General features: G+C 46.1%; 3 protein-coding genes across 3 annotated transcripts in view; 2 read left to right on the top strand and 1 right to left on the bottom strand.

The window, feature by feature from the left end:
* Positions 1-326: 326 nt before the first annotated feature.
* On the top strand, positions 327-64410 carry TRANK1 (tetratricopeptide repeat and ankyrin repeat containing 1). Its single transcript, XM_065886197.1, has 23 exons — positions 327-457; positions 4704-4830; positions 6638-6788; positions 9390-9508; positions 12040-12123; positions 12722-12860; positions 14610-14741; positions 16898-17068; positions 22978-23139; positions 23679-23933; positions 25478-25654; positions 26302-29193; positions 35794-35993; positions 36277-36414; positions 42196-42342; positions 43671-43827; positions 46764-46852; positions 49155-49258; positions 49364-49496; positions 55847-55992; positions 59075-62124; positions 63198-63296; positions 64313-64410. Exons 1-23 carry the CDS (start codon positions 327-329, stop codon positions 64408-64410), a joined length of 8901 nt encoding a protein of 2966 aa, XP_065742269.1.
* A 15856-nt stretch (positions 64411-80266) lies between these two features.
* On the bottom strand, positions 80267-82922 carry LOC136129297 (transportin-1-like). The gene is given in 2 exon segments (XM_065885504.1): positions 80267-82817; positions 82819-82922. Coding segments are annotated over 2 exon segments (2649 nt in total). The 5' UTR covers positions 82917-82922.
* Positions 82923-115423: 32501 nt separating this feature from the next.
* DCLK3 (doublecortin like kinase 3) overlaps positions 115424-121896 on the top strand; it is a 17652-nt gene continuing 11179 nt past the window's right edge. The window contains exons 1-2 of the mRNA XM_065885934.1: positions 115424-115452; positions 116600-118493. Coding sequence (XP_065742006.1) covers positions 115424-115452; positions 116600-118493 — 1923 coding nt within the window. The remainder of the gene's footprint in view (positions 115453-116599; positions 118494-121896) is intronic.

The raw sequence follows: 121896 nt of genomic DNA, 5'->3' as shown, positions 1-121896 counted from the left end.
GCTGCCACTACCTACCAGCTTTATGTCAGCTTGTGCATGGAAGCAGCCTCTTTGCTCAGAGCCTAGCTGGTCATTAACACAGAATAAATGGAATCATTCTGGCTGCTTGCTCCTGAGGTCAGAAGAGAACTGAGGAAGAAACCGTCTCATCAGAGCAGACACCCAGTCTGGTTCCCGGGTGGTGAGGGGTGTGGTCAGGGTGTAACCTAGGCCGGTGGGAGGGGCCAGGATGAACCACCTGCCTCTCCAGACTCAGCGATGCAGATGTGGAGGGGAAGGAGACCTGTTCAGGCGGGCAGCCAGCCTTTCCTCCGTCTCCTCACAGGATGGACCCCACAGCTTACGCTGAGCAGTTGAAAGAATCTGGCAACCAGGTTTTTAAGAATGGAAACTTCTCTTTGGCCATCAGAAAGTACGATGAAGCCATCCAGATTCTCCTGCACTTATACCAGTGGGGGTAAGTGTTTGGATTTTCTCCCTGCCTTTTGTTTGTAATTTTTTTAAGTAAAGGGGGACTCACTCTCTTGCTTTTGTTTTTTTCTCATTTGTTACCACACCACCTAGTTTCTGTTTCCTTTCTCCTCCCACTTTCTGTTTCTCTTCTCTGCAGTGTTAGCTCGGAGACTAGAGGAATTCAGGAAACGGAAAGTGAAACATAGGGGACTGTTGATAAACATTACAAACTTCCCCTTCTTTCTGGTTCCTGGGATGACTGAAGCCCCCAAGCCCCTCACTTGTCGTTCATTTCATCTTGTTTATCCATTCCATCAACCCCCTGGCCACAGGGCACACCACCAGGAACTAAGCCTCACCTCTTCCCCTGCCCCTTCAACTTCTAGCAGACCTGTTCCCAAACATTTCAGGATCACGACTGCTTACAGGCAGGACCCCAAAGAGCTTTTGTTGATGTAGTTTGTAACTATCAATAAAGCCTGTATTAGAACTCAAAACTGAGAAACATTTAAAATATGTATTTATTCATTTTTTAAAATAGCAGTAATAAACCCATGATGTTAACATAAGCAGCATTTTTATGAGAAATAACTATTTTTCAAAATGAAAAATTTGGTGAGAAGAGTTTTACATTTTCGCAAGTCTCTTTAATGTCTGTCTCAATGGAAGATGTCTGTCTTCTCACATCTGCTTCTGCATTTAGTCTGTTGTGATACCACACGCCAGGTAGCCTCTGGAAAATTCCCCGTCCACGTGAGAGAATGAATGTGAAAAAGGCACACACTGTCTTGGTATTATTGTATTCATTTCCTGTTGCTGCTTTAACAAATGACCACCAATTTAGTTGCTTAAAACAATACCCGTTTATTATCTTACACTTCTGGAGGTCAGAGGTCTGAAAGGAGTCTTACAACGCTAAAATTAAGGTGTCACCAGGGCTGGTTCCTTGTGGAGGAGACTCCATTTCCTTGCCTCTTTTACCCTCGAATGGCTGCCTGTATCCTTGGCTTGTGGTCCCTTCCTGCATCCTCAAAGCGCATCATTCCAGTCTCTGCTTCTGTTGTCACATCACCTTCTCCTCTGCTGTGGCCGGCTCTCTCAGTCTCCCTCTTATAAGGACCTTTGTGACTGTATCATAATCCAGGATAATCTCCTCTCAAGATCCTTAAATTAATCCCATCTCCAGAGTTCCTTTTGCCATAAAAGAAAATATTATTTGACATATATACACTAATATGTATTAAATGGATAATTAATAAGAACCTGCTGCATAAAAAAATAAATAAAATTCAAAACAAAAAAACCCGTCATTTGGAAACCATTATTCAGCCAACTACAATTGTGAAGATATTTTGACCTTGGAAACTATTTGAAATAGTAGTTCCCAAGGGAACTACTGTTGTTCCCTCTGGGGGAACTACCCCCCAGAGGTTCCCAGATCATACTCTGGGGACAGCTGTAGTAGAGGAAGCAGAAGTTGGCATTTGTAGGGTGCATGCAGCCTAAACGTGTACCGAGAAGGGGCACTGACTTGAATTCCCGACACATGGCTCCCACCTCCTCCCTCCTTGGTGTCTACACTCCAGCTGGACTTGAATTGACTGCAATTGGCCTGAGCCTGTGTAGTTCTGTCATTCTGCCCCCTCAGGTCAGACTGGGCCTAGAGCTCCTCATTCGGGGGAAAACATTGACCTTTCTTGAAAAGCTAATGTTGTGTCATGGTTGTGGCCATAGACTGACCACACTGTGAGTACTCAAATCTCAGCACCACCACTTACTAGCTGTGTGACCACTAATGGGACACCTGCCTGCACCCTCACATGTCGCCTGTCATGGGACCTTCCTGACACAGTTCCCCGTGCCCATCACTGCCTTCCTGCTGCTGCCAGCTGACATAGGGGTTCAGGGAATTGTGGTTAACTGAGCAGGTGCTCTCAGGAGAAGGGGACTGAGGGAGAAGCAGGGTGGGGCAGGGATGGTGTCTCCGCTGGAGTCAGCTGCAGCCTGATCCCCTGGGGAGCTCTGGGGCCCCTGAGATGTACTGCAGAGCTGTCCCACTTTAGGAAAGGAGGCTGACCTTTTAATTCCCATGTCAGTCAGTCACCGGTCATAGGCTGTCTGGCCCCAGGAGTTGTCCTAGGGAGTGGGGCTGGATTAGTCAGCTCAGGCTGCAGTAACGAACTACCACTGACAGGGTGGAATAACAACAGAAATTTATTCCTCACAGTTCTGGAGGCTGGGAAGTCCAAGGTCCAGGTGCCAGCCAATTCAGTTCCTGGTAAGTGCCCCCTTCCTGGTTTGCAGCCAGCCACATTTTCACTACATCCTCACATGGTGGAGAGAGAGAACGGAAACCCTCTGCCATCTCTTATAAGGGCACTAATCCTATCGTGAGGGACCCACTCTCCTGACTTCATCTAAACCTAATCACCTCCCCAAAGGCACCCTCTCCAAATACCATCACTGTGGGGGCTGGGGCCTCAACGTATGAATTTGTGGGGGGAGGGACACAGTCCATAACGGGGGTGTAACTTTCTGGGGAGAGGGCAGCTCCCATTAGGCTGAGGATAAATCTCTGGAGAACGGGGCATCAGGAGACCCTAGCTGCAGCCAGCACTCATTCCTGCTGGGGTCGGCTGCACTGGCCAGGTGTCTGGGCAGGACACGTGGCGACTACTACAGTATGGCCATGGCTCCATTGTCAGTTACCCTCTGACAGCCCCGCTGCTTCTTCTGTGCTTCTGGGTCCTCATCCTTCACTGAGAGGGAATGATGGGCAGTGAGAGGAGCCGGATACACCAAGCACTGCGGGTAGGGACATAGTAGAGGAGATTTTTGCTTTGCTTTATTTTTGTGGGTATCTATATTAACTAACTTTTCTGTTTGTATTATTTTTACAGTTAAAGTATTCAATAAAAAAAAAAGAAGCATAAGCCTTGCTTTTCCACCTTGTGTGTCTTGAATTCAACAGCACTTGGGCTTCTGTTGACCTGTTATGGTATATTTTGTGTTTTGCTTCTTGCAGCCTGGTTTCAGCACTAACCTTGCAGCTGTGTGACCCCCTAGACCCAGGCAGGAGGGGCCCTGCCCTGCCAGGCTTTATAGGCCTGCTTTGGCCGTCCTCCAGCTGTACCCTCCCCACAGGTGGGAGTCTGGGGCCAGGGGCTTTACCCAGCCAGAGCCCTCTGTGGGTACCAGGCCCCTGGAAGTCCTGTCCGACCCTGCTCCTAGGGCCTACACAGGCCTCTTACCCACAGTCCATTCTTTGGAGCGCTGTCCAAGGTCAGGAGTGTGGACAGAGCTTGGGATTGTGTCTTCTGCAGTGCAGGATGAAGGCTGAGATGGAAAGAGACGAGGGAGTGGGCAGGGGTGCCAGCTTGGCTCACCCTCCCCTGACAGTGCCTGTGTTCTAAATTTGAAGCTTGCCTTTCAGTTATTATAAAGTAGAAGGCTAAGAGATATTTTATTGAACATTTGTAAGCTTGAGTTATGGCCTTCAAATACTTAGACTAGCACTGTCCAATAGGACTTTCTGTGATGATGAAAATGTTCTATAGCAGAGAATTTGGCTATTGAGTACTTAACAGGTGGCTAATACAACTAAGGTACTGAATTTTAAATTTTAATTAATTTTAATTAATTTAAATTAATTTTAATTTAAATGGCTACACGTGGCCTGTGGCTACTGTATCAGACAGAGATTAGCCACATGGTGTGAGGGCCTCCTTTTGCACTCTGGCCCTGGGTTCTGCACGCATTTGGGTGGCCCTGCCTATGTAGTAGAACAGTGTTCATCCTGCATCTTTTGCAGGGCCCGTGGGGACAGTGTGGTCATGTGTTCTGATGAGCTCTGCCTCCGTGCGTGTGGGGTGGCTCCCACGGTGTCTGTTCTCTGCGAGGGCTCGGTGGGAACTCCCATCCTCTCCATCTTTTCGCAGCATCTTCTCCAATGGTCTCTAAAGGATAAAAAGACCTGTGGAGATCGGTAGGAGGTAGACCCAAGGTGTTGAGAACATTTGTCGCGAAAAGTTGGGAACAGGATTTGGGAGTGAGGAAGGGAGATTGGGACGTCGCAAACATCCCAGGCTTTCCAGGCTATGAGGGTCAGATGTCATAGGCATCGTGGGGACACTTCCTGCTGAAACTCTATCACCATGGCAGCAACCAGCACCAGAATGGTGGCCTTCGAGGTTCTGTATTTGCAGGACGAAAGAACTATTTACTGACCACCAGTTTGTCCTTTCTCACAGGGCTCCCCGCAGGGACTTGGCTGTGCTGCTATGCAACAAATCCAATGCGTTTTTCAGCCTCGGGAAATGGAACGAGGCCTCCGTGGCCGCCAAGGAGTGTCTCCAGTGGGATCCAACCTACGCGAAGGTATGGTGATCACCAGATGCTGCGACTGCTGCCTCTTCCTCTTCCTCTGCCTCCTTCGCTTCCTTCTTTTTAAAATGGAAATGCTAGGAGTGCTTCTCATTCAACTTTCTTTGCACTTAAGACAGATGTGCACAGAGCACGCATGCTGTATCTGGAGAAGAGCAAGAAGGATGGTGGCCAAGTGTTGAAAGGCATTTTCAGGGGAGAGTGGAGCCGGGCCTTTTGGCAGATGGAGTCCAGTGGAGATCGTGGTGGAGCTCATTTTGTTCTGATGTAGTTGCACCAAAATTCATAGTCTGTTCATGTTCTTTGCAGTTTGCAAGTTTCTTTGTGGCCATAAGAATTCTCCGGGAGAGGGGATTTATGGCAATCTATATTTCTTGGAGTTTCTGCTTCTAATCAGAAAAGGGAGGCTCCAGGAAGGCTCCTTCCTCTTTCTTTCTTTCTTTCTTCCTTCCTTCCTTCCTTTCTTTTCTTTCTCTCTTTCTCTCTCTCTCTCTCCCTCCCTCCTTTCCTTTCCTTCCTCCCTTCCTCCCTTCCTCCCTTCCTTCCTTCCTTCCTTCCTTTCTTCCTTATTTGGTTGTGCTGGGTCTTTAGTTGCAGCAGGCAGGCTCCTTAGTTGCAGCACATGGGCTCCTTAGTTGTGGCAGGTGGGCTTCTTAGTTGTGGCATGCAAACTCTTAGTTTTGGCATGCATGTGGGGTCTAGTTACCTAACCAGGGAATGAGCCCCGGCCCCCTGCATTGGGAGTGTGGAGTCTTAACCACTGTGCCACCAGGGAGGTCCCAGGAAGGCTTCTTTCTGCATCTGTTGAATCTCAGAGGCCTTCAGCCTAAAAGAATCCTTATGCCAAAGTGTCACGTTTTGGGGTGATGTATTCTGATCCCCTTCACCTCCCTCCAAAATAAAAGGTGAAACTTAGAACTGGAAGGTAAAGACATGGGAAATTCTGTACCAGCTTGCTTGGTTTGGGCAGGGGGAACACCTTTTTTTCTTTCCTTTTTCTGATTGTTATCTACTGTTTTAGACTTTTAAATGATGGTGAAAACAAATCAGTAAATAATCAGGGATTTGGTATTAAGTGGAATTTCAGGTGCTTGCTTTTTTATGAACCCAGTTGGTGAACACCTTGTGTTATCTTAGACAGAAAATTGTTTTGGTACCTCTTGATACTGATTCTTTTTGATGGTTAAAGTGGGGAAAGCAGTACGAATCATTTTGTTCCTTCTCAAGAGTTTGACAGTTTGTATACAGGCAAAACTGACCATTTTCTTGTATTAATCATTGTAATTTTCCTCTCTCTCCAGAAACCAAAAAAATTTTTTGGCCTCTGGTGTATGTTGCCTATAATGTGGGGCTGGGTAAACCTCAGTGCTTGTCATTACCATTGGAAATTGTGTTTACTTTGATTGAAAGGAGCAGGGAACAACTCCTGTGCTGACATGACAATCTCATTCTTCTCCAGAACACTGTATTCGTAAGATTGGTTTCATTCCTCCCTTCTTGGCCAGGCTGCGATTTGAAGCATGAATACATAAACCACACATGTCATTGGAACCGGGCCTGCTCCCTTCTCTCTGGGTCCTATGTTAGATGCTGTACATGTCATGGACTTGAAAGGGATTATTTTCTTGCCAGTTAAAAAATGGCAGGAACAATGGAAATCCTGTATCCAGAGCTTGTTAGAAATCTGTATGTATCTAGAAGTCAGACTCCTGCAGTCTGTTTCCTCACAGCCTCAATCTTGCCTTCAGCAGCAGGTCAGAAAAGATGGGTGTGTTAACGGTTTTGCTTTTCTTTGTTGCAGGGATACTACCGAGCTGGTTATTCCTTGCTGCGGTTGCTCCAGCCTTATGAAGCTGCTCACATGTTTTTCAAGGGTCTGAGACTCGTGCAAAGCGTCCAGGACCAGACCCAGGTTGCTGATTTCTTGGTGGGAGTCTTCACCACGATGGGCAGTAAGTCAGGACTGGGGGAGGCCCACCCTCTTTCTTTTAAAGTGCTTGTGATTTCTTTGAAAGCCTCCTGGGGACTCAGGTTTCTGGGGAGATAATTACAGGGTGTTTTTCTTTGTGGCTCATTTATGTAGCTTGAATGAAACTGGTTTTTACACTAGAAAGCACATGGGAAGCTTTGTTGGCTGGGGCCTTTGTGAAAACAACTGGGTCCTTTTGCACAAATCACTTAAAGTTGTCCCAATTTTCCAGTTTTGTTTCAGACTTCTTAAGTTTTCTGTGTTGCTAGCCATAGGGATTTCCCTGCTTATACTACGTGTTTTATGCGATTTTTGCATGTATCTCTCCAGTGTGTCGAGAAAATGTTCCTGTTTGCTATAAAACCAATCTGAAAAGGCTGAGGGAGGGGCCTGTGGAAGCTGACAGTCTACGAGGGACACACCAGGTTGGGCGGGGGGTGGCGGTTTGCATCACTTATTGGGTTATTAGTCTGAAGACCTGGCCTGTGAGGTGGCTTTGTCCGTGGCCTGGAATTGGCAAAAATAGACAATTCTGAAACACAATGTAATATGCTCCCTGCCAGGGACAAAGGAGCTCTTTCCCTGGTTATCACAGCGCAGTCTAAAGTTCTGCCAATGGTCAGGCTGTTGTTTTCAAATACTGTGTTTGGTCAAATTTAAGATTGCACTAATTTAAGATGCGCCACTAATTTATGTTCTGCCGTTGAGACAGCATCAATAGCAGCACATGCCCCGATTCTACAGATGGTAGAATGTGAACAATGACACATGTTAGAATTGCTGGAAAATGCTCTCAGCTTCAGAAATGGGGAAATTACTGCTGACGATAGATTCAACTGATACAGATCCAGCTCTTCCCATTGCAATTGTGGGAAAGCAACTTTTGTGCTCTGTGGATGGGATCCTACAGATTTTGGGAAGTTCGGCACAGAGAAGGGGAGAGAGCAGTGTCAGGCAGTGGGTGGGAAGGGGTTAGAGGTGGGCTCAGCTGTGTCTCCTGGCAGAGAAATAGGTGTCCAGACAGGTGCTAATGGGTCGCAGCTTTCACGTCAGCCTTTTGCCGACAGTGACTAAAGCCTGCTTCCCTTTCCTCTGAACCTGATGGCTTGACCCATTCCCTACACTTCCTCATTGTTCTCTGTGTCTTTTAAAAGCCACTGTTCTGTCAGAAGCCAGGCCAGAGTTATGGGAATTCCAGACAACTGTCTCTTGGTGACTGCCCCTCTAAGAAATCTGGATCCTGAGGGGGGCAGTTAACAGGATTTCTTAGGGTAACGCATCCCAGACTTTTCTACCAAAGTATACCTGTTTGGAGGATGAATGTTATGCCCGTGGCCCAATTTCTAAATTTTGAAAAATGTATTTATGAAAATTGTATATCTTTTTTATACAATATATGTTTTGCTATTTACTCATTTTTGGAAATTGATAATCCTAGAAGAGGTGCCATGTTATTCTGGCCCCTGACCTGTCGCCTTGGATGTTCGCATCCACGAGTTTGCAGGGTCATGAGATGCAAAAGGCCACTAGCTTGAAAGAGTGCAAATTGACTCAAAGAGCTGCTCGACCTGGGTTCCCGTCTTGGTTTTGTCATGAACTAGCTGCACGATAAGCCACGAAGCTTGATCTCATTTCTCATAATTTCTCACTGTTGGATGAAAATGACATTTGTCACCTTTCTTTCTTTCTTCCTTTCTTTATTTTTTTTTGCGGTACGCGGGCCCCTCACTGTTGTGGCCTCTCCCGTTGCGGAGCACAGGCTCCGGACGCGCAGGCTCAGCGGCCATGGCTCACGGGCCCAGCCGCTCCGCGGCATGTGGGATCTTCCCGGACCGGGACACGAACCCACGTCCCCTGCATCGGCAGGCGGACTGTCAACCACTGCGCCACCTGGGAAGCCCCTGTCACCTTTCTTAAAGGAAGTGAGTTTTATAACTTCCCTTAAGCGCCCATTTCCTCCTCCATATATGGAGGTAATAGGCACTGCCTTATTGGTTTGTTTGAGGGATTAGTATAACACCCATCACTGGGCTTGGCAAATAGAGAAGCTAAGTGAGTGTTAGGTCACATTGTGCTGCCTTAGGGGACAGTTTCACCCAAACTTAAAATGATTTTACCACTTCAGTTATATAGGATTTTATATACTTTGAAAAGGCCCTTTTTTTTAAATTTAAAGTTTAAAAAATTTTTATACAGTTTTTAAAGATTGCTTTCCATTTACAGTTATTACAAAATATTGGCTATATTCCCTATGTTGTACAATACTTCCTTGAGTCTATCTTATACCCAGTAGTTTGTACCTCCCACTCCCCCACCCCTATATGGCCCCTCCTTTTTTTTTGGCTGTACTACGCGGCTTGCAGGATCTTAGTTCCCCGACCAGGGATCGAACCCTTGCCCCGTGCAGTGAAAGCATGGAGTCCTAACTCCTGGACCACCAGGGAATTCCCAGTTCTCTTTTTTTTTTTTTTTGCTATCTTAAATTTATCATTTGTCTATGTGTGGTCTTAATTGGAGGACCTTTTCCTAGATGTTCTAGACTTTCTCTAAGTTAAAATTTCTAAATTCTGGAACTTTCTTTCAGGTGACCCTATTGTTTTGCAAAGTTTCTTGCCCTGCTTTGATTATATTTTCACTACTGGATTCTCAACTGAAGTGTGGCAATCTGTAATAGAAAAGTTGGCAAAGAAAGGATTATGGCATGTAAGTGAAAAGAGATCTTGTGGGGAAAGTACATTCTTGCTTAAACGATTTCTTTCTGCTGGCACTGGGGGATTATAATTTAGTACTTGCTTATCTTGATGCCAAAGTAACTTTTAAACTTTAACCTCATTAAATATGAAAAGTCACTGAGACATATTGGTTCGCCAGTTTCCATTTTTTAAGCTAGGAAAACAGTTTGTGGCAACCTCACTCTTGGCTGTGTCTCCACTGTCATCAAAGAAGTGTAAAGTCCAGATGCTAATGGTGATGTGGAATGAGGGAGGTAAACAATTGCCTATTCATCTTCATAATCCTCTTTATACGGCATTTGCTAGCCAAGTGCCTGTGCTCCTCAGAGGGTTGCTGTATGATTTCAAGGGACTGTTACCCTCAGGAAGCAGCAAGGCTGTAGGACCTGAATCCAGAGCCAGGGATCCATAGGATGGAGGAGCCCAGTGGACTGTGGAAGCTGGGCTTCACTGCCACACAGGTGCCTCCCTGAATCCAAATCCTCCCCAGTCTAGTCTGGGCTAATTCCTTCCTCTCTGAGCCTCATTTCCTCATTTGGAAGTTGCAGGATATAAACCTTTTCCCTCCCGGTTGAGGTGAGGATTAGAAATAAGGGACCAAAAGCACCTGATAATAATGTTCATTGAGGGTTTACAGTGTGCCAGACACTGAGCCAAAGGGGTTTTATAACACCTGGCACCTGTATGCTCAGTGCCCAATGAGTAGTAGCTGTCATTGACGGCAGCCTATAAGCGCTCTTGAGAATGGGCTGGCCCAGGCTGGGAATTTGGTTAGAAGGGACCTGCAGGCTTTTTAAAGCCAGGCAGTCCAGAAAAGTCTGGACTGCAAGGGCAGCCTGTAAGGACTCTGGACCCAGGAAGGCTGGATGACTGTAGGATACAGGATTCTTCGGTTTTTGAGAAGGTCACGGGTGCTATTGGGAATCTAATGAAATCGATGGGACTCTCTTTGCACACACACGTACACACAATTTACGAGTGTAGCTTCAGGGAGTTCATGGGAACCCCCTAAAGTCTGGCCACGGGCTCCCAGAAGCACATCCCCATATTACAGTCTCGAGAACGTGGCAGTGAGGGGGCGGAAAGCAGGCTGCACTCTTGGGGAACCAGGAATCAGAAATCCGGGGCCCTGTTAACAAGAAATCTGGGATCTTCTCTTTTCCGATAAGATGGGTAAACTAAGAGATCTTTCTAGTTTTATTTTTAAAAGTGCTAAAATTCTGTGATTCCAAGTGTTAGAGTAGATCTGTGAGTGGGAGGCCCTAGGCCTCATTAACAGGAAAGTAGTTCCATTTACAGCCCCCAGGAAAGAACGTTTTACGTTCCCTCTTCCCTGCGTGGGATGAATGTGAATAGAGCTCCGTAGTCTATGTGGGGAGGGAGGGAGTGGGAACCCAGTAGCTCCTGACGGGTTATCACCCAGCCAGCCATGGAGGCCCAGGAATCCAGCCCAAGTGGTGGTCCCATATCCTACCAGCAGTGGAGCCTAGGCCATTTTCAAACACTGCAGACAGAGGCACCTTATAAAAGCCAGGCCAGCCATCAGGATTGTCAGAGCCCTGAACCTGTCATCTGGGAGTGTCTGGGCAGTGGGATCTGTTTAGGGTGAGCAGTTAAGAGTGGGCATCAAACTGAAAGAAGCTGGAAGCAAGATGTAGCCATAGACTGAGTCCCTGTGGTGCCACGCCCACCGGCAAGAGCATATGTCAGGGATGTGGATTCTGAGACTGGGTCTCCAGTCATGGCCATGCCAAGCCTAGAACTCCTGGACCAGCTGGCGTACCTGGATGATCCCAGTAGGGGCCTCTCAGGATTTGCTCTCTGTGTGACCTAGGGAAAGTTGCTTAACTTCTCTGGGGTTCAGTTTAGGGTCGGTGGTTTAACAACAGACTTTCTGAGGAAAAAAAAAAAAAACTCCTGATCTGCGGCATTTGCCACTTCCTGTAGTGTAAATTCTCTCGATTTCAACGGCCAATTTCAAGCTGCTAAGTCGACTGGAGGACTCACATTTGGGAAGAGATGTGCACAGTGAGCTCTCACTGATAGGAGCTGGCCCAGCACACCACTCGATAGGGTCTTGTGGACCTCAAGTAGCAGTAATGTGCTAAAGAATTAATTGGGGTGGGCTATTTCAAAAGGATTTGATTCTTCTACTTGCTAAGCTTTAAGAACTTTGCAGGAAATTACTTCTTTACCTCCCTGCCCCTGTACTGTCCCAATGCTGCCCGCCATCGGCTGCTCCTGTCCTCAGCAGGCTTTGAGGAAAGGTGGCGAGAGCTTAGCTCTCAGCACCAACAGGAAGTTTGCCAGACAGAGACACTTTGGTTATCATGGCTCAGGCTGAAGAGCTTGGCAGGTGACTTAAACAAAGAGACAGGGCTAGAGGGTGTCTTGTTCTGTTTTTTTGTTTCTGTGTTTTAAAGCTTAAGATTAATTTTGTTCTAATAACCCATGTGGAGACCATTATTGTTCCAGCTTTTTCTGTTTCTCCCCTTTCATCAGTCATTTCTACTTCTGTCAGAGAGAAAAGATCGGCTACCGAGAAATCTCCACGTCCCAAATTTATCACTGAAAAGTCTCTTTGAGGTAAGGTGGCTTCTTGACACATACGGTTTCAAGTCAGGCCACTTCTGGACTGTGGTGTCTGGGACCTTCCCCTTCAGCCACCTCACTGCAAATTTGTTATTTATAGTAATCTTAGGCTGGGGCCACAGCTAATCAGGGTTTTACTGATTCTAAACTTTATGGGTGGGGGGTGGGAGAAGGGGGAATTGGATGAAGGCGGTCAAAAGGTAACCACTTCCAATTATATGATAAATAAGTCCTAGGGATGCCATGTACAACATGATGAATAGAATGAACACGGCTGTATGTTCTATATGAAAGTTGTTGAGAGAGCAAATCCCGAGCGCTCTCATCACAAAAAGAATTTTTCTTTTTTTAATTTAATGTTGTATCTATATGAGATGATGGATGTTCACTAAACTTGTGGTCATCGTTTCACGATGTAGGTAAGCCAGATCATTCTGCTCTACACCTTAAATATATACAGTGCTGTATGTCAAACTATATCTCAATAAAACTGGAAGAAAAAGAACCCCAAACTCTATGGGGAAGGAGTTTGAAGTTTCATATTGATATGGCCACTGCCATAATTCTTCCTGTGTAGTTTTTTTTCCTCCAGAAATGTGTCTCCTTCGGACTTTATGAGAAAACGGCACAGGTGCCCAGGCTAGTCCAGTGGCTCATCTCCATTGGTGCGAGCATCGAGACCATAGGACCGTACCCTCTGCACGCCCTCATGCGCCTCTGCATCCAGGCCAGTGAGTTCTCTCCTGACGGTGCGCCCTCCACGCTGTCCTCCAGCTTGGACCTCAGGGACTGTGCTTAGCTCAAGTGAAACCAGAATGTGGAATATTCAGATGATTTGAATAGTTCATGATTTGATCATTCAGATGAATGAAGGCAGCAGGGAAACAGCATCATTTTTCCTTCTCCCAGGACCTCATAGCTAGAGGCCCACACTGAAAGGATGCTGTGTTCTCAGACAGATCCTGGCAGCAGAGTGGAGCCCTGGGATTCAAGGACAGGCCTTGGGACAGACAGCCTTTGCTGGACAGAGCTCTCAGGGAAGCTGTGGAGGGAGTTTCCTCCCGGTGGCAAAGGCAGCCATGGTCTTCTTCCGAGTTCATTTTCTCTCGACTAGAGGACCAACTACTGTGGGGAGTGGGAGGGGGGAAACCCCAAGGGAAACACTGGCTATTGCTGATACAGTTTGCTTGTGGTTCTTTTAAAGGAATCCTATTTTCATATGTGTACATATAATTTGTCTTTTTTGAGTCTTCACCACCTGGCTATAGGATTTGAATTTTAAAATATTTTTATCATTAAAACACACACATACAATATCCACATTTACACTTTAGATAGAAGTCTGTTTTTCTTTTCTAAGCATATGTAGCTTCACTGTTGGACATTGACCCACACTATCTTAGAGCCAGAAGGAGCCAAGAGAACTTGTCTACACTGTCTTCCTCTTTTAGGCTGTAGCATCTCCTCAGGATGGGAGTGGGGGTGGCCAGTGGCTTGAAGACCTGAGCCCCCATCTTTGCTTCAGCCAGATTTGCCCTATCGTGATACATTTCATCTGTTGGAGAATCCATAAAAGGTTTCACTCTCATACAGTGGATAAGACATTTAAAAGTATGAAGTCTGATTACAAGCAATCTGATCCAATCCTCCCAGTTTCAAATTAGGTGTGCCTCTGGGTATGAAAGTCACAATTCCTCTCTGTGTCTACTTTTTAAGTTTGCTCCCGCGGTTAGAGGCAGGTGTGGATGAGATCAAGTCTTCAAGTTTATCCCCGATTTGTCTCTCAGAGGAAAACTGACATGGTGACAAATGGTGTCCACAGAGTTGGCAGAATTATGTGGCTTTCCAGGACTTACAAGGAAGGAGTCTTCGGAAAGAGTTTGAAATGTCTGTCCTGTTGATAGTAATGTAGTGGGGTAATGATTGTTGCCCTGCCCAGGTTCTCTTTACGACCAGTGTCCCCAGCCCCACCTGCTGCACCACAGCTGCCTCCTTTGCCAGGGAGCTGCTCTTTGCCAATAGGCACCATGTCCCTCTCTGGAGGCGGTTCTGTAGCTCTGGATTGATTGACACCGGGGTACAAAAGGTGAGCTCCTGCCTCAAGGTGGGTCAGCACTGTAGTGCAGTGCCTGCTCCACAGCTCCCCGTGGGATCAGGCTGAAGCCGACTCAGCTGAGGCCACATCTCTGCTTCCCTTCATCCCCTGCCCTGCTTCCCTCCCCGTCTTTCTCCCTCTGTCAATAAATCACACATACAAGAATCTCTGTCTCAGGCTCTGCTTCTAGGGAATCTGACTTCAGTTTTCTATGAACTTTATATGACTCATCCTTTCAATGCACAAACTCTGTGTCTCCACACCTGTTTGTGGCAAGTGACAATGTGTGTTGGATGCCCCTTGGGTTCCCTCGGTGTGGTGCACAGTGATTTGCTTTGCAGCTTTTCTGTGTGTTGAAAATAACATCAGTAACTCATTCCTTCAGGGGAAAACCGTCTTTTCAAGTGGTTAATGGACTACAAGCCTGAGTGGAAAGGTCACATCAACCAGAAGGACGAGGATGGCCATACCGTCCTGCACGTGGTTGCCGCCCACTCCCCAGGGTACCTCACCAAGCGTAAGTGGCAGCACCCCTCAGAGCTGTGCTGTGGGTGGAGTGACTTCAGGCGCTAGGGAACCCACGCAACTGACCGCTTTACCCTTGCCATCCCGTGACAGGCTTTAATAGTCAAAAATATCAAATTATGCACTCTTTTTTTTTTTTGGATCATATTTTCAGTTTGCTTTTCAGAAAGAAGTATACTCTAATATATTTTATCCTTGAAAGTCTCATCCAGTGATACTCTTCTTGAGCAAAAGTACTTACATAGCTTTAAATTTTAAAAAAACTTGCTGTGATTTAAGACTCTAATTTTTTTCTGGATTTAATTATTACAAAATTATTATTACTATAGAGATCACCAAAGCAACATAAATATATTAAATTTTCTGTAAGTAATTGTTAAAAAAAATAATTTTGGAGGGAGGTGAGAGAAGGATGTGTCATGGTACCTTTTAAAAGGGGCTTGGCAGCTACTTGATTTTCCCTTAGGTTGATACTCTGGAGGTCAAGAGCTTTCACCTCCTTTGGGGAAATACTTTGGTAATTGCATGAGTTCTCTACACTATGTAACCAATCACCGTAAACTTAGTGGCTTAAAATGACACTCTAACTCTGTAGGTTAGTAGTCTGACATGATATGACTTGAGTTTTCTGCTCAGTGTCTCTTGAGACTGTAATCAAGGTACTGGCTGAGGCTGCATTCTCATCTGGAGTTCCAGCCCTTCCTTCAAGCTCACGTGATTGTGGCAGAATCCGGTTCCTTGTAGTTGTAGGACAGAGGTCCCGTTTTCTTGCTGGCTGACAGCTTCTACAGATCGCACACATTCTTTGTCCTGTGGCCTCCTCAGTCTTCAAAGCCAGCAGGGGAAAACTTCTTGCACATCAGATTCTTCATACTTTGAATCTCTGCCCTCTTCTGTCTCTGACCTCTAAACCTTTGACCTTTAGGGCTCATGTGATCAGGCCAGGATAATCTCCCTACCTTAAGGTCAACTGCTTTGGGACCTTAAATACATTTGCAAAGTCTCATCATAGCAGAATTTAGATTAGTATTAAAATGGGTAACTGGGAGAAGGTGTGTGTACGCCAGGGGTTGGGAATCTCAGGGTCTGTCTGAGAATTCTGCCTATCACAGTGTGGTACTTGATGGGTAAGAAGTATGAATTTTTAATTTTGTCTTATTTTTGTAAAGTGGGAGAAAAGCAGCTGTGACTGGGGAGATGGGGAAGGAGAGCATCACCAGCAGGACGATACCTGGAGTAGAGGTGCTTTGTTAAGGTGGTGAATTTTAGGAAAGCACGGGTATGGAAGCTGGGAATTGGGCATTGATTCCTTTAACCTCTGTGCTCACATAAGTCTTGGTACCTCCAGGGATACACCTGTTACATTCTGAAATCTGTTGCACCTGTGATCACAGAGCCACCTTGATGCTTGGCAAATAGATATGTCAAAGCAGCAAATGGAGGGCTTCCCTGGTGGCACAGTGGTTGAGAGTCCACCTGCCGATGCAGGGGACATGGGTTCGTGTCCCGGTCCGGGAGGATCCCACATGCCGCGGAGCGGCTAGGCCCGTGAGCCATGGCCTCTGAGCCTGCGCGTCTGGAGCCTGTGCTCCACAGCAGGAGAGGTCACAGCAGTGAGAGGCCCGCGTACTACAAAAAAAAAAAGCAGTAAATAGAGATGGTAGCCAGAGGTGGGGCTGCAAGGGTTGAAACAGTGACAAGAAGACCCTGATGCAAAAGCAATTGCCACTTTCTTCTCTTGTCTCCAGACAGGCTTTTTTTTCTGGGAGTATATTCTGTTTCCTCTCTAGGGAATAAAGAAATCTGAAATCACAGCTTGCTGTCATCCTTACAGCTGTAACTGTTGCCTAGTAACCAGATTCCCCCTCTCCTTGCTTGTTGCCAAGGAGAGGGGAGAAAGGTAGAGAGGAGCACACTTCTGAACCTCTTAAAAGCTATTGCCCTTCCCATTCCACACAGGACTCCTTGCTCTGGGGACTTGGCTGAATTGCCCAAGGCCATCAGTTTCTATAAGCAGAGAGGGACACTGGTCCCCTTGCCCCAGGCTGCTCGGGCCGGGAACTGGGAGGAAGTGCACTCATGGGGACGTCTCCTTATGGAAGAAACCATGACAAACCCCACCCCGCTTCTCACTTTGGCCTGCTCTAGGACAAACAGACGATGTGCAGATGCTCCTGAGCTTTGGGGCAGACCCCACTCTGCTGGATCGACAGTCCCGGTCTGCCGTGGATGTCCTAAAGAGGAGCAAGAACTTCAAAGCCATTGAGAAAATCAACAGCCACTTGGAAAAGCTGGCAGCATGTTCTAAGGACCTCTCAGGTACAGTTTCCAGGGAATTAACTTTTTAGAGGGGGCAAAACTGGTTCTGCACCATTAGGTACAAATCAGTTTATCTTTTCTTGGTACATGAAGATGGAAGTGAGCACCCCACCCCCCCCACCCCCTCCAGTGTTTGGAAAACTTGTTTGCTTTTTCTGAAAGATAGAATGAAGCAACTCTTACTGTGAGAGTGTCTACCACTTTCTGGAAACTTGGCAAGTCTACCTTTGGGCAGTAAGGGTGATTTTTTTTTTTCCATGCATGCACACAGTAAGAAAGAAAAAATTCAGACAGAACATGAGATAACAAAAATCAAGCCCACTTTTCAGAAACCATAGCTAACAATTAAAACTACACTTATAAAAGCAATTATACACCAATAAAGATGTAAAAAAAAATTTTTTTTAAATAAAAAAAACTACACTTATAGCTCTGTTTTTTGATCTGTAAGTTTGGGACGGCATATATGGACTAATTGCTGTAAAAGGTAAAGTGCAACAAGTCAGCCCTCGTTGTTGAATTTTGTCTAGTAAAGCTGTGTCATTTACATCCTATTCCTTAACTCTGGGTTTTCTGTGCTTCATCTATAGATTGATTCTGAACATTGAAAACTATTAAATCACATTTACATGGTAGTATGATTTCTACAAATAGCTGCATAGTTGGACCCATAAAAAAGAATCACCAAATGCCCTGAAAACTTTGCTCTTTAAATGTGATACTCTTTGAGCATCCTGGCTTGATGAAACATATACATACACATTATTGTGTATGTGTGTATTAATGTATGTACACACATATATTTTTAGACTTTAACTTAGACGGTAGCCCCAGCACATATATATTATGCTTCTTTTAGTTCTTGTGCTCATATATGGCTCTTGTGGCTCACACTGTCTGTCTAGGTTTTTCTCTTACTCTGCTAGGTACCAACTCCAGTAAGTTTTTCATGGAGGAGATATGCATAGTAGACTTATGGTGTTTTTGAAAATGTCTTTATCCTTAGATTGAAAATTGGTCTGCATATAAGCACTGTATTTTATCGATCCTCAGTTGCACTTTCCCCCCACATTTTGCCACCTTTGAAACGTATGTGTTTCACAATCAGTGGCGTGTCACAGTTTAATGGCAGCGTTTTCTGGTGTGTCTGACAATCTGGGGTCTCTTAGATTTATGAAATACTCTGTAAAACCTCGTTCCTTACAACTTTGTATTCTAGCCTCTGTTACTGATTAGATGTCAGTTTCATTTATTTTCCCTTTTAGAATTTTCTGTCCTTAGAGTTGTGGAATTTCCCTGGGATGTGTCTAGATGTGGGTCCGTATTCATTCTTCTTGTCTGGCACCTGCTGGCCTCTTTCAATCTAACTTTTTTTAGCTCAGAGAACTTATTTTCTATCATTTTGTTCCCTTCCAGCATCTCTTTGCCACCACTTTCACATGGATGAGCTTCCTGAATTTGTAACATGTCTCTCTACTTTCCCTAACGTCTTCTATCTCCTTTTTTTCTTTCGAGATCTTTAACTAGGACTTTAGCTTTTCCTTTTATAATTCAGCTTGCCTATTGCATTTTTTAATTTGGAAACTCAGTTTTCATTTCTAAGAACTCTTTCTGGTTCTCTGTTTCTTATCTGTGACAACTTGTGCTTGATTGACATTTGCCACTTCTCGAATGGCCTTTAAGAATGGTGAGAATTTTTTTAAAGACTGTTGTCCTCTCTTCTGTGAGTTATTTATGTTTTTTGGGGGCTTAGTTGATCCCTCTTCTTGCTTCTCTTTTGTGCTATTGCTTTTCCTATTTTATCTTCTGATCTTTGGATGGTTTGTATTTATGAATGAACAACTAGACTTATTAATACTTAATATATGGTTAGTGTGCATTTATTGAAGTTATTTGGATGTGTTTCTCCAGAAACACTCCCCCACTGGAATGGGTGAGTAGACGGCAGGTTGTAGGCAGCACATGGGGTGTGTGTGGTGGGGAGAGTGGGAGGCACCCTGCCAGGCTGGGGATCGTGGCAATTTCCAGGGTCAGGAAAGTTTTATGTGAGGGAGATTGAAGCTGCTTTTCCTTTAACACTGCCCCCTGTTTCCCCATCTATGTTTTAATTTTTATTCATTTATTTAAAATATCTCCTGTTGTTTCTGTGAGAACATGGGAATAAATGTATTTGCAGAGTCCTGTTTTTCTGGGATGTTCTTTTAAAGCTGTGAAATGTCATGTTTAGTTTTTAAATGACTTCTCTTTTAAGGAATTGTAATTGTAATTCTGTGAGGTGGTGTAATTAATAAATTATTGTGAGAGGCCTCCTGAGAGCTTATACCTGTAACCTCAGTTTCGGGATGGTTTCTACTGTTTGAGAAATTGAAACTAACCAAACAGATTTCTCTGCCAATGAATTTCAAGGTTTTAAAATAAACTTTTAGAGGACCACCAATGAATGGTAGAAAATGGCTGATGAGCTTGCAAATTTATTGTTCATTAATTCTAATCTAAATTCTTAGAATGCTGTAGACTTTAGCATGTCATGCACTTTTGCTTTTGTTTTTAAAGTTTTGATTTTTTTCAGTTTCGTGGTATAATAGAATCTTAAATATCTGCTGATTCTGCCTTTCTCACTAGCTGCTGGGGGAAGCCAGAGCCCACCGGGAGTGGGCAGGGTGGGGGTGTGAACCTGAGTGGTCAGGGTTACCTGTCTTTCCCGGCCTCTCACAGCCACCACTAGATGGCAGCATGTCCACCTTCTCCAGCAGCTGATGCTCGACTGTCCTCAGGACCAACGAGATTGGAGTCTCTGTTTTTCTCGCAGTTGTTTGTGATTTTCTCTGATTCACTAGTGCGTGGCCTTTCAGAGTGAGAACGAATCCAGGCCTCTGAAGCCTTTCTCTCTGGTCCTCCCCTGGGCGCCAGCTGCTTTCTGCTCTGTGAAGGCGCCTCTAGCTCTGCACTAAGAGGATGCGGACCTTCTCTGTGTGTCTGTTTCCCCGCATAAACGGAGCCTGTGACTCAGAGGCCATGGTGTGTCATCCTCAAATCCCTCAGCACCACACAATGCCCTGTTTTCAGTAAATGCAGATGTGCGGTATTGATGATACTTCTTCCTCATTATAAAGCAATAGATTCTTTTTTAAAAAAGAAAATTTACAAAATGTAAGAAAGGAAAACAAGAAAATATTAATTCTGCATAAGCCCACCTGCCTGAAAAAATTAGTATAGTTGTGATTTAGTCATTTACTCTTATTCCATGCATTTATAGTTACACATTTTTTATTTTCTTTTATAAAAATGAGATGGTAAATTAAAATAAATAAAAATGAGATGGTAAATTAAAATAAAAATGAGATGGTGAAATTGATAAATTTCAATTGATAAAATATATGTAATAAAACTTACCAGTTTCACCTTTTTTAGCTCAAAAGGAAGATTTCATGCAAAAACAAAATCTCTTTGAAATGATTTATTTCTATTTTCTAACACTTCTGAGTGCTTGCAGCTTCAGAAGATCTCTTGTAGTTTTAATTTTTAATTTCAAATCTGCTTGTATATATCTACTAAATATGATCATTGTAGAAAATTTGTAAAAATTTCATTTTATATAAAAACAAAATTTTATTGTAATTACACCTTGGCATATTTTTATCCAGTCTTTTGGTTGTTGTTCAGTACTTATGTAGTCATCTTTTTTAAAAACCTGTGATTATCATGTATAAGCAATTCTATATCCTGACGCTTCTTTTCTCTCTTATTAAGCTTATAGAAAATTTAGAAAAAAACCAGACAAGTTCAGAGTAATAAACAAATCACCCGTACCTACCCAGAGATGCAGACCCAGGGCTACCATTGTCAGTGTTTCAGCACCTTTCCTTTTATGCTGTTTTATGTTGTTGATATATCACTCTCTGGTTTCTTTTCTGATTTCAGGACCCTTCTCTGATCTGACCGCCTTCTTAATTATTCTGAAGCACACAACCCTGCGTTTATTATACAACTGCATCTAATTGTCTCTTTTGTCAAGCTTGGTATATTTCTGTTCAGTTTCAAGTGACTTTTGTACTAAACTAACTGCCCTGGTGGAGGAATGATGCCCTGAGGCATGAGGTAGGGGGACAAGTGGCAGGTTTCCATCTGCCTGGTGGTGAAGGAAGTTCCTCCTTTACCAAGCGTCCTATTCTCCTGGTTCGTGAGTTTTCATTGTTTTCTGTGTCTTCATAGGCATTCTAGGATGAAGGTGGGATGCCAAACCCAGGGGTGCTAGTCGATCATTGTTACACCACACAGTTCATGTTCTTTGCCTCAGAATAGGCAGCTCACTGAGGTGATATTAAGTCTTCCTTTGCCAAGGTTTTCCATTTCCTTTTCTCTGGAGGTTAGTGCTAGGGTTAATGTTAGTTCTTGCTTCCATCTGGCACCAGAAGGTCTCTTGATTAGAGGGCAGTGGGCGTTTGCCCCAGAAGTTGGGGTGTGTGTGTTTCTGGTGCTCTGATCTGTTGAAAGGTGATCCAGGTGCGTATCAGAAGGCAGGCAGCTGACATCAGAACTCTGCTTGGGTCCCCTGGGTCCTTTCCCATTGTTGTGTGCTCCCTGGTGTGCCTTCACTTTGCAAAGCCAGCACCTAAGGCTCCTTCTCAAGGAGAACAGCCTATGGGCTTATGGAGCCTGTTTTGCTCAGGCTCCTTCAAACCAGAAGTGCCTGGGAATTTACATCCTCCCAAGGCAGGCTGTGGCCGGTGGCAGAAAGAGGTGAGAATCTGAAAGCCCGGTTCCCTTGCCTTGGATGGCACAGCTCTGAGGTGTGACTCACTCCAGATCCCCCCAGGGGTCAGGCAAGGCACACCCCCACCCTGTGGGACTCAGCCTGAGCTCACACCCTGCCTGGTTCCTCCCCGACCCTGACCTGATGCCCCCACCCTCACTGGTCTCTCCCTTCATAAACTACTTGCACACAAATCCTTGCCTCAGGGTCTGCTGTGGGAGACATGGCTGATAATAGGATGCTTTTATTTTTCCATCTCTAAAGTTCCTATTCTGTTAGAACATGACATTGAACATGCATTCACCTGTTCATCACATGATAGCACTTATGCTGTGGGCCAGGCCCATCTCGTTGGGTGTGAAAACAGATGTCCAGTTATCTGTTCAGTAGGATTCCATTTTCACCAAGAGAGCTTTCTGAGTGTATGATCTGATACCAAATAAAACATTTGCCCTTTTTCAACCTTTCTTCAGTGGTTGATTTCTAATTATGACTACTTTCTCAGTAAATTAAACCAAGGGGATAATGTTTTCCCTCTTATGGCCAGAGAGGTGGCTTCTTACTCTTGGCTTTTTCCACTTGCCAGTTAGATGCATGGGTGGCTGGCATGTAGTTGATGTTGCTGCTGCAGTAAGCCACCCTCCTGCCATCACTTCCCTGAACTGTTGTATCAGTTATCCATTGCTGCATAACAAACAGCCCTCAAACTTAGTGGCTTAGAGCAACAAGCACTTATTTAGCTCATGATCCTGCAGCTCAGCCATTGAGGCTGGGCAGTTCTAATAGCCTTAACAGAACTCCTTCAAGTGTCTGCTTCTTGCTGATCTTAGCTGGGCTCTTTCACATCTCTGGGGCTCAGTTTGGACAACTGAACTGATTCCTCTTTGTTTTATGATGTTTCTTATCTAGCCTGGATCTGAATAGAACTAAACAAGGCCTCTTGAGGCCCAGGCTCAGAAATGGCACAAAAATCACATCTGCTGCACTCTCCTGGTCACAGCAGGTCATGAAGCCAGGCCAGAGTCAGGGTCGGGGAGGGGAACAGGCACTTCAAAGTCTCCTGGCTCCACAGAGGAGTGGAGAGGTGTGGTCATCCTTGCAATCTACGGGTCTGTGATCTCTGCAGTCACAAGCAGCACTCGGGGGTATTTTGCAGGACTGAGCAATGGCGGGGGACCAGCTAGCGAGGGCGACACTTTCCGGAAGGCCTCTGAGCAGCTAGTGACATACATGAATTCAGGAAGCCGCTTGTTGCAGAAAAACTTTTGGAAGCAAGAAGTGGTTCAGAGGTTCTTGCGCCTCCTTTCTTCTCGGCAAGGTAAGGTTTCTCACAACCTTCAGTAGCGTTCAAAGATGCTCTACGCACCTTAAAACTCTTTTCTACTATCTGTAAACATTGATTAAAAAATAAATGCCATGATCTACATGTAAAACATTCAGACAACGCAGAACATTCTTCAGTGAAAAGTCGATCATCCACCCCTGAACTTCAGTCTCTAAATCTCATCCGCAGAGGCAACCTCTGTTATTAGTTTTTCACGCAGCCTCCTGGAATTTGCAGATACTATCCTTATTTAAAATACCACAGATGTTTCTCTTTTCTATTGGCTAGGACTCTACACTCCTTGGGTGTTCCCAACCTTCCCAAGAAGCTCACACACCAGTGCTGACACTGAGGTTCACACGTGGTTGAGTAGCATGACCCAACTAACTAAGTACTTGTTTATGGTTTCCCCACGTCTTCAAGATACTGATCCGTAACTTGGGGTGATGATGTCCCTCTGTGTTGGGTTTTGGCTGGGGACAGAAATCACATGAACCTTTTTCTGGAGTGTGGTGTGTTCTTGTTTTTGAAAGAAATCCCTCCCGACCTGGTCTATGACATTGACCGCGACTGTGCCAACGCCTTCATCAAGTTTTTACTGGAAAAACGGAAATGGCCTGAAGTGCTTCTGCTGCTGACCCGCAAAGTGAGTGGGGAGCCACCGTCCGGGGACTGTCTCATCAAAGACTGTGACCTCTCGAACCTCAGCCTCTGTGCCATCCTCCCCGGCCTCAGCACCTGGGACCAGCGGAAGACCCTGCTCCTGGGCCACCTGATAGACCACGGAGGTGAGTCCCAGATGCTGAGTCAGCACCGGGAGGACATCCCAGGGGAGTCCAGGTGCCACAGTTCATGGGGCTTTTTGCTTGATTTCAGAGACTCCTTTAAATTCTGCCTCATTCTCTTCCTCCTCCCTATCTTCTCATTGGAAACAGTGATAGGGTCGATGCATTTTTGTGAATTCTTCCCTTTCTCTCGTGTAAGAAACCTCAGGCCTATGGAGGGGGCCTGGGCCCTGGTGTAGCCACAGCGGTCATTTCCTTCCAACCTCCGACTGGACTTTTCCCTGCACTCAGTATGCCGCAGGGGTCCTTGTCAAACGCTGTGACATTCTTTTCCATGGATTGGGATTTGTGGTGCTTGTTTTTTAAAGAAACAGCCAAATAATGGGTGGGTGGAAACATCTGCTGTTTTAATCGGCACAATCAGGCTTGGCTGGATGTATGTCTGGAGTGTGCAGACGTCTTGCTGGATCAGGTTTTATTTTAAAACGAATTTGGAAGCACTAACCTCCTCCTTACGCTCCCCCCACTTAGGCCACTACTAACTGGCCACTGTAACTACTGACGTCTCCTCATTTATAAAATGGGAATGAAACTAATCCCCCTTTCTTAGAGCTGTTTGGAATATTCAATGAGTTCATGGATGCAGACTCTTGGCGGAGCGCCTTGGCTGTGTGGTTTTCCACCTGCCTTGCCGTTTAAGGGGAAATGACCTTCAGAAGGAGTGATGCCACATTGGTCCCAACTCTCAAAGTGACTTACAACGCCTTCAGGTGTTGGCTCTACCCACGGGTTTCAGGAGATAGATGGAAGGCCGCCTGTGGTTTATGTCTTCAAACCCATTCCTTGCATGGAGTGTTACTACCTTTGCCCAGAAACGATGGCGGTTATGGAATTCCTGTTTTGTTCCTGATGAAGCAAGCACTTATTGAGGGCCTCCCCGGGGTCAGGTGCCAGGGCACAAGGATGGACAGTGAACATATGGCTGGCGGTGGGTGGCAATGCAGGAGGGCTGCAGTCCTCAGCGGGTGGAGGTCAGGGAGCTTGCAGTGCAGAGGGGAGGTGTGGACTGAGCTAAAAAGAAGGTGATGTGGCAGTGGGGATGTGTCAGGGAACATGGCAAATGAGGGCCGATGGGCATTCTCGGGAAGAAGCTTCCTAGAAGCAAAGGATGTGGGAAGCGCGCTCACGTCCAGGTCACCGAGTGTATGTCCAGGACTGTGTTGGGCAAACACTGGGAGTTCCGTTGTTCACGCCATCCCTACTCCAATGCTGATGGTGGTCCCGTGGCGGGGTGGGAGGGGGAGATGGAGAGACAGAGGTGAGGCCCAGGGACAGGACACCTGAAGGGGGCAGGCTTTCCCTCCAAGGGCACTGGGAAACCCTTGCCTCCCAGAAAGGGGGCGTGGCAGGAGGCCCTCAGAAGTCAGGTCAGCACCCCCTCTTGATTTGGAATAAAGGGCAGAATCGGTCCCGCCTTCCTCAGGTGGGCCCTGCTGACCTTGGCTCAGGGATGCTGCTCACCGGTCCCTTCTCTCTGCCTCCCCCAGCTTCGCCCGAGGGTCTCCAGGGCAGCCAGGAGCAGCCGCTTGCCATGTGCCTGAAGCACGGGGACTTTGAGCTGGCCTTCCTCCTCTTGACCAAGGGTGCGGACCCCCGTAGCATTTCTCTCACGGAAGGCGACACTCCTTTGCATGCCGCACTCCACATCTTTCTAGATATCAAAGGTAGGCCTTTATTTTGTAAGCAGTCTTTTTCTTGAGGAGGAAGCTGGGTGTTAGAATGGATGCTATGCTCCTTGGTCTTTCCTACTGGGAAAACTAACCATCTGGAAAAGGCCCATTTCTTGGCCAGGCCTGTATCTCCTGGCCCCTCACCCATAGCTTGATGGGAAGGAGTGACCATCATGGTGAACGGTCAGGGTGGGTTGATGGAGGAGGATTCTTAAGTTCCAAACTTAAGAATCGGCTGTCCATAGCTGCAAATACTTTCCATTTATTTACACCACTTCAAGGGTCCTGACATAAAGGCTCTTACTGGAATATTTACGGTGATTTCTGGGTTTCTCCACCTTAGCATTATTGACAGTTGGGCAGGATAAATCCTTTGCTGGGGGGGCTGCCTTGTGTATTGTAGGATATTTACCAGCATCCCTGGCCTCCACCCACTAGATGCCAGTAGCACCTCCTAAATTGTGACAATCAAAAATGTTTCCAGACACGGCCACCCGTCCATTGGGGAGCAAATCGCCCCCAGTTGAGAACCACTGGGTTATCAAATCCTTGGGGAAGTTCAGTGTTCTGAGGACCCCCGGCTGGCGTCTCTGCTCCCCAGAAAAGCCGTTCAGCACTCACAGGATTTTTGTGTCTTTCAGCTGACATCGGTTTTAACTTCCTCAGCCACCTGCTGGATCTGTTCTGGTCCAAGCCCACCGAGTTTTACTACCTCAACCCCAATATCCAGGACAACAGCGGAAACACGCTGATGCACATCCTCTTCCAGAAGGGCATGCTGAAGCGCATGGGGAAGCTGATAGATCTGCTGGTGAAGTTTGACATCAACCTCAACCTGAAGAACAAGGAAGGCAGAGATGCCCGGCACCGGGTGAAGAAGACAGACGCACTGCTCTTGGCCTGGAACAAAGCCCTGCAGGAGAGCAGGCGCCGGGGCCGACAGGATGCTGCCGCCCACCCAGGGAAGCCCCCACGCTGTGCAGCCCCGGCTCACACGGCTCCACTCAAGGGCTCCTCCAAGTCGCTGTCCTGCAGCAGCACTGCAAGAACCCCACCCAGAAGAGCCGGGGTCCCTGAAAGCTGGGAGACCCTGCCGGATGCCCAGACTACGAGGCCAGAGCCTGGGGCTGCCAGGCCCTGTTCGCAGAGAGACCGCCTTGTGCAGGACATCACGGCTTTGATTCAGCAGGTGGAATTGGATCCGTCCCTCCAGGAGGACTGTCCACAGGACTCCGAGCCTCTGGGGACAGGAGCTGGCACCGTAGGAGAGAAACAGGAGCTACAGGGCACCCCGGGGGCGGGGGGCTCTGACTGCAGTGGGAACAACCCCGCAGTCCTTGAGGCCGCAGAGGGACATGCGCAGGCAGGCCTCGGGACCCCGCAGCTTGTGCCTGCTGGTCGCAGGGGGACAGAGGGCAGCGACGACCAGGACGACCAGAACGTGCCGGAGATGGAGGCCTGCCTCCTGGACTTCGAGAACATGACATGGGAGATCGAGTGCACTTCGGAGATGCTGAAGAAGCTGTCCAGCAAGGTCATGACCAAGTTCATGAAGAAGAAAATTATCCTCGCCATCCAGAAGCTCGGCAATGGTGAATGGACCAGGGGCCTGCAGAAGCGGCTGAAGAACTTGAAAGGAAGCATCCAGCTCTTCGAGGCCAAGCTGGACAAAGGGGCCCGGATGCTGTGGGAGCTCGCCATTGACTTCTCCCCGCGGTGCAGCGAGAACCCCGAGAAGATCATGGCTGCGGAGCACAGTGCGCACCCCACCGAGAAGGCGAGGCGGGTCTACACGGAAATCATCCGGATCTGGGACATCATCTTAGATCACAGCAAACTGTCGGACTCCATCAGGGCCATCTGCAGCGCCTACAACCGGGGCCTGTCCTGCGTCCTGCGCAAGAAGCTGAAGGGTATCAACAAGCGCCAGGTGTCCGACAGTATGAAAATCCAAAAGCGGATACCCCGCTGCTACGTGGAGGACACGGAGGCCGAGAAGGGCGGGGCACACGTGGATCCTGAGTACTTCCCCCCTGCCAGCGCGGTGGAGACGGAGTATAACATTATGAAGTTCCACAGCTTCAGCACCAGCATGGCCTCCAACATCCTCAACGACACGATAGCCACGGTGGAGTACCCCTTCCGGGTGGGTGAGCTCGAGTACGCGGTGATCAACCTCAACCCCAGGCCACTGGAAGCCATCATCCTCATCGGGCGGAGCGGCACTGGCAAGACGACTTGCTGCTTGTACAGGCTGTGGAAGAAATTCCACGGTTACTGGGAGAAAGCCGAGCAGGCGGGAAGCCCGCTGCTGGCCAGGCAGATCTGGCTGAAGCGAAGGTTGGAACTGGAACCCGCAAAGGAGGGTCCAGGTGGGGAGGAGGAGGACGAAGAGGAGGAGGAAGAAGGACCCACTGAGGTGGTAACAGTGGACAGCCTAGAAGAGGAGCAGGAGAGTGAAGCCTGTGCGGGGGGAGCCAGTGGGGAGCCAGGGGACTCCGAACAAGGGGTGGAAGGACCCACCCCAGAACAGCCCCACCAGCTGGAGCATCTACATCAGATCTTCGTGACCAAGAACCACGTCCTGTGCCAGGAGGTGCAGAGAAATTTCATTGAGCTTTCCAAGTCTACCAAGGCCACCAGTCACTACAAACCACTGGAACCCAATGTCCACAAACTCCAGGACCTGCGGGATGAGAACTTTCCTCTGTTTGTCACTTCCAAGCAGCTGCTCCTCCTGCTTGATGCTTCTCTGCCCAGACCATTTTTTCTGAGAAATGAAGATGGCAGCTTGAAAAGATCCATCGTAGGATGGTCCATGCAGGAAGAGTTGACTGTCACCAACTGTCAGGAAGATGAGGAGGAGGCTGAGGCAGACAGGGACTATGGTGAGGAGGAAACAACCGTGGAGACACGCCCATGTGACAGTGACCCCCGGGTGTACGTGACATTTGAGGTGTTTGCCAATGAAATATGGCCCAAAATGATCAAAGGCAAAACTTCCTACAACCCTGCCCTGATTTGGAAAGAAATAAAGTCTTTTCTGAAGGGGTCTTTTGAGGCCCTCAGCTGCCCCCAGGGGAGACTGACAGAAGAAGCATATAAGCAATTAGGGCGGAAGCGGTCCCCCAATTTCAAGGAAGACCGGAGTGAGATCTATGGCCTCTTCTGCTTGTATCAGCAGATCAGGTCTCAGAAAGGGTACTTTGATGAAGAGGATGTGCTATACAACCTGTCCCGGAGGCTGTCGAAGCTCAAGGTGCTCCCATGGTCCATCCATGAGCTCTATGGTGATGAGATCCAGGACTTCACCCAAGCAGAGCTGGCGCTGCTGATGAAATGTATCAATGACCCCAACGCCATGTTCCTCACCGGGGACACGGCTCAGAGCATCATGAAGGGCGTGGCCTTCCGCTTCAGTGATCTGCGCTCTCTGTTCCACTACGCCAGCAAGAACACCACGGACAAGCAGTATGCAGTGCGCAAGCCCAAGAAGATCTACCAGCTGTACCAGAACTACAGGTCCCACTCAGGTACGTCCAGGCCTTGGGCTCTCCCTACAGGGGAGGTGCTTGGGCACTGACCTCGGGCTACTTTTGAAGCTGTGGCCTAGCTTTTGTTGGGTTCTTGTAGCTAAGGATAATATTTTGGAGTTTGTTAGTAACTACCCACATGAACAAGAGATCTTATGATTTTTGCCACTACTCATTCTTTTCTCTCTCTCTCTCTTTTTTTTTTTTTTTTTTGGTCACTTGGCTTGTGGGATCTTAGTTCCCTGACCAGGGATTGAACCCGAGCCGTCCGCAGTGAGAGCGCAGAGTCCTAACCACTGGACCGCCAGGGAATCCCCCTTTTTTCTCTTTTTTTATTGAAGTATAGTTGATTTACAATGTTGTGTTAGTTTCAGGTGTACAGCAAAGTGATTTCAGTTATATATATATATTCTTTGTCAGATTCTTTTCCCTTATGGATTATTACAAAATGTTGAGTATAGTTCCCTATGCTATACAGTAGGTCCTTGTTGGTCATCTATTTTAATATATAGTAGTGTGTATATGTTAATCCCAAACTTGTAGTTTATCCACTCCTCCTTCCCCCTTTGGTAACCATTAAGTTCAGTAGTCATCGCTACTCATTCTTAGGTTGATGATTTAAGCTGTGGTTGAATGGAAATGAACCTCTAAGTAATTACAGCTTAAGGTGTTGGCCATGACATGAAAACATTTCAGGGGAACATTTAAACTGCTTAAGAACTTTTGTTAAAGCACTTTGGAAGCACCTGCTTCTAAAATGTAAAGTAATACGTCAATTACAAGTCATTAATCCTGAAAGAAAGCAGCTTTTCTTCCGAAGAGAAGAAAAGATGGCGCGGGGGTGGGGGGGGGGGACGGGGGGACGGGACGACGTTGTGGGAGATAATGCACTCTCAGGTGCTTTTAATTTGTGCCTCACGTGTGCCCCTTCCCTGTGCCAGGCACGATGCCAGGCAGTTGACATAGGTACTGAATCTGGGCCACGGAGGTGAAAGCCCAGAATCCTAACCACTGGGCCACTAGGGAACCCCCATGGGTACCTGTTTTTAAGCCTCCAAAAAACCCTACAAGGTAGACATCATTCCCATTTTACAAAGGAAGAAACTGAGGCACAGAGAATACTTCCTTTGTGGTTTATAGAATGCTCACCAATTCACCTCCTATGTCCTGCATGTGTCCATGAACAACATAGAGTATTATTTTACATGTTTAAAAACTTTGTTTAATGGACTCATACCAGACGTACCTTTCTGCAACTTCGTAATTTTGCTTATAGTAATGTTTTGGGATTTCTGCATGTTGATACCATGGAGCTGCAGTCCATGCATTTCTCAGTGCCGTTAGTAGTCTAATTCATGACTGCACCACACTTTGTTATCCACTTTCCAGACAAAATTATTCTTCCTTTATCCCTCAACAAAAATATTTTCGTTTTTTTATACTTCTCTTGCTGACAACGCATATCCTACTTGCTTTACACACTGAAATGCTTCCCTTATCATTTTTACATATTACAGTTTTTAACTTAAAAGACCTTAACAAAACCAAGAAACAAGTAATTGAGCTGTTTGTTTATATCAGCATTTTCTTTTTCTTTTTTTTTTTTTTTGTGGTACGCGGGCCTCTCACTGTTGTGCTCTCTCCCGTTGCGGAGCACAGGCTCTGGACGCGCAGGCTCACGGGCCCAGCCGCTCCGCGGCATGTGGGATCTTCCCGGACCGGGGCACAAACCCGTGTCCCCTGCATCGGCAGGCGGACTCTCAACCACTGCGCCACCAGGGAAGCCCTATATCAGCATTTTCTGATTGGCAAGCTTAAGAACATAACCTCTAAAAACATATATTTTTCTCATAGCACAATTTCTCTTTAATGTGGTACAAGATGCTGTTTAAGGAACCCAAACATCTTTTGTAGTTCTGCTAATTAACCCAAGGCTGAAGTCTCAGGCAAAGTGGGCTGTGTTTGTATTTCAAGGACATGATAAGCGTTAATTTCAAGCTTTCTCCTAGGCATATTTTTGTGCTCTCAGGGTCAGAATTCTGAAAACAGTATTTTATCAAGCTAGCTTTCTCTAACTGCATATGCAAAAAAGAACCAGTTTAGAGTGTCAGAAGAGTTTCATCTTAACCAGTTTTCTCTGGAGTCTGAAGAATACAGTTGGCCCACAGTGTTAAAAAGAAAATCGTCTTTTTCTTAGTCATAGGTTCATAGCCAAAATTTTTCTTAATGAATTGAACCAGAATTTCCCATTTTACAAAAAGCAACAAGAATACCAATCACACAAATGGAATACACACTCACACACCAGAAGACAGAACTGTCACAAATGCACTGAGAGGATGACCGATACGGAGTCCCAGACAAACACTTCCCGACACAAATGGTCCTCAACGTCAGAAACACGTCAGAACCAACTGGCAAGATGCCCAGATAGCACCTCATGCTCAAAAGAAAATTTGCCTTGTGCTCACCAGTGCCCTTACTCAGGCTTGGAGTTCGTCAGCTCGTCCAGATGCATGTTTCCGTTGCACCAAGGAAAAGCATATCGTTGGCAGCCAGTGCCGAGCAAGGAAGAAACAGGGAGGATCTCCGAAACAAATGGTTAGGGCAGCTGCTAGGAACGTCCCCCCAAATCCCCCTCCCGAATCCAGTAAGCCACGAGCAATGGGCTCCTCACAGCCATCCCAGTGCTTCTTCATGGCGGCAGCTCTTCCCAAGAAAACCCTGGAAGCCAGATATCGCGAGAGCGCAGCCTCACGTTGGGTGTCAAAAACTTCCCGCAAGTGGGTCCAGGTGCTCGCTGCTGCTCAAAAGCCAATAGAGAGGCAAGGTTGGTGGAAAGGAAATTTTGCTTTATTTCAGAGACCAGCAACCCAGGGCTGGGGTGTCAGATTCACGTCCCAAGGCCAACTCCCCTTCCCCCCACCCTGCCAATCAGTGGTCAAGAGCTTTTATAGAGGGAGGGAGGAGGCTACATGCAGAAACAGCACAGTCAGCTCTGACAGTCATCTTGAAACTGGTCATCGGTGGTCTGATGATTGTCTTACTTAAATCCTTCTGACCTGGGGTTAAGGTAACCTCCTATGTAGTCTTTTAATGGTTTTAAATTGTGCTCCTTATATTTAGGTAGGTGTCAAATTTTAGGTAAATTTAATTCAATTTAAAATGTATGTGTGGTGTGACATTGTCTTTATTGAAATCATGCTTCTGTGATCTAATTTTCCTTTTTTCCATAGGGATAAACAGTTGTGCTGATGCCATTTGCAATTCTTCCTTTTCAAATATCTGTGAGTCTGTTTCTGGGCTCACTATTTTTTTTGATTTGTCTAATTTGTCTGTTTTTGTACTGTTATCACACTGTCTTTATTTACTGTACTATCAAATGTCTCCAGTGACTCTTTGTAATTTTGATTGGAATTGAAGTTCTCACTCTTTGGGAAGAATTCACATCTTTACATTGTAGGGATTTCTGAACCATGACCTTGGCATATTTCTCTGTTCAGATTTTTTTTTACTGCCTTCAATAATATTTTATAATTTTCCCCAGACATTTTACACAGCTCTTAGATTTGTCCCAGAAACCTTATACTTTTGGTTACTATCATGGCTGCACCTTTTTTCTCTTTTTAAATTTTCTAGCCATGTCTTGCTGGTATAGAGGGATGCTGTTGGTTCTTGTGCATTGATCTGGTATCTCACAATCTTGCTGAACACTCTTACTACATTTACCATTTTGACATTTTTATGCAGGTAAGGGCAGGTTTGATCTTCTCTTCTATACTTGTCATTTCTTTTTTGTATCATATTTTATTGGTTAGGACCTTAAACAGAAACAGTAACAGGCATCTGTATGTTATTCCTGAAGTTAATGTGAATATTTTTTTAACATTTCACCATTTAAGTCTGGTGCTTATTGTAGGTTTTTTGATAGATTCTCTTTTTCTGGATGCATTTCAGGTAGGCTATGGTTTGGTGAAAAGAGAAAACACACACAGACCACACACACGTACATACACATACACACACACATTGGTACTCTTAACACCCTTACAGTGTAAAAGTAGATTAACATTCTGATTTGTTTAGCCAAGCATTCAGAAAACAATTAGAAGCCAGGTGGCCTCCCAGAGTGTAGCATACACCACACAGCTCAGCCCAGCTTTCCAGGACTCTCACAGTCTTCCTGATGCTGCCCATCAATTACAGGGTCTGCCTGGGTCTGAGCAGCTCGGCTTCTTGCTCTTCCATGACTTTCTACATGTGCTGTGCAGGAAAAACTGGCACAAAGAAGTTTATGCTCGAAATACGAGATTTTATCCATTCAGGAAACATATATTGAGCTCCTCCCCTACCTGACACTGTGTGGGGGCTTGGTGACCAAGACGTTCCCATTTCTCTGCCCCCAGGGGGTAGCTCCAGACGGCACCCCCTTTTTTGTTGTCGGACTCTGTAGAGGGGACCTGGCATGAGTAGTTGAATGAGCCCCTTATTCTGATGGTGTACATGGGTTCAGCACCACTGGTCTGGGGCAGCAGCCTTTATGATCAGCAAGATAGAGTATGGCAAAGGGAATTGTCCTGTGAGCAGTTGTTTTTTTGTTTTTTTTTTTATGTAGTAGGCAACCCACCCAGATGATCACTACATAAACTCCATTTTCCACCTCCTGTCAGGATAAAAGGAAGACTGTGCGTAAATGTTTCTGTGTATATAACCAGAAAAAGCCCCAATAATATGTATTAGATTTGAGAGACTTTAGAAAACACAAAACGTTAAAAAAAAAAAAATTCAAGCCCCCTATAAGGCTACTCACTACTCACATTTTGTTTCATTTCCTTCTGATCTCTTTACTGGCCATATACAAATATGCATTTATCACACCCATTTATTGATTGATGATGTGTATTTACATAATCAATGTTATGATTGATGAACATTGTTTAATCAATCATAATTCAGTGAATATTTAGTGAATAATTCCCCCATCTTTTATTCTTTTTTAAATTGAGATTCACATAGCATAACATTCACCTGTTTAAAAGGTGCAATTTAGTGGATTTTTAATATATTCATAAGGTTGTGCAACCATTACCACTATCTAATTCCAGAACATTTTTATCACCCCCAAAAAGAAACCCCATAACCGTTAGCAGTCACCCTTATCCCCTCCTCACCCCTGTGAACTACCAATCTACTTTCTGTGTCTGTGGATTTGCCTATTCTGGACATTTCATATAAATGGAATCGCAAAATATGTGACCTTTTATGTCTGCCTTCTTTCATTTAGCACAGTGTTTTCAAGGTTCTTCCATATTGTAGCGTGTATCAGTACTTCATGGCTTTTTATAGCTGAACCATCTTTTATTCTTTGAACATGTTTGTATAAAAAATTTTATCTAGTTCCCTAGAAGGGCATTTAAGTGGATTCCAGTTTTTCACTGAAATGAACACTTGCGTGCTTTTTTCTGATCCTCTCATTAGTGTACATCTCTGAACCACAGTTGCAGCTGATCTGCTTAAATTCAACAGTTTCCACTTTGTATTCTTGATTTCTTTATATTGCATAGTGTTAATAATAATAGCATTGGATAGGAAAATTTCCCTTTACTATTTGGTAATAGCAATGGGTACACATATGCCCATTTCATAGAATTCTAGCTGGTGTTGGGCAAAGAGCACATGGCCCCTAAGAATAGTGGGAGACCCAGGATGATCCGTATTCAGTCCAGCTTCTTTTGGAGGTGTTTACTAACTTCTCAGACCTTGGAGTCCCTGTTTGTAAAAGTGGGGTTGTCTGGTCTGTCTCACCGGGCTGTTGTGAGAATTAAACAGGTTAATCTTTATGAAGGTGCCTCTTGTTTAATCGACATCACTGTCAGTGTTACTTCAGCGCTTAGACAAAAATGGGACCCAAGGAGAAAGCTCTTTGGAAAATCCTTTATCCAGCTCTGACAGTTATTTAGTATACTCCTCTCTTTGCTGGGTATAAACCTGGTGGAAGAGGGCAATGGAAGCCGAGGTTGCTGCCTCACCTAACGTCCAGCTCTTACCATGTAATGTTGTCTCCAGTGCTCTAAGTACCAACAACAGGGGACAGGATAGTTCTTGTTTTTTAACTGTATATTAGCCCCTGTATTAGCATTCTAACAGCTCTAAGTGTTTAGTTACATTTCTGCCTTGACTCTTCTTCATGAGGTCATTTTCTCTCACATGAATATAGTCCAGGAATGAGATTTACAAAACTTTCTTAGGACAGCAAACACATCTCTGCCTTTGTCCGCGGTACCCGGAGTAATACAGCTTGGAGCCAAAGTGATAATCTAACAGGATCTGGAAATTGGCTGCAATTGTATGTACTCTCAGGACTGATACTGCTTCTCAGGAGAAAAGCAAAACCAAAATAAGAAAACAAAATGCACGAGAGTTCCCTGGCGGCCTAGTTGGTTAGGATTCCAGGCTTTCATTGCCATGGCCTGGGTTCAGTCCCTGGTCAGGGACCTGAGATCCCGCGAGCTGTGCGGCGTGGCCAAAAACAAAACAAAACAAACCAAAAACCCCAGCCATGTTGGCGTGTTGTACAGTATCTGACTTTTTTTATCCCAGGAATCCTCAATCTGGCATCTGGAGTGGTAGATTTACTTCAGTTCTATTTCCCGGAATCTTTTGATCGCCTTCCAAGGGATTCTGGCCTCTTTGATGGTCCCAGACCAATTGTCCTGGAGTCCTGTAGTGTAAGTGACTTGGCAATATTGCTTCGAGGCAACAAAAGAAAAACCCAGCCCATTGAATTTGGAGCCCACCAGGTGAGTTTCTTGAGATTGTATGTTTTAAAATAAAAGGCAGTTTGCAGTTGAAAAAAGGTTTGAGAAGCTGAGTTCTTCCACAACGTAGAATTCAGTAGCCCCTGTCCCAGAACGAGGAGGTTTCAGAGATGGGTGAGTGCCGAAGTGTTATTAATATTCCCACCACGATGGCCGTTCCTCATCAAAGACATTACTCGCCTCCCACAGAAATAGTCTCAGCTTTACTAGATTTCTCTTTGTACAATGTGAAGTTTTTTCTCTTCTATCCCCCTTTGTTTCCTAGGTAATCCTTGTAGCCAATGAAATGGCAAAGGAGAAAATTCCAGAAGAGCTGGGATTAGCGCTTGTGCTAACAGTTTACGAAGCCAAAGGCCTAGAATTTGATGACGTCCTCCTTTACAACTTTTTCACTGATTCTGAGGTATGTCATACTGAATTCTTTTTCTCACAGCGCATGTGTGTGTATGAGCTCCACTTCCACTCCAGGAAAGAGAATTTTGGAGCTGAGTAGATGAGAGTTGGTCACAGGTGACCGTTTCTCTTTTGGAGCATCATCCATTTGGCATGGGGTTTTGTGTGTTTGGATGCGGCTTTCGACAATGTCTGTGGGTTGTTTCATAGTGTGTTGTGGGATGGCTCTCCCCGTGCCTTGCCCTTCCCTGTTTTCTTGTATTCACCTTTTCTGAATGCCTGGTACGCAAGCGCCAGCTTCCGGTTTTCACTAGCTACTGTTAACCTTGACTCCCAAGGATCCTCAAGTTGGAGCAAGGTCTAAGGAGAGCCTTACAAATGAAGGCAAGGTTAGCAATGTCCACCCTATGAGGACAGAACCGGGCAAGGTCATTCATAGGGAGACAACTGCGGGAAGACACGTGAGCCTTGGTTCCTGCCCACAGGATCAGGTAATGCAGGGGACGAGAACAGCCATCCTGCCTGAGCTCCCTCCGGGCATGGCTTTGCCACCACTGCTTGCCACCCTTGCCCACAATGGCAGCAAAAGAGTCCCCGGACTGACCCCCAGTGACCTCTGTGCCAGCCGATTGTTTTGACTTGGCTCCTGAGTCCTTGTGATGGCTTTTCTTCCCAACCTCGGTACATTATAGGTAGAGCCGCCAGCTCAAGGCCATTGTCCTCAGTTTCATAGCTACTGCCTTCTCTTCACCACCGTCTTCGGTGGAGGCTCAGGTTGGCTGCTGACCATGCTGTGGGGTCTCCTTTGGGGACATAGCTGGCTGTACCCTGGTCCCCATTGCAGACTCCCCGCTGCACACAGTGCATGCTTGAAGGGGCTGTTTTCATACCCAAGTCACGAGCACTGTTAGCTTTGACTCCTTAAAATCTGCTCCAGAACTGACCCTTTAAATGGAGTCCTTTGTTTCTGTTTTGGTTTTTTCTGGTCTTTTTTTAAATGTCACATTTGCCTCGATAATACCTATGACTAATATTGCTATGGATGTTTTACAGTTTATAAAGTGCTTTTTGAAGGCATTGTCTCAATTTATCCTCCACCAGCCCTCTGACGTTGTGTGTATTTTTATTACCCTCATTCTACTCATAAGGCTGAGGGTCATGGAAGTTACATAAGTTGCCTATAGTCGTAATGTAGGTGGCAGAGCTCAGAGATGAACTCAGATGCTTTGAATTTCAAATCTCAAGATCTTTCCACTGTACTCCCTTCCTTTTAATACCCTGCATGCAAATCGGCTTCCAGAACCTTCCGTAATGAATATATCATTACCATACCTTAAGTGCACTCCTTTTCTATTGACTTTTCTGATAAAATCAGATGCACTCTCATTAATCCTGGAACCATTTTTAATCTCCGAGGACTAACTTTTTTTTTCTCATAATACATCCATTGGTCATGGTTGGACCGAGGCTCTCCTAAAAGAGGAAAGGGTAAGACTTTGTTGTTCGTGTCCTTTATTAAGTGCCAGTTGTATGCTTGTGCTAGTAAGAAGCTCCAGGAGCTCTGGACTTATGGATCGGTAACTTGTGGTCATCTCTGTTTGTGAAAGAAAAATCTACTTAATTATCTTTCACCCTGACCCTGGAATGGCACAATCCTGGATCCCTTGACCCTAAGCTCCCACCAATGGATCAGTGAGTTGCATGAAATTAAAACAATCACAAATTAAGTCTTGTGGTAACATCCACTTCATCCTATACACAGAATGAGAATTCTAAAAAGACTTCTGATGTGATGCTTCCCAATTACCAGGGAATGGAATCGTGCATTCCCCAGCACAAAGCACACCCTCAGTTTATCATTCCCAACCACAGGACCAAAAGGCACCAGTCAGCAAATGAGAGGAGATGCTACAATCAAAGGAGAGGAAAAACAGAGGTCACAGAAGTCCCCATGCGTCTGTGGTCTGGCTGCTCACGTGGGGCTTCTTTTGGGGGTGATGGGTGAAGGCTGCTGGACAGTACTTGCTGTTTGACATGGGAGACTGTGGAGGACTCCTCTCTCCATCCCTGGCCTCCTCTTCCACCCCCGTTTATGTGTCTGGAAGGTGCTGTGTGTGTGTGTGTGTGTGTGTGTGTGTGTGTGTGTGTAGGGGGCTTCTTATTGCCCTGGCTTGTGATTTTTCTCTTCAGAGGATTCACTGTTACCTGTTCAACCACATGGACACCGGGGTCATCTTCTGAGATGAGAAAGGAACCAAGGAATGGTTATGTCAAGGCCTTCTCTTGTAGGATTTTGCCTCATTTGGGGGAGGGGAAGTCATTCTCTGGTCACCTCCAAACTCTCCTCCTGTGGGGACTTGGAGGGGTGCTTGCCATTGACACTCTGCCCCAGTGGGGAGTCCCTTCCTTCACACTCATGTGTGACCAGGACAGGAGAGGCTTTCAAAACCACAATTTTTAAGAGCTGCTGAACTAACCTAGAGAACAGGCCCCACAAAAGAAGCCTTGCTGGTAGAGTCTAAATCCTTTTCCTTCATAATTATTAATCCCCAGAGAAGAAGCTAGAAGACTTCTAGATGCTTCTTCCTTTTATTGCCGGGAGTGCTGCAGGCCTGTATTCTTGCCGTAAACACACGTGCTCGCTCCTAGGAGGCTCTGTCTTGAGAGTGAAATGTGTTTTATTCATGGAAACAGGTTAGTCATGTGCCATACGAGCAGCTTCTGCGTCTCCTTCGAGCAGTTTTAAGATACAGGTGCTTTGGGCTTCCCTCGTGGCGCAGTGGTTGAGAGTCAGCCTGCCGATGCAGGGGACACGGGTTCGTGCCCCGGTCCGGGAAGATCCCACATGCCACGGAGCGGCTGGGCCCGTGAGCCGTGGCCACTGAGCCTGTGCGTCTGGAGCCTGTGCTCCGCAACGGGAGAGGACACAACAGTGAGAGGCCCGTGTGCCGCAAAAAACAAAAAAAAGATACAGGTGCTTCACTGGCCTTCCAAGTTCAGGCAGCCTGCACCTCCCGCTGTCTGCCGGACCTCCTCAGATGTTAGCATGCGTGTCTCTTGCCTGCTTTCTTTGGCAAACAATTAAGTCGGGTAAACAGCTTTACGAAGATGAAAAGATAGTCACAGATGTGTCCTGAGGATTTTTTTTTTTTAACTTTCAACTACTAAAATTGATTACATGACTCACATCTCTTCTCATAACCTGGTGATTAATTCCCTAATTGGTTAGTAGCATAACCACTCTTATTTAATAGATAGTATTTAAAGCATTTAACCTAATGTGTTTTTTTATAATTAATTTATTTTATTTTATTATTTATTTTTGGCTGCGTTTGGGTCTTCGTTGCTGCATGCGGCCTTTCTCTAGTTGTGGAGAGCGGTTGCTACTCTTCATTGTGGTGCATGGGCTTCTCACTGCTGTGGCTTGTCTTTGTTGCGGAGCCCAGGCTCTAGGCGTGCGGGCTTCAGTAGTTGTGGCATGTGGGCTCAGTAGTTGTGGCTCACTGGCTCTAGAGCACAGGCTCAGTAGTTGTGGCGCATGGGCTTAGTTGCTCTGCAGCATGTGGGATCTTCCCGGACCAGGGCTCGAACCCATGCCCCCTGCATTGGCAGGCAGATTCTTAACCACTGAGCCACCAGGGAAGTCCCTAACCTAATGTTTATAGAGCTTACATTATAGAGGAACTGAAGGGAGGTAATGAACTGTATCCACTCCACCTTTCCATCATCCTTGAAAAGATACATAGGTGGCAAGTAGCACCATTTTATAAAAAAACTGAAGGATAGGAGAATTGACTACCTACTCCCCCAAGACACACAATAAAGTATGAAATCTGAAACGTCATGGGAATTCTTCACTGTAGATACTGTGTATAATCTGGTCACGTTTGCCTCCCCAGGGTCTGTAAACTATGGCCTGGGGGCTAAACCCAGCTCACTGCCTGTGAGCTAAGAATGGTTTTTACATTTTTAAATGGTTAAAAAAATCAAAAGGAAAATCATATCCTGTGGCATGCGAAAATTTACTATTAAATTCAATTTTAGTGTCAAAAGATAACGTTTCATTGCATCACACTTGCCCGTTCATTTACTGTTGACTAGAGCTGCTTTTGCTCTACAGTAGCAGAGTAGAGTAGTTGCAATAGAGACCATATAGCCCACAAAGCCAAAAATACTTATCATCTGACCCTTTAGCAGAAAAATTTACAGACCCTGATCTACAAGTCAACCGTGGTTTTGTGGTTTGATTTGGGTAAAGGGGAAAATGGCTAAAATGTCAACTCTTTATCAAGCATTGTAGAGACACTTGACATTGATCATCTCCTTTTATCTTTCCAACAAATGTGGTTAGTTCTGTCATCCACATTTTACAGAACAGGAAAATGAGACCTAGAAGAGGCATTTGTTCAAGGTCACATAATAAGTGGACAAATTGGGATTTAATTTGTTCCATCTGACCTCAGAGTCCACCTTGCACAGCCGACCCCACGGCTCCTGAATTTCACTCCATCCTTTTTTTGGGGGGACGTGGGGGCCTTGTGGCTTGCAGAATCTTAGTTCCTCAACCAGGGATTGAACCTGGGCCCTCTGCAGTGGAAGTGCAGAGTCCTAACCACTGGAGTGCCAAGGAATTCCCGAGCTCCGTCCTTGATTGGATCACTTGGTTAGGAAATTTTGTCACATGTCTTTTTTTTATATCATAAGAAAATAATTTTAATTTTTTATTCTTACATTTCCTAGCATTTATATTTTCCGTGAAAATGTTTCAAATTATTTACACTTTGAATGCAGTTACATCTCTTAATCCTGGGCATTTAATATAACACAAATTATGTGAAAATTCGGTTATAACACAACTAGTAATTTTGCTGACATAAGGGCAAGACTCTATTTTATAGAATAGATGTAAAAATAATTTATGAATTATTACATCTTTATTACTCATTTAAACATGGCTAAACTATCCACATGTAACAGCAGTAATTATATTTTTATTATCTTGGTTATTTGTGACTCTTAGTCATATGAAACCCAAAGCTTAACACAAATTATTTTGTATTTATATTTTTTAGACTTATTTTTTATTGAGGTAACACTGGTTTATAACATTATATAAGTCGCTCGTGTACAAGATTGTATTTCTACTTCTATATAGCCTACAGCATGCTTACCACCAAAAATTTAGTTTCTGGGACTTAGGGAACTAAGATCCCACATGCTGCGTGGCATGGCCAAAAAATTGAAGGAAAGAAGGAAGGAAGGAAGGAAAAATAAAAGGAAAAATAAAACTTAAAAAAAAATTTAGTTTCCATTTGTCACCATAGAGTTGATATTTTGCCATTTGTGACAACATGGATGGACACCACGGGTACCACCCTAAGCATCACATGTGTCTTAATGACTGACCCTAAGTGGCATTTTTTAAACACATTGTGAAAAGAGGTGAGGATACTGGTTTTCTCCCTCCATTCTGCTTGTGGACATTCTTTCAACAACAGGAACCTCCAGGCCCTAAACACTCGTGCTAGAAGTGAGCACATGTGCCTGCTTCTTGGCCGTCTTAGCTGAGCGTCTGGGGGTCTTCTCGGTAGCTGCCCCGATCCCTGCCTGCACCACCTGGGCCCCGACCCCCACTCTGAGGCCATAGGATGGCCACCTTCTCACAGCTGGTGCTGAAGGCCTGGCCGCTGTGCCAGGCAAAGGGGGCTCAGTCCTCTGTGAGGCCCAGGGAGGCTGAGTGTGCACTGCAGAAGCATATTCTGCTGGTCTTTCATTTGTCTTTGTTGTTCAGGCTTACAAGGAATGGAAGATCATTTCCTCATTTACCCCTTCATCCTCTGAGTCCAGAGAGGAAAGCCGTTGGCTGATTGAGGTGCCCCTAGAGAAATGCAGCTCCTCCCAGGGCAGGGCTCTCATGGTGAATCCGGAAATGCACAGGGTGAGTATGAGCCATGGGTCCATGAGCTTGCTTGACAGGGAGCCAATAAGCAGGGCTTGGCCGATAAGATTGGGTTAAAGACGGAGCCTGTGCTGCGGGTCTTCCTGTCCGTCAGTACTAGGGGGTGGAGGGTGGGAGAGGGAATGTGGTCGGCTCAGCGCTGGCGACCCCCTCTTCTCAGCAGAGAGCCAGGCTTGATGCGGGGGTGGGGGGGGCGAAGGGGGAGGGTGGCACCTTCTGTTCGCCTCTGGAGCTCTGTTCAGAAACTCTGACATTGCTGACGGGGAACTCAGAAGTGAAGTCCGTGACTGTAGTCAGTGGAGACCATTGTCTTCCAGCCTTGTCTGTGAAGGGACCCTGTCTCCCTTCCCCTGGGCGACCCACTACATCACCGAGAAGTAGGCCAGAGCCGAAAAACTCTGGAGTTCTAGACCGACGAAGGCCGACAGAGGCCTCGAGAGTGAGGGCAAAACCACAGAAAACCGAACCAGCAAAAACCAAAAGCTTTGGGAGAAACTGCTGTCCTGGTTTTATGTCTCCTACATAGTAGAAAACAAATAAACAGAAGAGCAGTTATCCGGTTATTTCTGTAACTACCTGGAAGGCTCTGCACATAGATGTTAAATCATCGCCAAGCTGTGCAGACCTCTGGGTAGCCACAAATCCGTTGTTGTTTTGAAATGTCATGATTTAATCAAGGAGGTCCTCCCTGAGTCTAAGACATAGTCAGTCCCCTTATACCCAGAGTCCTCAGTCATGGGGTAGGTCAGGAGTAATATAGTGCTGATAATAGTCACAGTAGCAGCGTGGGACTGCTCCATTTTTTTTATTTTTATTTTTTTTTTAAATTTTGGCCGCACTGTGCAGCTTGTGGGATCTTAGTTCCCCGACCAGGGATTGAACCCTGGCCCTTGCCAGTGAAAGTGTGGAGTCCTCACCCCTGGACTTCCAGGGAATTCCCACTGCTCCAAATTTTAAAAATAAGTTACAGTAATTGCGTAGGATGTGACTTTTGGGGTAAACTGAGTGAAAGGTACATGGGACCTCTCTGCAGTATCTTTGTAACCTCCTAGGGATCTATAATTATGTCAAAGTGGACAAGTACAGCAGATTCAAGGGTGGGCCTGTACTAACACTGCCCCCCGCGCTAGAGTTCGCTTCCCTGTGCTGCGGCCACAGTGGGCTCCCCGCGTCCTGCTCAGGCCTGGGCTGTACTTCATAAAACTTACTTTTTGAATATTCCTCCAAAATCAGAATAAGCCCGTTGAAGTGAGATACATCGTATTGTAGCCTGAAGGCTCATGCCTTTGTCCTCATCTTGTCTTTAGCTCCTGAACGGGGAGCTGAAGCAGCTCTACACGGCCATCACCCGGGCTCGGGTCAACCTCTGGATCTTTGACGAAAACCCAGAGAAGCGGGCTCCTGCTTTCAAATATTTCATGAAAAGGAATTTTGTCGAAGTCGTGAAAATGGATGAAAATAAAGGTAAGCGCTCATTAAAATATTCTGGCTGTTGGACAGAAAGCATGTTACTCTCAGCTGCCCTGTGGCCGAGGGTAAAGGGTATCGTTTTTGGAAAACACTTTCTTTCCACATTCTTCTGAGACATGAGTGTTCCTATTTATTGCTAAAGTGTGTGGGAGACTGAAGTTGTAATGAGAGTGGGAGGGTTAACTCCTTCAGGGAAGAACTTTTATTTGTCCTAAAAGGTAAGGATCATGGGCAAAGGATAGACAAAGTAGGCTTTGCTGGGAGAATACAAATTAACTGTGGACTTTTGGACAGCTGTTTGGCAATATCTATCAAAATAAAAAATGCACCTACCTTTTGACCCGGTAATTCCACTTCTAAGGATCTATCCAGAGATACTCTTTTGTACAGTCTCTAAGATAACATGGACGAGAGCGCTCGTTACAGCCCTGTTTGTAATGATAAGAAACTAAAAATGACTTAAGTGTCCATGAAGGTGAAAGTGTCTGCAGTGGCTCCTCTGGTGCTGGGACTGGTGGGTGTGAGATTGTTAACTAGATGTGGACCTCTTTAACTTTTCACCATTTCTGTGCTGTTTGCAGTGTTTAAAAATATAAAAACCAACATCATTATGTATTGTTTTTCATAAGTTACAAAGGCTAGCTAATTAAAAAATGGAATGAAGGTCTCCTGATGGGATAACTGGGAGATAAATAATCAGCCCTCGTGAAGGAGAAAATTGTTCTGTTTCTTGGGGGTTAGCTGTTGAGTTGGCTGCTCCAGGCCATGGTGAATTTCTCCAAAGATGGGGGAAAGCCCACAGCTCTGTGGCTGCAGAGAGGTTTGTTGGTTTCCTGAGCATTTTCCAGCCAGTTTTACGGAGACTGTTTCTGGTTACAGCCAATGGCTCAGTTGGGGACCAGGATTAGAAGCTCTATTCCTGGGACCTGACTGTGGTGCTATAATGTGAAAAGTCTAAGGCTTGGGGTTAACCTGGCTTCTCAATAGAACTTTCCACCTGTGCAGCCATGGGACTTAATTCAGCTAACACTTTCTCCCCCTGGGCCTCCACTTCCTCTACTAAAAGGAAAATGAGCGCATTGGCCTACCGTGGTGGTTCTTATTCCTCCCCGCAGCTCCGAGTCCTTTTATTCTCACAATATGTTCTGGCAACCCATTATAAGAGATCAAGATAGGCGATTTTTTTTTAATTTAAAAATTCAAAATGAAAAAGGATTGCAATTAATATTATCTCTTATTTGCATTAAGAATGCAAGGAAAAGTCCCGTCTTAATTGTGAGTTACGAGTTGCACGTGGTAAAGTCTTTGAGGACATCTGTTCTCACTGTTCTGGGGAGCTGGGGACGAGTGTGGTGACTTTGCATTTGGGGGTCTCTTCAACGCGGCACCAGTAGAGGTCACCGGCCAGGTGCAGAGATACTGTGTGGGGCTTTGCTGTGGGAATAAGATGTCACCTGGACACTCACAGTGCACACAGCACCAGAACAAGATGCTGCAAAGTCAGCTTTGCACACAGTGCGTGCGGGGGGCTGCAAGGATTGGCATGTGTTTTTTTTGTTTTGTTTTGTTTTATTTATTTATTTATTTATGGCTGTGTTGGGTCTTCGTTTCTGTGCGAGGGCTTTCTCCAGTTGTGGCAAGCGGGGGCCGCTCTTCATTGCGGTGCGCGGGCCTCTCACTACTGCGCCCTCTCTTGTTGCGGAGCACAGGCTCCGGACGTGCAGGCTCAGTAGTTGTGGCTCACGGGCCCAGTTGCTCCGCGGCATGTGGGCTCTTCCCAGACCAGGGCTCGAACCTGTGTCCCCTGTGTTGGCAGGCAGATTCTCAACCACTGCGCCACCGGGGAAGCCTTGGCATGTGTTTCTGCACCACCTAAACAAAGCTGGCCTGCCTGCCTGCCTGGCCCCTCTGGTTGATATCTGTTGGCTGAGGGGACTCTGACCTTTCCGGCTCAGATTTGACTTCCACGTCGTCCTGATATTCAGCCTTTTGTGTGTTTTGTGAAAGTGTGGCTCAGAATCCCCAGAGAGTGTCGCCTCCACCCCCACCCCCACCACCGCTGGCGGTGCTCGGGGGTCCTCGGCAAGGGGGGCCAGTGCAGTCACTGCCAGCTGCTGAGGCTGACAGACGGGGCCAATAGCAGGTGGTGGCAGTGGTCCACATCCACCAACCAGAATGTGTCAGATCGCTTGCTGTGATGAGGGCAAAGTCTGCACATTTGGAAATACTGTCACATCCTATCACCTTTTCCCTTGCTGAGGCCCCGGCATGGGAGTTTGCCAAGAGCTACATGGCTTTGGATTTTCAAGGAGGAACTGGAAATTGCTGTCTGTCTTCTAATTTGTATCCTTAGGAAGGGAAGGCAGACCAAAGTTCAAAAATCAAACAGCATCTTTTCTCACCTCCACCTCCTTCTCCCAAAACCCACCACAACCTGGCTTGGTAAGCTACACTCTACCTTACATGAACGCTAGACAGACAACATAGGTATGTTTGTTTGCTCAGGCCACCATAGCAAATACCACAGACTGGGTGGCTTACACAACAGAAATTATTGTCTCAGTTCTGGAGCCTAGAAGTCTGAGATCAATAAAGCTGTCAGTGGTTTGATTTCTTCTGAGGCCTCTCTCCTTGGCTGTAGATGGCCTTTTCTCTGTGTGAGCCCCCCGTGTCTGTTCGTATGTGTTAATCTCCTCTTCTTATAAGGATGCCAGTCACATTGGATCAGGGCCCACCCATATGACCTCATTTGACCTTAATCACCTCTTTAAAGACCCTTGTCTCCAAATACAGTCACATTCCAAGCGACTGGGGGTTAGGACATCAACACTTGAAATTTTGGGTGTAGGGGAACAAAATAGAGCCCATAACAACAGGTTTCAGTGAAGGGATCCCCAGAGAAGCAAACCCACGTTTCTCTTTCATTTTAGACCTCGACGATAGCATGTTTGTTAAAACCTCAACCCCTGCGGAGTGGATCGCCCAAGGAGATTACTATGCTAAACACCAGTGCTGGAAGGTAAGGAGAGAGAGGTCTGGGTGACCTGTGGCCTCGTCAAGCCTTACCAGCAGGTTTCTCATCACTGCATTTGTCACCAGGACGGGGGTGGGGGTCGGGGTCATGGTACTTGTGCTGCTGCCCCTTCTGCGACATCAGGTCATCCGCCATGCAGAGATCTCCCTGTCCCGCTCCCCACCACCCCCATGCGGTCATGACAAGCCTTCCTTTTGGCCAAGTGCCAGCATGTGATCATAGGAAGAGGAAGGGTCCTGGCCTCTGCCCGCTGAGGAATCCTTCTGTCGGGAGGGATGGCGAACAGGCTGCACTCCCGATGGGGGAAGCTGCAGAGTTGCTCCATAAGGGGGCTAGGATGGATACAAAGAGGGGTGAAGGCCTGTGGTCACCCCTGCCATCAGGTGTAAGGGAGGAGAAAACAGTTTGCACTGTTGTGTGTTTAGTCGTGTCGGGATAGTGTTTCCGTAAATATGCAGAAGTTGACTGAGCCCGGCACTGTATTCACTGCCCATCCCTGTTGTAATTGGCAAGGAATACTAAACACCTGGCTGTTGTTATAAAACCAAGATTTTTTTTTTTTTTCCAGAGAGGGGATAGAGCAGGACAATGTGGGTATGAAATTAGAAACCTATAAAGTCTTTCCCTTTCTCGCTTCAGAACACAGCTGGTGTTATATGTATTGCCCGTGGATTTCCAATTCTTTATTCCTTGAAAGATACCTTCTGAATGTTCGAATCTAAAATCTTTTGAGGGGAGTAGCACAGATGAGAATGTTACAAAAAGCCTCCCCCTCACCTGACTTTATTTTGACTCCGCTAAAGGGCTTTGGGACTCTGGAAGTCTATTGTTTTTGGCTGCATGTCAGTAAGTGTCTCAGAACCACCGTACAAGTGGAAACCCTTGAGATCCATTCATTCAGCGTATCCTGTGGAGCTGTGGGCCCAGCATTGCGTTTAGGTCATGGGGATGTGACAGTGGGCAGGACGGGTGTACAGAAAAGGGCACAGTGCCAGCGGTTCCCGATGTCACATGTGAGTGACAAGCTGCCTCCAGAACCGCCTGTCCTAGACGGTGTGGCCAGAGAAGGCTACTTTGAGTGGGAGCCTTGAGCTGGGACCTGTAGGGTACATGACATTAAGCAGGCAGAGGAGGGATGGAAGAGCATTTCACTCAGCGGGAAGAGTGTGTGCAAAGGCCCTGTGGCAGAAAGGAGCATTTCGCGTGTCACAGGAATGAAAGGAGGCCCACGGGGCTGGGGAGGCTGGAACAGAGAGCCCGGGGGGAGAGATGCCATCCTGCCTGTGTTATCAGTAAGTGCCACTTAATCCTTCTCTTGCCCACACTGAGGCCTAATCTCTACATGCTGGGCAGAACATGAACTTTCTACCCTGTAGTCCGTACTTGGAGACATGATGTCAGCAACTTTCTGCTGGTGGGGAGCAGGGAGCAAGCTGACTCCCCTGGGACACTTGTCTGCCCATCTTCTATTTGCTACATACAGGTCTGCGTGTGCCAAGGATCTGGTCAGTCATCTTCTGGGATGTGTTGGGACACCACCTCTGTCCCCGTTTCTACCATAATAGGTGCACTGCTGCTGCTCTACCAACACTGCCCACTAGCTTTGGTTGTTACCAACTAGAGGGGACCTATGTTGAGCTCAGAAAAGCCACTGGGCAACCTTGGGCCAGTTTCTCCATGTCTTTGACCTGAGGTTGCTACCAAATACAGTGGGAAGGATGAAACCTCTCACACGCAACTATTGAAGATCAGATGACGGTGTTATTACGGTGACCTGTAAAAATATGTCTGATGTGCCTTTTCCATGGCTCCTAGGTGTTTCCAAAGGGAAGCTCTGAGTCCAAAGTGTTAGCTGGTAACACAATTAGGCTTTATCCTCTGGGGCTGTTTTCTCTTTTCTTTTTTAAAAATTTTTATTGGAGTATAATTGATGTACAGTGTTGTGTTAGTTTCAGGCACACAGCATAGTAAGTTATACACACACATATCTCCACTCTTTTTTAGATTCTTTTCCCACATAGGTCATTACAGAGTATTGAGTAGAGTTCCCTGTGCTATAAGTAGGTCCTTATTAGTTATCTATTTTATATGTAGCAATGTGTATGTGTCAGTCCCAATTGAGGCTGTTTTCTTTAGTGTTTCAGCACCTTCCTGCCCCTCCCTCACGGATTTGGCTAGGGTGAGACCCAGTGCTTTGTCTGTGAAACCATGGAATGTGTGCTTTAACTCTTGTTCCTGTGTCACCTCTGCGACCTTGCTGGAAACAGAAACCTATGGTCTATTCCAGGTTGCAGCCAAGTGTTTCCAAAAGGGAGGTGCATTGGAAAAGGAGAAGCTGGCTCTGGCCCACAGCACTGCCCTGAACATGAAATCCAAGAAAGTCAGCCCCAAGTAAGAGCCTCGGGGGTCATTTCAGGTTTGCTCTGAGAGAGAGCTGCAGGTTCAATCTACTGGTATCACATTCCATGGAAACTCTGTTCTATTTCCCCCTCCCAGGGAAAAGCAGGTGGAATATTTGGAACTGGCCAAGACGTATCTGGAGTGCAAGGAGCCAAAGCTGTCCCTTAAGTGTCTGAGCTACGCCAAGGAGTTCCAGCTGTGTGCCCAGCTGTGCGAGAGGCTGGGAAAGGTACGTCTGGCCCACGGCTGCTCCTAGGAGAACTGGGCTCCGTGGGGCAGGTGGAAGGGTGGCCCCCAGCCTCCACCTGTGTCAGGAAGGCCTTCTGTCCTCCCAAGAGGGAGAGGTTGGCCCTGTCGACTCTGTGGGTGGCCCTTCTTCCTCCATCTGCTCGAACATTTAGATGGTTTCAGGGACTCTGTGTGTGTGTGTGTGTGTGTGTGTGTGTGTGTGTGTGTGTGTGTGTGTGTTTGTGTGTGTCCATGTCTGCGAATGTTTGCGACCCATTATTAACCACAGGGAGGCCAAATGTTCACATCAAAGGGAAGATGGGTTTTAGAATATTCCTGCCTTTTCTTTCTCCATGTTCAGTCTGGAGTCAGCCTGGGTGGACGGTCTGGCAGTTACATGGTGTTTTCTCTGTGTCCCAGCAATTACTCTAGATCTGCACTGACCAATCTGGCAGCCACATGTGGCTACTTAATTAAACATTTAGGTTAACTAAAATGTAATAAAGTCAGAAATTCACTTCTGCAGTCTCACTAGCCACATCTCAGGTGCACGTTGTGATAGAACATTTCCATTGTTCTAGAAGCGCTAGTGGACAGAGTTGCTGGTCCAGAGCACAGGGCTCACAGTGTGGTCTGCAGGCTGGCACAGGCCACAGACTCTTATTATCTGTAACAAGATAAACTCCAAAGAGGAAAATAGACAGATTTTTATGGCAATTTGGCATTGTTGTGACATCCGAGAGGTGATGTCTTAGTGATTCATTTTTCTTCTTTTTATTGAGATATAATTGATGTATATAATATCAAATTGGTTTTAGTTGTACAGCATAATGATACATAAATTGCAAAATGATCACCGCAGTGTTTAGTTAATGTCCGTCACCACACATAGTGATGATCTTTTTTCTTGTGATAAGAACATTTAAGATCATTTTCATTTACATGTGGAATCTAAAGAATAAAACAAATGAACAAAGATAACAAAACAGGAGCAGACTCACTGATACAGAGAACAAACCAGTGGTTACCAGAGAGGAGTGGAGGTAGGGGCAAAATAAGTGAAGAGGATTAAGAGGTACAAACTACCAGGTGTAAAATAAATAAGTACAGGATGTAATGTACAGCACAGGGAATATAGCCAGTATTTTATAATAACTTTGTATAGCATGTAATCTATAAAAATATCACATAACTGTGTTGTATACCTGAAACTAATATAATATTGTAAGTGAACTATACTTCGATAAAAAATAATAAAACAAAAATAAATAAAAATTTTAAAAGATCTACTTTCTTAGCAACTTTCAAATACACGATACACTGTTATTAACTACAGTCACAATGCTGTACATAAAGCAGTTCATTTTTAAAATTTTAATTAAGTTTTTAAATTGAAGTATAGCTGATGTACAGTAATATGTAAGTTACAGGTGTATGATATAGTGGTTCACAATTTCTAAAGGTTATCCTCCATTTATAGTTACTATAAAATATTGGCTATATTCCCCATGTCGTACAATATATCCTTGTAGCTTTTTTAATATATATATATACTTTTAAAAATTTATTATTTAATTTATTTATTTTTGGCTGCATTAGGTCTTTGTTGCTGCCCGTGGGCTTTCTCTAGTTGCAGTGAGTGGGGTCTACTCTTTGTTGCAGTGTGCAGTCTTCTCATTGTGGTCGCTTCTCTTGTTGCAGAGCACAGGCTCTAGGCGCCTGGCCTTCAGTAGTTGTGACACGAGGGCTCTAGAGCACAAGCTCAGTAGTTGTGGCGCACAGGCTTACTTGCTCCACAGCACATGGGATCCTCCCAGACCAGGGCTCAAACCCGTGTCCCCTGCATTGGCAGGCAGACTCTTAACCACTGCGCCACCAGGGAAGCGCCTATCCTTGAAGCTTTTTTTTTTTTTTTTTTTTGATACACGGGCCTCTCACTGTTGTGGCCTCTCCCGTTGCGGAGCACAGGCTCTGGACGCGCAGGCTCACGGGCCTAGCCACTCCGCGGCATGTGGGATCTTCCCGGACCGGGGCACAAACCCGTGTCCCCTGCATCGGCAGGCGGACTCTCAACCACTGCACCACCAGGGAAGCCGGAAGCTTATTTTTTACCTAATATTTTGTACCTCTTAATCCTCTACTTCTGTCTTGCCCCTCCCCCGCACTGGTAACCACTAGTTTGTTCTCTAAATCTGTGAGTCTCCTCCTTTTATGTTTTGTTCACTAGTTTGTTGTATTTTTGAGATTCCACATACAAGTGATATCATACTGTATTTGTCTTTCTCTGTCTGACTTTTTTCACTTAGCACAGTACTCTCCATCCATGTTACTGCAAATGGCTGAGTAGTATTCCATTGTATATATGTACCACATCTTCTTTATCCATTCCCCTGCTGATGGACACTTAGGTTGCTTCCATATCTTGGCTATCGTAAATAATACAAAGCAGTTCATTTTTACCATATCCTTTGTGGTGGGTTGGACGTGGAACCATCTGGTCCTCACCACGGGTGCTGCTGTAGGGTTCCCGGCTGCAGCTGCTGCATTTCCTCCTGCGTCAGGTGTTATGTCCGTCCAGTAGGGAGGGGGCTGTTCATGCCTGTATATGAACTGGAGGAACTCCTGGACCCTCGGAGCACCCTGGGCATTGGGCTAGGTTGGGGTGGGACCTCCTGGGAGGTTTGAAGTGTGGCCCCAAGTCAGTGTCAGAGAAGATAAGGTCATCCCAAGGCTGCCCTCCCTGCCCCATGTTTATTATGGGACGTGACTAGTTAGCATGTGGGAGAAGGGGGTGGAATGGGGATTTCAGCGTGTGAAGGAAGTTTGGGTCATAAGATTCCAGGAACTAAAATGGTTTCTGAACTCTCCATGTTCCTTTGTCCCCCGGCCTCCATCTCCAAGGCACTCCCTTGGGCCCTAAGCAGTGACAGCGACAGGGGACAGGCCTGAACCTGTTGCTTTCCCCTCTTTGCCTGACAGCGCCCATCCCGGCTGAGCCAGAGCCCCCTTCCTTGTCTGCTCACCTTGCCTCCCCGAGGCCCGCCGAGCTCCACCTCTGAAAGCGGGGTGGGGCCCAGCAGGCCAGATGTCTGGCCGCGTTCCCTTCTCCAGGACCTCAGAGCCTTCAGGATATGGAGGCCGCCCTGGTCCTGGAGATACAGGCTGCCGGCCTTCCTCACGTCCCCAGGGTTGACCACCGGTGCCAGCTCCTTCCGCCTTCTCTCGCCAGCACACTCCAGTAGCTCTGAGCCCCAGCTGGGGAAGAGTCTGGTCCCTTTCTTTGCTCAGGCCCCTCCCTGGCAGGATATTCAACCCTCAGACAGCATCAGACCTCTTGTGGTCATCCCACCAAACTAGCCAGCATGATTCAAGTTGACCACCCTTTGCAAAATCCTTAGGCCACACCGCCTCCCTGTTCACAGTCCCCGGATGTGTGCTGACCCTGGGGAGAAGGGTTTGTGAAGCAGCTGTGGGAGCAGAAGGTTTCCTTTCAGGGATTCCTCTGCCTTGCCTGCTTCCTGCCTCTCCAGAGGTCAACACTGGTTTCCCTGGAAACCTTTCAGGGCCCTTGCTCTGGGCAGCAGGAGCCCAGACACCTGGTTGGTGGGGGGGCGGGGGGCCTGCTTAGAGCCAGCCCTCCTCTCTCTCCACCCAGTTGGGTGCACGCTTGAACCTAAGGGGGCCTGCGTTCACCCTGGGGCTTTTCTTCTGAGTAGTCAGCCTTGTCAAGGAGAGGTAAAGGTGGCTAGGGGTTATGGTTATGGGGTTTGATTGATGTGGGGCGATGGGTCTAGTAGCTCCCTGGTCTGTGAGGTCTCTGGACATAGAAGAACCTCACACCTGGATCTTGTTCGTATTTTGGCATTTCGTGTAGCTTGTCTTGTTAAATAAAACCCAGCTGAGATTTATTAGAGAGTCTGGCATATGCATTTTGTTCTGTTCCATTTTGATTCTGTTTTCTCTTTGGATGTCAGGTGCAGCCAGTCGAGTTAGGAAATGAAATATTCAACAAATAGGTAGCCCCCCAGCTGTCCCCCGCAGGGTGTACCAGGCACTGTGGGCGCGTGGCAACCAACAGGCAGCAGAGCAGGGGCCTCTGCCTTTGTAGTTTTCCTTTCTAGTGTGGGAGAGAGGTGACTGAGCCAATAGTACAGAAGATGTCAGCGGGGATGAGGGCTGGGGGAGGGGAGAGGGGATGTCAAGTGTTGCTGTTTTAGGTGCAGGCGGGGTCAGGGAGCTGACTTCTGCAGGGAGACCACGAGAACAGCTGCCTCCGGAGGACATGGCAGATAAAAGCCCCCAAGGTGGGAGCGTATGGGCGAGTTTGAAAAACAGCAAGGAAGCCAGTTTGGCCAAAGCAAACTGAGTGGGGTCGAACTGGTAAAATGAGCCAGAGAGTGTGGCAGGAACAAATCAGGTAGGACCTTGTGGTCCATGGTAGGGACTGGATTTGTTCCGGGATGAGGGGGAGCCAGTGGAAGGTTTTGATTGGAGGGGTGACATGAAACGAATTATTGGGATGCTCTGTGGAGAGCTCTGTAGGCAGCAAAAGTAGAAGCGGAAAGGCCAGTTAGGAGGGGTGAACAGTGGCTTAGGCTGAGTTGCTACGGCTTGGATTGCCTCCATGGTAGTGGAGGGGCTAGGAAGGGGTCCTGTCTGGGAAATGTTGGGAGAGCCAAGCCAACGCGATTAACTGATAAGCTGGGCAGGAAACGTGAGAGGAAGAGGAGTGGAATTTACTCTTCTGTTCACATAAACCCACCATCGTTTTATATTCTTCATCCTCTTCCTCCTCATGGCCATTTCCATTCTCTTCTCATTGGCTGCCATTCCAATGCAGTTAATATATGTCCCCATCCACGTGCATAACCGAAGAATAAATAGTATTGTATTCTCTGTACATATTTGTTTTAAGCTTATCTAAATAGCGTCTTGTTCTGTTTGCTACTTTTTCCACCCTCTGCTATGGTGTTAAGGCCCAGCCAGGTGTCTGACCACTGTTCGTATTCCAGAGTGGACATCCACTGCGTTTGACTTACCCATTTCCCTCATGGTGAACATCCAAGTCGCCACCAACTCCCAGCTGCCACACACAAGTATTATGACACAGCGCATCCCCTTCCAGTGCTGTGAACTGCTAGGAGTGGTTTTGCTGACCCCAGGGGGTGCATGTGTTTAATTTCACCAAGTGAAAGTTGAAAGCCACTTTGCTTTCCAGAGCAGCTGTACCACTCCGTGCATGAGGGGTCCTTGTGCCCCATATCCATGACCACGTTCAGAGGGTTCTGATTTTCTAATTTTTGCAGACCTCATGGATGTATCTCACTGTGGCGTTAATTTACATTTCTCTGGTTATTAGCAAGGTTGAGCATCTTCATTTATTTGTTAGTCGTTTAAGTTCCCCCCACTGCAGACTGCCAGTTCATACCCTTTGCCTAGTTTTCTGGAAAGTCTTTTTCTTGTGTTTGCAGGAATCCATTTTGTGTTCTAGACCTGTCCACTCTAGTACAGTAGCCAGCGGCCACATGTGGCAATTTATATTAACATTAACTAAATGAAATCAAAAATAACGGTTCCTCGGTTACACTATCCACACATTTCCTGTGCTCACTGTTCACAGGTGCTAGTGGCTACCGTATTGGATAGATAGATACGGAACATTTCCATCTTCACAGAAGGCTCTGTCTGACAGTGCTGGGCTAGATGTTAATGTTTGTCTTCTCTATGTTAACTTTATTTGATGTGCTCTTTGTTGAACAGTTTTGATGTATAGCTGACCCTTGAACAGCGCAGGTATTGGGGCACTGACCCTTCATGCAGCTGAAAATCCACATATAACTTACGGTTGTCCCTCCATATCCGAGGTTCCTCTGTATCCTTGGTTTCATATCAGGGATTCAACCAACTGCAGACCATATCACGCTGTAGTATTCATTATCGAAAAAAATCCTTGCATAAGTGGACCCGTGCAGGTCAAACCTGTGTTGTTCAAGGGTCAACTGTAATCAAATCCATCACTTTCTCCCCCAAAGTTCATGTGTTTTGAGTTTTGTTGAAGACTTTCTTTACCTCAAGGTCACAAAGATATTCTCATACATTCTCCTCCAATAGCTTTCTCATTTAGACCTTTAACCCATCTGGAGCTTCCATCTGTGTATGGTGTGAGGTTGGGATTTCACTTTATTTTTCTCCCTATAAAGCAGTAGTTTTCCTAAATTACCTATGTTTTAGTGTTTTTCACTAGATTCTAATAAATCGCAGACGTCCTCTTTATTATTCATGGTGTTGGTTTACTTTTAAGATGAGAAGTTATATTATAAATACTCTGAGTAGAATTTTACTCTGTCCTAGATAAGAGATGCCGCCTCCTTCTATAAGCGAAGCCAGTGCTACAAAGATGCTTTCAGATGCTTTGAGCAGATTCAGGAATTTGATCTAGCCCTCAAAATGTACTGCCAAGAGGAACTTTTTGAAGAAGCTGCTGTGGCAGTGGAAAAGTAAGTGGTTTTATTCTCTTCCTTTCTCCCCCACATCCCCCCAAGCCCTGCCCTCCTGTTGCTCCTTGAGTAGGTGTTGTCTTGCTCTTCTGAAGCGACTTGACCAAGTCACCCTCCTTCCACTTGCGTGGTGACCTCCGTGCTGAATCAAGAACTCCTTGAATACAGTGTCATGAGGAGGGGGGGCAGAAGAAGATGAAGGATGCGTTACGAGTGTCTATAACGTGCCCAGCAATTTCGTGCTTAATGATAGTTCTGTCTTCTCCACCTTTACCTGCTGAGTTGACAATTTCACTGATGTGTGGATGGATAGAGGTCAGAGCACTAGTGGGCGGTCAGGATTCTGCTTCATCGTGATTTACTGGCAGATGCGCAGCCAGGCCCTGATACATATGTGTATGATACATATGATATGTATATACACATGCCCTCAGTTGTAGGACACACAAGTTTCATACATGGCCCGGTAGAGCCTCCTTGAGCCTTCAGCCAAACTGATGTTCCAGAGGTGAAGTGCAGATGGGTGGGGTTAATGGATGACAAGGAATCTAGAAACAGCATGTGGTTGATGCCTGTCAGAGGTCTTCCTGGTGGAGTGTAACAGCTAGAATTGTAGAGTCTGCTGTTCTGTATTTCTGCTCAACAGCTCCTGGAAAAGTAGGCTGTGGCTTAGCTCTGTATTTTCTTTGCTTTCTACCAAATTATACATGTGACAAAATGAACATGATTGACCAGGTGTTCGAAGTTTATATTAAAGTTAGTATTTATTAAAGTATATCATATATTATTAAAAAGCACGTAATTTTCACAAAGTAAATACACTTGTGTAACCAACACCTAGATAAAGAAATTGAGTTTTATTTTTGGAAATGGAAAAGAAGGTGTCTAGTGCCAAGGTTGGTAATTGAGCATATTCCTTTATCCAGGTCTTTGGTTTCATTATGTGGAAGATATACACAGTGTATATGTATTAGTCAGCTCAGGCTGCCGTAATGAAATGCCATAGATCGGGTGGCTTAAACAACAGAAATTTATTTTCTCATGGTTTTGGAGGTTAGAAATCCACGATCAAGGCTCCAGTCAATTGGATTACTGGTGGGAGCTCTCTTCCTGGCTTGCAGACAGCTGCCTTCTTGCTATGTCCTCACATGGACTTCCCCTGGTGTTTAAGCATGGAGGGAGAGAGAGATTGTGGGTGACAGAGAGCTCCCTCTCTGGTGTCTCTTCTTTTTTTGTTTTTTCTTTTCTTTTTTCTTGTTTGGCCACATTGCACGGCTTGTGAGATCTTAGTTCCCCGACCAGGGATTGAACCCGGGCCTCAGCAGTGAAAGCACAGAGTCCTAACCACTGGACCGCCAGGGAATTCCCTGGTGTCTGTTCTTATAAGGACACTAATCCTATTAGATGAAGGCTCTACCCTTATGACCTCATTTAACCTTAGTTACTCCCTTAAAGGCCTCATCTCCAAATACAACCACACTAAGGGTTAGGGCTTCAACATATGAATTTTAGGGGACACAAACTGTCATCCATAACAGGGTGCCCCCTGTGACATTGATTGGGTGCTGTGTACGCTGAGTAATCAACCAGGCCAATTCCCTTGTGAGGCCATATGACAAAACCACCTGAGAGGGTTTTATTGTACTTTCAATTATTTAATCTGTTCTCACTTCTCCAGGAGAGCATTGAATAATCATAGATTTTCCCCAGAAATATTTTTTTAGGGTCTATCATTATTTTGTTTATCTTTATCAGTTTTCCTGAGGTATTCAACTGACTCTTTTTAATGATATGTTGAGTTGAGATCTAATGTCGTCAATATTAATTGGAGCCTCACACTTGATTTTTCTGAGTGTCTTTTGAATGGTCTACATACTGTATGTAGAATTCAGTGGCAAACTGGCCTGACTCAAAATGTAATGAGGACATTTTAGATTTGAAAAGAAAATACCTAAGAAAATTTTCTTAGTTTAAGAATTTTTTTTCCTTTGGCCACGCCGCGTGACATGAGGAATCTTAGTTCTCTGACCAGGGATCGAATCCAGGCCCCCTGCAGTGGAAGCATGGAGTCTTAGCCACTGGACCACCAGGGAGGTCCCGAAAAATTTTTAAACTGGTTGTAAATACCCCCTACTCCATCAGCCAAAGCTCACAAGAGAGGCTAATCCTCAGTTACACCCCTTCACAGAGGGCCTGTTATATGAAGGGATCTGATATTTGTGGGATGACCCTGGGGCAGCAGGAGGTCCCTGGGCACCTCTCTGGTTGTGAGGAAATGTGTTTTGTCTCCTGTGAGAGTTCAAAAGTAAGCATGTTTCATTGGATTGGCCCAATGCCTTGAAAATTCGTATGTGGGGTATACTCACTTTGATCAGCAGAGTCAAGAGGAGCTTGACTTTGGGGACTTCGGGGCTTCATTCATCTCACACTAACTCAACCGCTTACATTCCTGGCAGAAGAGAAAAGTCACAGGTTGGTTAATAAGAGGAAGATTGATGTAATGGCTGGTGTGTCTGCAGCCCCCATCTCCACTCTTTCTCATTAATCAGGTATCAGACTCAACAGGGTTGTGAACCCAAAGTGATTAGCAAGCTTTTATGCAAGTTTAAGGGATTTTTTTCAAGGATGATTTTGGCTATGCATAATTTCTGCCTTACAGATTGACTTTCCAGCGTAATTGTTACTTGCCTAGGTTGCAACTCCACTATATTTCTTTTTTTTTCTTTTTTGTTTATTTTTTCTTTTTTTGTTTTTTATTCTTTTTTTGGCTTTTGGGAGGGGTTTGTTCTTTTGTGTGTGTGTTTCTTTTTTGGTTTTTTTTTTAGTATTTTTTTCTTTTTCTGCAACTCCACTATATTTCATTAATTAAGCATACTATTGCTTGGTTCCTTTGAGGAATAAAGAATTAATTTTATCAGTGTAAAATGAAGCCTTGATAAAGATGCTGGATAACTTTAGGTCCTATTCTGCAGGTCCTATCTACAAATGGTCATTTTATGTTGAGTTGTTCTGTGCTGCATTTTATAAAGTTTCTGTTGGGTGATACTGAGTTGACATTGGTGTTGTCTGTCTGTCGTTGCAGGTATGAAGAAATGCTAAGGGCCAAGACCCATCCCATTTCCAAGCTCTCCTATTCAGCCAGCCAGTTTTACCTGGAAGCTGCAGCCAAGTACCTGAGCACGAATAAGATAAAGGAGATGATGGCTGTGCTCTCGAAGCTTGACACGGAAGACCAGCTGGTGTTCCTGAAGTCTCGGAAGCGGCTTGCAGAGGCTGCCGACCTGCTCAACAGGGAAGGTCGGAGGGAAGAGGCCGCCCTGCTGATGAAGCAACATGGCTGCCTCTTAGAGGCTGCCAAGCTCACCGCCGACAAGGACTTCCAGGCCTCATGTCTGCTGGCGGCCGCCCGCCTCAACGTGGCCAGGGATTCTGATGTCGACCATACCAAGGCCATCCTCAGAGAAGCCCTGGACCTCTGCCATCAGACCAATCAAGCGTCCGGCATCGCCGAGGCCCACTTCCTGCAGGGGGTGATCCTGAGAGACTTTCCAAAGCTCAAGGACGCCTTCCTGAGGTTTGATACCCTCAACCACTCGGCAGGGGCAGTGGAGGCGCTCTACGAAGCCGCCAGCCGCTGTGAGGCCCAGCCCGAGGATGTCCTGGCCCTGGCTCCAGCGGGCCTGGAGGTCCTTCTCAGTCTGGTCAGGGCCCTCAAAAGAGTGACCAACAATGCCGAGAAGGAGATGGTCAAGTCTTGCTTTGAGTTTTTTGGGATTTCGCAGGTGGATGCCAAGTACTGCCAGATAGCTCAAAACAACCCCGGACCCATATTAAGAATCATTTTTGACCTGGATTTGAACTTGAGAGAGAAGAAAACGAAAGAGCATTTCTTGATAATGACGGACCAGGTGAAATTAGCCTTAAACAAACACCTTCTGAGCAGGCTGTGTCAGATCACACGGAACCTGCTTGGGAAGACCTACCTGGGCGTCTGCACAAGGTTTATCGTGGGCTTAAAATGCGAGGATGGACACTGTGAAGATTTCCACAGGCCTTTGCGGCGTCATGAGGCCAAGTGTTTGGTTCAGACAAAAATACACCTGGTGGCGATCAGCGGATTGCTTTTGGAAGCCAAAAAAATATTCCCTAAAGTCTTAGCTAAAGAACTTGAAAAAATCGATGATATTTTGTCTCCGGATAAATATGGCCTTTGCAAATCCCTGCTGAATGTTCTCTTCCCTAAGCATTTCCATCAGAGAGTATTGTCAGAAAACCCCATGGCATGCAAAGAAGTCCTGAAACCACGTTACAGATCCTTCCGGTCCTACAGGTCTGCCCTGAAAGAGTACATCCATGTCCTATTTCAAAACGAAACGGCTCGAAGCCGCCGGGAGTCCACAGACCTGTGGCTGAGCGCCATGCAAGCTTTCCTTCTCTCTTCTAGCTACCCTGATGAGCTTGAAAAGCTGCTCCACCAGGAGGAGGACCAGTACAACCGGGAACTCAAAGCCCTCCAGGCTGAAAAAGAGGAAAGGAGCACGGGGAGAGGCAGCAGGATGAAAGGAATAGAAGGGAAATTTGGCATGCTGACGCCCAACAAGGATGATGAGAGCGTGGAGAAGACCCACCTGTGCTTCATCCGGCTGCTGGAGGATTCCATCCACCAGTTCTACGTGTGCAGGAACCCAGAAGACTACAAGAGGCGCTTTTTCCGTTTCATGAACGTCCTTGTCAAGAGATGCAAAGAGCCACTCATCCCCAGCATTGGGAACACGGTGGCCCTGCTGGAGTTCCAGTTCATCCACTGCGGGGCGGTCCTGGCCCGCCTCTGGAAGAACGCTGTCCTGTGCCTCCCTAAGAGCTACATTGCACTGTTGCACTACTGGGAGTTCCTGTTCAGCAAGAAGGACCGGGAGCCTGGGGGTGTGTTTGCCATCATTCAGGAATACAGACCCAAGGACGTGACCAGAGCCATTCAGGATTTCCGGTTCCACCTGTCCTACCTCGTCAAGGTGCTCTGCGGCCGCGAGAACGAGAACTTCAATGTGCTGCTCGATGCCTTCAGTGAAATTGACTACCTGGTGTCTGGGGAGGCAGAGCGGACGCTGGTGCTGTGCTTGGTGATGCTTGTGAACACCGAGGGGGTGCTGCAGCCGTCATGCAAGCCTCTTCTGTCAAGCCACTTCCAGGAGATCGAGGCCAAGCTGCAGCTGATGAGCAGGAACTTCCCGGGCCGGGTCCCCGAGAGGCTCCTCAGAGTGGTGAAGCGGGTGCAGCCGGCGGTCAACGTGAAGTCTGTGATGGAGGCGCTGCAGGACCTGCTCTTGGAGCGGGATGAAGAGTACCTGATGGACTGCCACTGGCAGTGGGACAGCGGGCACACCAAAGGGACCACGGTCCGAGGCCTCTACCACGAGGAGGTCAGACTGAGCCGCCTGTTCTCTGAGGACCCCATGGGCTACTTTGTCGAACCCGAGTGCGAGGTAGGTCAGGACGAGATGGAGGAGCTGGCCTTGGAAGACCGGGACCACCTCCTTGCCACCATCCTGTCGCAGAAGCAGCGGAAGGCCTCCATCCAGCGGAAGCTGCGGAGGGCGTACCTGGTGGTGTCCCTGTGCATCAGCTGGAGGAGGAGGGTGGGGGCCCAGGCCGAGCACTTCAGGGAGGGGGGCAGGGAACCTGGGGCTGGGAGCTTCAAAAAGGCCGATGTGGACAGGACCCAGTGTGACCTGTGTGGGGTGAAGTTCACCCGTGGGCCCGAGAACTATTTCGGCTCTGATCAGGCATTTGAGGGAGTGGCTCCTGAGGCTGTGGCCCTTTCCGGGGCCGAGCTGGAAGACGAGCAAGGTCGGGAGAGGAGCAGTGAGTCTTACGAGCAGCACATCCGCCTGCAAAGCCACCAGAGGCAGCAAGCAGCCTACCAGAAGTACTCAGACTTTTTCCACAAGAAGGTGGACCCGGCTATTGATGAAGGCAAGCTGGTGGTGCAGGACATGGAGCAGAACGTGTGGGTCCGCAGCCACCTGGGCTCCAAAGAGAACAGCCACGTGTTGCAGAGGAAGGTCCAGGAGAACATCAAGAAGGTCTCGGACATGGTGGAGGATCTCTACAGGCGGAAGGCCTGGGCTGGTGGTAAGGGCCCTCAGAAGTGGGGTGCAGATGGTGTCAGAACCTGGGCTTTGAGAACACATGTCCGACTCCAGTCCTTTGTAGTGATGTCTGACCTGGGGATGATGGAATCTTGGCATTAGCAGAAATACAAGTGAGGACCATGCGTTCTCCAATTACAGCAAAGCCCCATTGTTTGGACCACCCCTCCCACAGTTAACAATGTGTCATCATCTTGGGTCAGAATGGTTTCCCCTGGCACGACAGACAAGAAAAATGTTTGCTAACCAATTCTATGTAGAGCATAGAGGGGGAATGTTTCAAGTCTTGAGGAAACTTTTTTTTTTTTGAGGTACACGGGCCTCTCACTGTTGTGGCCTCTCCCATTGCGGAGCACAGGCTCTGGACGCACAGGCTCAGTGGCATGGCTCACGGGCCTAGCCGCTCCGCGGCATGTGGGATCCCCCCGGTCCGGGGCACGAACCCGTGTCCCCTGCATCGGCAGGCAGACTCTCAACCACTGCGCCACCAGGAGAGCCCTTGAGGAAACTCTTTAAACGTGCCCTGATTCATTCATTCAGTGATTGTTTCTTGAGCACCTACTATGTGCTGAACCCTTGACTAAGATCTAGAGGTACGTAGCTGATCTCTTCCTTTTAGGAGGGTCCTCACACCATACCCAGTGTGAGCTTTTAATAAGAATTCTTATGTGGTCTGTGAATCAGATTTCCTCTGACATCCTTATTAGCTACATCTTAGCAATGCTGAGTGGAAGTTATGTATAAAATCAGTGAAATTGCATATTTTTAAATCATTCTAGAATTCAGACACTCTGGTTTAAGATAATCACTGTTTGAACAAAAGCTTCCTCGAAAGGCTTGCTACTGGCAGTGTCTCCAGACGGGCAGGACTGGTAATCAGGCTGGCATCTACTTGTGGTTTCTGCTCCTGGTGGCAGACAGTGGCCTTGTGCTGCCCCTCTCCACAGGGGAAGCAGAGACGAGCTCCCAGGAGCTGGGGGCTTTGGCTCTAGTACTGAGTGTCCTGGTCCCTACAGCCGCCCTTTCACTCAGAGCTCTCGTTCTTTGGTTCCCTAGCGGAGGAGGTCATGGCTCGGCTGGTCAGCGTCCTGATCCTGTCCGTCAGGGATGCGCGGGAGTGGCTGAGGAAAACAGAGCTGCACTTGAAGGAAGAAGGTGAGGAGTCCTTCACCCCAGGGTGAGGCTCTGGGTCTTGTGGTCCTTGATTCTGCTGGCTCCCAGGTCAGTCTGAAGTAGGGCCGCCTGTGATGTGAGCAGTCACCGCCCCCAGTGACTCAGGTCAATAGTGATAGAGTGGCAGGGTTCCCCCATCTGACTGTGAGGGCTGTTATTCAGGGCTTGTGCCAGTTGCTTTTCCAAAAACATTTGCCACTCATGAGCTGTTATCAGTGATGCTCTGTCACTACTCCCATGGTGGGCAAAGTGTTGCAAAGCCATCCCTAGATAAATGTTTGCCTGTGCAAACCATTCATGTAAGTCCATGAATATGTATTGAGTGTCTAGAATGTATCAGTACTGTTCTGGGCTTGGGGATATAAAACAAATTTGTGAACAAAACACATAAAATCATTGGGGAAACTTGCATACATCTTCCTTCAGAGGGTTTAAGGCTGGTGTATAGTGAGTTGGGTTTCTTTCCCGACAGTCAGCCTTATCTTGCCGAGTTCTGTTTGATCTAGAAAGTCTCCCCCTCTTGGGGAGACCTTATTTCTTCTTCCTCCCAGTATCTCACCTGCCCCAGATTGCCCTTCTGTGAGTCCTCACAATCCAGAGGCTGCTGGAAAATCCAGACCCCCGAGCTGGGGAAAACTGGAAATGTCTGTGCCAATAAAAAATCTTTAGATTATAGTCACTTCTGGCACTATGACTTTTGTGATTGTTTCAAACAGGAGAATATAACTGGGATACCAGCTCAAGGCTGAGGTTGATTTTAGGCTTTGTTTGACAAATTTTTCATTTAAAGGGCCTCTAAAATAAGGCCAGAGGAACTAGCCTGTAAAAGAACATTCTGGAGAAGGGTGTTTACTTTGGCTCTGCCTGTTTTTTTTTTTCTTTAATTTAAAACAACGATTACAGAGACATCAGGTTTTCCTAGGATGTTATATGTTGCAGTAGAGTGAAAAAGATCACCATTCTGCACTTCATTTCTGTTTTTTTTGCTTTTTAAACAGGTGTCGTTCAAGAAGATGATTACGAAAATGAAGTGGAAGACTTTGGTGAGCTCCGTCCCAGAAGGCGTTTTCGGAAATGTGCAAAGTGGAGAAAGTAGTAACGTCCACCCGGCTGCTGCTTCCTAAACCTTCAGGACGTTCCATCCTGACTTAGAATCCGAAGTGCTGGGGCAGATGAGGAGAAGAATATACATTAGCATAAGAAGTGGCGGGAGGGGTCTGACAATGCCTTTGCTTTTCATTCTTGTCATTTCTCTCTCTGTGGTGGCTCAGGGTCTGACTGCTCCCTCAGAGCAGGGGCCTCTTAAGTGTTTTCCAAGTTCGAGTCCAGCAGTACTGGGTCCCCCTAAAAGAGGCTCAGGCGAGAGGAGTCATAGCTGGAGGGAACATTGGGATCCACCCCCCGAGGCCCCCGGGTTCTCTGGCTCATGATCACCATGACACTGGTCAGTAAGTAGCAGGGACATCCCTCACCTCAGAGTTGCCACTGCCCTGGCCCGGGAACACTGCCCCCGGATCCTCTCATCTCTGTTCATGCTGCTGGCCACCCCCGACCCCAGGCCACACTCTGGTCATCTCTGAGCCCACTTGTGGCTTAATTCCTTCTGTTATATATGTTAGCCTTTTCTCTCGGTGGCAACGTTTCTGCCTGCCTTCCCCCCATTGTTTGAGACCATCCTCAGCTGCCCGTGCAAGTCGCGATTAGACTACCTCAGAACGTAGTCAAGAATTCCCCATTGTCTTCTGGGCGACCAGCCTCAAGACCAGCCCCCTAGAATGAAAGGCTGGGGGATGTTGGCGGGAGTTCCCAGCCTGTCTCTCCAAGGTTGTCCCAACTCTACCTTGGCTCTGGTGCAGACATTCCAAACAGTGTTTTGTATGTAGCCCTCTACGTCTGGTTTCCTTGGGTCTCCCTGGCAAGTTAGCTGTCCTAGCTTAGCTTGACATTCCGATGAGTTTTCCCCCACTGAGCTCTCCACGGGAGCACCAGGACCTGCAGAGCTGGAGGTTGGGGACAGATAGACAGAGGAGAAGCCAGCCTTGTGGTGCCCATCCAATAGGATTTGGCCATGAATCACTGCCCTGTGGCCAGCAGGTCTGGGAAGAAGAAGGGGCCGTGGGCCTGTTTGCGGGAGGCCGTTGCTGACCACTGAGCCTTCGGTATGTCCCTTTCTGGAAGCTCTTCCGCCTCTCTCATGGTCACTTCCCTCTCTGTCCCCCACCCTTCAGCCCGGCCTGGTGCCAAAGGTCAGGCTCACATGGGTCCGTCGCTGTTTCATCGTCACCACAGAACCAGCCTTCTCCCCGTGCTGCTGCTGCTTTGGCTACTCTTTGTGTTTTTCTTCATTGTCTTCCTAAATGACTCTGTTTCCTTGAAATGTATGGTATCTAATTTTTATTAGTTTATAGTTCTGATTTTTATTCCAGGTGTTTTTATAAACTTTACTTGCCAGGAAAAAAAAAAACCAATCAAATCTTGCTGTATTATCACATTTTATAAAGTTAAATCATTTCTCTTACATTTCTCTCCACTTGTTTATTTCTCATCTCTACTTAGAGAGTAAAGGGGTAAATCGTGGAGCAGGTTCTTTCTGGTCAGCTGGTGAACAGAAGCTTGCCGTGTCTTCCAAAACTGAGAAATCCAGGGGCCCACAGATGCAGCTGACTGCACCATCTCTTGAGGGCCTGCCTGTGTAAATTCTTTCCCTTTGGGTGTTTCCAAGCAGGCAGGGTGTGGACTGGAAGGGGTTTTGTCCATGCCCCATAACAAGAACATTTCTCTTGGAGACGGGAGACCTGGAATTGAATCCTGGTCCTGCCCCAAGGAGCTGTATAGCCTGGGACAAGTCAGACCCGGTCCACACTCCCTGAGGGCTAGAATGCGGGACCACCCCCGAGGGACTGGGGATCTGGTGTGGCGGGTTTGGGGCACAACATTTAATAACAACACAGCATTGTGCCTCTTGTGCTGGTCATTTCTCCTCACGCATCTGTCTCCTTCAGGGTTTTTGCAAGATGGGAATCTGTCATTCATGGGTTCGCCAGCCATGACACCATCTTAATCTCAATGCCTAACCTCTCTCTCTCTCTCTCTCTCTCTCTCTCTCACTCACTCACACACACACACACACACACACACACTCACTCACTCACTCACTCACTCACTCACTCACTTACTTCTCCCTGGCCGTCTCCAGCAGGCTGACTCAGGGTCTGAGTTGCCTGCGGTGTGTTCCCAGATCGATACCATGTAGTTGCCAGAAAGCCACCCCTGGGTTGGCCTTAAGTTCCTGATCCAGAGGATGGGTAAATCAACTCAGCAAGTAAGGTTGCTCTCCCTCTGCCACAAGTATCTTTCCTCAGCCCTGAGGCTGTCTTTGTCCGATCCTGTCCCTCTAAACGTGCTTCGGAGATTCTGCCTGTAGAGTGCAAGGCAGGCGGGGACACCAGGAGCCATCTCCCCACCCAGCAGCCCCCCGTAGCAGCCGAGAGGTCGAACGTCCATGGGGGGGGGTCTCCCTGTTGAACTTGACAGACCCGCCCACCTTAACCACAGCAGAGACAGCAGGCCTGCCAACAGCAGTAGAGAGCTGAGCCTCACTCCCACCCGCCGCCCAGAAAAACTTGTCTCCTCGCCTGCTAAGGGGGAGGGAAAGCCATCAGCCAGGTACTGGGTGTTCTTTAGGTGGGTTGTTGTTGACAGACCTGCCTCCTGGTTCTGCAGAATCCTAACTACTCAGAATCCTGTGTTCTCTGCTTAAGACACAGCATCTCACCCTCCTCAGGGCTGATGTGACCTGAGCATCTGATAGGACCTTGGTGGGGGGATGGGCTGCACTAAAAGGAGAACTGTCATCACGGGATCTTGGAAGTGAGCCATTAAAATTGAAATTTGGCTTCTTTTACCGGCCATGGGCGTTCAGAGACGTTATTTAAAATCTCTGAGCCCATTTAGGCATTTATAAAATGGAAATAATGACACAAGCTTGGATCTTGCATGTAATTACATTATCTTCCCTCCTCCCCTGCCTCCCTTCCCTAGTGGGACCAAGAATGCAAAAAAAGATTCCAGGAAACTATTTCCGGGGCAGGGAGGGGTGGTCATGAAGGATGATGCGCTCTGGGGACAGCTGCCTGGACAGAGGTGGGGACATTTCTGAGAGGGCTTTGTTCCCAGGGGCCTAAGCTTTTTAGAGACTGAGACTATTTTTAGCCCAAGTTTTTGTGATTCTGCAGGACAGCTGTTTCAGGCATGTATGTCGGCCACCCTGTGGTATTTGGAGTCATTTTAAGGTTAGGGAGTGGGATAGGGGAAGAGAATGAGAATAACTCCCGAGACGTTTCCTTTGTGGCTACTCTAGAGCGTCTGGAGGGGCCAAGCAGGTGAACACCCTTTTTTTGTTTGGCTGTGCCACGCAGCATACAGGAATCTTAGTTCCCCGACCAGGGATAGAACCCGTGTCCACTGCAGTGGAAGCAGAGTCTTAACCACTGGACCTCCAGGGAAGTCCCCAGATAAACATCCCTTTTTACACTTCAAGTTGAGAGTCAATGTCTGCCCACTTTTCCATTTTTCTACCATTCCGTTTGCCAAAATGAAATCATGATGGAGAAAAGATGGGCGACACCCGCCCTGATGAGGCTGTAGGAGGTGGGCTTACCCATGGCAGCGGGAACAAAACAAGGACGGCCTTCCTGGAGGCCATGCCGACAGTATCTGTTAAGTTTGAAAACGGATTCAACTTTGGACCCAGCATTCCTACATTTTGTTTTTTAATTGCTATCATTTTTAATTGTGGTAAAATACACACAAGCAGTTTACTGTCTTCATCATTTTTCAGTGTTAAATACATTCACACTGTTGGGCCCACCATCACCATCCATCTCCAGAACTTTCGTACTTTGCAAAACTGAAACTGTACCCATTGCACAACAACTCCCCACTTCCCCTCCGCCCAGCCTCTGGCACCCTCCATTCCACTGTCTGTGTCTATGATTTTGACCACTCTAGGGACCTCAGGGAAGTGGAATCATACAGTATTCGTCCTTTTATGACTGGCTTATTTCACTTAACATAATGTCTTCAAGGTCCATCCATGTTGTAGCATATTGCAGAATATCCTTCCCTTTTAAGGCTGAATAATATTCCATTGTATGTATATTATCAGCATTTTTACTTTCAGGGATTTTTTTTTTTTTTTTTGGCCATGACTCGTGGCCTGCAGAACCGTAGTTCCCCGACCAGGGATCGAACCCATGCCCCCAGCAGTGGAAGTACAGAGCACTAATCACTGGACTGCCAGGGAATTCCCTAGGGATTTCTATTAGCGAAACATTCCTAGAAGTGCCCAAATAAATGTCCACTTCTGGAGCCTCAGGAGAGGACAAAATTGCAGACAACTCAAGTATTCAGCTGGGGTGTGGCTAAACATTGTGAATATGGGTCAGGTTTTAGAAGGATGGAAATGCACTGGCATGGAAATGTAGTGAAGGTCAATTGCTCCCTGAAAACTCAAGCTATGAAGCGGAGGCTCTGTGGTTCAATCCACTTTTGTAAAACAAATAAAAATTTAATTCCAAATTGTTGTTGATGGTGATCTTGAGTGCTCTGTAAGACGTGGGATTTTAAAAATAGTTTGGAGTCTACGTGTGGTCACAAAAAACAAAGATATTTATGGAGGTCAAAACGGAGAGGTGCAGGGGGGCAAATATTTGTTGCTCAAAGAAGCAGTCAGAGAAGAACATGCCCCCCATCGACTCAGGTGCTTACAAAGCGATACTAAGAGGTGATGATAATCCAGTAGGAAAGGATGCTCTTCAAGACACCCCTTGAGGCCTCACAGATCGACTCTGTCCTATGCTTCTCATCCAACTGATCCCATCCAACTGGTGTGCATCTGCAGCCAGCAGTAAATAAGAGGGCACCTCAGCTTCTAAGGTTGTCCATCAATTACACCTTGAACTTTATCACCTGACCCTGCTATGTCCTATTCTTAGTAATCTTGATTCAAGGATACTCCCCGAGAGCATCCTTGCCCTTGTGTCTCCCAAATGATGGCATCTTCCTGCTGCCTTCCCTAGCTTCTTTCCTAAGCTCTAAGGACACACTCACCTAGCTGTGGGGCTTGAGACAGAGCAAACAGCAACAAGAACAGCTGTCGTTTAGTAAGTGAGTACTTCAGTGGTGGCTTATACAGGTACCACCCTAGTGAGTACTCACAGCAACCCCATGAGGGAGACGTCATGATCACACCCATCACAGATGAGAGCTGAGGCTCTAAGAGCTCCATCTAGCCCTGTCCCTCAGGACTCTCCTCTCCAGCACTAGCCCGTGGGGATCACAGATAAGTTTGTTTGAACTGTACACAGATAAAAAGGGTAGAAGTTTTCTTGAAATAAAAACAGTTTTCTTCCATCTTCTATTCCACCAATTTCCTCCTCCCTTTAGTTTTCCTTCATGCAGATGTCATCGTGTTTCCAATTTTCTGGGGTCCTTTGACCATTCTGACTCCCGATCTTTCAGGTGCTAATTTGGCATCGGTGGGGGGAGCATCTGGTTTTTGTCACTGCGCACAAAGTCCCTTTCCCTGGGTGAGAGCTTCAGGGCTTCTTTCCCACCATGTCTTTGGACTCATCGGCCCAGGAGTGGGACCCTGGGGCCAGTACAGGGCTCAGCCATATCCAAGGGAGGGAAAGAGCCTCTCACGTAGCATGTTCCTGACTTTACAGAGGAGGAAACACAACAGACCTGGTTGGTGACTTTTTCCCTTTTACTCAAAGCTTCTGGGTTAGAGCGAGGGGGAAACACTTTATCCCTCCCTCTGGGGCTGCGAGATGTCTGAACAGCTGGACGAAAGGGAGAAGATGCAGTGTGCCTTCCTCAAGTTTGTGTGCCTGATGCCAAACATCGGAATCCTTGGAATCAACCACGGGATGGGTGACCTTGATCATCAATTCTCTCAGCTCATCAAAACTCAGCTCTTAAGGACCCAAGTCAGGTTAGAGTTTTTAGGGACACCTGAGTTTGTAATTGAGGCATTTTCTGGAAGAACTCTAGTCTTCCTCCTGTCAAGGGCTTCAGATAAAATTTTGAAAGAAGAAATCCTATCAGAATAAAAGTAGACTCTGGAGATGTTAGTCTGTCAGGCCGTCTATGCTGCAGGAGTGGGGAATGTGGCCGGGCCCCAAGGGCACAGCTGTGAGTAGGCAGGACACGTGTGTGTGTGTGTGTGTGTGTGTGTGCGCGCGCGCGTTGTGTGCGTGCACGTGTGTGTGTGTATAGGGACCAGGACATGGAGGAAGAAGGTGCATGTGGCTGAATTTCTCATCCCTTCTGTTCCTCCTTTGTATTTAACTCAAAGGAAGAAAAAATGCACAGGTTGCCCGGGGGTGTCCAGGTGGAATGAAGCCACCACAGTTTAGTCCAAGTGAATGGCAATCCGCAAATATATCTGAGAAAGAGTCTTTGCCAAGGGATGAACACTGTTTGTCTACCCTTTGTACAGGAGATATTTTTAAAAGTCAAGTGAGAGCCTGCCATCTGAAGGGTCTACACACCCTTTTTTCACCCTGCACTGATAAGAGTAGGTGTGTGGGGTAGGGTTGTCAGGGAGGGGCAGGGGGAGATCTGTGCAGTGCGGAGGCGGCTGCCTTTTCTACATATGGAGAGGAGAACTATAGCCCTTCTTGGCTAGGGCTGTCACCCCACTAATGATAACCAGGTATATTGGTCTGTTTATATCGGGCTGCCATAAGAAAGTACCACAGATTGGAGGGCTTAAACAATGAAAATGTATATTCTCACTTCTGGAGGCTCGAAGTCTGAGATCAAGGCATTGGCAGTTTGGTCTTTCCTGAGGCCTCTCTCCGTGGCTTGTAGACGGCCATCTTCTCCCTGTGTCTACACATGGTCCTCCCTCCATGCATGTCTGTGTCCAAATTTCCTCTTCTTAGAAGGACACCAATCCTACTGGATTAGGGCCCACCCCAATGACCTAATTTAACTTAATCACCTCTTTAAAGACTGTCTCTCTAAACACAGTCACATTCTGAGGTACTGGGGGTTAGGATTTTAACATACAAATCTGGGGAGAGGAACTTAGCCCATGGACCAGGTTATGGCATCAGCTTTTCTGAGCCACTCGAGGAAGAAGGAGTTTGGTTGAACCATTAGCCTCAGTTGTCAAGTCACAGAGAGCAGAGCCTGGGATGAAAGTTCTGGCTGAGCAAAGGGGACCAAAGGCTTTAGTCATCTGGTCAACTAGGATGCTGCAGGTGCTGGAGGAGCTTGGACAACTGGCTGGCAGGGGCGCAGGAGCGGTAATAAATGCTTTCCTTTGAGCTCTGCCTTCTGCCTCCTTTCTGTCTTTTCTGATCTTACTCCCAAACGTCTCCATCACTCCTGGGGCCTCAGTTTCCCTGCTGTGCTCATCACTTCTCAATCAAGTCTTCCTGTCCCAACACCTCTTCCAAAGACCTGCTGATTCCTTCTGAAAGTTCAAGGTGTAGGAGGTGCTATCTTTCTGGGAACCAAGTCTTCTGTCACTGATTATGTGTCATTTGCTTTCATTTTTTAGAGAAAGTCTTCTTTCAACCATATCTTGAATTTTTCATTACCAGTAATTTCCATTTGTACTCTTCAACTTTTGTTTTCCTGAAGACTAAGATAGTGTCTGTTCCTGCAAGGCATTTGATTGATGTTAACCTTGTTTTGCACTAGAGATCTCTAGAGATCTGAGGCACCAAGTTCTGTAGACACGAAGGAATACAATGAATCCCACCCGTCCCTTTAAACAAAGGTTATCTTGCTGCCAAGTGCTGTGGAATTATATAATTATCAGTTTTGCTTTGTTAGATAATTGTGATATTTAAATGCTTTCCTGAAAATAGCTTTTAAAAAATTTACATTTTTATACCTTCTCTGAAACTTAGGGATCATTTAAGGTTAGTTTTTTGTTTTTTTTAATTTTTATTTATTTTTGACTGTGGTGGGTCTTCGTTTCTGTGCGTGGGCTTTCTCTAGTTGCGGCGAGCGGGGGCCACTCTTCATCGCGGTGCGTGGGCCTCTCACTGTCGCTGCCTCTCGTTGCAGAGCACAAGCTCCAGATGCGCAGGCTCAGTAGTTGTGGCTCAAGGGCCTAGTTGCTCTGCGGCATGTGGGATCTTCCCAGACCAGGGCTCGAACCCGTGTCCCCTGCATTGGCAGGCATATGCTCAACCACTGCGCCACCAGGGAAGCCCCTAAGGTTGGTTTTTTTTCCCCCAATTTTCTTGTTGCTAAAATGCTGCAAGAAATGACATTATTAATAATGAACCAGAACAAAGTTAGGACATTTTTTTTCCATCTTTATTCTCTTCTCTAACACAGAAGAGGCTCTTTCATTTCCCTGGGTCTCCTGTTCTCCACCTACTCTCAGTGTAAGTGGGATGGTCTAAAGATTCATGGAACACTTGCAAAATTCTTGAAATTTCAGACTGGGAAAGTTCTATGCAAGTGTGGAAAACAAAGAACAGGACTACACACAGAACAATGGCTATCCAGACGCAGCCATGGCTGCCCTGCTTTCATAATGCAAAAATAGCTATGCTGCAGTCGCTTTTTGTTTGTTTTTAATATGCTTATTTGAGAATTTATTCTGTTTTGAAATTTAGACAACTCATGGGAATTTGGATCACACCATTTACCAACTTTAGGTTCAAAAAAATCATCACAACTTTCAAATATTACAAAGCATGACATTAAAAACTCAAGATTAATAATAATAGTTTCAGATCACCTAGGAGAAGAGTATTTTTTTCCCCCCACTAAGGTATCTATATCTGCCAGCTTGAATAGTAGGTCATGCTAACTCTCCAGCTGTTTTCTTTTCTAACTCTTTGCTTCTACTAAATCATAATTTTAGGCACACAGGACACCAGAAGGTATATTGATAGCTCTGTTAATTGGTTTGGATATTGGAGCAATTTCTTACAGAAGGCTGTACTCCAAGGCTGCTAGGCCGACAGTTACACTGCATTGGGATCCCAGGAGGGTGAATGTTTGAACACCGCCTGCAGTCCTGTTCTGCCCTTGATTGACTTGGCCCAGGAAAGAATTTCTTCATGGTCTGGTACAGTGTTTGAATGTGACTTTTTAACAGGTTCAGTAATATACTGACTTCTTTCTCTGATGAATGAAGAAAATAAATGTTGAGGAAAAAATCCTGCTTGGTGATAGAATCTTTTGTACCACAGTTCAACCTCCTTGTGAAATTCTGATACCTCTTTTTTTTTTGGCCATACCGTACAGCATGTGGGATCTTAGTTCCCCGACCAGAGATCAAACCCGAACCCCCGGCAGTGGAAGCACGGAGTCCTAACCACTGGACTGCCAGGGAATTCCCCTGCTATCTTATTTTCAACATTTACAATTGTGACGTTTGAGATTAGAAGCTCAACCGTCTCTAAGCATGTCACTGACACTTGCCCGTTGGAATCACAGAAGAGGTCTTTCTTTACATTATCAGCGACATGAAAAAAACCATTATTATAACCTCATCCTCCTCTCCATAATTTAATGGAAGCACACCTCTTCTTGACTGCCATCATACTTGAGTATGTTTCATATAAATCATGCAAAACAGATTCTTGTTGCCCATTTCTTCTCACAGCATGCCAAGAGGGCAGAGGCTAAGTCGCTGTGATTTGATCATGCTCGTGATTTTCAGTGGCTCCCTTGACATGATACCCCAACCAGATGGCATGTTGATGACCACTGCCTGACCTCTGTCAATAAAGCTATGTATGGACTGGCCAGCAGCAGCAGGCCCTGAACTGTACAGAAATACTCTTTTTTGCTTCAGGTGTGGCTGATGCTCCATTAACCCCGACCCAACACTTGTTTTCTAGTTTACAACAGAGCTGCGCAAACAATCTCTCCTCCTGCTGCATGAAAGTCATTGAGCGCTTCTCCCTTGTGTATGTGCCATGCTTGTGTCAACAGTTAGATTACATTTTGCAGTGTTTTGTCCCAATCTGAGTTGAAGAAACTTCTATCATGCACACACACACAATACAGGTTGCTCCTTCCTCTTGTATGTCCCACCGATTTTACGGGACTTCCTATGCTGTCATTTGGTAAGGACTTTTGCCAATAACCATCTCTGCTTTGTCTCTAGGCATAATTTTGTCCCGACTACTGTGGTTGATTTTACAAGATACTTACTCCTGTTTTTGCTATAAGGAGTTCAAAGTGGAGTGATACACGAGAGCCTTCTTCTTTTTTTCAGCCATTAATTAATAGTTGGTCAGTTTCACACTGGAATATGTGACTTATTCTGGGGTGAGTGGGGAGGATTTGGTTTACCTGTAACTGTGGTTCTGTCACTGTGCTCAGTTTGAGAATAACAAATGTATAGATAACTTCCTGCCGACTGTTTGACAGTTTCAAGATAGACAGTTCTTGAGCATTAGGGGTCAGTAGATTGCTGATGCAGTGATGATCAGATTTCACATATTCACTGTTGAGGCTCCTACTTGCTTTATTTATTTATTTATTTAAATTTTATTTTATTTTTTGGCTGCACTACCCAGCTCGCAGGGTCTCAGTTCCCCAACCAGGGATTGAACCCGGGCCCTCAGCAGCAAAAGCGCCACGTCCTAACCACTGGATTGCCAGGGAATTCCCATCCTACTTGCTTTTTTAAAACAAGCAACCTTTCTGACTGTGTGAAACCACACGCCAGTCACTTGTTTCAGCACAGATTCACATTTGCTGTTTCTACTGGAATCTTCACTATTTACATACAAAACGCTATTTAGAGTTGCAATGTGTATAATACTTTTTTTTTTTTTTTACCACTTTGAGGATTCTATGAAAGGCTTCATACAGCTATGAAGATTCAGTGGAAAGAAATAATATAATCATCCCTTAAGTAACCAGAGCAGCTGTTGGAAATTAAAGATGCTCTGTCAAGATTGTAAAATGAACTTCCAATATCTTCAACGTTAGACAAAAAAAAATTGCCCAAGACAACATTGCAGAAATAATGACACCCAAGTGAGAGACTAGGGAATAGTGACTATGTAGGTCATCACTGTCTGGTGGGTACCATGCCAACAGGACACCAGAATTAAGTCTGGTATTGTGGTTAATAGAAATTCAAAGGTAATCTAGATTTTTAAAAACTAAATTGGTTTGAGAAATTGCTTTAATTCATGAGCCAGGCAACTTCTCTGATATGATGTCAACAGTCTATCTATTATGCTTATACTTCAGGGTTACAATCTAATTAGTCAACACTAGATCTTTTAGGAAGATATAATCATGGAACTATCTTTCATAAGGGTATGGATACTCTTAATTTTTTAAATTAAATTATGGATTGAGGGGATTCTGACCTGGGGGAGGTCACATCAATCTTATTTGAAATGTGACCCTGGTCAATTCCTCTTCATTGTTTTTCCGTGATCTTTGTGCCCTCGGGGTCTGACATAATGGCTGAACATAGCAGATACCCCCAAAGTGCTCAGTGATTATCACTGAGTGAATAAATGAATACATTGATGAGGCAGTAAGTGGTGGAAGGAGCATGTGCACAGGAATCAGACAGACCTGGATTCCAATTCTGCCTCTGCATATTATTATGCTATTGTGTGACCTTGGCTGAGCTTCTTAAGCTCTCTGATTCTCGGCTTTCTCAAGTGTTTAAAAACAGGAGACAGCCTCAGAAAAATGGCAAAAATGACCCTATCTCACAGAGTTCTGGGTTTTAAAAGAGGGGCCCCTCCGTGGAAGCTCCTGATAGATGGTTCAGAAATGTTCATCTCTCTTCCCATACTGGGCTTCTCCACTTGGTAGAGATTTTAAGAATATTCAGAGAAGGAGCTAAATCTACCAAGTGGGTTGGACGCCAACAGGGTTAGATTAAAGCAAAATGACTGTCGCAAACCTGAGAATGAGAAACTTTAATTTTTTTCCAAAACAGTTCTCATCATTATTCAACACATAAGGAAGGAAAATTCGGTGGCTTGCACTTCTCCATTTCATCCAAAGACAGAACACAGAATGTGCCGACACAACAGCAGGGGTCTGCAAACTTCTTCTGTAAAGGACCAGATAATAAATAGTTTTAGCTTTGTGGGTCATATGGTCTCTGTCACAACTATTCAAAAGCAGCATAGACAATATGTAAATGAATAGGCATGGTTGTATTCCAATAAATCTTTATTTACACAGAGTGTCACCGAGCCAGATTTGGCTGCACTGTCTGTATAGTTTGCAGACCCCTGTCCCACAGCAGCAACTTTCAGCTAAATCTAAGAATCAGGAAAGGTCTGTCTACTTTGTTTCTGTTTATCTTTGAGGATGGCCCTCATATCCAAGGTGAACTTCTATCCTTTATATGATACTAAGACGAACAGGAAGAATTCATTTGAGGCCAACTGAATCACTAATATATTTATTTAAAATTTTTATGTAAGACAATTTGAGCCCTAACTGAGGAATTTCTTTATAACATGCTCAGTTTCAGTGTGGCCCATACATAGGCATGGACCATACATCACATTTTGCAAACATGCTTGTGTATATGTACAGCTTTAACTGTGTGCCTATGTGTTTTATTCTGGAATCTTAGGACTGGATATCATTTACTTATTATCTCTTCTTTTTTTTGAGGGCAAGTTTGGTAATTCAAGAGAGATTACACATATTTTTGTACTACAGTCTATCTTTTTCAGACTTAAGCCCAATTTTTCTAGCTTTTATGCCTAATTATAGGCAGTGTTCTGAGAATGTCATGTCCTATGATACTTGAAATCTTGCCCTGAATCTGCTACTATACCGTAAGGGCTGGAGAATATTTCAGACTTACCTTTTATTACCATTCCACATTTGAAGATCATTCAGTAGTTTTGCAAATGAGTTTGTTTTTATTGCTATAATACAGAAACAATTATCTGCATCTTGCTTTTTACCGCACCGAGTGCCATATTCTTGGGCATCGGGAGGGCCCAGATGGTAAGTTTAGCAGACGTCGGAAATAAACCGATTCGTTTAAAAGCAGGGGCTTGTATCCAGAAAAAGTGGTATCGTATCTTTGATATATTCCTGAAATCATGTCTACACACAGCTGACACACAGTTATCTGAACCAGAGTGAGAAGAGTGATCGTATGCATCAATGTCCTCCACAGGAAAGCCTTCATTTTATCTTAGGCAAGAGTTTCGACTTCTTCCTTGATTTTTGTTTCTTTGGCCATGCTGCTCGGCTTGCGGGATCTTAGTTCCCTGATCAGGGTTCAAACCTGGGCCCCAGCAGCTGAAAGCAATGAAAGCGCTGAGTCCTAACCACTGGACCACCAGGGAATTCCCTGACTTCCTTGTTGAAAGAAGTCTACTGGAGTGAGTGGACTTGGGTCAAATGGGATGAGTCTGCTGAAGCCAACTGAGGCATTCTGACTAACTTCAAGGTCGATAGGAATCACCGGCTGAATGGAATGTGCCACTGACTGGGTCACTTGTCAGTACTAGAGGGAAACCAGATTGACCACGATGCAGCCATTTCAAACACCCTACTTTCCTATCTTCCTGCTGGTAGGGAGTTAGGGCTTGAATCGTGCATTGGCAGTTTACTTAGGGTGAGGAGATGATGACTGAGTAAGGGTTGCACGGGGGCAGATGGAGCAGTGGATGGAAACAGATGCTGCCCGAGACAAAGCAAGGAATCTGCACTAGCTGGAGCCCAGAGCTTCCCTGGGGGACTGGCAGGAGGTGAGGGCTGAGAGGTAGACAGTGAAACTGAGTCCCCCTAAAACGGAGTTCCCCTGCTAAGTTTCTATCCAAAGCTTTATTCCCTTTCTTCTCCCGCCCCTGTACCCCTCAGGATGGAGGAGTATTAAAGAAAAGGTGGGGGAGGGTAACACTGAGCAGGTCCCTGTGGGCCCTTTCCAGATACAAAAGTCCCCTGGGTCCCCTGTTTCTTGTTTGTAGAAAAAGGCTTTAGTCTCCTAGGCTTTTCCTGAGTTCCAAAGCGGACTCAAGCAGTTACTAATTAGGGACGTGAGGGCATGCAGAAACAAAGGAAAAGCCGTCAAGCAAGAAAAGTAAGGATAACTTAAACAATAGTTCAATGATAAAACAGAGCCCGGGGTTCCTCCTCAAGGAATATACATAACAATCTGACGCATATCTGTTTTGGTTTTTTTTAACTTAACAATGATTTATTCACAGGAATACATGTAAGTAGAGAAAAATAACAGAAAAGCTAAACAAATGAAATGAAGAGGATCCAAACCAACTTTCACTCTGTAGCTTTTTACTTGCACCCTGTGTGCATATATCTAGGGCACAGAGGGCCACCAACATGTGCCAGTACAGTGTAGGAACCCTGCCTTACATCCATTAACTTAAACATATCTTTAAGATCCTGCTTTGAACAAAAAAAGAAAGCTTAGAAGGCAGTATGTTGAGTGGGAATAAACACTGAAATATAGCAATCCTGTCTTCAACTTCTACAATTGTGTTTATGTGCCAACTAACATTTATGCAGCCTCTTACAGATCCTTTACCATGTAATTTAAGTTTTAGAAGTTTTGACAAAATCACTAGTAGTATATAGCCATGCAGAAAGCACATCACACTGACAGCACAGAGGCAAAGATGTTGCACAGGCATATCGGCTTTCCACATTGTGCAGGTCACACACAATACAATATCAGTCTTATTCCTAACAGATCCTAAAAAGATATTTCAAGGCCTAGCTGTAAACCACAGTACTTTATATCTGTATTCTTAATAAAAATAAAATTCACAAATCTTAAAAAGGAATTTTAACTGCAGGGCTATACTGAATCGGTAAACTGCAACACAAACTGGCACAACAGAGGTAACTGAATACCAATCTCACTCTATGTGATGCAAGCATGCTACTTTCCCACTAATTAAAGTACTTACAATCCCTATGAGCCAGAATGCATGCCTGAACCTTAAACTGCACTTTAAAAATGACTTCTTGGTTATAAAGTAGAAACTAACACACCATTGTAAAGCAATTATACTCCAATAAAGATGTAAAAAAAAAAAATTTGTTTTAATAAAAGGTTAAAGGCACAGTGAAACAATGAAAAAAAAAATGACCTCTTGGCCGAGAAATTAAATCTAATGAAGTACAACCATCAAATTATATCCACTACATTAATGTCTTAATGCAAAGTCAAGATGTCAATCTTTAGTTTGATATGTCCAACCCCATTTATTCCTCCCTCCCTGCCCATCCCACAGAGGTAAAAGGAGTGACTCATTTGGCATTTCACAGGGTGCTTCATTGTTTAAATTTGTTTTGTTTTATTTCCAACGTTTTGGGGTACCTTAAATCGCAACTTCCAAGAACCTGCTTCTACTATGGGTGGGCGAGCTGATTTTAACTCTTATTAGCTTTCATTTGTGTAGTTCTTCATCAGTATGCAAGAACAAGTCCCCATCATGTGGGAAATTTTATAAAAACCTTTAAATTAAAAAAAAAACTTTACTGTTTTCTAATCCCCATTCTTAGGTTTCCTTTATTGTGCTATAGAATTTTTCCTCTTTCTCATCCCTATGCATCATTTATATGGTTCTTGTTTTGGTACAATTCCCCATAATATTCCAGAATGTATTGTTTTGTGAGTAGATTGATTAACTTTTTCTTTTTTTTTTTTTTTTGCCTCTTCACATCTAGTGCAGCGTCATAATTGGAGACAGATTTCCACCCACAAAGGCTCCAGATGTTAAAACGTTTCCCAACAGCGACCTAATACAGTGACGGCAACAGCTCCCTCCAGCCCCTCCCAGTAGGGCTGGGACTGTACTGTATTCCTTACTGGTTTACCCTTCCTCCCTGTAAAGGGTAACATCTTCCCTGGGTGCAGAGGCTCCCTCATAGTCTCCAAGACTGAAGGACCCCTAATTATGGGACTGTAGCATAAGTGTATGAGATTAAACACCATAAAAAGCTGCAAGACGCTCTTTTAAGGGAAGTGGAAACTGGTCAGAGAAATGCCTCCAATTTTCATCCCCAACTTGATTTTTAAATTCATGAAGGATCTTACAGAACATGTCTCGCAGATCATCTTTTGGATTAATCCATGACGCAACAGCTTCACAAAAAAATATAAAATCTTGGATTACTCCACTGGGATTCACACTGATCATGGTACAAATCCCACAGAATACTGAATCCTTTTCCTCATTGTTCCTTATGTTTCTCAGAGAGGCGCACCAGGGTCTTATAAACTGCTGTAGCATGGGAGCCACCTCTTGAGGACAAACGTAACCAAGACGACCAATTGTTATTGCTGTATTCTCTAACAACGTCTTTGGTGTGTTGGGTCTGGTGCAAAACTGGTGCAACACCATAGGAATATAAGGTTGCATCTCTATGCCCATTTGAATGGAGATTGCTCCAGTTGCCCTTGTGGCATTATTGCAGACTGAAATGAACTCTGGATTTAGGTAGGTTCCCAATATTGGCATGAAATCAGTTCTACAAGGCTTAACATGCTGGAAGCAAGCTTTTATCAGGTCACCTAACAGGGCGAAGGAATTCTGTCTAACCTCTGGCATTTTATCCTGCATGCACTGATACATTAGTGTTAGAATGTTACTTCGGGCTACTAGCTATTCAATGTTGCCTCCAAGTCCTTCAGCCAGGCCACTGAGTAAATCAAGAGCCACTATCATAAAATCTTTTTCTGGAGCCTCATACTGATCTCGTTGAGCACTGTTCAGCGTTGCTTGTGCAAGAGTCTTCTGTACTAGGTTTACACAACGCCGATACACAGGTTCACAGTATGGAAGGAAGCCAGACTGCAGGGCTGTGGCAACTGAAGATAGGCACTCAAGTAAAAGGAAGAGATCTTCATCTTCATCCTTTAACATATTCCATTTCTGGATCAGTGGAGGCATTAGCATCTGAATATATTCAGGTTTGTTTAAGTGATGTCCTACTGAATCTGCTAACGTTCCTATGGCATCATAAAGAATGAGCAGGTTTTTATGCTGGTATTTACTAAAGGCAAAGACCAAGGTATCAAGTATATAAGCAAGGTGAGGAACAAGTTCTGTACAAGCCTCCTCTTCCAGGGTAGCAAAGGCACTGCAGTCAGCTTCTTGTACTCTCTTGTTGCTATCCAGGACACGTTTTAGCAGTTCTGTCATTAATGGCTTCAGGTACGTGTCTGAGGGCTGGCTGACTACCCTGTGTGCATAGCGGCTAAGAGTCCCGCACGTTATGAAACGCACAAGAGCCTTTTTATCAGAGAGGCACTGAATAAGGTGAGGAATGAGCTCAGGTCGGTATGGAATCATGCCCAGCATGCAACCTTCAGCAATTGCTCCTAAAACCAAGATGCCTGATTCTTTAACAACCCATTCATGATGAAAAAGTAATTCTTTCAAAAGGGGCAAAATACGTGGCAAAAGCTCATCACGATACACATTTGCAAGAACATCTAGGGCAGCCGCAGAACATTTTCTTAGATTCCAGTCAGAAATTATATCATCATCATCAATTTCATCACCTTCCTCTTCAATTCCATCTTTGTCATGCTGCTGAGCCACTGTCCTTGATCGATGAAAACGTGGCCTTGCATCCTGTTCGCTATCAGGAATTGTTTCATCTTCTTCAACATCACCCTTAAGTAGGATAATATCTATATCTGAGTACTTCATGCCATTCACTAACACAGGAATCAACTTAGGAAGATGCCTTATGAGTACATCTTTGCATATTGGTTGCTCAGCCAAAGTAAGCCAAAATTCGCAGGCTTCTAAAGCCACATTTTCACCTCGATCTTGGGGCCTCTGTAGCATGTACTCAACTATATTATGCATGTGAGGAGGCAGGCGATCCATTCGAACTTCAAGCAACATCACAAGTGCCTGGCACACATTTTTCTGTACCTCTGGTTCTTCATCACCAGCCAACGCAAAGAGATTCTCAATAAAGGAATCAAAGTGCAACATCACAGCTTGAGTTCCACTGATGATAAACTGATTGACACATGCAACAACATGAGGCCTTATTTTTGGACTACTGTGCTTGAAGAACTGTAAAAATTTAGGAAACATGATGTTGAGAGGAAGATCTAAAACATCACTATCTAAAATCTCAGAAGAATCTTCACAAACCTTCTGAAGGGCACCAAATGCTCCCTCACAAGTGTTGTAATCTTCATAATCCAACAGGCTACAGAGTTTTGGTAGGAGGTCAGGCCAATTCTGCAGTTCTCCCTTGGAGGCTATAGTTGTAATCAAAATGCCTACAGTAGCTCTAATCAGAGGAGAGGAGTCACCAATATTGTTTAAACATTCACTCTTAATAAAGTCTGTTACACCATTTGGGAAATACTGAAAGTGAGCTTTCATGTTATTCTTCAATATGAGACCACGCAATGATCTTGTGGGTTCATCTTCAGATTTTAATTTTGTAAGAACAAAAATCAGGTAGTTGTTAAAGTCTGGATATTGATTGAGTTGTTCCAGTTTCTAGAATGGTTCTCTGGATGGTGGTGTCGGGGGACTGGGACTCCAGCAGCTGCAGGATCTGCTGAAGCCCTTGGTCGTCAGGTTTCCACTCATACTCCATCTTGGTTTGCTTCCTGGGGCGCCCTGAAGGAAGTCTGGGATGGTGAAACCCAGGGAACTGATCCTAGCAGCTGGGCCGCTAATGTCTGCTGCTGCTGCCGCCATGGCCACCGAGCGCAAGGAACCGGCGCATATCTTTAAATTGTTCTGCAGAAACTGAGACCAACTACCCAGATGGAGGATGGTGACTACATGCTGACCTCAAGCAAGTAGACCCCAGATGGGTTGGAACCAGAAGGTTGATGATTAAGATTCCTGAAACATCACCCTGTTACCTTACCACCAACTAATCAGAAGAAAGTCCACGAGCTGCAACCCTCATCCCAAATGTTGCCTTTGAAAACCCTTCCCTAAAAGCCATGGAGGTGTTCAGGTCTTTTGATCATGAGCTGCCCATTCTCCTTGTGTGGTGTCCTGCAATAAACACTGTACTTTCCTTCATCACAATCTGGTGTCAGTAGATTTTCTTTGCTGCGTGGTGGGTGAGCAGACCCTAGTTTGGTTCGGTAACAAAGGGAGGCTAGAAAATCTATTCTTTATTCTAGGTTGCAGTTTGGTCAGCTTAAAATTGGGGTCTGTTACTAGGTCAGAAAGGGAGAATAGGAGTAGGTAACTAGCATTTTCTTCCAGTGTTCGAGAAGATGTATCATGTTTAGGGACTTCCCTGGCAGTCCAGTGGTTAAGACTCCACACTTCCACTGCAGGGGGCATGGGTTCGATCCCTGGTCAGGGAACTAAGAATCCACACGCTGCATGGCACGCTGTGGCCAAAAAAAAAAAAAGATGTATCACGTTTATCCCTCACTGCTGGGAGGTAACCTGATAACTTGAGCTAAGTTGTTCCTTGTACGTTTAATGTGTGTATATAATGAACATATAAATGATTATCTAGTCAGTAATTAAACATTGCTGAACTGCTGCTTTTCAAGAAAGAAAATACAAGTCATCTGAATTCTCCTCCATGAGAGTTAAACCTTTCCCTAAAACTCAGTTTTTAAAACTTTTGTTTACTCCTAAATCATAGGGCCAGGAAGAGTAGCTGCAATGGCTTCTAAAAAGGAAATATTTAAGTAGCTGAGGGGCACTTACCTCCAAGAGAAATTTCCAAATAGTTTCTTCCTTCAGGCTTTTGCTCAAATATCATCTTGTCAGTGAGGCCTTTCCTGTCTGCCCAACTTAAAATAACAACAGTCGCCACTCCCTATTCCCTTCTCCTTCCTTTGTTTTCTCCACACCATTTATCACCATACTTGCTATTTCATTACCTGCCTCCCCTGACTAGAGGGGAGCGACTGGGAGGCAGGTCCTTTGTCATTTTGTTCACTGTTGGTGAACTGGATTGCTGAAAATGGTCCTTGATGATCACTTTGGGTTGTCTGGCTATCAAACCAGCTGCAAGCAGAAGTTCCTTTGCACACAATGGCTTCCAGAGGTTGCTGCAGCCATTTTGTGACCCTGAGGCAACAGTCTTGAGTCTGAGGGGAAAAGGCAATATGTTGAAGGGGACCATGTGGAATCCTGGAAAGAGATTCATACCTAAGGTTACCCCTGAGATGCTGAACCAGCGCGGAATAGCCTTCTCCTAGACTTCTTATTACGTGTGAGGAAGAGAAAGACAGACCCTGACGTACAGGAGCAGACCTGGCCTCAGTCTTGGTGTTCTGCAGAACGTGAACAATTTCACAGAGCACCAACATCAGACAAGCCCACTCTGTGACCTGATGGATCAAGGCAATGTCAAGACCATTGCTGTAATCATGTCAGTGGCCACGTGGAGATGTGGGTGTTGGGGAGAAACAAATTTTCCTCTACCTTCTAGGATCTTCTGTCTGGTCTCAGAATTGACATGAGACAGACTAACAGGAGAAAAATGAAGCTAAGTTTAATAACATGTATACATGAGAGAGCCCCAGAAAAACTTGAGTAACTTTCTAAATGGCTGAAGCCCTCACCTTAAACACCATCCTCACCTAAAGACAAAAGAGGATCTTGAGGGTGTAGAGGTTACCATGAAAAGCACAGTAAACAAGGGGAAGGTTGTGATGCAGGTTTGTCATTGCTTTCTCCATTGATTAGAATGTCTAGGGAATTCCCTGATCGTCCAGTGGTTAGGACTCCGTGCTTTCACTACCGAGGTCTGGGGTTCAACTAAGATCCCACAAGCCTCGCAGAGTGGACCAAAGGGCGGGGGGGAAATGTCTTTAAATACCTTTCCTTAGTTCTTGCACATGAACTCTCATTTATTCCTTCTATAGAACCATTTCTTCATGATATATTAATATAACTGTGTGCTCAAATAATTTTGGAAAATAATACTTGCTCTATATCAGGGCCTTTTAAAAATGTTGAGAAATAACAATATATGTTTCATATAATAATAAAAAAAGAAAAACTCAGAAATGAGGTGACAATACTCAGGAAAGACTTAGAAATGAAAGAAAAAAAAAGAATTTTGAGAGATTTGGTCCTTCTCCTCTTCCAGGTACAGTGAAGGAGACACCTAATAAATGGAGATTTCCTTTACAAATGTAAATGTTTCTTACACAGGGGTAACTCCTACTTGGTTTTCGGAGATTTTCCCACGTCTGCTGTTTCTCAGAAAATAACTAGCTTAAAATAATATCCCAAAGAGACATCGTTTGGGGTGGCAAATTCTGCTCCCCTACATGGGCATGGTCTTCCCTGCATGAATCATCTCTCCCAGGAGAGGCCTGGGAGCTAGTCTTTGAGGAGATGGGATTGTGACCGCAGATATGGGGGATGTATCTGCAAATGGGAGGATTAGACGTGTGGTGGGCTTGGAAGGGGTAGAACAACGCAAGGGGCACTGAGCAGCTTTTAGATGGTACCAGGAAGACGTGAGGCTGGAAGGAGGTTTGCAGGCTGTATCTTTGAGGTCACGGGTGTGGACGGCATGTGAGCAGTTCTCTGAATCTGTGGGGCAAGCAGGATATAGGACGGCTGCAGGGTCAATGTGTGAGCGTAGCGGGGATGGGGTAGGAGGAAGAGATCAGTGAGGGAAGCCTGGTCTCTGAACGACCAGGAGGGGCGAGGACTTCCCGGGTCCTGGGGACGCCTTTGGTCCGCCACCCACAGAGAACGTGGGCGAGGCTCAGTTTCAAAGCCCGACCGCGCCTGGCTCTAAGGCACGCCCTGCGATCTGACAGAGGCGGGCTGCGGAGGGGTCCCCGAGGGCCACCTCGGGCGCTCCCTGGAGAAGACTGGGGGTGCGTGAGCAAGTTCAAAGCGGGCCCCGCCCGGCTCGGCGCGCGGAGCAGGGCGGGGCGGGTGCGGGCGCTGGGAGAGAGGCTGGGCGGCGCGCTGTTGCTAAGCCGGCGCCCCCAGAGACGTTCCCCGTGGCTGTTGCCCGGCGCTGCGCGGCGCGGCGCGGGGCGGGCGGCGGGAGGGAACGAGGAGAGAGGGCGGAGCGGGTTCCTCGCCGCTCGCGCCGCGCTCGCCCAGCCGTCGAACCGCGGCCCCGCGCCTCCAAGCCCTGCGCCTAGCTCCCGGGCCTCTGAGCCATGCCCGCCGCCTCGCCCGCCCCGCGCCCGCCGCCGCCCCCCGCACGACCCGCCCCCAGCTGCCCTGCTCAGCCCGCCCCGGGTAAGTACCATGCGCTCTGGCGCCCACCAGGTCGGGGCCGCCGCCGGGGTAGGGGAAGCCCTTCTGTCTCCCCGACTCGAGACCCCGCTCTGTGCGCTGTGGGGCCTCAGTGCCGGTCCCGCGGGGGTACCCGGAGCAAGCGCGGTGCGTGTGTGTGTGTGTGTGTGTGTGTGTGTGTGTGTGGCCACACCAGCTGAGACTCGCCTGCTCGGGGTCGGGGTTAACGCTGTCCCCATCTGGGTTCCTGTCCCTCGCTGTCCAGAGGGGCCGGCCTGGGAAACGCGGGGGCATCCTGGGAGGTGCGGTGGGGCTGTCGGAGAGGGAAGGCGCCCGCGAGGGAGCCGGGCATTATTGAGCATGTCGACATGTCAGGTGCTTTACCTAGAGTTGACCTCATTTCATCCATCTTCTCCACAGACCTGTAAGGAAGGTGGATTTATCCCCATTTGTCAGATGAGAAAACAGAGGTTCCCAAGGTCACATGGCTTAATAGCGACCAAGCTGGGATTTAAACCCAGGTTTCCACAGCTCTTGTGACCCAGCTAAAGGAAAGGAAATTCTCCTTAGAACTAGATAAAGAAACACACAGAAGAACTAAAGACTACAGGGGGAAAGGCTAGAGGCAGAGCATTTGGGCATGAACAGAAAAAAGAAAATGAGTTCGTGAAATATCCCATCAATAATTTCAAATATAGGACCGCATTTATACTGCCTTGGGTGTCTGGCTCTGGGGGCGAGGTGTTGTGAGGTGGGAAGAAGACTATGCAGGGCTGGGCAGAGGCGTCTGGAGACACCTTTTCGGGGTATCCGCCTGCTGGGAGTGGGGGGTGAGGAGAAGTTGTGGAGAGAACTCCGCTGTTACTCATTTCCAACATTAGTTCTCCCTCTGTCTTACCCCCTTCCCTGTGGATTCCATCTCCTTTCATTTACTTGCTGTGTTGTCCAAGATCACAGCTGCCAACTTGAAGCTGGGTCCTTCCTTCCTGATTGTCTTGGCATTAGGTGGTCCTGGGCCTTTATGGTTGTGTTAGGAGCTGCTTACAGAGGTAATCTGTTGGCTAGTGTTGAGCTGACAATCACAATCACAATGAATGGGGCATCTAGAGTAGTAGCCAAGCATTGTGCTTATCCTTAAGGGGCAAGGTAGCAGGAAACAGGGGCCCCAGGAAGAAAGAAAAAAAGGAAAAGGATGGGCTTCCCTGGTGGCACAGTGTTTAAGAATCCGCCTGCCAATGCAGAGGACACGGGTTCAAGGCCTGGTCTGGGAAGATTCCACATGCCTCGGAACAACTAAGCCTGTGCTCCACAACTACTGAGCCTGCGCTCTAGAGCCTGCAAGCCATAACTACTGAAGCCCACGCACCTAGAGCCCGTGCTCCTCAACAAGAGAAGTCACCACAATGAGAAGCCCATGCACCACAACGAAGAAGAGTAGCCCATACTCACCACAACTAGAGAGAGCCTGTGCGCAGCAACGAAAACCCAACTCAGCCAAAAATAAATAAATAAATTTATAAAAAAAAAAAGAGGAAAAGGATGTTGGGTTTGCCTGGCAGCCCAACTTCATAAAAGCATTTCAGTTTAATATTTGGATTGCTTTGGGTGGTGCCAGAAAATGCTTCCCTGGAAAAAGAACAGAGAGGCAGAAAATGATATCTGAAAGATGCTCTGTAACTCATTCCATGAAGGTCTGAAAGGTCTTTGAGCCAGGTACATTTATGGTGAGCTCAAAGAAATGTGAGAACCCTGTGAGGCCGCAGAATAGCTGAGATGGAGTCAGCGTTATCATGGTCAGGCTTTGGGCAAAACTTGGAGAAAGGAATACTGGACCCTGGACTGTCACAGGTACTTCAGTGTGACACAGTGTCCCCTCAGAGCCCTTTGTGCACACTGGTACCCTGGGTGCTTTCACCCCCAGCCGCCAGCCCCTCCCCTTCGTTGGAGGATGACCGTCTTTGTTGGGGCTGCTGGAGTCTGCTTGGTCTGAAGGAGCTGAGAGCAAGGCGGGCCTGGGAGTTGCCATCTCCCCTGGGGGCAGCCCCTAACCAATGCCTGTTGGGTGCCGGAGTGTATATAGTCCCGCTCCCTTGCCCTTGATTGGGACACAGCCAGGTGTGACATACTCTGTCTGTAGAAATCCACTGTGGAGTGGTGTCACATTGATCTCCAGGGGTCATTGCTGGGTTTGCTTCTCTTTCTGGACTCACTTCTTCACTCCCCTACCAGTTTCTTCCTAGGAATACTTCCCAATAAAACACTTACCTAGGGATTCCTATCTCAGGATCTGATTCTAGGGAACCCAATCAGACATTTCTAGAGTAGGGCTATATCATCAGCACTGGGTAGCCTGCGCCTGCAGAGTGCCTTGGTGTGAATTTTCACAAGGTGCCTCCTAGCAGATGGAGCCCTGTGCCCAGGCCATTAACTTCTCATCTGGGTGCCTTCGGCAGTGCCCAATGGGTGGCATGGTGCTTGGGTGTAATGCTCAGAAAAGCAAAACAAAATGGAGAGTTGCTTCATTGTCCCAAGATCTCACTCTTGGCTGCTCTCATCCCCCTTTTAACCAGTTCAAGGGAAATTTCCCTCCTGTGTTTTCCTAAATATTTGAATATTTCAGGCAGGTGTGTTGCTTTTCTCTGGTTACATGTGGAGCTGATTAAATGTCTTAGCTTCTTTCTAAAGACAATAAAGGGAGAGAAATGGCTGTCTTGATCAGTGGAACCACAATAACACAGACTCCAGAGAGGGTGGGTGTGTCTCCACCAGCCTGGACTTCCAGGGGGCCTCTGCCTTGACATGGGGTCATTGTGAGGGGCTTGGACGGGCTTCGTTAGTCAGAGGCTCTTGCCTGATGATGGTTCCTTTCCTTGCATCCAGGGGGCTATTGTATCTGGTACCCAGAGTTTCCCACCTTTTCCTTTGGTGGCCTCCTGTTAATGTCTAAATTTGGCCCATCTGGTGGTAACACAGAGCCCCTTTTGCAGATGCGTATATGGGGGAGCTCTTTGACAAGGATTTTTTTGGGGGGGGTTGTTTGTTCGTTTATTTTTTGCGGTACGCGGACCTCTCACTGCCGTGGCCTCTCCCACCACGGAGCACAGGCCCCGGACGCGCAGGCTCAGCGGCCACGGCTCACGGGCCCAGCCGCTCCGCGGCACGCGGGATCCTTCCGGACCGGGGCATGAACCTGCGCCCCCCGCATCGTCAGGCGGACTCCCAACACTGCGCCACCAGGGAAGCCCGACAAGGATGTTTTTAACTGCCTGGTAATGTAGGTCAGAAGAGGGAAATACAGGGACTGGAAGGGGCTGTCCTGGGAGTCAGGGTGTTCAGTTCCATCCTATCCCCAGAGGTCTGAGGCTTCCTGGTGATCTGGTGCAAGTCATTCAACTTCTCTGGGAACCTCGGTGTCTTCATCTTTCTTTACTTAATAATAATTATCCAGCCATCCTCAGAGGGTTGTCTGATGATGAAGGGGAAATATTTTCATTGACTCATCAAGCAATCATTTAGCAAGCCCATAAAATCCTTGCCCAGGGAGAACTGGCAGTGTCTCAGGGACAGTGGTGTATGTGGAGGCATGGTGGTGTTGGAAGTAAGTGATGGAATAGAGGGAAATACTGTCCAGTGGCTGTGTGAAGGGGCACGGAGGTCTCCAGAGCTGGTCTGGAAGGCTAAGTGCTTGTGAATGACAGGGTGCCGTGTAGTGGGTGGTGATGGGGGTTACAACTCTTGAGTCCAGCAGAACTGCCTTCAAATTCTGACTCTGACTCTTCAAAGCTGTATGATGGTGGGCAAGGTACCCAGACACTTTGAGTCTCAGTTTCCTCATTGGTAAAATGGACATGAGCAAATTGTTCTGAGGATTGAGTAATACAAAGCAGGGGTCCCCAGCCCCCAAGCTGCAGACCAGTACCGGGGCTTGTGAGGGGCTTGGACAGGCTTTGTTAGTCAGAGGCTCTTGCCTGATGATGTTTCCTTTCCTTGCATCTAGGGGGCTATCGTATCTGGTACCCAGAGTTTCCCACTTTTTCCTTTGGTAGCCTCCTGTTAATGCCTAAACCATCTGGTGGTAACACAGAGCCTCTTTTGAAGATTCGTATGTGGGGGAGTTCTTTGAAAAGGCTGGTCCGTGGCCTGTTAGGAACTGGGCCGCACAGCAGGAGGTGAGTAGTAGGCCGGGCAAGCAAAGCTTCATCTGCCGCTCCCCATTACTCCCCATCGCTCGCATTGCTGCCTGAACCATCCCCCCCCTACCCGCTCCCCCCACCACCGTCTTGTCTTCCATGAAACTGGTCCCTGGTGCCATAAAGGCTGGGGACCGCTGATGTAAAGACTTTGCAGATATTATTACGAAGAGAAAGTATTGTTATTTTTTTCATGAGTTTTTTTCTTCTTCCAGTTTTATTGAGATATAATTGCATACATCAGTGTGTAAAAGTATTGTTATTAAAGTTACCTTTCAGGTTGGAGAGATTCTGTTTGGGTGCCTTGGGCCAGTGCCTCTCAAATGCTATTGGGCATATGAATGAATCATTTGGGGATCTTGCTAAAATGTGGATTCTGACCCAGGAGTCGGGATGGAGCCTGAGGTTCTGCTTTTCTCACTAGCTCCTCAGTTCTTAAGTGTGGACCACACTTTGAGTACAAGGCCCTAGGCTGCTCCCCTCATCCCCCGACCCCGCTGCCCCAGGTAAAGTCTGAGTCCTTCCTGGGGGCTGAAGAGCAATGTGTTTGGGGAGATGATGGGGAGGGTTCAGGATTCCTTGGCGTGTCTGGCCTGGGACTGGGGCAGAGACAGCTGAGACTCACTGGTCTTGTTGCTGTTGAGTCAGGTGTTTCCTCCAGGGACGTGATGGATCTAACTTAACTTCCTTCCAGTGCCTTAGGACCAGCCCCCTGGAGGAAGCTCTTCCTGGCCAAATGGCCAAATGCTGCCTACTTCTGCTGCATGCTGGTCTTGATAGTGTGGAGATGAATAAGCCACTGACCCTGCCACAGTGTGTTTGGAGGTGGGGTAGGGACAGGCATGTAAACGTGTTATTATCACATGGCAAGATAAGCATTCTGTAGAGTTGATGGGTAATGGTGAAGGGGGGAAGAGGGTTGGAAAAGGGAGGGAAATGTCCTGGTGGTAATTATATCTGAACTAGGTTTCAGAGGATGAATCACAATGGCAGGATAGGGAAGAGGGCAGAAGAGTGTGGGGAATGACATTCTAGGATTAAGGAACAGCATGTGCAAAGGTAAGGTGGTGCCATGAAACAACCTGATGTGTTCAAGTCATTGAACTAAACGTTGTTTGGAGCCTGGAGTACGATGGGAAGGGCTTGGTCAGCGAGGTAGATTGCTGTTCCTGAAGATGTATTAGTCAGGATAGGCTAAGCTCTGCTGCAGTAACAAATCAACTTCATCATCTAGTAGCTTCACACAACAACAGTTACTTCTCACTTCCACTGTGTGTCCTTCGTAGGTCAGTGGAGGGCCAAGCTGACAGAGCTTTCCCATCTTGCAGCCACACCGTTTGGAAAAATTGGCCTATGTGGTCACCAGCGTAGGAGGAGATCGTGGGAGAGTTACTCTCTGGCTCTTCTGTGTTTCAGCCTAGAGCTGATGCATCGTTGCTTATGCCACAGCCCATTGGCCAGAACCAATGGTGAGGGGGCTGGGAAACAATGAGGGGTGTGTGGATGAAAGTTCAGAGAATGTCACTGTCTCTCCCACGTATGCCTTGTTTTGTAGCTTAAACCTCATTCTGAAAGCCCGAGTTTCTCAAATGGGAGTAATATGTGAATTTATTTAAAGGAAAAAGAAATCTTATAGCATCTAGTGGTGGCTTAAATTATTTTTATTATAGTGTAATTCAAATATGTCTAAGCACTTTATATTTAGAGCTCTCATATGACCATAAAACCAAAACAAATATATGAATAAAATATCAACACAGCTACAAATCGAGTAAATTCAGATTAACTCCATGAATTTAATGTGATGGATGAAGTCATTCTTGCTAAAACCAAATCATTGTTTCTGGGTCTAAAAACAGTTGTTCCATTCTTATGGGAGGCTGTGTGCCGTACCACATGGGTTATATGATAGCTTAATTTTCTCATCGGTTTCCTTTGTCTCTATTAAGTCTCTGACTTGTTTTCTCATTGGCCTGTGACAATTAAAATAATAATAATCATATTTCTTATTGCCAACTATACCATAAATGCAGGAATACACACAGTGGAATTATGTGGCAGTACTTGGTCATAACATGCTCATTTGGATGTTCTAGAATATGTTTCTATTGATATTCTATTAAAAAGATGCTCATTAAAGTGAAAGCACAAAGTTAAACAAAAAATAATTTTGGAGAACTTGTGAACCCCCAGAATATGTCTGAGGATCCCGCAGAATTTGAGAAACAGGTGGAAACCCACTGGAGTGTTTAGTTGGGGCAGGGGAAAGATGACCCATTTTATGGTTTAGAGACCTCACTTTGTCCAGGTGTGTGGGTAGGTGAGGGGTAGGAAGAAGAGCCAGAGACAGATGGTCCGGGTCCGATGTCATGGTGGAGGAGGGGCATTCAAGCAGCAAGTAGTTAAGAGAATGGAGAGGAGGTGTCAGATTTGAGAGACATTTAGGAAGTAGAGGGAGTTCCCTGGTGGCCCAGTGGTTAGTACTTGGCACTTCCACTGCTGAGGGCCCAGGTTCAATCCCTGGTAGGGGAACTAAGACCCCGTGAGCCATGTGGCGTGGCCCAAAAAAATGGAATCTCCAGGACTTGGAGTGGAGATTGACTGGATGTGGGCAGTGAAGGAAGGGAATGGGAGTCCCAGCTGACTCTTGGTTGCCGGGGGACAGGGGACAGGGTTGATGGTGCCGCTGCCCAGGGGGAGGAGAGGGAGCACCACATGCATCCACGGGAAGAACAGATGAGCTTTAGGGCAGAGCTTTTTTTTTTTTTTTTTTTGCGGTACGCGGGCCTCTCACTGCTGTGGCCTCTCCCGTTGCGGAGCACAGGCTCCGGATGCGCAGGCCCAGCGGCCATGGCTCACGGGCCCAACCGCTCCGCGGCATGTGGGATCTTCCCAGACCTGGGGCACGAACCTGTGTCTCCTGCATTGGCAGGCGGGCTCTCAACCACTGCGCCACCAGGGAAGCCCCTAGGGCAGAGCTTTGTTCAGCCATCTCCACCTTCCCACCTTTGCTAACTGACTTGAGCCCTCCTGAACCAGTTTCCGAGGAGCTGTTGCATCTTGGGGTATCTGTTTTTTCCTCTCCAGGACATTTAGTTAGGGTTCATTCAGATGCTCTGAGTTAGCCTGTCTCTTGTGAGTGCTGCTTCTGATCTGTGGGAGAGGGCTCTGGTAACACTTTGCCTAATTAATCACACACTTGTTTTGTCTTCTGTATGTTTGAGGACAGTGAAAAACATTTGAAAAATTGGGGATGGTTTTGAGATTGAAGCTGTTATCCCATATCATGTGAGCTTAGTGATCTGCCTTCAGTATTTTTTTGTTTGTTTGTTTTTGTGTGTGTGTTTTTTTTTTTTTTTTGCGGTACACGGGCCTCTCACTGTTGTGGCCTCTCCCGTTGCGGAGCACAGGCTCCGGACGCGCAGGCTCAGCGGCCATGGCTCACGGGGCAGCCGCTCCGCGGCATGTGGGATCTTCCTGGACCAGGGCACGAACCCGTGTCCTCTGCATCGGCAGGGGAACTCTCAACCACTGCGCCACCAGGGAAGCCCTGCCTTAAATTTTTAAGAGCACCAACGATTCACTTTCCACTCTGTGTTTTTGGACAGAGAAGCTCAAAATTCTCCGAGGAGAGAGCAGGTGTGCTGCCAGTTAAATGGAAGCATGGAAAAAAAAGAAGTATGGAAACCGCACTTTGTTGAAGCAGAGGGCAGAAAACACGAGGCCACCCAAACACACAAGTAAAAATGTCACAGAAACAAATCTCTGGTGGCTAGAGTGAAATCTTGTGTTAATGAAGGTTTTCAGCATTAATTAATTTAAAAGGTAGCTTGGTATTTCCTCTTTGTGTGAATTACTAACCTAACACACCAACGGGACCAAGCTGCTGGAAGTGGCTTCCATCCTGCCTGTCCTCACACCTGACAAATTTCCACTTGTCTCTTGGCCTCTTTGTAGGCATCACCTTCATGGCAGCACCTCCCAGGCCCTCCAGGGATACGTGTGCCCTTCCTCTGCTCCGTCTCTTTGGAACTTGTGATAAATGGTTTGTAAGCAAGCGCTTACCAGTCACCCCCAGAGACCACATACTACTTGTGAACAGGCTTGGAATCCCCCCAAACTTGTGGAGCATTTTTCCTAACAGCCATCTCCACACCCGCAGACTAGTCCAGGGCACCCTTCAAGGAGCATCTTTGGACCTCAGGGCCGATTGGATGAGCAGATCTCCCAGCAATAATAGCCTTGGTTTTAGGAGTATCTTTCCAGGAATGGGTTGGATGAAGCTGGTTGTTCAGTTTCATTCACATGCTTTGTTGGTTTCGGATTGGCTACAACTAGAATCCTCTGGAGCTCGGGTCTTTATATAGAGACAGCTGGTGCTCTCCAGATATCCACATGCTTCCCTTCTTTAGCAGATGCTATAAGTCCCTGCCCACAGTCCTCGTTCTGATGTTTCCCCTACAATGCACTGCAATCCTACTGGAGGGCTTTCTCTGGTTGCAGGGGCATGGTTGGACCATTCTTGGGGAAAACCAGAAGTTCTGGGTAGTTAGTTAGTGCTCCTAGAAGCAGCCCTGAACCACTGATAGAGGGGAATGGGTGGATACATATCACAGTTTCCTTGCCCCACTGGTGGGCCAACCCTTAGGCATGCTCTACCTGTTCTCCCCAGAGGTTCCCAGCAGAGTCCAGGTTGCTCACAGCAGTAACCTGCTCATTCGTGATGCTGTACTGCCTCATTTCTTTCACCTCCTCCAGTACATCCCAGGATCACCTCCCCAATAAACCCAAATCCTTTCCCCAGCCTCTGATTTGCGGAGAGTCCGACCCAAGACCTTTGGGTTGGTTGGGGCCACTGGACTATGGGTGTAAGTGCTGTGTGTCACTTCTCATGAAAGCAGGCACTGCCATTGTGTCTCTCCCACCACTGCGGCAACCCGGGAGGATGTGCTATGGAGGAAGGCTGCTTAGTCCACATGAGATTTCATAGGGGCAAGAACCTTTTATTACGGTAGCCACTGAGCTTCTTGGCATTTATCAGTTGAGGCACCTACCTGACACATAGCATCAGCTCTGTCCCTGTGGGGTGCCAACACTTAAGTTAGCCCATCCTTCGTTTCTCCATCCTGTTCTGATAAAGTGTAAAAAGTTACAAAATTAGATATTAGGAAATCACTGATGATCACCAGGAACCATTCTTTGACTTACCTTTATTTATTTATTTATTTATAATTTGTATTGGAGTGTAGTTGATTTACAATGTTGTGTTAGTTTCAGGTGTACAGCAAAGTGAATCAGTTATACATATACATCTATCCACTCTTTTTTTTTTTACATTCTTTTCCCATATAGGCCATCACACAGTATTGAATAGAGTTCCCTGTGCTATACCTCTGGTTCTTATTAGTTATCTATTTTATATATAGTAGTATGTATATATCAATCCCAATCTCCCTATTTATCCCTCCCCACCCCCATCCCCTGGTAACCATATTTTGTTTTCTACATCCATGACTCTACTTCGGTTTTGTAAATAAGTTCATTTGTACCCTTTCTTTTGGCTCACATATATTTATCGAGTGTCTACTATATGCCACTGTGGTAGGCACAGCAATTTTTATTAATTTCAATTTAAATTGAAAATAGCCACATGTAGCTGATGGCTATTGTATCAGAACAGACCTAGAGAGCTGGGGAGACAGATTAAAGCATCTGTAAATGTTGTAGAGCAAAAGCAAATGTTGTAACACCAATAGTGGTAAGTTTCCATGAAGAAGAAGCAAGATGAGTGAAGAAGGGAGGTGGAGCCGGTTGAGGGTCTTCATACGTGTTACATAGACATATTCATACATACTGAGACTGGGTTGAAGGCTTCTTGGAGAAATGATATTAGATCCATCGCAGACCTGAACAAAGGTAAGAACGGTGTGTGAAAGAAATAGCTTGAAGACACTCGAGGCATCTCTGTTGCCTTTTGTTTTTAATGAAACACAAGAGGAGGAATGCCTTCTACTTATGAATTCGGAAAATGCCACGAAACACGAAAACACTTAGCGTTCATTCTTTTTTTAAAATTTAAAGACCTCTTGGGACTTCCCTGGCGGTCTAGTAGTTAGGACTCTGCACTTTGAATGCAGGGGGTGAGGGTTCCATCCCTGGTTGGGGAAACGAGGATCCCACATGCCGCTCAGCGTGGCCCCCCCACCAAAATAAAATAAAATATAAAGACCTCTCATGATTTGGGGCAGTGGTGTGGGACTGTGTTCCCCAGAAGCAGAACTAGAGATTGGGATTCTTGTGCGTGTGATTTTGGGGGGAGGGCCGGCAGGAGAAGGGGGTAGGGGAGCGAGGTGAGCGGGAGACACAGCTAAGCAAGGATGTGGTCTCAGCTGGGAGTTCTGGGGCTTGCACTGCACCAAGGAGCTGGTCTTACCGTGGGCTAAGGAGCCTGTCTTTTGTACCCTTCCTGTCGCCATCAGTCATACGAGCTGGTGAGTGGCAGCCGCTGCCTGGTAAGGGCATCTGGGTGGGCACCTGCAGGGTCCGTGACTGTGCTGACCCCATAGTGTGTTGATGACTGAGTAGCTTTCGATAGATTTGGGGGCAGAAACAGCTGAAAAATCCTGAGTACAGGATTGCTCTAATCACCCGGCACATTCTGAGGATTGTGAACTCAACCGCGAGGCTGTTTTCCTGCACACGACTATGGATTTACTGGGTTCATTCATGCAATACCTGTTTATGGACGGTCTACCACACATGCCCGGCATCAGGGCTGGGTGTTTGGAATCTTGCCAAGCAAGGCCCATTTACTTAGTAGACTCCATCCCTGCAAATCATATATTTTTGGGCAAACGCCAAGAGATAGCATTGCAAGGGATCCTGAAGAAGCTTAACCACAGCTAGAGAAGCCAGAGCTGCCAAGGTCTACCCCTATCAAGGCTTGGGAGGCAGCAGTGTTTGTGGAAATATTTGTAAATGATGCTCTCAAAAAGCCTAGATGCAGCAGTCGGTCTGTTTGAGTGAACCACCTAAGTTTCTGCGCACTGAGATTGGCTTCTCAATAGAAGAGCTGTAGCCTTGGTGCTGCCGTTGTCAATCTGATTTAACCACGAGGGACTGAATACTTACTTATATGCAGGTGACCTTCTGCCTGTCATCTTGCTATCGTCTTTGTAGCCATCCTGGGAGGTGGGGCTGGTGGTGGCCGTGCAGGCTCCCATGGCAGTGAGGACCACGTGTAGGCGAGGCCCCCCTTGACTCTGGCACTCAGGGTGGATATTGGGGCCGCTGGTGGAGCTTTACGGAACCTGTTGGATGCAGTCAGGGTCTTGGCACTGCGATTTCCCCTACTTTGCAATGAGAGGAAAACCAAACCCGCTTTTAATTCCCTAAAGGAAGAAAAGTTTGAACCTTAATCTGCTTTCCCCTAGCGTCACTCTTCTTTGTTTGGAATCTTAATTCACTTCAGGGAGTTGTTTTTTTAGATCATCCTGTCTACGGGGATATCAGGGACGAGCACACTTGTTTATTGCCCGCTGCAGGAACACTGGGTGACTTTATTTTGCCAAGTTGGGATGCTGGATGGCTTAATAATTGGAGTAAAGCTAAAGTGAAATAGCTTTAAATACGTGCTTTGCATAGGTATTGTTGCCTGTTGAGGAATCTGCGTCCGGCTCCATTTCCTCTGGATGATCCTGTGAGCTTTGCTTTATTCCATGGTTACAAACGACTCCCCCAAACCTGTGCCTCACACAGGCTTTCAAAACACATTGAACCATTGCTCCGAAAGATTCAGGATCTGTGGAAGAATTCTTTCAGTTCTTACTAACTAGCCGTGTGGCCTTGGGCTAATTGCTTACTCTCTCTGGTCAGCAGTTGTATCTAAAAATTGAGGGTGTTGGGCTACTGGCCCTTTCAGATTGAACACGCAAAGATTTTCACCCACACAGCCTTTGCGTCCAACACACGGGTCCTTCTTAAGATCCTCCTTTGCATCTTTCTTAGATTGGATCCATGGCATTACTTTTGTTTAGAAAGGATGCATATTTCCATGTAGCAATTTATCGGTAAATCCAATCAATCGTGTAATGACCATGCCTTAAGTACTTATGTAAAGTTCTTCCTCAGCCTGGTGTATCTAAACCTCAGATACTTAGGGTATTTATTTCTTCTTGAGTGAACTTTGATAATATGTATCTTTCTTGGGATCCATCCATTTCATTAAGTTGTCTTATTTATTGGCTCAAAATTGTTCATCATGTTCCTTTATTATTTTACATGAGCAGCCCCAGTGTTTTCCAAATGTGTCACCTCTCCTGAATATGAATGAAAACTATGTATATTTTTGTAACATTTCCTCTTAAATTGTTTTACTCGCTTGCTATTTAATTATATTGTACGTGGAGGTTGTCTTAATCAAGAAGTCAAAATCGTTTAAAAACCACTTTCTAAAGAATCCACAAGCTCTTTGCCTCCTCTGTCCTTACAATAATGGCAGGGTTTTGTTTTTTGGTTTTTTCCACACCACACAGCATGTGAGGTCTTAGTTCCCCGACCAGGGATTGAACCTGAGCCCTTGGCAGTGACAGTGCAGAGTCCTAACCTCTGGACTGCCAGGGAGGTCCCAATAATGGATAGTGGAGCTCTGTGCCTGCCCCTCAGATAAGCATCTGATAATGAGGGGTGAGAGTCTGCAGGGAGGCACTGGCGGATGGTGCAAATATTCCAGGTGCCTTTACATCAATCTAAGATCCGTCCAACCAAAGCACAGAGATGTAGAAATGAATGAGAAGTGCTCATCTCTCTACAAAAAAGGTGATGGAGGAGTTTGCTTTTAGAATGATTTCTGCAGCCTCACCTATAGGGATGGAGTGTGATACAGCTCTGTCTAGCCCAGTGTTTGAATGTTGTTGTGACACAGTCCCGTGGAGATCAGTAGGCTGGTGAAGGCCTTGGGGTGCGATAATCAGACATAAGAAGGAAAATAGGAAGCTTGCAGGCATCAAGTCAGCTGGAGACAGGTCCAGGTGGGATGTACTTTAGTGCTCCGTCTCCAAATAAACACACCCCCTTGAGCCTCCCCGAACAGTACTGAGAAAGGCAAAACTCAGCCCACATCAAGGTTATTATGAATCTCTGATCTGTAACAGACAATTGGGATTAAAAATCCAGATCATAGGAAACCACAGCCCGGCCTGGGAGCCGTGCCCTCTTGGAATTTTACTGAGTGAGTGGTGACATCCCAGGGATGCGATCGTGGGTGAGTTGGCAACTGTTGAGAGGAAACATTAAACCCAGGGGTCAGACCGAAAGAGAAGCTGTCCCCAGGGGAAGCCTCAGTCAAAGCAAACCTCTATCGGATGTCACAAAGGAGGACAACGTGAGGGACAACAGTGGCACACAGGGCAGCAAAAGCAAAAAGAGGAGCGTGCAGGCTTCGCATGACGGAATAATCAGAAGGCGGGAGAAGGGTTCACCTGGAGGACCTGCAGTTGGAGAGAAGGTTATTGTCGTGGTCACTGGCACGTCCGAGGCCTCACCAGCCTGGGAGCAAACGAGGCCATGTTAATATTAATGCCCAGCGTGGAGTCCCAGCAGCCCCGCCTGCTCTCACAGGACCTCGGCCCAAGTCCTCGGAGTCCCCCGGGGAGGACGTCACCTGTGCTCAGGTGCACCGTGGCTCCTCTTCTTCCTCCAGTCATGATGTCCCTCCTCACTTCCCCTGGCCTTGCTGTCCCCTGGCTGCCATTGTGTCCCTAGGGCACCGCCTTGCCCCCTCCTGCTGTGCTGGGGAGGCAGGGGGCTGGTTCTCTGCTTACTCTGTTGTACCTCCGCATTTGGGTCCCAGTGCCTCGCACAGGCTTTCAAAACACATCTCCCTCAGAGTCCATCCTTAACCCTGTGTTCCAAGGCTTGGAGGGCAGGGCATAGATGCCAAGCTGTCCCCTCTTTTGTCATTGCCCCCGGGCCTGATCTCCTCCCAGGTGTCCGTTATACCTGGGCACAGAACATCTCCTTGGCCCCCTTCGCCCACTCCCTTCCTGCCCATTTGGCAACTGGTGCAAATAGGTCCCAGCCCTGGGCCACTGGCTGCCTTGGATCCCAGTTTGGATTTGGTTGAGTCACACTGCCATGCTCTTGGGGTTAATCAAATGGATATGTACTAGTCCAAGGACTTTCTGATCCCTCCCATTGTGCTCTGTATACTTTGGTTCCACTAACTGGTTTGATGAAGTAAGAGACAGTCCAAAGCAGTGCTCCTCAAATTTCAATGTGCATCAGATCATCTGGGGAGCTTGTTAAAATGCAGAATCTGATTCTGTAGGTCTGGAGTGGGGTCTGAAATCCTGCATTTCTAATGATCTCCCAGGGGATACCGATGCTGCTGGTCCACTCTGGGTAGTCAAATCCTTCATCGCTCCCTCCCCCGTTTCTGTTTGCTGTACTTGAAAGGAAACCGTTTGGCAAGGAAATCATGAGTGGATTTTGTGTTCCACCGCACGGGTGATGTCCTGTTTTGATTACCTATCACATATCGCTTATTCACATTATGAAAATAAAGATACTGTTTGTTATAACACTACTATAGGGAATCGTTTATGGGCCGCTTTCAAAATGCGAACGGTTGACCAGCATTCCTGGAAGGATACTTGGAACTTCTCTCTATAGCTTAGCTCTATAGCTTTGCTTCTCAAAGTGTGGTCCTTGGGCCTGCAGCATTGTATCACATGGGACCCTGTTAGAGCTGCAGAATCTCAGCCCCACCCTCGACCTGGACTGACTGAATTGGGACCTGCACTTTAACACGGTCCCCAGTGGTGTGTGTACACATTAGCATTTGAGAAGCCCTGCCCCGTAGAACACGGTATATCGGAAATGGGAGGTGCTGGCTTTGCCACTTTAGCAGGATGCTCAAAGGAGGCAGGTGAGTGACAACAGGGAAAAGTTCATACTTCGGTCGTCAGTCCTTTTTGTCTTGGTGTGACCTGGGACATCTGGGGAGAGAGGAGAATACCTTCTGGCTTGCATGGAGTATGAAGATTCTTCAGACAAAATAAAACTAGCAGAGGAGGAAGTGGAAACTGTGATGTGATTATGAGATGGGTAGAAAATATGCAGGACCAGATCAGGGTGAGCGGAAAACTGAGGGAGGGAGGATGAGAATTATTGAGCGTGGTCAGAGATTCGCTTTGAAAACGAGGAACGACATGGAAGCTGGTTCACTTTAGAATCCCCTTGTAAACAACAGAGGCACTGCATAAAATGCATCACAATTTCAAGGTAGCTGGGACAGTAAAGGTCATTGTCAAATCAGCGAGTAGCTTAGAAAAAATGTATCAGGTATCTGTTGTAACAAGGACTGGCAAACATCCCTCACCGAGAGACCATAGAGGGCTCTTGTGCCAACATGCTGAGAGGCACTTGGGGAATTGGCATGGGAAGGTCAGCAGGTAAAAAACAACCCCAAACTGGGGCACTTCTGAAATGAGAACTGGAAGACGTCTTTTTAATTACTCTGTTTCTGATGGCTCGGTTGATGTCCTCCTGGTAATAAAGAAGATGAGGTAGCGATGACGTTAATTAGAGTGTCATCAGTGATGACAGACAATAAATAGCATGGCATTTCATTTTATTACCTTACCCTTGTTAATTTCCCCAGTTTTGATCAATACAGCCATTGGCCAGGCCTCCCAGTTACAAAACAGTCGCATTTTCGAGGCTTAGTAAAGGGCTGCGTTCCAATTTTTTATTCGTTTAGGAAATCCTCCTTGGGATGTTTGCATAATCAAATATAAGTTCGCAAATGTTTCTCCTGCCTCAGATTTGCATATGAGCAAAATGAGTTTGTTCCCAAACAAAGCCCTGGAAAAAGCCCAGGACAAATGATTACTCAGTGAAAAGGAAAATGATTTCAGCCAGTTCCACTCCATCTCCCACAGAAGAATGGAGGTGAATCGTCTCTTAGCGTAGCACTGCCTACTGAGGCCATAAGTCTGGTGACACCATTAAGGAATGAAAGGTTGATAAAAGGGAAAGTATTTCAAGTGGAGCTTCCCGGCTAGGAAGGGGGATTACATGTCATTAGATGCATTACATTGACTTTTATTTTCCAGGCATTTTTGTGTTGTTGCATTGCATATTACCAGATGTTTTAAAACACCAATTTCCATTTCTTTTAATACTCAGGATTAGTAAATGCTTAAAGAGTGATTATGTATTATTTCTATCCTATAGCAATTTGGGTGTGACTCTCCCATTTCTTTTTCTAGCATGTTATTATAGGAGCCAAGGCAAGAATTCCAAAGTGGATGCTGACCTTGGACGTAGTTTTTCTTTGTGGTGTAATTAGACATATGGGTTATGGTTAAAAAATGACTAGGAAGGGACTTGGCTGGTGGTGCAGTGGTTAAGACTCCACGCCCCCAATGCAGGGGGCCTGAGTTCGATCCCTGGTCAGGGAACTAGATCCCACATGGCATGCCGCAACTAAGAGTTTGCATGCCACAACTAAAGAGCCTGAGTGTCGCAAATAAGGAGCCCGCCTGCTGCAACTAAGACCCAGCGCAACCAAATAAATAAAGATTTTTTAAAAAATGACTAGGAAAAGGTACACTCCCTTTGTTCTGATGAAAGAAGGTAAGGAAAAGCTTCATTTTAGCAGTATATTTTCATTACTTTGTCTTGACCCTAAACTTGATGATTAGCAGCCTGAACAAAAGGAATAATAAATGATTAGAAAAGAAACTGGGTTCCTGTGATTTCCAGTCATTTTGGTAGCCTTTTCAGTGGAAAAACAGAGAGATGACCGTTGTGAACCTGGGTTATGTTAATTCATCTGAATTGTGGTATCAGATAGGAGGCACAGTTGCTAGGAGCCAAACCCATTAGAGGTAATAACAGCAAAATGCTTATGCAGTAACTGAGCTTATTGGCTCACACCAGTCAGGTAATTCTAGGATCAGTGAACGTGAAGTTTCTCTCCCCACAGGAGCCGTATGCGTAGATCTGCCCAAGTGTTTCTCTTAATATCCTGTCCCTACTGGTTTTCTATTTCAGTCACTACCTAAATGACAAATTCACCCTGCTAAGTCACATTTAGCATCGTGTACTCTTTGCCCTTGACATGTACGTGGATTTGGGGGAAAACCAAGGTTACAAGAGGTTGGAGAGGGAGATGGAAGAAAATAAACACAGTCTGAGTGCCCACTCTATGCTTAGCAGCCGGCAGGGGTGAGGTGCCAGGTTTAGCCCATGTGGAAACTGAGGCTCAGAAATATCACATAATGTTCCCAAGGTCACACAGCTACTTAGAGCCTGGTAGGACCAGGATTTAAATTAGAGCTTCTGACCCCATGTTCACATTCTTTATGCAACTCTAAAATGAAGCTTTCACAAAACTCTGAAGAAATACGCTGCTCTTCCCTGCCTGTATTAGCTGTTCTTGACAAATGCTACCTTGGCACATTTACTGGTAGTCAGTGGATGTCTGTGATCGTGTTTTCTGTCAACGTTACTTGTTTCATCTAGTTAAGGTCTGTTGTGGGATGTCTACCAATGTGGAAACTAATCACACTCAATTATTTACAAGGAGAGCCAGAAGCCTGAGACGTGATACATGTGCTGATGTTAGGACTGAAAATGGGTTTCCCAAATCTCATGTGCTTATCATACGTACTAGGACAGAGGAAGAGAGTTTGCATAATCCACAGTCTCTGCCTTTGGAGAGCCTGAGTTTAGTTGAGAATACTTACACCTTTGAAGATAAAGTAACAGTGAGCTGAGGTGTGCAAAAGGAAGGGTCTCAAGCATTCAAATGAAATGTTCCTTGAATGAACAGAGAGTCAGACGAGGGAGCTCTGACTGTGAACTTGTGACGTCAGGGAGGGTTTGGTGGTGGATACGGGTCTCAGGTCTTACATGATGGTGAGGCTCGGATGGGTGGGAGAGTGACGGTGGAGTCGGGTTGGGATGGGTGAGGGGCCGCTGGACGAGGGAGCGCCTTCCATGTCAAGGGTTTGGCCCTCAAAGCTGCTACTAAGGAGTCACCATAGGCTCTTGAGCAGAGGAGTGGCTTCGTGAAAGTTCTGCATGCACGGGCTTGATGGGTGCTGGGGAAAAACCCTGTAGACATTTGTATTGGGGGCGTTTGAGGCAAAAGCAGCAGTATTGTCAAGTTGAGTCAATTTATGTTGCTGTACGAAATTAACCAAAAAATGATGCTACAAGAGCACCTTTTTCTGTACCCTTTCCTGGAAGCTGCTGGCTAGTGGCTGAGGACTGGGGATTAGGATGTTTAATTTTTACTATCTATACCTCAATTAACTATTTATTGTTGGTGTAGGGACACAGGAGGAGTTATTATCCTAGATCATGTTAGGTTGAGCCATATGAAATTTCCATTTGGGGGTAAGTGGTAGAACTATTGGTAATTTCATATGGTTCCACTTAATTGATTTTGTAAGTTGTTGTTGGAGACGAGTGGACACAGTCAGGTTATCTGGGTAGGTCCTGGGATAGCGCTGCTTACAGCCAGCCCCAGAGGCCTTGAGGGTGCTGTTTTCCTTGGGAGATGGGACTGTTCCTGGAGACTGAGCCCAGGGCCCCAGGGACGTGCCAGGCTCTTCCTCTCCCTAATATTTGCCTATGGACCAGGCAGTCAGAATCTCCTGATTTTTTTTCTAAAGGAGAAAAATTTGCTCTGGACCAAGAACTTTAAAGGAGGAAGGAGGGCTTGTGGAAGAGGGGATAAAAATAATCGCATCTTGGGACTTCCCTCGTGGTCCAGGGATTAAGACTTTGCACTTCCACTGCAGGATGTGTGGTTGGATCCCTGGTCGCAGAACGAAGATCCTGCAGGCCCCGCAGCGCGGCCAAAATAATAATAATAATAATAATAATAATAATAATTGCATCTTGAGGTTGTGTTTTCCCAGGACTCCCCAGTAGCACAATGCAGACAGAGCCAGAAGTGCCATTCCTATAGCTCCTAATTATGTTGGGAAGGAGAGGGACCGAGTTCTCACTCTGGCCCCGGATTGCAGAGGATTTAAGTGAGTTTGAGAACGCCTGGGCAGTGGGTTGCGCATGCGTGACGGTGGTGATAGAGGCTGAGCTGCGCTGTCTTTACATCCTTCGCGTCCGCACCCTGGGATGGGACCACTCCTGTGGAGCTTCTCCTGGATTCAGGGATGGAGTGTGCCCAGAGTGCTCTCCTAACCACCGGGAATGAGGACAGCTTCTGAGCGAGGGTCTGCAGAAACTGGCTGGGCACAAGCATCCCAGAGCGTGCCCATCCCTCCCCCCCCACCACTGCCCTCAGACTCTGGGTACCACAGGGCCTAGTCATCTGTCACTACACTCCAACTGCACAGTTTCACTATTTGGGACCCTGAGGTCTCATCACGACTTGCCTCTTTTGTCCTAAGTCACCACTCAACATGTGACCCACAGTGTCTGTCCTGTTCCAAGAGTACTGGTGTGTGTCTCCTGACATCCCATCTTGGACCTCCTTTGGGCCCCTCCTGAGCCCCCTTCCATAAACTCTCCTGCATCCCTAGGGTATTCACAGAATGTTCCTTTGTCCTCCTGGTTCTCCCCTGAACCTTCCCCGGAATAGAGAATTCTTTTCCCTTTCCTTAGCCTGACAAATACGTATCGCGGGTCCCACTTTGTGAGAAGCACCCGAAGGAAAACAAATGAGAAGACTTAGTCCCTTTGCACACATGCATCTGAAGGTTCCCTTCCTTGGCGTCCTTCCTGTTTCCTGAGGAAACATGAACTAGTGTGACTGCTGGAGACCTCTCTTCTCCTCTCTCAGCACCAACCCTCTCAGCCAAAAATGGAGGCAGATCAGAGAGACTATGAGAAGAAAGGAACAACAGATGTACATAAATAAATAGTTTGGTTGTAAACAGGACTGGTAAGCTCATAAATCCTCAGCATGTGGGAAGATCAGTACCGGCCACCACTTGTCATCTAATCGGACACCTGTGTCTAGATGGAAATCATCTCAGAACAGATTGTATGTTATAATTAAAAACCAAAAAAACATTCTGTGTCAATATGCTGGGCCAAATTGCCCGTGCTGGCACAACTGGACTTTCTGCTACAATTCAAATGCACTTAAAAATTATCATTTTGGAGGAGACCTTCAAGATGGTGGAGGAGTAAGACGTGGAGATCACCTTCCTCCCCACAAATACATCAGAAATACATCTACATGTGGAACAACTCCTACAGAACACCTACTGAATGCTGGCAGAAGACCTCAGACTTCCCAAAAGGCAAGAAACTCCCCCACATACCTGGGTAAGGCAAAAGAAAAAACAGAGACAAAAGAATGCGGACGGGACCTGCATCTCAGGGAGGGAGCTGTGAAAGAGGAAAAGTTTCCACACTAGGAAGCCCCTTCACTGTTGGAGACGGTGGGTTGGCAGGGGGAAGCTTCGGAGCCACGGAGGAGAGCGCAGCAACAAGGATGCAGAGGGCAAAGTGGAGATTCCCGCACAGAGGATCGGTGCCGACCAGCACTCACCAGCCTGAGAGGTTTGTCTGCTCACCCACCGGGACGGGTGGGGGCTGGGAGCTGAGGCTTGAGCCTCGGAGGTCAGATCGCAGGGAGAGGACTGGGGTTGGCTGCGTGAACACAGGATGAAGGGGGCTAGTGCGCCACAGCCAGCCAGGAGGGAGTCCGGGAAAAAGTCTGGAACTGCCGAAGAGGCAAGAGACTTTTTCTTGCCGCTTTGTTTCCTGGTGCAGGAGGAGAGGGGATTCAGAGTGCCGCTTAAAGGAGCTCCAGAGATGGGCGCCAGCCGCGGCTAACAGCATGGACCCCAGAGACGGGGCATGAAACACTAAGGCTGCTGCTGCAGCCACCAAGAAGCCTGTGTGCAAGCACAGGTCACCATCCACACCTCCCCTCCCGGGAACCTGTGCAGCCCGCCACTGCCAGGGTCCTGTGATCCAGGGACAACTTCCTGGAGAGAACACATGGCGCACCTCAGGCTGTTGCAATGTCATGCCGGCTTCTGCCGCCGCAGGCTCGCCCCACATTCAGCACTCCTCCCTCCTCCGAGCCTGAGTGAGCCAGAGCCCCCTAATCAGCTGCTGCTTTAACCCCGTCCTGTCTGAGCGAAGAACAGACGCCCTCAGGCGACCAACACGCAGAGGCGCAGAGGCGGGGCCAAATCCAAAGCTGAACCCCAGGAGCTGTGCAAACAAAGAAGAGAAAGGGAAATCTCTCCCAGCAGCCTCAGGAGCAAAGGATTAAATCTCCACAATCAACTTGATGTACTCTGCATCAGTGGAATACGTGAATAGAAAACAAATCATCCCAAAATTGAGGCGGTGGACTTTGAGAGCAACTGTAGACTTGGGGTTTGCTTTCTGCATCTAATTTGTTTTTGGTTTTATGTTTATCTTAGTTTAGTATTTAGAGTTATTGTTCTAGGGTCTGTCTGTCCGTTTTTTGTTTTTGTTTTTTAGTATAGTTTTTAGTGCTGGTTATCATTGGTGGATTTATTTTTTGGTTTGGTTGCTCTCTTTCTTTTTTTTCTGTTTTTAATTACTTTAATTTTTTTATTTTTAATAATTTTAAATTATTTTTTATTTTAATAACTTTATTATTTTTTTTTCTTTCTTTCTTTTTCTGCTCCTTTTTCTTCTGAGCCATGTGGCTGACAGGGTCTTGGTGCTCCAGCAGGGTGTCAGGTCTGTGCCTCTGAGGTGGGAGAGCCGAGTTCAGGGCATTGGTCCACCAGAGACCACGTAATATCAAACGGCAGAAGCTCTCCCAGAGATCTCCATCTCAACACTAAGACCCAGTTCCACTCAATGACCAGCAAGCTACAGTGCTAGACACCCTATGCCAAACAACTAGCAAGACAGGAACACAACCCCACCCATTAGCACAGAGGCTGCCTAAAATCATAATAATGTCAGTGACACCCCAAAACACACCACCGGGCACTGTCCTGCCCACCAGAAAGACAAGATCCAGCCTCATCCACCAGAACACTGGTGGAGGCACCAGTCCCCTCCACCAGGAGGCCTACACAAGCCACTGAACCAACCTTACACACTGGGGGCAGACACCAAAAACAATGGGAACTATGAACCTGCAGCCTGCAAAAAGGAGATACCAAACACAGTAAGTTAAGCAAAATGAGAAGACAGAGAAACACACAGCAGATGAAGGAGCAAAAACCCACCAGACCAAACAAATGAAGAGGAAATAGGCAGTCTACCTGAAAAAGAATTTAGAGTAATGATAGTAAAGATGATCCAAAATCTCAGAAATAGAATGGAGAAAATACAAGAAATGTTTAACAAGGACCTAGAAGAACTAAACAGCAAACAAACAATGATGAACAACACAATAGATGAAATTAAAAATTCTCTAGAAGGAATCAATAGCAGAATAACTGAGGCAGAAGAATGCATAAGTGATCTGGAAGATAAAACAGTGGAAATAACTACCAGAGCAGAATAAAGAAAAAAAGAATGAGAAGAATTGAGGACAGTCTCAGAGACCTCTGGGACAACATTAAACACACCAACATTAGAATTATAGGGGTCCCAGAAAAAGAGGAGAAAAAGAGAGGGACTGAGAAAATATTTGAAGAGATTATAATTGAAAACTTCCCTAATATGGCAAAGGAAATAGTCAATCAAGTCCAAGAAGTGCAGAGAGTCCCATACAGGATAAATCCAAGGAGAAATATGCCAAGACACATATTAATCAAACTGTCAAAAATTAAATACAAAGAAAAAATATTAAAAGCAGCAAGGGAAAAATAACATACAAGGGAATCCCCATAAGGTTAACAGCTGATCTTTCAGCAGAAACACTGCAAGCCAGAAGGGTGTGGCAGGACATATTTAAAGTGATGAAAGGGAAAAACCTACAGCCAAGATTACTCTACCCAGGAAGGATCTCATTCAGATTCGATGGAGAAATTAAAACCTTTACAGACAAGCAAAAGCTAAGAGAATTCAGCATCACCAAATCAGCCTTACAACAATTGCTAAAGGAATTTCTCTAGGCAGGAAACGCAAGAGAAGGAAAAGACTTACCATAACAAACCCAAAACGATTAAGAAAATGGTAATAGGAACATACATATCGATAACTACCTTAAATGTAAATGGATTAAATGCTCCAACCAAAAGACATAGACTGGCTGAATGGATATAAAAACAAGACCTGTATATATGATGTCTACAAGAGACCCACTTCAGACCTAGGGACACATACAGACTGAAAGTGAGGGGATGGAAAAAGATATTTCATGCAAATGGTAATCAAAAGAAAGCAATAACAGCATAATAGCAATTCTCATATCAGACAAAATAGACTTTAAAATAAAGATTATTACAAGAGACAAAGAAGGACACTACATAATGATCAAGGGATCGATCCAAGAAGAAGATATAACAATTGTAAATATTTATGCACCCAACATAGGAGCACCTCAATACATAAGGCAAATACTAACAGCCATAAAAGGGGAGATTGACAGTAACACATTCGTAGTAGGGGACTTTAGTGGGGTGCTAAAGATCATCCAAAATGAAAATAAATAAGGAAACACAAGCTTTAAATGATACATTAAACAAGATAGACTTAATTGATATTTATAGGACATTCCATTCAAAACCAACAGAATACACTTTCCTCTCAAGTGCTCATGGAACATTCTCTGGATAGATCATATCTTGGGTCACAAATCAAGTCTTGGTAAATTTAAGAAAATTGAAATTTTATCAAGTATCTTTTCTGACCACAACACTATGAGACTAGATATCAGTTACAGGAAAATAATACGAACACATGGAGGCTAAACAATACACTACTAAATAACCAAGAGATCACTGAAGAAATCAAAGAGGAAATCAAAAAATACCTAGAAACAAATGACAGTGAAAACACGACGACCCAAAACCTATGGGATGCAACAAAAGCAGTTCTAAGAGGGAAGTTTATAGCAATAAAATCCTACCTCAAGAAACAAGAAACATCTCAAATAAATGACCTAACCTTACACCTGAAGCAATTAGAGAAAGAAGAACAAAAAAACCCCAAAGTTAGCAGAAGGAAAGAAATCATAAAGATCAGTTCAGAAATAAATGAAAAAGAAATGAACAGAGCAATAGCAAAGATCAATAAAACTAAAAGCTGGTTCTTTGAGAAGATAAACAAAATTGATAAACCATTAGCCAGACTCATTAGGAAAAAAAGGGAGAACACTCACATCAATAGAATTAGAAATGAAAAAGAAGTAACAACTGACACTGCAGAAATACAAAGGATCATGAGAGACTACTACAAGCAACTCTATGCCCATAAAATGGACAACCTGGAAGAAATGGACAAATTCTTAGAAAAGCACAACTTTCCGAGACTGAACCAGGAAGAAATAGAAAATATAAACAGACCAATCACAAGCACTGAAATTGAGACCATGATTAAAAATCTTCCAACAAACAAAAGCCCAGGACCAGATGGTTTCACAGGCGAATTCTATCAAACATTTAGAGAAGAGCTAACACCTAGCCTTCTCAAACTCTTCCAAAATATAGCAGAGGGAGGAACACTCCCAAACTCATTCTACGAGGCCACCATCACCCTGATACCAAAACCACACAAAGATGTCACAAAGAAAGAAAACAACAGGCCAATATCACTGATGAACATAGTTGCAAAAATTCTCAACAAAATACTAGCAAACAGAATCCAACAGCACAGTAAAAGGATCATACACCATGATCAAGTGGGGTTTATCCCAGGAATGCAAAGATGCTACAATATACACAAATCAATCAACATGATACACCATATTAACAAATTGAAGGAGAAAAACCATATGATCATCACAATAGATACAGAAAAAGCTTTCAACAAAATTCAACACCCATTTATGATAAAAACTCTCCAAAAGTAGGCATAAAGGGAACTTACCTCAACATAATAAAGGGCATATATGACAAACCCACAGCCAACATCATTCTCAATGGTGAAAAACTGAAACCATTTCCTCTAACATCAGGAACAAAACAAGGTTGTCCACTCTCGCCACTGTTATTCAACATAGTTTTGGAAGGTTTAGCCACAGCAGTCAGAGAAGAGAAAGAATTAAAAGGAATCCAAATCAGAAAAGAAGAAGTAAAGCTGTCACTGTTTGCAGATAACATGATACTCTACATAGAGAATCCTAAAGATGCTACCAGAAAACTACTAGAGCTAATCAATGAGTTTGGTAAAGTAGCAGGATACAAAATTAATGCACAGAAATCTCTTGCATTCCTATTCACTAATGATGAAAAATATGAAAGAGAAATTAAGGAAACACTCCCATTTACCATTGCAACAAAAAGAATAAAATACCTAGGAATAAACCTACGTAAGGAGACAAAAGACCTGTATGCAGAAAACTATAAGACACTGATGAAAGAAATTAAAGATGATACAAACAGATGGAGAGATATGCCATGTTCTTGGGTTGGAAGAATCAACATTGTGAAAATGACTATACTACCCAAAGCAATCTACAGATTCAATGCAATCCCTGTCAAACTACCAAAGGCATTTTTTACAGAAGTAGAACAAAAAATTGTACAATTTGTTTGGAAACACAAAAGACCCTGAATGGCCAAAGCAATCTTGAGAGAAAAATGGGGCTGGAGGAATCAGGCTCTTGGAATTCAGACTATACTACAAAGCTACATTAATCAAGACAGTATGGTACTGGCACAAAAACAGAGATATACATCAATGGAACAGGATAGAAAGCCCAGAGGTAAACCCACACACATAAGGTCACCTTATTTTTGATAAAGGAGGCAAGAATATACAATGGAGAAAAGGCAGCCTCTTTAATAAGTTGTGCTCGGTAAGCTGGACAGCTACATGTAAAAGAATGAAATTAGAACACTCCCTAACACCATACAGAAAAATAAACTCAAAATGGATTAAAGACCTAAATGTAAGGCCAGACACTATAAAACTCTCAGAGGAAAACATAGGCAGAACACTCTATGACATAAATCACAGCAAGATCCTTTTTGACCCACCTCCTAGAGAAATGGAAATAAAAACAAACAAATGGGACCTAATGAAACTAAAAAGCTTTTGCACAGCAAAGGAGACCATTAACAAGATTAAAAGACAACCCTCAGAATGGGAGAAGATATTTGCAAATGAAGCAACTGACAAAGGATTGATCTCCAAAATTTACAAGTAGCTCATGCAGCTCAATTTCAAAAAAACAAACAAACCAATCCAAAAATGGGCAGAAGACCTAAATAGACATTTCTCCAAAGAAGATATACAGATTGCCAACAAACACATGAAAGGATGCTCAACATCACTAATCATTAGAGAAATGCAAATCAAAACTACAATGAGGTATCACCTCACACCAGTCAGAATGGCCATCATCAAAAAATCTACAAACAATAAATGCTGGAGAGAGTGTGGAGAAAAGGGAACCCTCTTGCACTGTTCTTGGGAATGTAAATTGATACAACCACTATGGAGAACAGTATGGAGTTTCCTTAAAAAACTAAAAATAGAATTACTATATGATCCAGCAATCCCACTACTGGGCATATACCCTGAGAAAACCATAATTCAAAAAGAATCATGTACCACAATGTTCATTGCAGCTCTATTTACAATAGCCAGGACATGGAAGCAACCTAAATGTCCATCGACAGATGAATGGTTAAAGAAGATGTGGCACATGTATACAATGGAATACTACTCAGCCATAAAAAAAAATGAAATTGAGTTATTTGTAATGAGGTGGATGGACCTAGAGTCTGTCATACAGAGTGAAGTAAGTCAGAAAGAGAAAAACAAATACCATATGGTAACACATATATACGGCATCTAAAAAAAAAATTGGTTCTGAAGAACCTAGGGGCAGGACAGGGATAAAGATGCAAACATAGAGAATGGACTTGAGGAAACGTGGAGGGGGAAGAGTAAGCTGGGACGAAGTGAGAGAGTGGCATGGACATATAGACACTATCAAATGTAAAACAGATAGCTGGTAGGAAGCAGCCGCATAGCACAAGGAGATCAGCTCGGTGCTTTGTGACCACCTAGAGGGATGGGATAGGGAGGGTGGGAGGGAGACGCAAGAGGGAGGACATATGGGGATATATGTATATGTATAGCTGATTCACTTTGTTATAAAGCAGAAACTAACACACCATTGTAAAGCAGTTATACTCCAATAAAGATGTCAAAAAAATTATCATTTTTATCTTCTTTTTAAAGGAAGCATAAATGGCAGATTGCTGCACGTAGGATATGACATACGGATCCTGTGGGGCAACTTTAATAATTAACCACTCTCATGGTGTAACTGAATCCCACATTCTGTCATTTTCCTGTTTCCTTTCCTGACCTGGACAAGAAAAGGAGATTGAACCACTTTTGTCTCAAGTACAGTCACACCTCGGAGCTGTCACGGGTTTGGTTCCTGAGCACTGCAATAAAGCGAATATCCCAATAAAGGAAGTTACACAAATTTTTTGATTTTGCAGTGCATATTAAAGTTTTGTTTACACTCTACCATAGTCTATTAAGTGTGCAATAGCATTATGTCTTAAAAAACAATGTACAGATGGACCTAGAGAGTGTCGTACAGAGCTAAGTAAGTCAGAAAGAGAAAAACAAGTACCATATATTAACACATATATGTGGAATCTAGAAAAATGGTATAGATGATCTTATTTGCAAAGCAGAAATAGAGACACAGGCGTAGAGAACAAATGTATGGATACCAAGGGGGAAAGGGGATGGGGTGGGAGGAATTGGGAGATTGGGATTGACACCTATACACTATTGATACTATGTATAAAATAGGGAACTCTACTTAATGCACCGTGGTGACCTAAATGGGAAGGAAATCCAGAAAAGTGGGGATATATGTATAAGTATAGCTGATTCATTTTGCTGTACAGTAGAAATTAACACAACATTGTAAAGCAACTATACTCCAACAAAAATTAATTTAAAAAAAGAAAGTATAAATTGGGGAAAAAAGACAATGTACATACATTAATATAAAAATACCTTGTTGGTAAAAAATGCTAACCATCATCTGAGCCTTCAGTGAGTCATAGGAGTAACATCTAAGATCCCTGATCACAGATCACCATCACAAATATAACAATAATGACCAAATTTGAAATATTGTGAGAGTTACCAAAATGTGACATAGAGACACGAAGGGAGCAAATGCTATTTGGAAAAATAGCCGATAGACTTGCTTGACCCAGGGTTGCCACAAACCTTCAGCTGATAAAAAATGCAATATCTTCAAAGCATAATAAGGTGAAACACAATAAAATGAGGTAAGGCTGGGTACATTTGACCAGGAAATACAGAGTCTTGTTTTATTCATTTATTCAGTTTATCAGGAAACACCATGAGAATGAGCACATTCTCATTATTAATATAATATTAATATGACCTTGGTTTCTTTCTTTCCTTTTTTTAATACCAATAGGAAAAACCATTTGGAGAAGACCACCTTGTCATGTTGGCCCATGAGTTCCTTTGCTACCAAAATGAAATGATCATACAAAAGAGATATTAAGATCATAAGGACAGGGGACTTCCCTGGTGATCCAGTGGTTAAGACGCCGTGCTTCCAATGCAGGGGGCACGGGTTTGATCCCTGGTTGAGGAACTAGGATCCGATATGCCGTGTGGCAAAAAATTTGACATAAAGTAATTGCAAAAAAAAAAGGGAAATAAATTTGAACTGTAGGAATAAAATCTATATTTAAAAAAATCGTAAGGACAATATTAACAACTGGCTATCACTGTGCCCTTTCTGTGTGTCAGGCACTCCTTCAAGTGAATCGTAATCATTTTCTCATTTACTCTTCACAAAAATCCTGGGAGGAAGTTGTTATCATTCTCACTTCATAGATGGAAAAAAAAAAAAACAAAAAACAGAACGTGGGTAATTTGTCCAAGTTCATGCAAAGAATCAGTGGCCATGCCAGGATTCAAATCCAGATATGTCTCAAATTCTGCGATCATAACCTCTTCACATCTTGCCTCACCCTGAGTGGGTTGAAAGTCAAGCTGAGAAAACTGTTCTTGGCAAAGAAGTGGGTAAGATTTGGATTCTTTAGTGGTGAGGGGAAATCTGGAAGGGAATTGATACGTATATGTGTGTGTGCCTGGGTCACTTTACTGTGTACCTGAAACTAACACAACATTGTGGATTAACTATACTTTAATTTTTAAAAAATGGAAAAGATAAAAATAAAGCCTTATTGACTTAGCAAGGAAAAAAAAAAAGATTTGGGTTTTTTAAAGTTCCAGAAAGTTCTGACCTCTTGTTGGTATTTCCTGGGCAGCAAACGTTGGACCTTTTATCTCAGCTGTAGATTCTTGAAGCTCAGCTTACTTTAGGGTAGCGGGAGTTGCATCCAGGGTTAGGCCTTGCCTGGAAGGGGACCCCAAGGCGTGGTCCGCCCTGCTCCCCGTAATGCCTGAGGAGGCACCTCAGGCCCAGTGCCAACTCCATTCTGCACTCCTGGTCTCTCTTGGCCTAACCGGTAAAGGCTCCACTATTTCAAGCAGATCCTCAACGAGCACACTTATAACTTGTAACAGCATCAGTCTTCTTTAGTAAAGGTTTGGTGAAGGTCAGAGGCTTTTTTTTTTTTTTTTTTTTTTGCAGTACGCGGCCCTCTCACTGCTGTGGCCTCTCCCGTTGCGGAGCACAGGCTCCGGACACGCAGGCTCAGCGGCCATGGCTCACGGGCCCAGCCACTCCACGGCATGTGGGATCTTCCCGGACCGGGGCACGAACCCGTGTCCCCTGCATCGGCAGGCGGACTTGCAACCACTGCACCACCAGGGAAGACCCCAGAAGGCTGTTTGAACCCCTTGGACTAATACTGTTTTGTCCTTTTTCCCCTGCAGGATATCGAGGTCTCTGTGAACATTCTCTAAAATGTTTAAGCTCGAAAATCACGGAGCGGAAGCTGCAGGGCACGTGGCTGCCTGCTGGCCGAGGGAGCCTGGAGAAACCATTCCTGGGACCTCGAGGCTCCTTGGTGCCCATGTTCAGCCCCCAGGGTAGCCTTCACCCTGTCCACGCTGACAGCAGCCTGCTGAAGCCCAGGGTCGTGACCGTGGTCAAGCTGGGTGGGCAACCCCTCCGCAAGATCACGCTGCTCCTCAACAGACGGTCGGTGCAGACCTTCGAGCAGCTCTTGGCCGACGTCTCAGAGGCCCTGGGCTTTCCCAGATGGAAGAGTGACCGCGTGAGGAAGCTGTTCAACCTCAAGGGCAGGGAAATCAGGAGTGTGTCCGATTTCTTCAGGGAAGGGGATGCTTTCATAGCCGTGGGCAAAGAGCCACTGACGCTGAAGAACATCCAGGTGGCTATAGAGGAACTGTACCCCAGCAAAGCCCGGGCCCTGACCTTGACCCAGCACAGCCGGGTCCCCTCTCCAAGGCTGAGAAGCAGGCTTTATAGCAAGGCTCTGAAAGGGGGTCACCACTGTGGGGAGACTGAGACCACCAAGAGCTGCAGTGAGGCTGCCAGGTCCCAGGCTGCCATCAGACATCAGGGGAGGACCCCCGTGGAGGACAGGGTGAGGGGGAAGTGGGAGCCTGAACCCAGCAGCAAGGTGCCCAGGGATGCCACCCTGGAGAGGCATCTTAGCGGAGAGAATCACCTGGGGGTGGAGATTGAAAAGACGTCGGGGGAAATAATCAGGTGTGAGAAGTGTAAGCGGGAAAGAGAGCTCCAGCAGAGCCTGCAGAGGGAGCGGCTCTCTCTGGGCACCAGCGAGCTGGACCTGGGCAGGTGCCCCAGCTATGACGTAGAGAGGCTGGTGAGGTCCAGGAGCTGCAGGAGGTCCCCTGAGGAGAAGCCCCAGGGTGGGGAGGAAGGTTGGAAGGAGGGCACCCGGAGCAGTCCCGGGCACCCACCTCAGGAGCCGAGGAGACCCAGCAAAAGCACTGACAAGAAAGAGGACCGAGACCCAGGAGGCCAGGAAGGTCATGGCCCAGCAGCAGCCAAGGCCAAGAGGGACGTTGTCGGGGAAGCCCAGCCCATAAGAGAGGAGAAAGACAGCAGGACCGTAGGCAGGAGCAAGCAGGGAGGCTGGCTCCGGAGGGAGCATCCTGCCGACCTCGACACAGAGAAGCTCCCCAGGACCAGAGGGGATGCGCAGGAGGCAGAAAAGGAGAAAAAGCCGGGTGCGTCCGGAGGGAGGAGGATGGTTTCCCGAGATAAGCCGCCGGCCAGGGTAGAAAAGGAGCCCAAGACGAGGCCGGAGGAAAGCAAGGCGGAGCGGCCGGGCGGCAGGAGGCGGCGGCCCGCGGGCATCCTGGCGGCCGATGTGCGCAAGCAGTACGAGCCAGGCCGCGTGATCGGGGACGGGAACTTCGCGGTGGTGAAGGAGTGCAGGCACCGCGGCACCCAGCAGGCCTACGCCATGAAGATCATAGACAAGTCCAAGCTCAAGGGGAAGGAGGACATGGTCGACAGCGAGATCCTGATCATCCAGAGCCTCTCTCACCCCAACATCGTGAAACTGCATCAAGTGTATGAAACGGACGCGGAGATCTACCTGATCATGGAGTACGTGCAGGGAGGGGACCTTTTCGATGCCATTATAGAAAGTGTGAAGTTCCCGGAGCGCGACGCTGCCCTTATGCTCATGGACTTGTGCAAGGCGCTTGTGCACATGCACGACAAGAGCATCGTCCACCGGGACCTCAAGCCGGAAAACCTGCTGGTAAGCCCCGCCCTGGCTGCGGTGGAAGAGGGAGGTTATAAAACATGGGATACCGGAAGTCCGAACGGGCTCCTGCTCTGGTACCCTTGTGCGCTAGAGCATTACCTTTATGGTCTTTTTTTTCTTTTTTAACATACTCGTTTCAGTATTTAAAACTTTGGTTGTAGTTCATAAATTGCAGAGATAAATGGGTTTTGATTAAATTATTGAGAAAGAAGTCTTCCAATTTAAACAAAATGGAAACTGTTTCCTCATGCCTGGGAGAAAAATATTTTCACCTTGACAGTGATCAGGTGGACTTCATTTCTTGGGTATTTGCACATCCTCTGGCCTAGGTGCTAGGGATGTCTGCTGGTAGCAGCTCCCCCTGTAGGCTTTGAGCCCACCCTCCCACCAAAAGTCCCCCTGGCCCTTCTGCAGAAGAGGTCTTGCCGTAGGAATTCAAATGGCTCAGTACTGGGAATTCCCAGTTGGTCCAGTGGTTAGGACTGCAAGCTTCCACTGCAGGGGGCCTGGGTTCGATCCCTGGCCAGGGAACTAAGATCCCAAAAGCCTCTAGCATCAATCCTTTCATCTCTCTGGGCCGTTGTTTCCTCACTTATAAAAGAGAAATAGTAATAGTACCTGTCTTAGAAGGTTGAGAGAGGATTGAGCACGGGAGCTGGCCTGGCACACACAGCTCAGCTGTTCTGTTTTTGGATGTAAACAATCTCCCAAAGCACCAACATCAAATAAGGATACTCTAGGACCGTGATGGATCCAGACAAAAGCAAGACCTCTTCATCATCATGTCCAAATCCAGATAAGAACAAGAGTGTCCAGACCACAAATGGGGCTACATTTTCCCTTTTGGGTGACTATGATTCACTGCCCCACCTTCCTCCCACCTCCTAGATAAGAATTACCAAGATGCCCAATCATAGAATTACCCTCACTTCCTGACAGTATCCAGTTCAGAGCAAAATCCTGCTTCCATGAGCCCTCTCCCAAGTCACCTAACACAATCCACCTCTTACAAGTTCATCGAACACCCTCTCACTTAGATGCCTGGATCCCCAAGGTGTTGGGGATCTCCCTTGTTGCAGTGAGTCAGTCAACCCAGTGTGTTCCTGAATTTCAAGTGTGTTCCCGGTGGGCTTCGTTAGGACAGTGCACTTCACGTGTTCCCTCGCTGGCCCCTTTGTCCCACTTTCTTCTTTGTAGCCCCAATCACCACCTGATATGTTCCATATTTATTCTTCTATTTTCTTTTTCCTCCTCCTGGAAGGTTCTGGGACCCCAGGAACATTGTTTTATTCAGACTGTACCTTGAAAACGACATCAGTTCTGTCACATAGTGGAGATTCAATAAATATCAGTTGGATGAAAGAATGAATACAGACCCCAGCATGCTGCCTGGCAGATGGCAAGCATTCCATCAGTGGCAGCTACTCTCATTATTACTGTGTTAGGAATGAGTCTGATATTAAGGTGGGCATCATGAAGAAGAACCCAAAGCCAGATTGCTGCACATGAAGCCATAGTAAATGGAGGCAGTGATCTTCGTGAGCCAGTTTTTTTTTTTTTGAGCGGTGGGGAGGGGGTGCGGTGGAGGGGAAAGGAGTTCACCTGTTTCCTTTAATTTCATGGCTGTAGAGCCAGCCTGGAAACATCATCCCAGTACATTCATCTGCCTGTAAGCTGCTCCCACAAGCAGAATGATTTCTGAGTGAGTCGAGCTAATTATCTGGTGAAGTGAGGTCTACATTGACCCCTAAATCAAGCAGCTTTGTTTTGATCCAGATTCATAGAATTGCAGATCATTGACTGGTTGCCTGAATGGTCTGAATTACCAGGGAATAAATCTCCCTTTGAAGAATTTCATTTTTGTTTTTTGGGTTTTTTGGGCACACTGCACAGCTTGCAGGATCTTAGTTCCCCAACCAGGGATTGAACCCAGGCCCACGGCCGTGAAAGTGCCGAGTCCTAAGCACTGGACCACCAGGGAATTCCCTAAGAATTCCATTTTTAAATCATATTTTAAAACAAATTTTTAAAATTTATTTATTTTATTTTTGGCTGTGTTGGGTCTTCGTTGCTGCACGCAGGCTTTTCTCTAGTTGCGGCAAGCGGGGGCTACTCTTCACTGCGGTGCACAGGCTTCTCGTTGTGGTGGCGTCTCTTGCTGTGGAGCACGGGCTCTAGGCGCTCAGGCTTCAGTAGTTGTGGCACTCGGGCCCAGTGGTTGTAGCTCACGGGCTCTAGAGTGCAGGCTCGGTAGTTGTGGAGCACGGGCTTAGTTGCTCCGCGGCATGTGGGATCTTCTCGGACCAGGGCTCGAACCCTTATCCCCTATGTTGGCAGGCAGATTCTTAGCCACTGTGCCACCAGGGAAGCCCAAGAATTCCATTTTTGCATGAGCTAAGTGTTCTCATCCTTTTTTCACTTGCTTTTTGTTTCTGTCTTTTGGGTCTGAGCCCAAGTTTTTCCCATGCGTGATGTGCCGGACCCTGTTTACAATGGCACTTTGGAATCATGACAGAGCAGTGTTCTTTACAGATCCTCTGATGTTTTCACCAAATTGCGTAAGCAGGAGGAATTCTGACTAGAAGCCTGGGTGGGTCCCATGAACAGAACATTTTGGGCCTGTGCTTAATAAAGCATCAGAACAGTGATACATGTTCTCGAGGATGTGGAGTGAGATCCTTTACCCTATAGGATCGTTTTCTTTTGGGGATAGTCATCTGAGCTTGCATTTTCTCCACAAGGTCCTGGAACCAATCTGTCGAGCTGGCCCATCTCTTGGGCAATAGAGACTCTCACTTGTGTTAAGGGATTGACTTGTCAGCAGTTTTTAAAATGGAGAAAGTCAGCACTTGCAGGTGGCATGTAGAGATTTGCTTCAGGAAATAAAAAATTGCAAGGAATACATTTAGTGTGGACAAGCTAGCTGCCTCTGAGAAGTCATTTGGCAACACCTTCATGGATTTAAATGTCAGTTCATATGTGTTTTAGTGCCCTTAAAGGCAGTGAAGTGTGTGTGTGTGTGTGTGTATGTGTGTGTTTGTGTCCTGAGAGAGAGCAAAAACTGCAGCGGAGCTATAATTTTTCAGTCTAATACATGAGTTGTTTATTGGTGTTAATTGTAATTGATATTTCGACCCTTTTTTTCTGATTTTGAAGAAAGCCCACTTTTTTTATTGTATCATTTTTTTACATCTTTATTGGAGTTTAATTGCTTTACAATGTTGTGTTAGTTTCTGCTTTATAACAAAGTGAATCAGCTATATGTATACATATATCCCCATATCCCCTCCCTCTTGCGTCTCCCTCCCACCCTCCCTATCCCACCCCTCTAGGTGGTCACAAAGCACCAAGCAAGAAAGCCTACTTTTTGTTTTTTTAAATAAAAACTTTCTTTCGT

This window comes from Phocoena phocoena, chromosome 10, assembly GCF_963924675.1.
Source record: "Phocoena phocoena chromosome 10, mPhoPho1.1, whole genome shotgun sequence".
NCBI lineage: Eukaryota > Metazoa > Chordata > Mammalia > Artiodactyla > Phocoenidae > Phocoena > Phocoena phocoena.
The sequence above is the reverse complement of the archived record's forward strand: the minus strand, read 5'-3'. Positions and strand labels throughout refer to the sequence as shown.

What these genes read in the sequence shown, in the direction of transcription:
- TRANK1 (XM_065886197.1), top strand. Translation starts at nt 327, where the DNA reads ATGGACCCCACAGCTTACGCTGAGCAGTTGAAAGAATCTGGCAACCAG. An exon ending in CCCAGGGTACCTCACCAAGC is followed by an intron (nt 14,742 to 16,897) that starts GTAAGTGGCAGC and finishes GGCCTGCTCTAG; the next exon opens with GACAAACAGACGATGTGCAG. An exon ending in TTGAATTTGGAGCCCACCAG is followed by an intron (nt 35,994 to 36,276) that starts GTGAGTTTCTTG and finishes TTTGTTTCCTAG; the next exon opens with GTAATCCTTGTAGCCAATGA.